General features: G+C 60.7%; 4 protein-coding genes and 1 pseudogene across 8 annotated transcripts; 1 reads left to right on the top strand and 4 right to left on the bottom strand.

The window, feature by feature from the left end:
• Positions 1-2,442: 2,442 nt before the first annotated feature.
• On the top strand, positions 2,443-9,551 carry LRPAP1 (LDL receptor related protein associated protein 1). The gene is made up of 8 exons (XM_075544644.1): positions 2,443-2,646; positions 5,974-6,118; positions 6,945-7,069; positions 7,553-7,673; positions 7,878-8,036; positions 8,442-8,524; positions 8,652-8,828; positions 9,309-9,551. Exons 1-8 carry the CDS (start codon positions 2,476-2,478, stop codon positions 9,369-9,371), a joined length of 1,044 nt encoding a protein of 347 aa, XP_075400759.1. The 5' UTR covers positions 2,443-2,475; the 3' UTR covers positions 9,372-9,551.
• Positions 9,552-17,667: 8,116 nt separating this feature from the next.
• DOK7 (docking protein 7) lies at positions 17,668-35,235 on the bottom strand. 2 transcript variants are annotated; one of them, XM_075545039.1, is made up of 7 exons: positions 35,182-35,235; positions 35,068-35,113; positions 26,871-27,101; positions 26,162-26,362; positions 21,517-21,636; positions 20,286-20,396; positions 17,668-19,267 (listed from the first exon to the last, which is right to left on the bottom strand). In XM_075545039.1, exons 1-7 carry the CDS (start codon positions 35,233-35,235, stop codon positions 18,513-18,515), a joined length of 1,518 nt encoding a protein of 505 aa, XP_075401154.1. In that variant the 3' UTR covers positions 17,668-18,512. The 2 variants fall into 2 exon arrangements, with proteins under 2 accessions (XP_075401154.1, XP_075401156.1); XM_075545041.1 differs by lacking the exons at positions 26,162-26,362; positions 26,871-27,101.
• Positions 35,236-42,841: 7,606 nt separating this feature from the next.
• LOC142443759 (protein CEBPZOS-like) lies at positions 42,842-43,113 on the bottom strand (annotated as a pseudogene).
• A 3,623-nt stretch (positions 43,114-46,736) lies between these two features.
• HGFAC (HGF activator) lies at positions 46,737-53,891 on the bottom strand. Its single transcript, XM_075543613.1, has 13 exons — positions 53,787-53,891; positions 53,218-53,416; positions 53,050-53,146; positions 52,860-52,942; positions 52,255-52,377; positions 51,745-52,083; positions 51,502-51,676; positions 51,124-51,218; positions 50,326-50,584; positions 48,911-49,050; positions 48,498-48,638; positions 48,265-48,413; positions 46,737-46,939 (listed from the first exon to the last, which is right to left on the bottom strand). Exons 1-13 carry the CDS (start codon positions 53,889-53,891, stop codon positions 46,757-46,759), a joined length of 2,088 nt encoding a protein of 695 aa, XP_075399728.1. The 3' UTR covers positions 46,737-46,756.
• Positions 53,892-55,284: 1,393 nt separating this feature from the next.
• Positions 55,285-116,747, bottom strand: RGS12 (regulator of G protein signaling 12). Of its 4 annotated transcripts, XM_075544640.1 has the most exons (19): positions 116,608-116,747; positions 106,487-106,589; positions 104,119-105,917; positions 102,111-102,227; positions 82,057-82,078; positions 70,023-70,192; positions 68,542-68,634; positions 67,980-68,123; positions 67,520-67,726; positions 67,031-67,187; positions 66,416-66,492; positions 65,544-65,735; positions 65,254-65,327; positions 64,571-64,697; positions 62,798-62,894; positions 61,437-61,507; positions 61,083-61,233; positions 59,594-60,109; positions 55,285-55,589 (listed from the first exon to the last, which is right to left on the bottom strand). In XM_075544640.1, the coding sequence occupies exons 3-19, from the start codon at positions 105,832-105,834 to the stop codon at positions 55,378-55,380; spliced, it is 4,143 nt and encodes a 1,380-aa protein (XP_075400755.1). In that variant the 5' UTR covers positions 105,835-105,917; positions 106,487-106,589; positions 116,608-116,747; the 3' UTR covers positions 55,285-55,377. The 4 variants fall into 4 exon arrangements, with proteins under 4 accessions (XP_075400755.1, XP_075400756.1, XP_075400757.1 ...); XM_075544641.1 differs by lacking the exon at positions 106,487-106,589 and having other exon boundaries at positions 116,608-116,708; XM_075544642.1 differs by lacking the exon at positions 55,285-55,589 and having other exon boundaries at positions 58,822-60,109.
• Between the last annotated feature and the right edge of the window lie 21,582 nt (positions 116,748-138,329).

Raw genomic sequence — 138,329 nt, 5'->3', positions numbered from 1 at the left:
TCTTTCAGGGGACAGACGGCCACACCTCTCTGGCTTGCAGCACCTGGGGGTTCAAACTTCCAGTCTTGCGTTAGCAGGGATCCTTCCCCGCATTCCCTCCGAGTCTTTCCGCGATCTGCTTGCATGCTAGACGGGGCCGTCTGCCTGCTGAGCCCAGATTGCAGGTTCCTGGAAGCAGCCTTGAAACAAGTGAACCCAGTGAGACCCAAACACCCAGTCATTCTGACTTCGCAGCCCCGTGGGGCGGAGCAGAACTGCCCCACTGGGTCCCCGAGACTGGAACTCAGCATGGGAATAGAACACCCCATCTTTCTCCAAGAGGAGCTAGTGGTTTCCGACTGCTGGCTGCAGTTAGCAGCCCAACATATGAACCATATGCCAACAGGATTCCTGAGCATTCTCACCAGCACGGAGTGGATTCTGATCCATAGCCAGCCCTCAGGACAGAGTGGAACTGCCCCCTGTGGGTCTCCCAGCCTGCAAATCTCCATGGGAGTAGAATGCCTCCTCTTTCTCCCCTGGAGCAGCTGGTGGTTTAGAACTGTTGACGTTGAGGTGAGCAGCCCAATGTAACCACTGTGCTGCCAGGCTCCCTCCAGACCAGGTGAGGGCATCAGCAATAATCCCAACAAGAGGCGCTTGATAGTAATCACGTGACTTGTGGAAGCCAAACCCATTTCTTGACCCCAGGGTTATCAGGCTGCGGAACAGATGTACAACTAGACCACAGGTTCCCAAACTTATTTGGCCTACTGGAGCCTTGGTGGTGTGGTGGTTACGTTTGGGGCTGCTAATGCAAGGTCAGCAGTTCAAAACCACCAACTGCTCCATGGAAGAAAGGCAGGGCTGTCTGCTCCTGTGTTCCAGTCTCAAAAACCCCACAGGGGCTGCTCGATCCTGGCCTGTGGGGTCACAATGAGTCAGCATCAACTCCAAGGTGATTTTCAGAAAAAGAAAACTTACTCAGCGACCCCTGGCAATTAAAAACATTTGTACTCTCACCCTATCATCTAGGATGAAGTGTAGGTATCTGCTTTTAGAGTCTCCCCCCACACACACACACACCCCACACCATTCCACGACAAGCTAGGGTATACGGTTTTCAGCTGCCATGTGGCTATTTTGCCAGGATATGAGTTTTATCAATAGTGCCCCACTTTACCAGTGTTAAAATCTGGTCACCTTACTAAAGAGCACTCTGGCCTTACTTCTTCCAGGGCTGATCGGTTTGTCCATTTAGCAGTGTTCTTCTCCAGCACCACCATTCAAATGCATCCATTCTTTTACGTTCTTCCACGTTCAAAGTCAACTTCCACGTGCATCTGAGGCATTGGCGACTAAGAAGCGTCTGACCCAAGCCACATATGCATGCGAACATTGGGCACTGAGTAAGGAAGACCCAAGAAGAAACTATGTGTGTTTGGAATGTGGTGCTATTGAATACTGAAAGTACCACGGACTGCCAAAAAGTACAAGTCTGTCTGTCTTGGAAGAAGTATGACAAGGATGCGCCTTAGAAGCAAGGATGACAAGACTTCATCTCACACACTTTAGACATGTCGTCAGGAGGGACCAGTCCCTGGAGTAGGCCATCACGCTTGGTAAAGTGGAGGGGCCATGTAAAACAGAAAGATTGACACAGTGGCTGCAGCAAGGGCTCAAGCATATGTACAATTGTGGGGACGGCACAGGACGTTGTGCACGGGTTCGCACGGCGTGGGAATCGACTCGATGGCACCTGACATCTCTCTCCCTGCCCCCATCGCTGCAGTCACAGGACAGGCCGTGTCCACGTATGCTCGGGACTAGTCGTTGTGGATGGATGAAAAGGGGCACTCAGACATCTCTAGCAAGGTGAGGGTGAACAGACAGCCGGTGTTTGAGGAGCATTCCAGTAAGTGTTGGGGTGCAGGCGCTGCCCAATGCTCAGGACAGCATCGGGGCGCTAGCCTTTCCCCTGGACCTCCCAGGTGTCTTCGTCGTCGTGAAATGAAGGAGGTGCTAAATGGTGCTCAGGCTCCTGGCAGCTACACAGACGCCCCTCGCCTCCTGAGCTCGGAGGGACTCTATTAGAAGGTTTCAGCCAGATCCGGCCCTGCTTTCTGAACTTTACACTCCCTGTACACATCTCAGAGGGAAGACTCTGGTTTCCGGGTTCTTTCAGCATCTCCCTACACCCCCCCAAAAGTTCCCGAATTCCAGGTCAGCTAGCCATAGCAGTCGGGACTCCCAGGGTCACAGCGGCGGCCCCGCACTTTCAACCGGAGCCCAGGGCCCAGACGCGGTTGCCTGGGCAACGCCCACGTGCCACCGCAGGACGTTCTGGGTCGCGTAGTCCGCCGGCGGGTGCGACTCGGCCGACGGAGCGCCGAGGGACTACAGCCCCCAGAATGCCACGCGGCGGGCCGGGGCAGGAGGGCGGGGCCGAGGGTTTCTCCCGGCGTACCGCGCGGCCGGGCTCACGGGCGCGTGAGGATGGCGTCTCCGCTGCTGGTCCTCCCGCTGCTGGCGCTGCTGCTGGGGCCCGCGGCCGGCCATGGCGGCAAGTACTCGCGGGAGAAGAACGAGCCCGCGCCGCCGCCGAAGCGCGAGCCAGAGGGTTTCCGGATGGAGAAGCTGAACCAGCTGTGGGAGAAGGCCCAGCGGGTGAGCGCCGAGGGCGGGTGGGGTCCCGCTACAGGTGAGGGCCTGGGGTCCCTATAGGTGGGGGAATGGTCCTTGTTAAAGGTAGTAATGGGGCTCCTGTAACAGGTGGGAGGTGGGGTTCCCATTGCAAATGGGCTTGAGGCTCCCTGTTAAATGTGAAGGCGAGGGCTCCCCAGTAAAGGTGATGAGAGCCAGGCTCCCCGTTACAGGGGAGGGGCTGGGGTCCCTGTTACAGATAGGGGGCATAGGACTCCGTTCCCATGGGGCGAGACTCTGACCTTTGGGGCTTGCTCGTGGGGGCTGCAGACCCTTCTCCCTGTGCGCCCAGTTCCCCGACCCGACCCTACCCCCCGCCCCCTGTTCCTTGCTGAGGCTTCATCCCTACAGAACCCTGGATGTTGGGGGCTGCCGAGACCCCTGCTGTAGACAGCCACGCTGGCCAAGGGTCAGCTCCCCCAGTCTGTCCCCAGCCCTGCTGGCCAAATATCAGCTCCCGGTCCTCAGGCCAGCGCTGACTGCTGGCGCAGCTGAACCTCTGTCAGGATTTCCTGGATTCCTGGAGGTCTCTGTCTTCCTTTTCCATCACACTTCCCCGGGGCATGAAGGGTGGATCCCCTTGGCTGCTTACGGAGGATTGGGGGTTCAGACCCTACGAGCAGAGAGGCCTGGATGGAACACTCTGGAACTCATTTCTACGCTCAGCCCCCTCCCCCGGGCAGGGCGGGGCCCACAGGCAGGCATGAACCCCACACCACCATTCCGTTTCTAGAAAATCCAGAAAACACGATGGTATGATGCAACGCAGGGAGATGGGGGTCACCAGGGGAGGGAAGCATGTGAGGCTGGAGGAGCAGATGCTCCCTGAGGGATGGCCATCTCTTGTGTGTTTAGGGAAATGGCGATTTCCCCCAAGGGCTGAGGGCTTGGGAGAAAGGTCAGTGGTTCAAAGCCGCCCTGGGAGAGAATCCAGAGGCTGGCTGCTCCTGGGACATGGGACATGTGCTGCCCAGGAGGCCTCTGGTCAGAATGGACTCTAGGGCGGTAGTTTGTTGATGATGTTTCCTGGGGTCTCTGAGAAAGAGGAGAAGCAGGGGGTAGAGGGGAGCCCCCAAGGGGCCATGTTGATGTCCAGGCTCTCAGGGGCCTCCCCAGCCCAGTGCTGCTTCCGGTCCGTGTCCTTGAGCCCCATGGGTGCCGGTCAGCCAGGGAACGGACCCTGGAGAGGCCCACACCTATCTTTCTTACCTGGCAGGGCGAGGGCTTGAGAGCTCAGTTTGGGACCCTAGGCCTGGGCGGGTTCTGGATGCCCCGCTCAGGTGGCAGCGTCCTCTGCTCCAGGCCGAGGGGAACTTCCCCCAGGCCTGAAACCCATGGGACAGAATCTGAAGGGTAGGAGGGGGGCTGGTGCTGAGTTACCTCCTGAGTGGGTGAGGTAGGTAGACCTAGCCCTTGGTGGCCAGACTGGTCTCATTCTACCAGATCAGGGCCCCAGGGTGGAGTGGCATGAGCACTGGGGGACAGGAGCCCTGGTGGTCACTGGTCAGTGAGGGCTGGGGGGAGAGGGGTGCCTATAGTCCCTGTCCTGCTGTCCAGAGCCCAGCCCTGTGCGCACATTGCAAAGACGCTTCTTGAATCAGCCTCCTTGGTGGAACTCACCTGGGGCAGGTGACCTCCTCTACCCCCAAGGAGGTCGTGTCCTTGCTTTGTGAAACTAACTAGTCTTCGTTGTTTCTGAAGTGTGACATTACATTAGGAAGCTTTCGAGTATGCACGGGCGGGTGTGTCAGGGAGACAGGAGACCCACCCCCACATCCTGGGGAGGCCAGTGAGCAGGCCTGCACTCACAGCCGGCCTCCAGTGCTGCATCCTAAGTCTCCCTTTGTGGGCATGGGGTGGGGCCACTTCTGTCCAAACACCTCTGGGACCCACCCTCCCTCACTGGGGCCCGGAGCCTGCCCTGTGGCCCATCTGGGCTCGAACTCTGCAGAGTCAGGCAGTTCCTGTTTCCTAGCAGCAGTGTGACGCCCGAGGTTTGGCAAGACCGCTGCACTGGGCGTCTGGGGGCTCCCGCTCTTGCCAGGCTGCGGATTTTAGGGGAAGCTCCAGCAGGTCCACACTACGCTGGCATGGCAGCTCCAGGATGGAGACTCCCTGGCCTTGCCCCGGGCATGCAGGCTCTTACAGGGAGGGAGGGTGGGTGTGGAGCAGGGGGAGGAAGGCTGGAGGGGAGGGGGCAGGGGCAGGGGCAGCTGGACCTGGAGGACACAGATCTGGCCCTGTGCATGTGGGCTTATACCAGGAGGGGGTGGGGGTTGTCCTCTGAGCCTGGTGTGCAGCTGGGCATGGAGGACACGGACTGGCCCTGGGCATTCAGGCTCTTAGTAGGAGGGGGGTTGGGGCAGAGCACAGGGAGGGAGGCTGGAGGGGAGGCAAAGGGGTGGGGGCATCTGGGTGTGGAGGACAGTGACTTAGGAGGGCACTGGGACACAGGTGTCTGCTCAAACTGCCCTGCACTGCCCATACCTTCTTCTCTGCGCCCTGGCCAGTGCCCCCACTGCCCAGCAAGAGGGCATGAGGAGACTAGGACCACAGCTCAGCTTTCCCGAACCCCAAAGACGAGGGCTGGACACAGGTGCTCGGGCACCCCAGCCAGATCTCGGGCCAGAGCTGCTGGCCTGTCCCTGCTATCCTCGTTTCCCCTCGGCAGGAGGGGGCCCGGCCAGCGCAGGGAGGTGTGGAGTGGCTAGGCGTAGTTAGTGTAGGCCCTGACCCGGTCCCGGATGGTGACTGGGCTAATGTTTGACAGCTCTGCTCCCTGTATTATTTATTAATGGTCCCCTGACAGAGAAAGGAGCCCCGGGTCACTGTGGGTAATCAGCCCCCACCCCCACCCCTGCAGCTGCAGAAAGGGGAAGCTGACAGTGCCTGAGTCAGTGCTGCTCAGTGACCTTGAGGGCAGGGTAGACCTGCCCCGGGGGTATTCCGGGACTGTGACTTTTTCTGCCTGGATGCTGGTGGTTTTGAACTGCTGACCTGGTGGTGAACACCGGGGCTCCTCTCTGTGAGAAGGGCACCTTTGGAAGCCAGCCCGGGCAGTTCTCACCACCCTGCAGGGCCACCCCAGTTAGTGGCCTCCGTGGTGGGGGGTTCGGTGCTAGGGTAGCCTGTGGCACCATGGGCGATGATGGCGGCAGCTCACTGTGCTGATATGATCTACTGGGCCCTGGACTGGGTGTGGCGGGTCAGGGACGGCCTGCACCATCAGGACCACAGCTCCCTGGCTTCTAGGTGATGTCCCTGGACCCCCCTTCTCTCCCCCTCCCCCAGCTCCACCTCTCCCCCTCGAAGCTGACGGAGCTCCACGCCGACCTGAGAGTGCAGGACCGTGATGAGCTCAACTGGAAGAAGCTCAAGGTGGACGGACTGGATGAGGACGGCGAGAAGGAGGCCCGGCTCGTCCGCAACCTCAATGGTACCCAGTGCCCACCATGCCGGGCTTACCCAGGACAGCTGCTGGGGGGACGCTGGCCCTGAGGACAGCAGCTGGGGGCAGGCAGCAGGTCTGGAATCTGGGGGTTTCTCAAACCACCTCTGGCCTGTCAAGACTTCCTGTGGGCACAAGGGCAGGGTCTTCCTGGAGGGAGGCAGCAGGTGTCCGCCTACCCCAGTGTTCAGTGTCCCCTCCCCTGGGCCCCTCAGCAGCTGAGGAGTGTTCACGCCCAGGAGAGCCCAAGCACTGGACATCAGTGTGATCCCAACCCCTCAGCAGTGAGGGGTGCAGTGGGGTTGACTGTTGAAGGAGGGGGGCCGAGGGTGGGGTGTGCAGAGTGAGTACTTGGGTCTGGAAGGGCACAGGAGGGGTGCCAGGAGAGGACACTGCCTCCACAGGGTTGTGGTTCAGATGGGGGGGGGGGTCTGTGACATTGTTCAGGGTGGCAAAGGTGATTCCTGGGGGTGGGGGAGCCTGTCCAGAGGACTGAGGGGAAGTGGGGAGCAGGGGGACTGGGAGAACCGGACATAGGCCTGTCCACAAGCTGCCATGTCCAGCCCACTTGGAAGCTAGGCCCCCTGAGGGGGTGTTTCCTGATGGATCCCCCACCAGCCTCGAGTCTGGGTGGGCAGCAGGTAGGTGGCCTTCTTTGGGGACTTGGCCTCATTCTGCCCTCCTCCAACCTGGGAGCCGGAAGCAGCCTGGCCTGACTGCCTGTCCCCTCACCCAGCCACCCCCAGGCAGAGCAGCTCCTCAGTGGCGTCCCAGAGCAGGGCACGGCCCCGCTGACAGGCTGTTTCTCTGCTAGTCATCCTGGCCAAGTACGGGCTCGACGGCAGGAAGGACGCCCAGGTGGCAGACAGCAACTTCCTGCAGGACCATGCTCCTGACCAGGGCCTGCAGGACCCCCGCCTGGAGAAGTTGTGGCACAAGGTATCCCCAACCCCGTGTGTCCCACAGAGGCACTGTCTGTGCCATGGGAACCTCGAGTGTGGGGGCCCCATAAGGCTGCACTGTTTCCTCCTCTTGCCCCCTCAGCCTCGCCTGCATAGGGCCCCCAAGTAGCCAAGAAGGCAGGCCCTGGGGTTGATCGTTTGGCCAGGCTGGGAGCTTTACCCTCCGGGTGGGGGAAGAGCCAGTGGGCATCCTCACACTGCACAGCCCAGCACACACACCTGGGGGTCCACCTGGGGTTTGAAGGGGGTGGGGCTTTGTCTGCCAGAGAAGGGCCCAATGTGTGTGTGGCGGGGGTGCTGCTTCTCTTTAACTGCAGCCTCCTACCAAGGCCAGGGCTGAGCAGTGCTGGTCTCAGGGTCTGCCCACAGTACTGTGGTCCCATCCCAGCCTGTGGCCACAGGGGGGCATGGGCAGCTGCCAGCCCTGTCCGCTATGTCCCCCTCCCCATCCCCATCCTAGGCCAAGACCTCAGGGAAGTTCTCCAGCGAGGAGCTGGACAAGCTGTGGCGTGAGCTGCGCCACCACAGGGAGAAAGTCCACGAGTACAACGTGCTGCTGGACACCCTCAGCCGGACTGAAGGTGCGGGCGGCCAGGTGTGGGGAGCTGGGGCGGAGCCAGCCAATGGCTGCCGCCTCATCTGCGCTGGCTTCCCCACGCGGACAGTTGGTGCCGCCCGAGGTCAGGGCCCTGGGTCCAGCATCGCTGCAGTTCCGTGGGCCCTAGCGTTCACATGGCTGCCGCGCGCACGGCTCGTCCTGAGAGGCTTGGCTTGTGTCCCCACAGAAATCCACATGAACGTCATCAGCCCGTCGGACATGACGCACCTCAAGGAGGAAGTGCTGCAGAGCCGGCACGCCGAGCTCAAGGAGCGCCACCGCCACCTCCAGCAGGGCTTCGAGCGCCTGCGCAGAGTCAGCCACCAGGGCTATGGCACCGACAGCGGTCAGCCTCTGCGAGTTCTGGCCGCCCTGTCCATCTCCTACGCCCCTCCTTGAGTGGCGGCCCCTGAGCGCGCACTGCGGGCACGCTGCAGGGTGGGTGGGTCAGTGCACCTGCTGGTCACACGCACACACCTGTGGCAGGTGTGTGGGGTCAGGACTGCCCTGGGCCTGGGAGCTGCAGGCGGCCGTGTGGCATCACAATGCCAAGCACCTTTGCTTGCCCCTGGGGTGCAAAGGGCAGTCCGTCCTGGGGGCTCAGTGAATGGGTTGGGGCACTGCTTCGGGACACCCCGAGCCCCCACTGAAAACAGACCCCCCCTACCACTGCTCCCTGGCACACACAGGGCCCGCGCAGGGGCGAGGGTGTCAGCACGCACGTCCTCACGCAGGCCCCCACCCCCCATAGAGTTTGAGGAGCCCCGGGTGATGGAACTGTGGGACCTAGCCAAGGCCGCCAACTTCACGGAGAAGGAGCTGGAAGCCTTCCGGGTAAGCCGGGCCTAGGGGCTGGGAGCGTATGGGGACATGCAAGCACGCGGGATGGGGGAGCCCGAGCCCGCCCCCAGAACCATGCAGCTGACCCCGCCGCTCTGCGCCTGCCCTGGCCCCGCCCCAGGAGGAGCTGCGGCACTTCGAGGTCAAGGTGGAGAAGCAGCAGCATTACCAGAAGCAACTGGAGCTCTCTCACCAGAAGCTGCGCCACGTGGAGGGCGCGGGGGACCCTGAGCACCTGAGCCGCAGCCGCGAGAAGTACGCGATGCTGGAGGAGAAAGCCCGGGAGCTTGGCTACAAGGTGGGGCGGGGCCGCGGCTGACGTGGGGATGGGGGGAGGCGGGGGGACCCGTGCGTGTTGCCAGAGGAGGGCCCAGGAGCTGGTCTGGAAGCAGGACAGGGACTTGCCCAAGATCCATCCTTCCTCGGGCTGGATCCCTCCACCCCCACCCAAGCCTCTTTCCTGGGCAGTCTTCGCCCTTTGAACTGACTGGCCACTTGGTCCGGCTGCGCCTCAGTGAGCCTGGTGCTGCAGACAGGCAGCAGATCACGCTGGACCGGGAGCACATCTAGAGAAGGCCAGCCCTAGGCTATCTGGGTCAGGGGTTGGGGTGGTGTGAGACTAGCTCCCACCCACCCCCTAGGAGAGCCAGGCCCCAGGGCAGAGAGGGGCCTGTCTCTCCTGGCCAAAGTCCCTGCCCCACATCACCGGCTCCTCTGCTGTGTGCTCAGGGCTCATGGGGCCAACGCCGAGCCCACTGAGGACCACTCTCTGTTGCAGGTGAAGAAGCACCTGCAGGACCTGACTGGCCGAGTGTCCAGGGGCCGTCACAACGAGCTCTGAGCCCCACATGGTGAGGTATCCCAGCCCTAGAGTGGCCTCAGGACTGGACTAGGCACTGGGTGACCCACGGGTCCTATTCAAGGAGGCCAGACTGCGGTGCTGAGGGGCACCCCCATCCTGAGAGCCTGCTGCTTGTGCATGTGGAGCCCCAGAAATAAAGGTGTCACACAACTCCCACCAGCTACCTGTCCGTCCTCCTGTCTGTCCATGCAGTGGATGGAGCACGTAATTGCTGCCATCACTTGCTTCTGGGGGCCCCACCCTGGTCGGCTGCTGGATCCACGGGACCAGGGGCAGGACTACCCTCGCTTCTTCACAGCTGCTGCCACGGACCCGGATCCAAAGCCCCAGAGACTGAAAACCCCTCCCCATTTTTTAATCATTTCCTCCTGCAGCAGTTGGGGGGGTTGGGTCTTCGTACAGAGTCATGGTCCAGACTGAAGGCTGCAATCCTTGATCACCAGCAAGTGCTCAGGTCCTCACGGTGAGCAAGCAGGGCTGTGTCATCTGCCCATCACGGGTTGTTAGGCCTTCCTCCAATCCGGACACGGCACTCTTGTTCATACAGTCTAGCCTCTCGGATGGTCTGCCGGAGGGTGGTGATAAGAGGGTACAACCCTGCCACACACACCCTGCAGTATCCCCGTCTGCTACTCACATGACAGCCTCTCGATCCATGTACAAGTTCCTCATGAGCACAGCGGTCTGGAATTCCCGTTCTTGTCAAGACTGTCTTAGTTTGCTGTGATCCACACCATTGAATGCTTGGTGTAGTCAATAAAACACAAAGAGTCATCTCTGGCATTCGCTGCTTCCAGCCAAGACCCATCTGACGTCAGCACTGATACTTCTTCCACGTCCCCTTCTGAATCCAGCTTGACCCTCTAGCAGCTCCTGTTGAATGATCTTCAGCAAAATTTTACTTGCATGGGATAGTAATATGTATATATTGTATGGGATAGTAATATGTGTATACATATGTATATATACATATGTATAAATTAATTTCTACGTTCTATTCAATCACCTTTCTATAAAACGGGCATAGATATGGATGTCCTGGCACAGATGAGCGTGTGCTTCCGGTGCTTCATAGGCCCATGGAAACACTCCGGTGGGTGGACTTTCAGTGCCCGGAGCCTCCTTTCCACTGTCCTCTTGCCCGCAGCCTGCACTCTACCTTCAGCACTATGGGTCCTGCATCATACGCTCCCTCCTGAGAAGGTTGTAAATCTCCCAGTACTTAGAGAGATAGAGTGCCTGCCTTCTGTCTTGGATGCTTCCTGCATCACTCACTGGGGCAACTCAAAGCTTGAGTTCCCCATTCTTTCAGCCTCAGCCCTGCCCTGCATGCCCTTCCCTGTCGGCTCTCTAACTCCGGGTCTCTGCACCTGCCATTACAATACTCTGTCCTCCCGGCTGCCCTGTGACCTCCCTGTTCAGTGACTTACACTCATCCTTCCTTCCACTCCCTTTAGTGACAGTCATCCATAGGCAGTTCCAGTCCATCAGACCTTCCCGTGGGTCTTTCTTGTATACGGTCCGTCGTGTTCGTGTGTGTGGTTCCCGGTCTTCAGTCGTTAATGTTCAGTGTTTCTGATTTGTTCTTGAGATGTTTGTTCTCAAAAGTCAGCCAGTTGTACCCAAGTTCCCATTAGCAACGGAGAGGCGTCAGCCTTGCACAGCCCCACCAAATGGTCCCCAGCTGCTCTCCTCTCCCAGGCCACCGTATCCAACCATCGATTCTCCCGCTCTCTCTTCAACATCACAGTCCAACTATCGCAGTCATTATCGGAGCATCTTGGCCACACGCTCGGCCCAGCTCCGAGGGGAGAAGTTGGTTGGGCCCTTCAGTTGAGGGGTCGGTGCCTCAACGTGTATGGTGGTTGTATCAAGTGGATGTCCTTGAGTGCAGTCTCCCCAGGCCTCCCACAAGGAGGGGAGACCCCTGAACTGCCGATGCGCACATCCTTGTAGACAAGGCCCAGCCTCTTTAGAGATGCGTTCAACATGGGCCCCTGGGTTGGGTGGCATGCTGTTTATATGCCCACACACCATAAATCAACACTGTCACCTCTTTGGAAGTGACCCAGGAGAGAGACAAAAGGTCAGAGCGGTCAGCCAACCAGAGGAGAATGACCTAGTGTTTTCCGGACATGTCCGGCCAGACTCACACATGCTCTGCCCCCCACCCCCCAGCAGTTTGATTCTGACTTGGCGCCATAGGACAGGAGAGTACAGAGACCCTGGGAGAGGGGAGGTGGGCACAGTGGCTGCAAGCCCGGGCTCAAGCAGCACTGGCCGGGAAGGTGGTGCAGGAGCGGGCTGTGGAGCTGTGTGTCAGTAGAAGGCGGTGCAGGTCCGGCTGTGCTGTGAGTGGGTCGCTGGGAGTCAGACGTGACAAAGGCACCAGACAGCTACAACAGTTGATGGGAACAGCCAGCCACATCTCCCTTGGAGTGGCCGGCGGGTTCCCAGGGCCCAGCTGGCATTCAGCAGCCCTGCACCACCAACCCCTTCTGGAACGGTGGGAATAAAGCTGCAAGGTGGTTTCATGCCAGACACTGGTGGGGAGCCCCTAGACCCAAGACGATTCTAGCTCTGGGGCCAGAAGCTCAAATTTAGAGTCTGGCCCCAGCCTCTCTCCAGGCCATACTCGCCACTGGACACAATGTGACCCTGGTGCCCGGCCTCACCACCAGCAGCACAGCTCAGGTCCCAGCTGCATTGGGAGCAGGGGTGGCATTCCTGTCAGCTCCTGAGGGAACCCCAGAGCCTCGACCCCCATCGCCCGGACACTTCATCACTCTGGAACAGTACACCAAGGGGGCCTAGAGCAGATACCACTGCGCCCCAGCTCCCTTGGGCAATCACCTTGCCCACGCCTGCCACCTGCAAATCTGGGGTGCTCCTGGGGGCCGCTTCAGTCACCTCTGCCGGCAGTGGGTAAGCACCCTGGCGGGGGTGAGCGGGGCTCAGGCCAAAGCCCATATACGCCCTCCCCTGCAGGTCCCCGTCTCGAGCCTCTCCACAGCCACAGGAGGGTGGGAGGAGGCAGCAGGAGGGAGGAGTGCGTTTCTGGAGTCAACCAACCCAGAGGCCCCCAGCTGAGGGGACAAGGTGGGATTGCCAGACCCCTGTTATCCCCGGGAGGCCAGCAGCCAACTCACATGTCCTAGGGATGGAGGGAGGAGAGGTGGACTGACGTTTGGAAGGATGACTGGACAGATGGAGGGGTGGGCAGATATGCAGATGGGTAGAACTGCACTGATGTGTCAAAAGGATGGGTGGGTGACCAGACGGACCGATGATCAGAATGCTAACTAGATTGAATAGATAGATTGGTGGGTGGGAGATGGGTCAGAGAGTAGAGTAAGTGGCTGGGCAAATGGGCACTTGGACAGATGTGTGAGTGATTGGGTGGATTAGGCAAGGGAGGGGGTGATTCATGCCCCGGGCCACTAGGCACTGCCCGTGCAGAGAAAGGAAGCAGTCACTCCTTCAGGAAAATAATGTGCATTTTAAAAAATAGACCATTAGAGATTTTGAACTATTTACAGGACGAACTGCCCTGGCAGCCCGGTGACGCAGGCCTCAGCCAGGGGGGGCCTTTCGGTGCTGGGTGGCACGGGCGCTCGGGAGTTACCTGATCCAGACTGCATGCAGTCTCGCCTGGCTGTCTTGGAGGGAGCTGGGAAGGGAGCCTGGGGTTGGGTTCTAACCCTCGGGTCACCCCAGGCCGCCGGCGGCCTGAGACTAGCGCAGTTGAAAGACTCGAGGGCAGAGGGGGTGGGCGCGGGGCGGGACTGCGAGGGGGCTGGGGATCGTGGGCCACAGCGGAGCGAGCGGCGGCGGGGCGCGGGGTCCGGCCTCAGGGCTGCGGCCGCCGCCTCTGCTCCAGCTCCGGCAGCCGCTCCTGGCGGGTCTGCGCGTGCCGAGCGCCCGCGCGGTGCGCCGCCTCCGTGGCCGCGAGGTCGATGTGCGCGTACCGCGCGCCGCCCGCCCCTGCGGGGAGCGGCAGGGGTGAGCCCCGTGGGACGGGCGGGGCTTCGACGGGAGGGTCTCCATGGAAACCGCCCGCCCCCGGTGGGGCCTGGCGGCAGGATGGGCGCGGTCACTCACCCCGGACACCAGGCCCCGTCCCTGGCAGCTCCAGCCCCAGGTAATGCAGCCCTTTCGAGGTGGAGGGGCTGACCGGCAGGTTCACGTAGGTGGCCGCCTCGCTGTCCCCAGGCCCCGGGACTCCTGTAAGGACAAGATGAGGACAGGGGGCTGGGCTGGCCGCAGACAGCAGGGGGTGGGGCGGGGCAGGAGCACAGAGCCCCCCTCACACAGGTCCCCTTCCTGAAAGTTGTCTGGCCAGCACTAACCTCCCTGTCCCAGCACCGCCTCCCCTTTCTCACGGTCTGCCCCACCTTTCTGAAAAGAGAGGACCCTCAGCCTCGCCCCTCCCCCGCTGAGCCCCTCTCACTGGATCCTCTCACTGTCCCAGGAGGATGCTCCCCTCCTGGGGACCCCTGCCCCCAGCGCCCTTGGTCCCACGGGCAGCACTGTGTCCAGCCCTGGACCATTCACCTTCTAATGCTGTGGCCCTCTCCGCCCAGCCTTCCTAGCCATTGCCTCGACTACCTCCCCTGCTCTGTCTTCCCAGCTGGCCCCCACCCCAGGCCACCCCACCTGCCAGGGGCCACCTCTATCCTCGCCCTGACCACCCCAACAGAGAACCAGCCCCTCCCCCAGCACCTGCCCTCTGAATTCTCCATGATTGAGAACATGGACAGCTGGGGTCCTGAGAAGTGTCCATGCGGGCAGGAGGGACCCCAGAGCCCTTTCCACCTGTTACCAAGCCCCGGGGAAACTCCAGCCCCAGAAGCAGGACTCTATCCCTCTTGCCGGGGATGGCAGAACCTTCTGGATGGGCCTCAGGAGTGGAGCATGTCGACTGAGGGGTTCTGGTACCCCCTGACCCCAGCCGGACCGGGCCTCCCAACATACACAGAATCCCTGGTCACCTCCCATCCTGCAGCCTGCACCTCCCATTCTTCCAGGCCTGACTTAGGGGCCTCTTGCCCTTCCCCCACACCACCCAAGCCCTTTCAGGCACCCCACACTCAGAAGGAGGGGCCTGGTGTTCTTCCGGGTCTGAGCCACAAGAACTAGGATAAGAGTCCACTGGCCTGGGCACCACTTTCCCATGGCCCGTGACCTGTGGCCTCTCCCCCAGTGCCCAGGGCTGCTGGACCAGGGTCTGCCAGTCCTCCCAACAAGCAAGCTTCCACTGCTGCTCCACATTGCCCTGGCCAACGCCATCAGCCTACAGCCGCCCCCAAATTCTTGACAACCCTGCAATTCCTAGGCCCGTCTCACCTGGATGCCCCTTCCCTCTGCCTTCAGTCCGTTTCCCCTAACCACTTCCCAACGTGCCCAGCCAGATACCCACAGAGGTTGGCCAACTTCCCCTGTGCTGTACAACTGCCCAGTGCCCAGTAACCAGCTGTCCATTCCCCTATACCCACTGCTCATACCCCCTTCCCTGTACCAACTGTCCACTTCCCTCTGCTCATGTCCACTGCCCTGCACCAACTGTCCACTTCCCTCTGCAACACGACCCTGGCCGGCTGTGACCTGTGGCTTCCAGAGCCATTCGTCCCTCTTGTCCACTGCTGTGGGCACACAGCCTCTCAGGGGCTTACCTGCACGTGGTTCTGGGAGTCCAGAGGGTGATGTTGTCACTGCCTGGACCAAAGAGAACGTCTGTCAGGGCATCGCCTGACTTTCATGCCCCACTCCCGGGCCAGGGAGCCTGCCACCCCAGACTGAGCCCAGGGCAGGATTGACTTCTCAGCCCTGGGACGTTTGGCACCGGGATGCAAATTGGCCACTAGCCTGAGGCCCAGCCCACCTCCCAGGGGGCCACTCACAGAGGGTGTGGGGGGTGGCATCAGAGCCACTGTTGGTCACCAGGGCAAAACCATGCCCAGCATTTTGAGCTGTTGCAGTGGGTCAGGGCCCACATGGCCCACCCAACCTGTCTGATCTCTGTACTTGGGAGTCCAGCTCAGAGGCCCGGGCAAGGGAAGCAGAGGCCCCTACACCTCAGGGGCTGGTGAAAGGCTGAGTCGCTAGGGATTGAGCACCGTGAATATGCTCCACTGCCCACCGGAAGGTTGGGGGTTCGATTCCACCAAGTGTCTCAGAAAAAGGCTTGGCAATCTACTTCTGAAGCTCAGCCTTGGAGAACCCCTGGAAGCGCAGCTCTGGCCTGACACACAGGGCCACTGAGGCAAAGTCTGCCTAACAGCACCTGATGTTGGGATTCCAGGAGGGGACAGAATTTAGAAGAGGACTGGCACTGTGGCCCCAGAGCCCTGGTTGTTGGTGCTGCCCATGGCCCAGTGTGAGGCCCAGGGCCTGGACTAGGGTGGGGGACAGGGTGGGTGGGAGAAGGGCAGTGGTGGGCATTGGGAGGCTGGGCATGGGGTATGTGGGCCCAATCGAGTCTGGGGTGGGAAGGGACTCTAGCAGCCTGCCCCACCTCCTAGACCAAACCAAACCCCATGCTGCACTAAGCTGAGCCAAAATGTTGCAGGGGTCCTGCCAGCCCAGAGCTATACTGGGCCACGGCCAGAGGCATAAGTGCCCCCTCACCTGGATGTGAGGGACCATGAGAGGCAGCAGCTTGAAGCTGTCCAGGGTGGGGGCAGGGATGGGCAGTGGGGAGACCCTGATCCTGTGACAAAGATGTCTCAAACGATCGGGCTTTAGGGACCTGCCTGCCCCCCAGCCACAGCTCTTCCCGCCATGCAGGGCTGGGGTCCTAACTGCCCAAGGCAACCCCCAGAGCCCCAGCTATGTGGGGACCTCATGAGACCCTCAGGGGGTTGTGTGTGCCCCCACAGGTGCTGCTCACTCTAGGGGGCTAGTCCCACAGATGCAGCATCAAATCTCGAGCCCCTGTGTGGGTGGGGTCCAACCAGGAAAAGAGCTGGGGCGGATAGGGCCCACCCAGCCCTTCACCTGGGCCCAGGGAAGGTGGGGAGGACATGTGGCAAGCAGCTGCCCATCTGGTCTCCCAGTCCAGCTCAAGGAGGGCTGGCCATGTCCCAGCACCCCCACCCCAGGAGGGAGGCAGCAGCCTAAGTGGGGATGAGGTAACCCTCCTGAGGGAGACCCACCCCCCTACCCACGCCCAGGCCATCATGGGATCTCTCCAGCAGCATTCAAGCCCTCTGGATGGCTACTCCCAAGTCCCCACCCTGAGGTCACTGGTCACTGGTGGGTCAACGGGAGGGGGGGCATGGTCCTCTTAGCACAGCCCATTGGGGCAGGGATGATTGCTCTGATTCACGGAGGAGGAAACTGAGGCTCAGAGGCATCAGGACTCAGGCGTCAGAGAGGCGCCAGTCGGGTGGGGTTTGGTCCAAGACTCCATGCTGCTCCATCCTGAGCTGAAGAGTCCCGGGAACCCTGACAGGCATGCAGGGCTCGGGAGGGTGGTCTGCAGGGACTCCAAGCTCAAGCCAGACCACAGGTGATAGTGTACCCTCACCTGGAACTCCTCTGGACTAAGACCCAGGGACAGAAACATACACACCATACATGCATGCCTACACTGCCGCCCACACACAGCATGCACACACATGTATATCACAACCCATACATGCATACAGACAGACAGCACTCACAAGTATATATGCACGCCTACTGGCACACACAGGCATGCACATAATGCACTCACACATCACCCGGAGACCCTGGTTCACGGACACATGCCCCGGCACATGAACCTACACATGCAAGCACATGCATGCCAGACACTTAACCCCTGATTCACAAAACACACGTGCCACACATGGCACATGTGAACGAATCGCACAATGCATATCTGTGTGCACATACACACATACACACATCACACACTAATTCCTGGTTTATGCAAACATGCACCCAGCTCACCCGGATGGGTAAGAGTGCACACGTACACATACATGCACACGTGACACACACTCAAGTCCTAGGTCACACGTATGCGCACGTGCATGTGCATGCGCTGATGGCCCTTGATCACTTTCCCTGCCTGCAAAGCATTCTGGTTCAGCTGATGCAAGACCCACAGGCCTCCTAGCCCAGGCCAAGGTCCCCCTCCAAGCCCGCGGGCCCACACAGCGCCCCGCTGCGGGCAGCCCAATGGAAAGACAAGGCAGTAAAAAGAGCATTTTATTTCCTCAAAGGCTTTACAAACAGCGTCCCAATTAAAGTCGAACAACAAGTCTGCCCAGCAGAAGGGCCAGGCGGGGTGGGAGTGGGGGTGGGGGTGGAGTGTTCAAGGCGAGCTGACAGACCTGGGCTGCGGGCAGTCCACACTGAAGGGGGGCCCCCACGTGCGTCAGGGCATATGCGTCGCCCAAGGGCAGGCAGTCCAAGCGGCTGGCACTCCCTCAGCACAGACCAGACTCTGCTGTGGCCCCGGTGGAGCCCTGCCTTCCCGACCCTCCACTCATCCCCAGGGCCAGGTGGCTGGCGGCGCCCTCCTCCCCGCACGCATGGAGGACCCCGGCCCCTGCCCACCGCGGCCTTTCCCAGGTAAGCCCAGGCTTAGAACGCGCAGTGAGGGCTCGCTCGAGGAACCCCAGAGGCGGCGCCCTGCAAGTCTTGGAGGCCCTAAGCGTCAGTTTCCTCCCCGCCAGGCCAGGCACAATGCCTCGCCTGCGCATGCCGCTGCCGCGGAGCTGGGCACCCAGGGAAGAGGCGAGAGGGGGCTCAGTCTCAGAGGCCCAGTGTTGGGGGAGAAGTTCTGCGAGATGTATGGATTGGACTCCAGAGGTAGACAGCAGAGTTTGGGCATCCGCACTGCCCACAAGAGCCTCGCAGCCCAGCACCCCAAAATGGGAGGCCATGGTGAGGCGGGGTGCACGGAGTCTCCAGGTCCCACGGAGGGTCCTAGGGTGGGTCCCGGGCACACAACCAGGGAGCCTGGACCTGGGCTCTGCTGTCCTCAGTGTCCACCTAGCAGGGCCCAGGGCACCTCCCTTCGATGGCGCAGGAAGCCGGGCCTTCCAACAACTGCTTAGCCCGGAGCAAGTCCCGTGGGGGGGAGTGAGGGGAGGGCCAGCGGACCCCAGGACTGGACTGCGGCGGCCCTCAGGGAGGAGGCCTTACCTTGAATCCTCCACACACCGGGCAGGCAGAGAAGCTGGCAGGGCTGGGTCCCGCGGGCGGGGCGGCCACCTCCCAGGGTTCACCAGACACCTCCGTCGCCGGGCTCCGTGCTTCCGTGCCCGGCCAGCCGGAGGGACACCCCGCAGAGTCCCCGGCGGTGGCAGTGCTGGGGCCAGCGGTGGCTGCGCCCTCTTCGGGGCTACTCGGCGTGGCCTGGTCCCTGGGCACCTGGCGCAAGCTGCGCGGGGTGTCATAGTGCGGTCTGGGCGCGCCGGGCACCTGGTACTCCGCCGCCCCTGGCGTGGCGCTGGGTGGGCACACGCACAGGCTGGGCTCGGTCGCCCCGGCAGCGGGGGGCAGGCTGAGCAGGGAGCCGAAGTCCTCGGGGGCCGGCCACACCTCCAGGCTGCTGCCCGCGTAGGAGGAGAAGCTGCCCGAGTAGGACGAGTGACTGCCCGTGGCGATGCCGCTGTCCGAGGAGCCTTGGCGGCCGACGTCCTGCAGCTGCCGGGGCCGCAGCGGCTTGTGGGGGGCCGGCTGGGAAGCCCCTGGGACCACCTCACCCGAGGACGCAGCCTCGCCCAGGTGCAGGGCCCTCACTGCTCCGGGCGCCGGGCCCTCCTGGGATGTGCTGGCTGAAGAGGACGTCTCCGGCCACGGGGTCAGTCGGCTGCCAGAGGCACTGATGTCCGAGTGGCTGGCCTCAGAGGACGAGCTGGACAGGCTCCGGTCATCCCCTGGAACAAGATGGGGCTGTGCTCGTAAAGACCCGGGCAGGGGACGAGGGCGGTGGGGGGAGTCCTCGAGGGGCTCAATGAGGCAGGGTCTGGGCTGGGTGACGTGGGGACTGCCAGGGGTGAGCTCTCTGGGGCCCAGGCAGTAGAGAAACTAATTCACTTCCCAGCGGGGCCCCAGCAGCCCCTGTCCCTGCAGCCCTGTTCTTATCCTAAAGCAAAGACTGGGGCCAGCCCTGTAAGCCTTGTGTCTCCGGACCACCCCCTCCCCCCAAGTCTGCACCCACCACCACCCTGGCCCCCCCTCCAGCACCTTCAGGCTCCAGTGCGCATGGATGGGCGACCTTCCATCCCGCACCTAGAGCACCCCTGCACACCCCAGCCGGGTTTTCTCCCTGACAACACTCCACTCTGGCCTCCCCAGCCCTTCAAACCAGACCCTCCACACCCTAACCCAACCCCCCTCTGTGCACCCCTCAACCTCCAGACGTCCTGGCCCCTCTTGGGCCGCTGCCCTCACCCTATCCCCTGGCTCGCCTCCTCCATGGTCCAGCTCCATCCTCCTGACCGCCCAGCGCCCTGTCCCCCAGCCCTGCCCACTTCCACGGCACGGCCCCACCCCCTCTGCTACCTGTCTTCCTCCGCGGATCCTGGGCCCCTGACCCTAGGCCACGGCCACCACTGCTGCTCGGCCCCATCCACCTGTGCTGTGCACTTCTGCTGCCTGGCCCCCGGCCCCTGTCCGCCCACCTTGGCTGCCCTATTCCATCCTTGTTCCCTGGCACCGCCCACCTCAGCAGCCCAGTTCCACATCCTGGCCTCGGCCCCACCCACCTCAGGCACCCTGTCCTACTCCTTGTCCCAAGACCAGTACACCTCAGCTGCCCAGTCCCACTTCCTGCCCCTGGGCCCCGCCTATCTCCACTGCCCCGCCTCCCTCTTGGGCCCTGTCCCACCCCTTGGGCCCTGGGCCACTGCCCTCCCAGGTCCCCGGGCCCCTCCCCTCTCGAGCCCCGCCCACCTCGGCTGCCGGGCCGCGCCGGCTGAGAGAGAAGGCTGAGCCGCTTCTCCAGCTGCAGGGCTTCCTGCGTGGCGCGCTCCTCCACGGTCGCGGCCCCCGCAGGGCTCGGGTCTGAGAAGGGCGAGGGTCAGCACACGAACTTCCCGGCGTCTAACCCCAGGCTCCCCTGGCCCAGCGCAAGACCCAGACAAGGGCGAGCCTCCACTGGACCCCAGAAGCTGGACCCCCAAACCAGACACCCAGGCTGCTAGCACAGCCCAGGCTGCCCCAACCCCGGGCCACGAGAGCCCAAGTCGGGAAGACCCTGTTTGTCCCCCCCACCTGGTCTCACGGGTTCTCCCTCTTCCTTCCCTGTGACCACTGCCCATGGCTCCCACGTGGAGTCCATGCAGCAAGCCTAGGGCCAGCCCTCCTCAGCCCAGAGGATGGAGCCTGCTTCCCCCCAGGCCCTCCTGCCATGCCCTACTGCTGGGCTGCGTCCTGAAGCCCAGGCTCCCCTCTCCAAGAGGCCCTGGCCCTGGTCAGTGTCCACTGGTCCAGCAGGACTCAGACACAGACGTCACAAGTGAGTTTGTGGGGACCACTTAGCTGGTACCCAGAACCTCCCCTACAGTCCTGCCTCTCAGCCAGCAGGGGCCTGCACGTAGGGCTGGGGTGTGCAGACACCTGCTGACCTAATCATGCCCTGGCCGGGGGCCATTCAGGGACAAAGTGGAGCTGGCCCACACTGGGCTGCACAGCCATCACTCAGCCGCCCACAGGCCCTGTCTCCCCATTTGGAGAGAACCCATCCCCTCCCCTGGGCCCTCGGTCCGTCATTGAGGACAGGAACAGCCCTGTCCACTTCCAGGGCCTAGGACCCCTTTAGGAAGAGAGGAGAGGGCAGCTCTGAGAGGGGAATGTCACTCTGCTCTTGGCTAGGGGAGAGAGAGGCGAAGAGAACCTGAGCCACGCTGTACCCTACATGTATTCTGTGCCCCCGGGGACACCCCAAGCCCTCCCTCCATACATGCAGGCCCCTGGGTATCAGTCCTTGAGGCGGGGCACCGGCAGACCCTTCAGGCCCTTCCCTTCCAAGCCGTGGGTGGCAGCGCACCAGCGCCCACCAGCTCCGCGTCCCTGGTTGAACCCAGGTCCTGAGACCACTGGGAGCCTCCTACCCCAGCCCCCCACTCCGGCCACACCTGCCCTCTGGTGTGCTTGGCTCCGCCCCCAGTGCCCCGCCCCTCACCTGGAAGCACAGGCCGAAGCCCAAAGGGGCCCTTGGTAGGGGAGACGCCGCGCACGATGCAGTCAAACAGGAAGCTGATTCGCTCTCCCTCCGCTGAGGACAGGAAGAAGACCCCGGCCCCTGCCCAGAGAGGCAGTCTGAGCTGCCACGCTAGCGAAGGGGCTATCAGGGTGGGGAGACGGGGAAGACCCAGGGGGAGGGGAGAAGGGGAGAGGGCGAGGGGCTTGGAGGTGGGGGGAGGGCATAGCAGGTCTTTGGTGGGAGGGTGTGGGGAAGAATAGGGGAACTGAGGGTGTGGTGGTGGTGGAGGGTCTAGGGGGGTGGCCTGGGGGTGGGGACGTGGGGCAGGCATGGCACCACGATGGATGCTGTTGGGAGGGACCCCGAGTGCCCAGGGTCGGGGCTCTGGGACCCCACTGAGGTGTTTTCTGGGATTCTTGGCCTAGCCTGCAAACATCTGTGTCCTAGTCTCACCCACTGACCCCCAGCTCTGAGACTTGACATGCTGTCCATGAGTGTCAACCCCTGACCCCACGTAGGCCTTGGGAGCCCCCTGAGGCTTCCAAACCCCACCCCTGGCACATGAACTGAGCACCATTAGGGCCTACCTCCCACCCCCCTGCCCAACCCTTGTTGGGCCGAGCAGAACTGCCCCCGAAGCTGACTGACACAAACTGCCGGCCTTCTGCCTAACAGCCACAGGCCTGAGCACTGTGCCACCAGGACTCTGTTCCTGGGGTCGGGGTGGGGGCGGGGAAGCTAGGTGCCACCACCAAGCCTACCCTGTGCACCACAGAAGGCACCCTGCTGGGTCCTTCCCCATCGTCAGGATGGTTCCTGAGCCCGCGCCCATGGTTACAGCCTCCTTGGGCAATCTGCAAATAGATGCTGTCATCCCCGGCCTGTGCGGGCCCCTGTGCCCCTGTGGCCTCTGCACTGCCCTCACCTGGGGCCTCTCCCCTCTACCTGACTCAGACAGGGCCACCCGCCCCGAAGGGACTACCCTGCAGGGCCCTGAGGGAGCCTGGGAGGGCTGGTGCCCAGGCGCCCAGCACAGGCACAAGGAGAATGAGTCATCGGGGGCCACGTGCCAGGTGCCCGGCCGCCGGCCTCCTGCTGGGCTGTGGCCCTTGCCAGGGGTGAATGAAGCCCTCAACGGCCAGCAGTGTGAATGGGCCCTGCCTGCTGACCCTGGACTCTCAGGGCGGGCAGATGCCAGGCTGGCATCAGAGCCCAGGAATCCTGCCTGTCCTCAGGCTGCTGCCCGGTGCCCACAGAGAATCACGCTGGGGGGGAAGGGGTCTGGGTTGGCCCGGCTGCCGGTAGGAGGGGCATGAGGTGGGGACACACCAGGGACTCGGGCCAGCCCAGCCTGGGCACGTGGGGAAGACAAGAAGGCTGGCTCATGACATAACGCTCAGGGCCCTGCTTCCCACACCCAGCTGATCCCTGCAGGATGGACAGCGGCTCCCTGGGGCTCCCCCGCAGTCCATTGTTACAGAAGCACACTGCCTCATCTTTCTCCCAGAGGATGCCCGGTGGATGTGAACCGCTGACCTTGCTCATGGAGCAGCCGGGCTCCTGACTCACCACTGTGCTACCAGCCCCCCACCCCCCTATCCTGCTTCAGAGACATGGATAGTAAAGAGTCCAGAGGAGGCCTCAGGCCAGCCCTGGCCAGCTTCTGGCTGGAGCACTAAGCAGAATCAAGAGGTAAGGTGCCCGCTGCTTACTCACGGTGTCGAAACCCCCAAAGGCCCGGGCTCCTGAGCCCAGGTGGGTGCGTGAGAACTCAAGTCTTCCAACCTGGCCGTTTGCCGGCAGCCCCTCAACCTTATCCCTCGGTCCCTCACTGTCCCAGTCCACCGCCCCACCCCGTGAAGGGCTCAGCCAGCCAGGCCTCTAATCCTGAGCTTACGGCAGCTGGCAGCGCCTGCGGGACAATCAGTCCCTCGACTATAAAAAACCCATTACCACAGGAGCGGAGCCGGGCACATTCCTGTCCGAGGTGTCTGCGGCCGACCCGGCCTTGAGGCCCAGACTGCACCTGACGCTGCCCCTGGCCACGGCCCCTGTTGTTCATGGGGCTATGTTGGGACCGGACCCTGGTACCACCTTTGGTCCCCCTGTGTGAGAGCTGTCTTCCTGTCATCTCCAGGGACCCTCAGACACCCAGACCCATTCAAGTGCCCTTGAGCCTCAGCGCCTGCATGCTGGGGTAAACTGAGGTCAATGGACAAACCCTCGCCGTCCCCACCATGGTGCCTGTGCCAGAGCCCACTGTGGCAGCCCCTGCACCACTTTTGAGAGGCGAGCACAGGACCAGACAGTGTTTCGTCCTGCTGGGCACAGGGTTGCTATGGGCTGGCGCTGACTGGATGCAGCACCTCACAACCACCTGGACAAGGTCCAGAGGTTTCCCAGTGGGCTCAACCCAGGGGAGGCTGGCACTCAGGGAGCCACACCGGACTCACCGTGACCCTGTGGGCCCAGCCTCCCTGCACCGAGAGGTCTGGTCAGCTGGTCAGAGCAGCCAAGTCCAGCACAAAGGCCCCTGTTGTAAAGAAGGGGCTACAAGCAGCTGTCAGAGCGGACACCCGTCGGAGGGGGGAGAGAAGGTCATGGGGAGGGGGCCGTGGCCATGATTCCAGGGCTCGGTGTAGCCCCAGGGCTGGTCCCTGGGTCACCAGGACATTTTAGGCAGCAGGTGGATCCTCAAAGAGCCGCAGGCATGCGGTGGTCTCCTGAGGGATGGATGCTCCTTAGAGACAGGTCTCCTGCACTTTGGACATGTCATCAGGAGAGGCCAGACCCTGGAGAAGGGCAGCATGGGGTCATGGGAAGAGAGGGAGACCCTCAGGAGATGGACTGACCCCACAGCTGCCACCATGGGCTCAAAGCACGGCAGTGGTGTGGATGGTGCAGGACCTACCAGGCGGCCTCTCTTCCCGCTGTCACCACTAGAGGGCACCTGAGAAGTGCATGGTGCATGGAGGGGTGAGATCCCCCCCCAACCCCCCCCCTAGAGGTCCTGCTAGAGAGGCCTCAGAGGAGGGGCCCAGGGTCCGTCACACTGTGTCTGGCTCAGAGGGCATGCCTACACCCCGCCCCACACAGGGGTCTGCACCCAAGTTCCTCACAGCAACCCAGAGACGTGTGAGCCTCAGCCCGATAGCAACATCGGCATCAGGGAATAGGGGTCCTTCCTCCAGGGGCCCCCAAGTTCATGGGCTGATGCCATGGAAATCTAAGCTGGGCTGACCTGGGCACCCACAGGGCAGACCCAGAAGCTCAGGACACCCTCAGCCCTGCACACTCCAAGTCTGCAGAGCGGAGGGGCCCAGGTAGCTGGGGTCTCCAAGGGCTCCTGTAGGGCAGGGGGCCACCAAAGAAAGGCCTGGGGTCTGTTTCCATGGAGATGTCAGCACGGCAACCCGGTGGGGTCGCCCCCACTCGGTGACTCACAGAGCCTCCAGTCACAAGCCAACAAGGAACCCGAGTGTTTGTGCCTCGTGTCCCCCAAGGCCCACACAGTGGTCACACTTGTGTCAGCAGTGCCCAGCACCAGCCTCAGGACATGGCCCCCAGGCCCACCCCCACCCTTCCCAGAGTGGGGACTGGCTGCCATCTCCATCCCAGGGCAGGACCAGCCCTGGCCCTCTCTCCTGGGCCACCCGCTCCGGCCAACCTGTGTCCTCCACACTGCACCCGGACTGTGGCCTCAGACACTGCTGACAGGTGAGGACGGGCAGGTAGGCAGATGCCTCTGCAACCTGGCCACATCCCCAAAGCCTGCACTCACGCCCCTGCCTGTGGGGGTAACCAGGGCTGGGCAGAACCCCAGGGTGCCCACCACTCTACCATCACCGACTGGGGGCCCCACACTGACCATATGGTCTCTGTGCTTACCACACGATACCTATGTTGACCACAAGATCCTCGTGCTGACCACCTGCTACCCGTGCTGACCCTGCGGTGCCTGTGCTGACCTTGGGACCCATACTGGCCACATGGTCCCCACACTGACCATGACGTCCTGCGCTGACCATGATCCCACACTGGCCACGAGGTCCCTGAGTTGACTGTTGTCCCAGTCAGATCCCATGGGCCCTGTGCTGGCCGTGGGTGGGCCCCAGAGGCAGCAGCACACCTGCCTGGCCCCGCCTCCAGGGAGTAGAGGGGGGTTTCGTACTCCCCCCACTCAGACACAGGTCCACTTGGTAGCCGGACCAGCCACACTCAGAGAACAGGGTCACAGTCCACTGCAAACTAGCTGGCGGTGGCTACAGCCACCCCACTGCCCCAGTAGCTCCTGACTGGCCCTCCTTGGAGCGGAGCCTCTGCTGTGAGCAGTTCACGCCCAGGAAGCTAGATCCCTGGGTTTTCCACGTGCTCATCTCCACTCACTGCAGGGACTGTCCCGGAGCCCCCCTACTCCAGACCAGACCAGACCTCAAGCTGTGCACACGACCAGGCCACCCTGACCCTCTCCTCAGGGCCAACTGTCCTATCTGTGCAGTAGACACTTCCTGTTGGCAGCCCCCCACCCCCACCCGCATGTGGGTGTGCGGCCCAGGAGACTCAGAATCGAGGTCTTCTGGCCGCCCCCCACAGTGAAGGGGTGGAGAGGGTCCCCGATACTCACAGTACCCACACCTGGTCCCTCCCTCGAAGATGAAGCCGTTGGGCACGGCCCCGTAACGCCGCAGGTCCGACAGCTTCCACTGCCCCGTAACAGCCGGGGGCACATCCCGGGCCACCACCAGGACATCGTTGCACAGGTGCAGGGTGGCAGGGCCGCTGGGGAGCTGTGTGCCAGGGGCCACTGTGACGTGAAACCTGTGCACTGGGGGGATGGCGGGGAGGAGTGAGGGCACATCAGACCCCGAGAGGAGACCTAGGCCCCTGCCCTGGCCTCACCTGCAGCTGACAGCACCACCCTGCCCAAGTGACACCGCCACTTCCCCGGCCCTGCTGAGACCCCAGACCCAGACCTCTGGGATTTGCCAGTCTCTCCTTCCATGCCCCCAGGGGTGGGATCTCAGGTCCCTGCAGAGGCAGGAGGCAGGGGCAGATCTCCAGAGTTAGGGCCTCACTGCCGGCCCTCACCCCCCAGCCTGGAGCCTGAGGTCGGGACCCAGCTCCCAAGGCAGCTGTCCATCCTACCAGGAGTGGACACCTGGCTCGGGAAGGTGGCCTGTTGATGGCCCCCAGGGGACACTTCCTGACCAATGGAGTGAGGCCCAGGTGGGCCCCTCAGGTTGGCCCCTTCCCCCTCAGAGTGAGAAAGTGGGGTCCATGGACTCTGAGGCCCTCGGTGTCTGGGGCCACGTGGGCACGGCTTAGCCACTCACCCTCGCCAAGCGCGTAGCGGATGCGAGCGTCCCAGGCGCACATGGCCTCTCGGCTCTCGAAGCCCAGCATGACGGCCTGGGCACGGCAGACAATGGCCAGAGTGTGGGTCAGGCCCTCGTAGGGCAGGCCGGGGTCCAGGCCGCAGATGTCCTCCAGGGTCAGGCTGCACCGCTCCCTCAGGCCCTTGCTGCGCTCTGACCTGTCCCTGTACACCAGCATCAGCAGGCAGTCTGCAGGGACACAGGGGTGCCACCCCAGGCTTGGAGCTGTCCCATGCCCCGAGTCCAGCATACAGTCCTGCAGCCTTCCCCAGAGGACCCTCGGGGCTTCCCTGCAGTGCCCGAAGCTGGGTCCTACCCCCGCTATGCCATGGAGCCCAACTGGGCCACAACTCAGGGCCCCAGCAGCTTGCCACCACCCACAGCTCCCTACCCCGACTCCACCCCCCACCAGTCCTAGGCCTATCCTGGGCCCCTTTCTGCTGCACCCAGACCTCTCGCCTCCCAATTCTCACTTTTAAAAAATTAAGTTTTATTCATAATGTGGTTCACATACTATACACTAACATGGCTCAGTCATATTAAAACGAGCTACACAATCATCTCCACAATCAGTCCCAGAATATGCTCTTCCCCCTTCTATTCACTAAGGAGCCCTGGTTACGTGTGGGCTGACCCGCATGGTCAGCAGTTCAAAACCACCAGCAGCTCTGAGGGAGAATGGGACTTTCTACTCCCGTCACCAGGGACAGGCTCGGGGACTCACAGTGGCAGAGCTGCCCTGTCCTAGGGGGTCACTGTGAGTCAATATTGACAAGACGGAAGCCAACGTATTCGTCATCAGCTGCTCATTACTTACCCTGCCCCCAATAAGCCCCTCGTCCAGTTACTGTGCCTATAGCTAGTACCCATCCCGGTCTTCATATGCTGGAAAACACCCCCACCCCCAGACCAACGATGATGGCAGCAAAATCGGACAGAGGGAAGACCCCAGTGGAGAGCAAGCAGGGGGTATTGGGGTTCTGGGTTTGTAGTGGGAGCCAGAGACCCACAAGCAGCAACCCCCACCAGCCTCCCAACAGAGCTCTGCTGGTTCACCAGCTCAGCAAGTCAGCTTCGCGGCTGGGCCCCGCCCCCAGGTCACAGGCCACGCCCCCTGCTCCTTAAAGCTGCTGGTGCCCTGCTCCTGTTGCTAATCCCAGGAGATGGGCCACATGGCTGCCCCTGTCTGTCTGCATCTCTAGGTTGCCACGGTGCCTGATAACATCTGTGCCAGCTGGTCCCTTTCCCATCCGGTGGCCCCGCCCGAGGGGACCAGCTGGGCCCATTCCACCCCCCCACACACACACACATTTGTTCCCCTGGAGCTTCAGAGTGCACAGACCCTGCCTGGCCCAGAACAGGGCCCTTGCTCCACAGTGGACCCTCTCTGGATGCTGCTTCTCCGTCTCTAGGCACCATGCCCCCCTCACAAGTCATTGTCCCACGGTGGTGGCATGCCGCAATGCCACTGGTATTTCCAACAGCAGCAGGGTCACCCGGGGTGGACGGAGCTTCCAGAGGGGGGACAGGCCAGGAAGAAGGAAGGGGCTGCCCACTTCGGCAGGAGGAGCCCCTGAAACCCTCTCAAAAGACAGCGGCACTGTGTCGGTTACCATGCACCTCACAAACACCGCCCCCCCAGCACCATCAGAAGAGGAGGCCCTCGGGTCGGGAGGCTCAAATCAAGGCCGAGGAAGAGCGCCTCCACAAGCAGAGTCAGCCGTGAGGATGCAGGTGGGCCAAGCCTTCAAGGCCTCCAGCTGCCGATGGAGCCTGACTCAGGTGAGAAGAAACAGCAGGGGCACCAACGTGCCCTCAGAGGGCAGCACGCAGAGTGGGAAGATAGGGAGATTGGGAGTCCTGAAAATGAACTGGGTGGCATGCACGGAGATGGGTGTGCTGGGCAGTAGGGCGCTGGAATGGCCTGGTGTTGGCCACGTCGAGTCAGGCGGCCCTACGGTTTTCTACGCAGAGATGACCAGCGAGTCACATCCATCATCAGAAGGAACACTTTGGGATCTCTCTAGAAGCCCAATGCCTGCTCTCGGCGATAGGATAGCATCCAACGTCTGCAGGAAAGTGCGGTCCATGTGACTATCATTCAGATTCACGCACCAACCACCCCCCACCCACCACCCCCCCAGCTAGTGAGGAAGCCACTGGAGGATGGTAGCCACGTCTTGGGTCCATCCAGAGGCGTTGGCAACTCCCCGTGACTCAGATGTGAAAGGTGGGAAGCCAGAGGAAGGAACGGCAGTTGGCAAACACGGCCTCGGTGGTAGAGACCACCAGAGAGCACATGGTGGGATTTCACAAGACCAGTAACTTTGTCAACAGAAACACGTATTTTCAAAAATATAAACAGTGTCCGTGCACAGGGAGGGAGCTCACTGACTGAATACACAGGAATTGACTTGACTACACCTGTGGGAGCGTGGATGGGGAAGCTCACCCTCTGAGGTCAAAAGGGAGCCAGAGGTGGACTGTGGGACAGACCACCAATTGCTCACATGCAAATCCCAGTTGGAGCGGAAAATTAAAACCAGTCCACAAGAGTCAATGTACAACATTGTGTCCCACCTGAATTTAGAAGACTTCTCAAGAGTGCGTTTGGCATGCGGAGCAATAATGACCAAAGACTAGAAACGTGGGAGGACGTCGGGAACGCATACCTGAAGAAAGCAAAAGGTCATCAAAAAGATGGACAGAAAGACAAGATCAGAGCGGATGTCAGAAGAGACTCTGAGACTTGCTCTTAAGCATACAGAAAGCAAATGAAAGACATGACGTGAATTAAACAAACTTTCAAAAGGCAGCTCAAGAAGTATTATAATGAAAAATTCAAAGACTAGTAGCTAGAAGGCCCAAAAGGGGGCATCTCAATCGGAAAGAACTGGGGGGGGGCACACCTTGAGTTCACAGGAAGCATCAGAGGAGATGGAAGAAACACTCGGCTCGACATCCAACCATCCCAGAGGTGGCACGCAATCCAGAACTGATGTCGCTGGAGGAAGGAGTCCAGCCCACATGGACGGCCTCAGCAAAGAACCGGGCTCCTGGCATCCTGCAGGCAGCCACTGGTCCACGCCAAGAAATTTGGAAGCCCACTCTCTGGCCAACCGACTGGAAGAAGTGCATGCTTGTATCCGCGCCAAAGAAAAGTGAACCAACACAAATGCGGGAATTACAGGGCAAATCACTGACGGCACATGCAAGTAACGCTGCTGAGGCTCACTCACGGACGCTACAGCAGTACATCGGCGGGGAGCCACCAGCAGTCAGGGCGGGTGCAGAAGAGAACGCGGCAGGAGGGACGCATCCTTGCAGCCACTTCACTGTCTGCAGCCTCCTTATGCCCCTCAGGCCTGACAGGTCACCAGCCCTGCCTTGAACCTCTGAACTGATGATGCAACTGGCTTGGGCCCTGGGGGGCCGGCCCCGGGCCCTTTCTCCAAAGGAGCTTTGACAGTCTGCACGGACCAACCCCATCACAGGGCAGATCATTTAGAACACGACAAGGCAGCTCTTAGAACAACCAGCTACAACCACTAACAGGGCAGCATCTGCCTCTGAATAGAGCTCAGACGGTGGGGGTGGTGCAGGACAGAGGGACAGAAGGAAATGGGGAGCCAGGGTGGCAGCAGGAGGAAAGCTGGGTCAATGAGAGGCTGCATCCTTGTTCTGAAGCAAGATGAGTCTAAATGGTTGAAACCAGTTTCCTCTGTGAACTTTCAGTAACGATGGGTATGGCAGGGCAGGGGGCAGGGCATGGCCCTGCATGGCCGAAGCGGTCCTAGTCCCAGGCTGTCTCTCACCCAGCCCAGCCCTCCACCTGCTGGAGCCTTGAGATCTCGTCAGACAAGAGGGTCACTAAATGCAGCCCAAAGGGACAGCTAGTATGGGACCCATGAAAATGATGGACAGCTGTCCCCCGCGCCTCGCTCCACACCTCTCTGGTTTTAAAGCGTCCCCATCCTGGCCCTGTGGGTGGGCACCCGGAGTGGACAGCTGCAGCCCCGAGCCAGGACCACTTGAGTTTGTGAGGAAAGGCTGGGACCTGTCCCCTGGGCCTGGGCAGGTGGGAGGCTGGGGTGGAGGAACTGGGGTCCCTAACTGGGAGCAAGACTACCACATGGAAAACAGGCAGCGGGGTGGTCAGGACACACAGGCATGTACAGACACACACAAACACATGCACATGCATTCACATACATTCACACACACGCACATTCACATACAAACATATACACATATCACACACATATTCACACATGTACATTCACACACAAACATGCACACGCATACATCCAAATGTATATGTGCCTGTGTATACACACATGCATCTGCACACTTGCGCACACACTACACCCATGCACACACAATGTATGCACACACACACTCACACCGTGAATGCACACATGTGTACACATGCTTCACACACACATGTCCCTCACTCTTCCACGGCCTGCCCAGGCACAGCGCACCAGGCCCAGAGGGCACACTGTCCAGCGACTGACTGCCCAGCAGCCTGGCCCCCAGAGCCACTTCTCACCTCAGCACCTCAGGGTCCTGCATATGCCAGCACCGACAGCAATGGGGAGAGTGGTCCCCCGGGCCTGGTGTCCGCATACCCAGCCTGCCCTCTGTGGCTTCAGTCGGTGGGAGGGTAGGTGATGGGCATGGGCCCAAAGCAAAAAGGCCCTCCCACAGCCTTCAGCCCACTTCTCCTGCCCCAGCCCATTACTGGGAGGAGGGGCTAGGGGCCCTGCGTAAAGCTGTCCCTGTGATGGGGACGAGCTGGCACACCATAGGCAAGAGCTGAGCAGGGTATCTGAGCAGATGTGGCAGGGGTCTGCTGGGGGTCACAAGCACTTCCAGCCTTGACTTCTAACTTCAAGCCCCTCCCCTCCCCCACCCAGCAGAAAGCTTGGCAAGTGGTTGAATGGTTGAAACCATGGAGCGGCTCTGCACTGACACAGCTGGAGCTTGACAGAACCAATTTAATGGTGGCATGGCCGGAAGGGGCTGGGTGGGATGACCGGGTGTGGGGGCTGGAGGGCCTACCCCAAGGGTGAACTGAGCACATGCCAGTGAGGAGAAGAGTCAGGTGCACAGACCGCCCGGACCAGCATCTTCTGAGAGAGAACCGCTGTGCAAAGGTGCAGAGGTACCGGCTCAGGACTCACAAGGCCAGGCCAGTGTGAGGGGACAGCCGTCCAGGTGCAGGTCAGGGCCTGTTCAGGAGAAGCCTGGAGAATAGTCTGTGGGAAAGAGCCCCAGGAGGGCTGGAAGGAAGGGACAGGCTGGCCTGGGGCTCACAGCTGACCCAGCCGCTGAGTGGACAAAAGTCATGAGTGAGGGGGGCAGGTCATAGGCAGCAGTGGGCTGGGCAGTAACCATGGCAACAGAAGACGGAACCCCAGCAGCAGATCCGCTGGGGACCTGGGCAGGCTCTCAGGTGGGGGCCGCTAAGGACCGCTGGAGGAACTGGGGAGTCTGGGGACTTCTCAGATCCCCACCTCTGGGACGCCCCTGGGGAGGACTGGAGTCTGTCCCACAGGCTGGCAGCCATCCGGAGCACCGCAGGCAGGTGGCTGGACCCGGGCACCCAACAAGTAAAAATAATCGAGGGTCACAGTCCAGGGGTGACAGTGAGCCAGGGTCCAGGCTGGGCCGCGAAGAACTGGGAGTCTGAGGGCAGCGTGGGGGGCGGAGCCGGAGAGCTGGGACGGACGGGGGCGGGGCGGAGGAGGAGGAACGAGACGCAGCGCTGCGTGCCGCTGGGGACGCGTAACCGAGGCCGGCCACGGCGACTCAGCTTAGCACCGGAGGTCACGGGTGACCTTGAGGCCAGTAGCCCTGGCAACAGGGCGAGGGGACAGGCTGAGGAGGCAGGACGGTGTTGGAGGGGGCCCTCTGGGCACATGGGGACAGGCCCCAGGCGTGGTGCGTGTGCAGGTGACCTGGTTCAGTGGGGGTGGGGTGGGGGTGCAGGTGGAGGGGGGCATCAAGGAGCGCACCCTGCTCAGATGGGAGCACCCTCGAGAGATGGGGGCACCTCTAAAGAGATAGAAGTGCCTCCTCTAGAGACAAGAGTCCCCCTGAGATGGGAGCACTCCCTGCAGAGATGGGAGCCCCCTGAGATATCAGAGCCCCCTGAGAGATGGGAGCCCCCTGAGAGATGGGGGTCCCCTGAGAGATGGGAGCCCCCTGAGAGGTGGGAGCACTCCCTGCAGAGATGGGAGGAGCATCACCTGCCCGGTTATTCCACCTGCCTGATGCAGATCAAACAAGGCCCAGCCACCACTCAGGATACTGAGCCAGAACGGCTGTGACAGGTCAGGGGCCAGAGCCCAGTCACCTGCTCCCAGCCCTGTCCCGAACCCTATCCCTGAGGGGACTGAGGCAGGAGCCACAGAGAGACCAGGGAGGCTGGAGCAGGCACAGTGGGGGATCCAGTCACATGGCTTGAGCAGGGCAGTGGGGCTGAGAACCCAGAACCCTCTGAGTGCACCTGGCCTGTGGGACCTGGACCATCCCCCGGGAGATCTGAATGGCCTGTCTTATGGGTGCAGGGGCCGAGCTGGGGCTTCCGTACCACCCTAAGGAGACACCCTCCCTGTTCTCCCTGGGGGCAGCAGTGCTGTGCCCACAGCCCCGCTTCACTGCTGCAAGGTGGGTTGAGGGCAATGCACACTCCAGAGTCTCAGCAAGATGTGCATCCACAAGACTTATCCCACATGGGAGTGGACAGACACCCTCCTGGTCCTGCTCACCCCTCTCGGCCAAGGCTGGGTGCAAAGGCTGACCTGGGAGACCCCCAAGATCACAGAGTGAACAAATGCCTAACCACCACCCAGCCTGCTGCAGCAGGGGCTCCTCGGGGGATTCCACCGCTTAGCACATGCTAAAGACTCTGGACACATGGCCCTTGCCCGGCACCCGTCCGGGCACACAGGTTCCCTGAGTCTGGCTCCAAGGGTCTATTCCCAACTCTCCCCAGGGTAGAGCACCCCCCCACCCCCACCCCCGCCAGCCCCTCCTGGACACTCCCAAGATTCTTTGTGACCAGCCCCTTCCTTCTCAGAGAACAAAGGCCACACCCTGGGGGCTTTCAGGGGCTGGGGGGGGTGGGGAGCACCTCTCAGACAAGCCTGCAATGCCCTTGCATACCACACCTGAGCTCTGCAGCCAGGCCTGTCTAAAGCTCCTGTGCTCCCTGGCCAGCCTCTTCTCCACAGAGGGGCTGGTCTCAATGGTTGAGTGGGGCAATGAGCGGCCCTCCCCCCTAGAGACCAGGTGGGAGGGGGCTCTGTGTTTGCCAGCTTCTGCAGAGCCACCCCAGGTGCCTGGGGTGGACACAGGGAGCAGGACCAGGTCTGTGGCGCTCCCCCTCTCCCTACCCCTCTCCCTCTCCTAAGACAACTGCTGACAGGGACTCGCAGGACCGACCCGACTCTTGAATGGACACACACACACACATGCATACACCTCCCACACCCACCCTGGGCCTGACTGGCTCCCTGGCACCTGTCTCTTCAAACAGCTGCGCCCACTCCAAAGCCCTCCCTGCTGTCTGAGAGAGGGAGAAAGGCACCCCCGGAGCTCCGCCGGCAGGAACCCTGCACCAGGGTGGGGGTCCACCCCTGCCTCCCTAGGGAAGGCTGTTCCCCAGCTTAGACACAGAGACAACCCCACCACCCACTCCTCCAAGGCCAGCTCCCTCCAGCACTCGGCCTCTCTGTACTTGAGAAGGTGGGAAGGGTCACACCAGGGGTGAGGGAGGTCCCAGTTTGGGGGAGCTCAAAGCACCCTCGCCCACAAATCCAGCCCTCACGCTGCGCCCCCTACTCCCACCTCCCAACAGCTGCCCAGGAGCTAACTTCCTAGGGAGAGGGCTCCCCGGTGTTCTGTGGGACAGCGGCGAGACCCCCACCAGCCCTGCCCTGGCTCAGCTCATGGCCGGGGGTCCTGGACCCGGGACTGGCCGCCGCCCGCTGCCGCCTCTCGGATTACGGTGGCGGCCGGGCTGGGTTACGGCGGCTATTTCGGGCTAGCAAGCCGAGCGGGCGGCCCAGGCCCAGCGCCCCAGCCCTGCCGAGCGCCCTGCGTGCCCGGCCCGGCAGGGGGGTCCCCACGCCCCGCGTCCGCTCACCTGCCACGGGCGACGGCTTGCGCAGCACCAGCCACCTAGTCTTCCACTGCGGGGACAGAGGGAGCGTGAGCGCCGCCCGCCGCGCGCCCCCCGCCGCCCGCCGCGCGCCCCGACCTTCTTGCCGTCCCGCAGTTTGACCTGGCCCTCCGCCAGCGCCGCCTCCGTCATCTTGGGTCATCGTGCCGCCGCCGCCAGCGCCCGCGTGCCGCCCCGCGCCCTCCGTGCGGCCGCGCGGGTCACTTTCAGAAGGGCTGGCCGGCCGGGGCGGGCCGGCGGGCGGGCGGGGGGCGGGCCGGCGGGGCGGGTCCGCGGGCGCGGCGAGCGCCGTGGGGACCTGGCCCGTGCGTCCCCAGGGCCGGCGGGGGCGGGGCGGGCGCTTTAGGGGCCCATTTTCCGGGGGGGGGTGCGCTCGCGGGAGGGATACCCTGGGGTCCCCATCCGAGGGCGCCCCAGCATCAGACTCTCCATTTGACCCCAGACCGTTCCACTAAATACAGTGACCTCCCTCTGCACACAGGCGGTTCTCACCCAGGAACACACCCCAGCAAAGAGGGGCAGCCCTGGGGTGGGCCCCCAATCTGTTAGGGTGCCTTCAACCATCCTGGTTTCCCTCATGCTCTACTCCCCCCCTCTTGTACACCCCCAGGTGTCCCCAGACCAAGGGGACAAACAGTGCATTGCCGACATGGGTGCCTATGCACCCATGGCTGCTGACCTCTGGCTGGCTCCCAGTCCTGTCCCCATGAACCCTGGGCTGCTCTGGGGCCCCCACCCCCCATGCAGGTGGCTGCCAGACCACCAGGGCTCCTGTCTCCTTGCCCACCATCCCTGGGCCCTGCTGCTGAAAGTGACCATCTGTGGGCTCCTCCTCTCTGTGGCCCTGCTCCACCTGCCCCCAAGGGCTGGCATGCTGGCAGCCGTGCCTCTTGGACAGCATATCCCCAATGTAACAGACCCTCCCCCCCGTGTTTATAGAAGCAGCTCCAGGCTTAGAGAGTGGGGGCAGCCGCCTCCCCCACAAGAGTCCAGTGTGTGTTTAGTGTGGGTCAGGGCATGCACCTGGGCGATGGGCAAGAAGCAGTCAGGCCACTGCTGTGGGCTGGGTCCAGAGGGCACACACTCCTGGGTGACCCCGCCAGCATCTGCAGAGGGGACCTGGCAGTTCTGAGCCCACGGGTGTGGTCAGGCACAGGGAGCCGGCGGGCAGTAGGGCAAGGGCCAGGGGCAAGAAGAGTCCCAGGCAGCCTGGCTTCCAGACTGGCTGCTGCCACACGATGTCTTCCCGGGGCCTCAGGGTGGACAGGTCACAGACAGGGCACGTGATAATGCCTCCCGGAGTCTGGCTGGGCCAGTGCTGAGGGGCCATGGCCAGTGGGCTCAGGAAGTCACCGGCACCCCCTTCTTCCTCTGTCACCTGCGCCGCCAGCCACCGGACGCCTTCCGAAGAGCAGTTGGCGCCACACCCTGGGCCCCGCCCGAGGGGCTGGCTGGGACAGCCGGCGGGGAGTCAGATGGCCACGGGGCTGTGGTCACCAGTACATCCTCTGAGCCCGGCGCCTGGCGCTCCGCCATCCGGCCAGGCAGGGCAGCATTCCTGAGTGTTGGCCCCGGCCCAGGCCCTGCCACGCACAGCAGCTGCACCTGCTCCCGCACTGGCTCCCAGCAGGCAGGATGGACTCCTCCCTCCCCCACCCTACGTGGCCCCCAGGAGAGGACAGGCACTCACTTTTGACCATGGGTTGGCCCGTGCCCCTCTCCACACCTCAGTTTCCCCAGCTGTCACAACCTGATGGTGGCTAAAAGCAGCTCACCCTGGCCTTTGGGGGTGGCAGGAAGGACATGTTGGGGGTGGGCGTCTCTGCTGGGGCCCAGGAGGACGGGAGAGCTACTCGAGCCTGGGAGAGGCGGTGCAACAGCAGAAGACGGCCTGAGACAGGATGCCACCTACCCATGCCCTGGGGAGGGCTGCCACCTCGAGAGGGCCACGCTGTGGGTCACAGCTGCCAGACCAACTGACTGCCCACACCATGGTGCTGCCAGCCCTGTTGCCGCTTCACAGATGGCCATGGAATACCGCCCCACCCCCAGAAAGTAGGGCCCCCACTGTCCCCCACTCCCGGACATCAGGACCCCCAATCCTGGACAGCAGGGCCCCCACTGCCCCCACCCCTGGACAGGAGGGTCCCCAATGTCCCCCACTCCTGGACAGCAGGGCCCCCACTGTCCCCCACTCCTGGACAGCAGGGCCCCCACTGCCCCCACCCCTGGACATCAGGGCCCCCACTGCCCCCCACTCCTGGACATCAGGGCCCCCACTGCCCCCACCCTTGGGCACTACTGCCATGAGATGCTGCCACCACCTTCTGGACATATGAGCACAGGGCACTGTCACCACCTTGAGGACTCAGCAGCCGCAGGGAACAGTGGACACTGTGTTCTGCCACTCACCAGCCAACAGAACGGGACCTTCCTGGCCTCAGTGTCCCCATCCAGCCCGATAGTATGTGGATGTGCCCCACCACCCCCTCCGCGGAGGCCACGCCTCCGGACCCAGTAAAAAGTGGGCACGGGTTTTACGAACACAGGGCGGGGGTGGGGTTGCCCTGACTCCACTGGTAGACCTGAATTGAACAAGAGGCCAATTCTGCACATGACTTCCCGGCGCTCAATATGACGGTTGAGAGAGACAGGCTCTAACTTTGCTGGGCACGTTCATTTAGAAGCAGACAGGTTCTCTGAGAAGGTGGGGGGCGCTGTTTCCGGGCTCCTAAAGGGGTCACTGTGACAGCTGCCCCTCGGACACAGGGTGCTCACGACGGCTCCTTAGGAAGACGAAATCTTCCGTGCTGGGGAGAAGGGCCAGGGGCATCTGCTTCCCTCAGGACAACACCCTGCCAGTCAGCAAGCCCTGCTCCTGGGGGCCGTCCCCATCCGCCCCACAGCACTGATCTTTGCCCTGCAGACTGCGTTTTGTTCCCCGAGGTCAGTTGGAGTCCCCTAAGGCTGACAAAGAAGCCTTGTGGGCGTGGCGTGAACAGAAGAGCGTAAGCCTTCAGGGAAGGGGCCGAGAGATGGAAACGCCACCTTCAGAAGAAGCAATGTTGCTGTGGTCGGGGGCCATCGAGTCTGCCGGCCCACACCGACCCGTGCACGGCGAAAGGAGACACTGCCCGGTCCTGCGCCGCCCTCACCACGGTTCCAGTGCCCGAGCACATCGATGCAGCCACAGTGTCCGTCCGTCTCCTCCAGGGCCGCCCCTCCGCTTTACCAAACACACTGTCCTTCTCCAGGGGCTGGTCTCACCTGATGCCACGCCCAACGTGTCCAAGCCGAAGCCTCTCCATCCTTGCTTCTAAGGGGCTCTCTGGCTCCAAGACAGACCCGTTTGTTCCTTTGACCTGTGGTACTTTTCACATTCTGATTCAAGCGCACAATTCATAAACTGAAACCCTATTTCAAAATTCAAATCTAAATTCATAATTCAAACAGTTCGGTTATTTCTGAGAGATTCTTTGGGGCTCCTGATGGACCATGTTGAGAGCGTTCCTGATCTTCAGTGAAGAGACGCATCGACCTGAGGTGACCCCACAGAGAGAGCCAGTAATAAATCCCTCTGCTATCAGACAGAACCGCCACTGAGGCCTTAAAGGCTTGTCTCCAGCCAAGCAGCCATCTAACTGAGATGTCACTCAGCCCACAGGGAAGAGCACACCAGCATCGGATGGAAGGATGGTAAATCACACGACCTGAAGCCGAAGGAGGGCCTAGTATCAGAGGCTGGATGGTGAGATTCTGGTTTCCGTGGAGGACATGGAAGCCCAAGCTACAGCTGTGAGACCCACACAGGAAACAAGCCTCCGGACTCCCCTCCACCCCTAACGGAGGGTGGGAAGAGGGCAGGTAGCCAGCAGAGTGCGCTGCACAGATGACTGACTGCAGGAGTCAAAATGACAAACCTGACCGTCATGTGATGTCCCCTCAGATATACACTGGGCGTGATCTGGGTTTAGAGATTTTCTGTTTCTTTCTCATATTGGGGTCATTGTGGGTGCCCTTCTTAAATCTTTGCTATGTGCTTGTCTGTTTTTCTGTGGTGAACAACTAGAACAAGGGTTCCTGGGAGGGGGGCAGTACCGTGGGGGAGGGGAAGCAGGTAGCAAGGAGTTGAAGAAAGCTGATGGTGGTAGCAACTGTACAACACTGCTCGATGTGATTGAACTATGGAATGATAGGATGTCTGGATTAGCGCCTAAAAATGGTGTTGGGAAAGGAAAAAAAGGCTTAGGATAAAATGAAAAATGGGGTAAGAGTGACCCAATAGGGAAAAATGAAACAAAAACATTAACATAAAATAGATTCCTCAGATTCACTTTCCTCCCTCCTTCGGATCTGCTGGGACAGAACCAAACCAGCCTAGTTCAACTCGAACCCAAAGGGATGTTCGTGGACACATCACACACACAGCAGCCTTCTGGGATAGGGGTGAAGGTGGGTGCGTGAGAAAGGAGCCGGGGCGGGCCCAGGAGGCACCTGTTCCCACTGTGACTGAACCCAGGTCCCTCCAGGCATGCACAGTGTGGGTGAGGGAGGGACTGACTGAGCCCACACAGTCCTCCAGTGTCTTAGGCTCCCGAGATGTTGGCACCAGTCTCCATCCGCAGTCACTGCCCTGCGCTGGCATCAACCTGGGGCTCAGGGATGCTGGATCCAACTTGCAGCATTTGAGCACTCCCTGCTCCTGTCTCTTTCTTCTCCTTGGTACCAGAACCTGAGGTTTGCCCCCCTCCAGTGGCAAGTGTCCAGTCGAAGCCAGCTCCCAGGCCAGGATTCTCAGTGGTCGGGCAGTTGAGATGTAACACGTGGGCATCTTCCATTTCATTTTGCGATTTGGTGTCACATGATCGAGCGTCTCTCACGTACCTTGGACACGTGGTCAGGAGAGACCAGTCACTGGATTGGACGGAGATCATGCTTGGTGAAGTAGAGGGGCAGCGAAGAAGAGGAAGGCCCTCAACCAGGCGGATGGACACGGTGGCTTCCACAAGGGGCGGGCAGAGGATACGCTTGAGAGGGCACAGGCCCGGGCAGGGTTGGGTTCTGTCCAGCACAGGGTTGGCACGAGTCTGAGCAGCCAATCGGTTGAAATGTCCGTGGTGAACGGACCACATGCCCAGCCCATCATCATCTGCCTGAGCTCTGCCTCTTGCCTGGGAGCCAGCAGCCTGCCATCGGACCAGCCGACCTGGGAGTCCCCAGTCCCTGTGGCTACAGGAATCTGAGACGCCTCCACCGGGAGGCCTGGTGGAGCGGAGGTGGGGAAGGCGCCTTCCCACCAGCATTCCACAGCTGCGTGATTTTCCTGGCGAAAAGTCCAGGAGTTCAAGAAGGAAGCAAGGTTTGAAACGGACTGTGGTAGCAACTGTACAACCCCGCTCGCGGCTGCCAAACTTTAGCCAGATGCGCCGCGTGCATGAGCGCTATGGGAGCATCCAGGCATGCGCCCGAGTACTGCGGGCTGATGGAGGTAGTTCAGACCCCCACACCGAAGTAAGCCCTGCAATGGAGCAATTTATAGGATTGTGTTTGTTTCAAGGTCCTGCTTACACCTGACTGCAGTCTATTCGGGGCCTTCGTGGAGCGAACCCCAGACATCCATTCAAACCCTCCAGTCACTGCCCGGGTGCTATAGTTTATTGTGCCAGCCTGGCCAATAAACACAAGTAGGATTAACTGAAGGGCAGAGGGATAAATGGCTTGCTTGTTCTGTGCCTCAGTTTAAAGGGGTACACTACCTGTGGGATGCCTAGCATGTGGACTGTGTCGCTGTAAGTTGAGGTCCCTTTAAGCCCACACGATTGGAATGTTCATCTCTGGAGTTGGGGACTGACAGTTGATGACAGTTGGGGACCTGCCTTGCTGTTTGCTGCCTGGGTATATATAGCCCAGCTCTCGCTACAGAAGTGGGCTGGCAACTGGCAGCTCTCAAGCCTTAAAGGACTGCTAGTGTCTCACTGCTTTATAATTTAACTGTTAATCTCTTGTATTATCTATCTGTATATTATTTAACTGTTTATTTCTTGAATTATATATCTATCTTTATAAATATATTTATATATAATTACTAGCAATCTGGTTTGTCTCTCTAGAGAACCTTGTCCAATACACCGGGAGAAGAGGAGGCTGTTCCAGCCACGGGGACCTCCAATAGCGGTGGCGCTCGACCTGTGGGTCTCGACCCCATTGGGGTTTGAATGACCCTTTCACAGGGGTTGCCTGCTTCCTTCATAGCAGGAGCAAAGTGACGGTGATGAAGTAGCAGTGAAAATAATTTAATGGTTGGGGGTCACCACCACAGGCGGAAATGTATGTACTAAAGGGACGTGGCATCACGAAGGTTGAGACCACTGTCCTATCCGGTCACTGTGCCTCGGAGTTGACTCTGTGGCAGTGGGCGTGGCTTTGGGGAAGCCTATTACGTGTGCAGGCAGCCCTGGTGGGAGTGGAGGTCACGAACTGAACTCACTGTACTGCTACCTGCCAGGTTGGCTGTTAAAACCCACCCACCAACTACTCGGGAGAAAGAGAGGCTTTCTGCTTTAGCTATCCTTCCCGACTTCAGGGCAGGAGGGTGTCCTCTACGTCCTTCTAACCGCCTCCGGTTTTGCCGTCATCGTCGGCAGGGGTCGTCGAGTTGGTTCAGACCCAGCGACCTGGTGCACAACAGAGCAACCCATCGTCCGTCCGGGCGGCAGCCTCGCCACCGTTCTTATGTCTGAGCCCATCATTGACGCCGGCCGCTTCTTCTGCGCCGAGTCCTGCGCCCGCAGTGAAGGGAGGCCCGCCGGCTTCCCTCCATCGGAGTCGCCGAGGTCGCCTCTGCGATGGGAGGCAGCGCCTCCTCCGTCTCGCTGAGCGCCTCTGACCCACCTTGCTGCCTCTGCCCTTGGCCCCGTGCTGCCTGTAGGGTTGCTCTCTGCAGTGGACAGCCGGCTCCTTCTTTGTGGTCTGTTCTCCGCCTGGAAGCTCTGCTGGAACCTGCTCACGCTGGGCAGCCCTGCTGGCCCTCAAAGACCCAGTGCCATGCTTCCAGCCTCACAAAGACACACAGGCCACCAAGCCCCCAATGACAGACAGAGGAGCGGGGTCTTCATTGACCTCAGGCATCCATGTTCCAGGTGGATTTTAGGTACAAAGGGCCAGGACTCACACTTTCTCTCGTAGAAAGAGCCCTCTGGCCCGAGTCCTTTGTGCCTGTTCTTTCTCCAGCCCCCTGCCACTCCCACCCCCCCACCCCCCAGGCTCCTGGAGCCACAATTCAGGCGTGCCGAGGGTTTGCCTCCATCCTGTGTGTTCTTGGTGCTAATGGGTCTCATGCTGGGAAGCTCCGGAGAGCTTGTCCAACGCCCAGTCTCTGGGCGTGCACCCCCCCCCCCAACGCTTTGACCTCAGCAAGAACGGCATGCAAACGCCCCGGATGGTGGACGGCAGCCGATGCCGTTGGCTGAACATTCGGCACCGTACCATTTGATCTCCTTTTTGACGACACACTTTTTATTTTGTTTTTGTTTTCAAAACACTTTTATTTTTAGTATAGCCAAAACTTCATTTATAACAATATACCTCCAGAAAGTTAATTCAAAGAATAGCACCTCTCAATGTAGTTGAAGTTTGCATCTTGCTGTAAATATGCCCAGACCCATCATAAGAGCGTTAAGATTTCACTCTGATACTATGATGCTCTTTTATGGGTAAATCTTGATCAGTGGCCGGACTGCTAACTTTTACTATTTAGCCATTTTTCTTGATCTTGCTCTGTGATTCCATACATTCCAGATTGTTCAATGGATTTGTAATAAACTTACAAGATGAAAGGAAATTTCTTTTTCATTGTTTGTCTGAAATCTTGGCTTGTGTTCATTTTATTAAACAAAAAGTAAGCGCCAAAAACACCTGCAATTTCAGCTACTAAGACTCCTCTAAAGATCTTCTTTGCCAGTGGTTTCATAGGGTGGGCCATTCTGCGGCACGAACGTGCGGGAAGGTCTGCGCATGCGCCACACTTTTTAATCTGCGCTAATTTTTAATGTCTCCTGCTCTCTTCAGTGGAGGATTCTCTGTTTTCCTTTGTTATCGTTGTTAGTTAGTTTTTAATGTTTTTCTAGATAAATCTAGAGAAAGAGTCACTGGAATAGAGTTTCTCGGGGTGGAGAGTGGGGTGGAAGGGGAGACGGGGGAGGAAATAGGGGCTCATGATGATGAGTTCTTATTAGAACGAAGAAAATGTTCTCGAGTTGCTGGTGGTGATGACTGTACAGCTCTACTGAATGACCAGAGGTGGTGCACAGGTCAGTAAAACTGGTGGGTTGTAGTTGTTGTTGGTTTTTTAAAATAGACAAGATGCTCCTTAGAGGCAAGGATGGCCAGTCTTGGTCTCACGTACTTTGGACATGTCAGGAGAGACAGTCCCTGGGGAAGGACATCAGGCTTGGTTAAGTGGAGGGCGGTGAAAAAGAGGCATGGGCTTGGGCACAGGAACCATTGTGAGGATGGCACAGGACCGGGAGGTATTTCCTTCTGATGGGCACGGGGTTGCTGTGGGTCATAACCAACTCAATGGCCCCTGAGGTAGGTAGTTTATTGTGCCAACCTGGCCAATAAACACATGTGGGGTTAATTGAAGGGCAGAGGGATAAATGACTCGGTGAGCCTCACCTTTCGAGTTCTCGGGTCTCTTGCTTTGTGATGGTCGGACCAGGGTGCAGCTGCCTTAGCCAGTTCCCTGCCTCAGCTGGGAAGGCTCACTTCCTGCAGGACATCCCTGAGGAGAAGCCACATGGACCTACCCCAACGCAGCCCAGGGTGGTGGAGCAGCCGTGTGGAGACCCCCGCCAGCACTGAGATGCTTACACATTCACTGACTCGGCTTTCCTCCTGCAGTCAGCACCATAGTGTGTGTTTTGTGAGATGGAGGAGGACTTTGTGGATTGGTGTCAGACATATGGGTTAATGTGGGACTTGTGGGCTTGGGCAGCACTGGGTTGGGATGTTTTCTTGATGTGCATTTACCCTTTATATAAAACTCTCTCTTATACATGAGTTTCTGTGGATTTGTTTCTGTAAAGTACCCAGACTAACACAGCCCCCTATAAGAGCAACAAGGCTTCCAGTCCCTGGCAGCACATTCCCCACCCCCATTCTGCTTCCTGCCCTCCCAACCTCCTTTGTTGCTGGACACAGCAAGGGAGAGCCAGGTGGACATCTGCCAGAGAAGAGGCCTCTGGATCAAACCAAACCCCCTGACATGGAGCCGATGGTGACCCCCAGGTCCCCTACAGGACGAGGTAGGGCTGCCCCTGCAGGCTTCTGGGGCCGTAGCTGTACAAAAGCAGAAAGCCTTGTCTTTCTCCCACCGAGCAGCTGGTGGTTTTGCGCTGCTGACTGGCAGTTAAGCATCCCAACTCAGAGCCACTCTGCCAACAGGCCCCTCCCTTTAGCTAACAGGGAGTGGACGCTAGCAGAAATGAGTCCTGGGTGTAAAGGACATGCCTCTGTTGGCTTAAGCTGCACGGCTCGGCTTCTGAAAGCACCTGGCTAGTGCAGGGCAGGGCAGAGCTGGATGGGGCTGCAAGACAGCATCCTCTGTGCATCAAGGGAGCACCGATCAGCTCCGCTCTCAGCTACTGGATGCAGGAAGGACCAGCCCTGCAGGGGGCAGCAGGGGCCCTGGGGCTTCCAGGAGAGCTGGGACAGAGGGCAGGGCTCAATCAGAGCCTAAATAAACACCCTCCCCTCACCCACCTGCTACCAGTCAGGATGGGGAGGGAGAGGGACAGGCCTCCTGAGCTCAGGGAGGGAGGTGGCAGTAGGATGGAGATCATTCTGGGCTGCAGGAACATGACAAGAAGGGGACAGGTGTGTCACAAGCACAAACCTGGGGGCAGGGCACCAGAGACTGGGGAGGCTCAAGGGGCCTTGGACCTGCCAGCCCAGTGTGGTAAGTATTGAGCTGTGGGCTGCAAGGCAAGGGGTTCGAACCCACCCTCCACTCCTTCAGAGACAGATGAGGCTCTCTGCCTCCATAAAGATGAACAGTCTCAGACCTACAGGGACTGTTCTGCTCTGTCCTGCAGGGTTCCCAAAGCAGAGTCGGGCAGTTCCACCCTGTCCTATAGGCCCCTATGAGTCAGGCCTCTTCTACCCTGTCATATAGGCCCCTGTGAGTCAGGGCTCTTCCACCCTGTCCTATAGGCCCCTGTGAGTCGGGGCTCTTCTACCCTGTCCTATAGGCCCCTGTGAGTCGGGGCTCTTCTACCCTGTCCTATAGGCCCCTGTGAGTCAGGCCTCTTCTACCCTGTCCTATAGGCCCCTGTGAGTCAGGCCTCTTCTACCCTGTCCTATAGGCCACTGTGAGTCGGGGCTCTTCTACCCTGTCCTATAGGCCCCTGTGAGTCAGGCCTCTTCTACCCTGTCCTATAGGCCCCTGTGAGTCAGGCCTCTTCTACCCTGTCCTATAGGCCGCTGTGAGTCAGGGCTCTTCCACACTATCCTATAGGCCCCTGTGAGTCAGGCCTCTTCTACCCTGTCCTATAAGCCGCTGTGAGTTGGGGCTCTTCTACTCTGTCCTATAGGCCCCTGTGAGTCAGGGCTCTTCTACCCTGTCCTATAGGCCCCTGTGAGTCAGGGCTCTTCTACCCTGTCCTATAGGCCCCTGTGAGTCAAGGTTTTCCCACACTGTCCTATAGGCCCCTGTGAGTCAGGCCTCTTCTACCCTGTCCTATAGGCCCCTGTGAGTCAAGGTTTTCCCACACTGTCCTATAGGCCCCTGTGAGTCAGGCCTCTTCTACCCTGTCCTATAGGCCGCTGTGAGTCAGGGCTCTTCCACACTATCCTATAGGCCCCTGTGAGTCAGGCCTCTTCTACCCTGTCCTATAAGCCGCTGTGAGTTGGGGCTCTTCTACTCTGTCCTATAGGCCCCTGTGAGTCAGGGCTCTTCTACCCTGTCCTATAGGCCCCTGTGAGTCAGGGCTCTTCTACCCTGTCCTATAGGCCCCTGTGAGTCAAGGTTTTCCCACACTGTCCTATAGGCCCCTGTGAGTCAGGCCTCTTCTACCCTGTCCTATAGGCCCCTGTGAGTCAAGGTTTTCCCACACTGTCCTATAGGCCCCTGTGAGTCAGGCCTCTTCTACCCTGTCCTATAGGCCGCTGTGAGTCAGGGCTCTTCCACACTATCCTATAGGCCCCTGTGAGTCAGGCCTCTTCTACCCTGTCCTATAAGCCGCTGTGAGTTGGGGCTCTTCCACACTGTCCTATAGGCCCCTGTGAGCTGGGGCTCTTCTACTCTGTCCTATAGGCCCCTGAGAGTCAGAGCTGTACCACCCTGTCCTATAGGCCCCTGGAAGTCGGGCAGTTCCACCCTGTCCTGCAGGGTCCCTGTGATCAACCTAGACTCGATGGCAGTGAATTTGGGGTTTTCATGACCCGTGGTTAATTGTATGGCTTTGAGGCCTGGATTAGGCTCCCATGGCCACTCTGGGTGCTACCCTCACATCCCACATCTGCCTGGAGGTCAGGAGGGCAGAGGTGAAGGGGCCAAAGGGGGGCGACAGTGAGCCAAGCTGGTGCTGGAGATTTCTTTATTGCTCACATAACAGGATGAGGACACAGCCCGTCCCACCCCCACCCAGGGGCCTCAGGAGGAGGTTGCAGGCCGCTTAGTGGGGCGCATGCGGTCGTTGATCCAGTCCACGTAATTGGTGACACGGGTGTAGACCCCCGGCTTGTTGACACGCCCACAGCCATCACCCCAACTGATGATGCCATAAAGATAGGCCACGCCATTTTTCTCACAGGTCAGGGGGCCCCCTGAGTCTCCCTGGGACAGAGACACTGTCAGAGCCCCTAGGTATGAACCAGTGGCTCAGATCCCCAATGCTGCCTCCCTCCTGCTCACTGCAACCCCACGTGCTTGGGGAAAACGCTCCCAAACCCACAAGCCTTCTAGTGATCCAGTCTTGCCTCCTGGAAGCTAAGGGACTAAGGGATGGATGACGAAGTTGCTTCTGGGAAATGAAGCTGGGCTGCCAAGGGAGGCAGAGCCAGGTCCCATCCCTACGGACTGCACCACCCCAGGGTGCCCTGCAGGGTCCTGGGTGGGTAGATACACAGGTGGGTGATGGATGGATGGATGAATACATAGTTAGATGGGTAGATGGATGGGTGAGTGGGTGGATAGATGGATGGATGAGTGGCTGGATGAGTGGATGGATGGATGGATGGATGGATGGATGGATGGATGGATGGATGGATGGATGGATGGATGGATGGATACATAGGTAGATAGGTGGATGGGTGGGTGAGTGGCTGGATGGATGAAGGGAAGATGGGTGGATTGATGGTGGGTGAATGATTAATGACAGTGGTTACACACTGGGCTGCAATCTGCAAAGTCAGCAGTTAGAAACCACCGGCCACTTCTCAGAGCTAACTGGGGTCTCTACTCCTGTACAGAGGGATCATTTTGGAAACCCACAGGGGCCAGTTATACCCTGTCCTGTGGGGTCACTGAGTCAGAATTGACTAGCTAGCAGTGGGGTTTTTGAGGGTGGATAGACAAATGAGTGGATGGTTAGATGGGTGGATGGGGGTGTGTGGATGGATGGGGGGTAGGTGGATACATAGGTGGACAATGGAGAATGGATGAATAGAGTGGATGGGTGGGGGAATAGATGGGTAGATGGATGGATGATGGATGAATAGAGTGGATGGGTGGTGGGTGGATGGGTGGGGGAATAGATGGGTAGATGGATGGGTGATGGATGAACACAGGATGGGATGAGCCCACCACAGGGAATTGAGTGTGAAATTGGTTTGATCATTGGTCCCTGGTGTCACATGGCAGCCCTGCCCCTGAGCTGAACAGTTGGTGGTTCCCCATCTGTGTGACCCCCCCCCCCAGTCTCCTCTCTGAATTTTAGTCTCTCCATCTGTCAGAGGAGGGGTAGGTCTTCTCTCTGCAGGGACCCAACTGAACGCCACCCTGGGTATGCTGTTGCTAAGCCCAAGGGCCACTCTGTGCCCTGCGGTCCCCAGCTGTCCTTCCAGGGCAAGGCTCTTCCCAGCTGGAGACTCCCGGGAGCCCCTCTAACCACCCCATGTGTCTGGGGTACGCCTGTGTCTGGCGGGCCTGGGCCGGCTCACCTGGCAGGCATCGGCCTTACAGTCAAAGTAGCCAGCGCAGAGCATGTTAGGGGTGATGTCTGCTCCATGTACCTCGGGGCTGCTGCACTTGTGGTCAGCGACAAGTGGGACCAGGGCCTCCCGCAGGGAGCTGGAGTAGCCACTCACGTCTGCGGGGTGTGGGGGGGGCGCATTCAGGGCGGGAGATGGACCCACCCCCACCCCACCCGGCCCTCACCTCCGTCCCAACTCACTCTCATCCATGTGGCCCCAGCCGGCGATCTGGCACCTGTGTCCAGTGGGGAAAGGGCTGCCCGGCTCGGGCAGGCAGATGGGCTGCACAAACTGTGAGCGGACAGCACAGCGGTCCCCTTTCTTCTTCAGGCGCACCAAGACTGGGGTGGGGGTGGGGGTCAGAGGTCAGCTTCTCGGCCCAGGTGTGGGCAGGAGGCTGAGAGCAAAGGCTTCTGGGAGTCCAAGGGGCCGTCCCGTTGGGGCACCCCCTGGGCAGAGGGGCGGTGGTCGGGAAGACGCACACCAGAAGGCTGGCCCACTGCCCCACTCCCCCCGGTCCACCACCCACCACCCTGCTGGTCCAGGACCCCAGCCCCTTGGCTCTGCTTCCCGGGAGGATCGCTCGCCGTCCCTGACTGAGAACCGGCCTCACCCAGGTCGTGGTCACTGGGGTTGAACACTGAGTAGCGGGGATACGGGATGTACTTCTCGACGTCGAATGTCTGCGTCACGTCCGTCGTGAGGTTGAAGAAGTGCTGGCCCAGGACCACTGACACACTCTCCCTAGGGGGACTGGGGGGTGGGGGCAGGAGCTAGCAGCAGCTGGGGCACCGGCCCCACAAGCTCCGCCAGGCTGGGCAGTCCAGCCAGAGGCCTGGGTGGGGCGGGGTCTCTGGGGTGGGGTGAGGCGGGCCGTGGGCTCACAGGGGGGTCGAGGGGGGTGGCACGGGGAGGAAGGCAGGGGTGGAAGGTGAGGGGATAGTGTTAATTCTGGGACAGACTGAATGGCCCCGGCCGGGCCAGCCAGGGCCACGAGGTGGAGGGAGCTCCAAGTCCAAGAGAACCACCCCCTCCTCCCCAATTCTGGTCCCCTAGGCCTGTTTCGGGGCTTGGTGCCCACTCTCCCCATCCCTAGCTGTGCACTGGGGCAGCCAGGTCTTACAGAGGACCAGAGGCCACCCAGGCCCTGACGGGGTGTCCACTTACACAAGTGGGTCCTCAACACTGCCTAGCACTGCCCACCCAAAGTGGCCACCACCTGTGGCCCCGCCCCTCATGCTAGATCGCATTCCTTCCACCAGACCCCACCCACAAACATCGCCTTCCCCTTCTCCTGAAGCCCCCTCCACACGCCGTGATAGGGGTAGATGGATGGGTGGATGGAGGCGGGACATCCCAAGTGGGCACCAGCGATAACACTGGCAGCCTGGAGGGCATCCGGAATCCTACGAGGTCAAGGGGTCCAATTGAGGCCCCGCCCTCTCAGACAGGTACCAACAACAGAGAACTGGGGTTTTCACCCTGGGGGAAGCCCCCCACGCACACCCCAGGAACCCAGAGAGCTCAGAGCCCCCAAGAATGACCCCACACAGGTAACCCAAGGACACGCGTATGACGCTCCCCCAAGGGGGTCGAGAGGGTAGGGGTGGGTCTGGAGAAGGGGTGCATCCAGTGAGCGGAGCAGGTACGTGGAGCAGAGTGGATGGGTGTGATATAGATGGTGGGTGAGGGGATGAGGCTCACTGGATCCATGGATAGGTGGACAGGTGGGCTGATGGGTGGGTAGGTGGATGGATGTGTGTGGGGATGGGTGCATGGGCATTCGAGTGGACAGGGTGAGTGGTCCCAGGAGTGAGTGGGTGGGTGGATGGGGGCGGGCAGGTTGGATGTCTGGGTGAGGGGGTAGATGAGGTGGTGGACACAGGCAGGTGGTCGGGCGAGTAGGTAGGTGGGTGGGAGGACAGTGGATATGTGTGTGGGTAGATGGGTGGATGGATGAATGGGTGGTCGAATGGGGTGGGTGGGTGATGGGTGTGTGGAGGAAGAAGAGGGGGGTCATCAGTCCACCTGTTGGAGAAGCAGTGGGCAGCAGATACCACCCAGCACGAGTGGATGAGACTGCCGGCACAGAAGTTGTCCCCGATGTAGAGAGCAGCCAGCCAGGGGTGGGACCCGGGCAGGGCAGCTGAGCCCCCAATGATTCGGGGCCGCAGGAAAGTCCTCTTCTTGTGCCTCCGGCCACAGGTCTTGCGCGCACCCGATGAGGGCTCTGGTAGGGCCAGCAGCACCCCAGGGCTGGAGGGGGGCTGGTTCCTGGACAGGGTTTCTGGGAGCACAGGTCTGGGGTCACACACACATGCATGGCACAGCCAGCCCTCTTCCTCAAAGTCCAGAGGCAGCCCAGAGGGTCCCACTGACCCTGCTACCTACCCTTCCCAAGTTCCTCTGTCTCCCCGTCCCCACATTGCCCCCCAGCCCTGGACTCAGGCTGCTGGCCCAGCTGTCCTTATGGGTGTGCGTTTCTTCTCTGAACCTGTTTCCCTGTTTGCTGATGGGAAGAGCTCTACCTGCGTTCAGAACTTGTGGGGGTCAGAGAGGCCAGCCTGGTGCACTTGGGCGGGGTGGAGGGGGGCCTGCTCAAGACCCTATGCTGTCGGGGCCCCAGGGGCCCAGGCCTTCAGGGCCGTCCTGCCTCCCACCACCCCCTGGGCATGCTGGGGAGCTATCCTGAGTGTGGGACTACAGGTGGCCCCAGCCACCAAGGCCTGCTGCCTGACGCCCACCCTTGGGTGGGACAGTGGTCCCAGGAGGCCAGGCATGGTGGGGGGTGGGGCCACTGGTGGCGACTGGGTACAGGGGTGGCGCGCTGCCCACCGCAGGCCACCAGGTGGCAGTACTCCCAGGAGAGCACGCTGTCCTTGATCACGTAGCACCAGGGCCTCTCGTCCTTGTCGGGGTTCCTGTGGGGTATGGGAGGGGGTGTCCCATCGCCCTCAGAGAAGGCAAGGCGGGACCGGGAGGGGCGTGGGATCCGGCGCACCGCATCCCAGGAATAATAGCCTGTGCCATCAGCCGCTGGGCACTGCTGACCGGACCCCACCCCAATCAAATTCCCTGTCCAGCCCTGGGAACCTGGGACCGGGCACCTGTGGGTCTGAGGGCCAGTCCGGAGTGGGAGGGGCCCCAGGGCCCGCCCCCCGCAGGCAGACGGCTGCAGGCGGCCCAGCCCCGTGGGGTACTGACCGGCAGTAGGCGTGGGGGCCCAGGCCCAGCAGCGCCGCGGTGCCCACAGAGTCCACGTGCAGCTCCTGGTAGAGCAGGTCCGAGTTCCAAGCCAGGCAGCTGAGACCCGAGGTGGTGGTGCTGGCCAAGCCGCGGTACTCGGTCCCGTTGCCCTGGAAACAGCGCTGGGCGGGCACTGAGGGTGGTTTAGCCTGATGGGAGCTGCGCACCCCTCCTCCCCACCCCCGGTCTGTGACCACTCACCGGTGTTGCAGAGTCGTCCCGCAAAGCCCGGCGGGCACGTGCACACGGTGGTCCCGGTGGTCTCGACCAGGTGGCACGTACCCCCGTTGAGGCAGGGGCTGCTCATGCAAGCTGGGACGGGGTGTGGCGGGGTCAGGCCCGGGATCCAACACCCAGCATCCGCCTTGCACCCGACCTTCCCCGCTCTGGACCTCTGGCTGCGCATACCTGTGTGCCGCGCGTGGGCGCACTGCACTCGGCCCTGCGCACAGGCGCACTGCTCCACTCGGCCCTGCCGCACGTGGGCCCAGCGCTCACCATCCTCCAGGTACTCCAAGCGCGTCTCATCGAAGCACTTCTCTGGGGGCAGAAGTGGCCCACTCGCCCCACCCACAGAGTGCAAACCCCGCTCTCAGGTCCCTGGACCCATACAAAGCCCACTTCTCACCTGCCCACAGGCCCTTGGACCCCAAAGAGCCTGCAGCTCACCTGCTCACAAGCCCCTGGCACCAGCACGGTGCCCATCCTCACCTTGGCCACAGTCCTGGCCTGTGAAGGCCACCGGGCAGGAGCACAGGTAGGAGGTGGTATCCTGGGCACTGAAGCAGGACCCCCCATTGAGGCAGGGGCTGGAGGCACAGGGCTCCAAGGGGCCTGGGGGAGCCAGGGGTGGGGCATGAGGAGCCAGGTAGGGCCCCACCTCTTGGCCTCAGGGTCTGACCCTGGTCCTCCAGCCCCTGGGTTCCCCCGGGGTGCAGGCCCCTCCTGGAAGGATGCAGTCCAACCTTCCTGTGCACTGAGGCCTCGGCCCTTCTTTTCAGGATCTGCAGCCAGTAGGGGCGGGAGCCTGGCAGCCCATGCACAGTCAGGTGGCAGGAGCCCCCATCCACCACACTACAAATCCGACAGGGCCCCATCCCAGAAGCCCAAGATCCCCCACGCGGTCCAGCAGTCCACCCAAACGGCTGCAGTGCCCAGCCTGGCCATCAGGTGGCAGCGAGGCCCCACCAATGGTCAGCCTCCTCCGCTCCTAACCGGGGTGTCCCCAAGTCCCTATGCCCCGTTATCCCCACCCACCCCTGGCCCACTGCTCAGTACCCCTCCCACTCTCCCCAGGCCCGGCGTCCTGCACCCACCTGGGGCCCCCGGAGGCGTGGTGGCTGGTGGTGCACAGTAGCCCCAGGCCCGGTCCCGGTCATAGTTATGAGTGGTGGCACACCTAGGGCAATGCCTGTGCTGACGGGGGTCCCAGCCCCGCATCTGCCTGCCCAGACGCCCTGGCACTGACCACCACGCCAGCCAGGCTCCCCGACCCCCAGCACGCACCACTTCCTGCGGGCTCCGCCCTCGGACGTGCAGGCGCGGTGCACGCGGCCGCCATAGCGGAAGGGGAATCGGCATGGCTGGCCAGCCTCTGTGAGCACTGGGAGAGGGGGCAGGGTCAGCGGTCAGCACCTGGCACCCTGACCCCCACCCCTGGGAGCCCCTGCCCACCTTGGCCCTCAGTGCTGCCAGAGACGGTGCCTCCGGGAGTGGGGGTGAACCCCACCCCCAGGGCCTGGGCTGGGCTGGGCACTGGACTCTGCACTGGGCTCTGCGATGCCACTGATGTCCCAGGGGGCGCCGGGGAGACTGAAGTCGTGGGAGTCCCGGGGGTCGCTGTGGTGTTGAATTCTGGAGGTTCCGTATGGTTCTAGGGGAACCGAGAGAGCCGGGCTGGGCCAGGCTGTGGGGACGCCCCCTGCCCTGTGGAGGACCCCTCAGCCCGCTGACCTGATGCCCCCCAGCACTCTCCCCCAAGTTGGGCCCTGTCTTCTATCAGAGTCAGAACCGCGGGTGGCCCCACCCCACACTCACACTTGGACAGGAGACTGAGAGGACTGGACTCCCATAGCAGCCCAGGCCGAGCTGCCAGGGGCGGGCCAACTACGGTCAGGCTGGACACTGGGGGCCCCGAGCACACTCACCTCCGCCCCAGACAGCCAGCTACCCTGAGTGGGCCCCTTAGAGCCCCTGCTGCACACAGGCCCATGGGCCCGAGTGAGCAAGGGGTTCACACTTACCCCACCGGCCTGGTGCTGAGCACCCCCAGACGCCAGCAGCAGCAGCAAGACAACACATGGCCCAGGTGGGAGACAGTGGCGGGAGAACCAGGTACGGTGCCCCATGGCTCCTCCTGGGCCAGCAAAGGGGAGGGTGGCTGGACAGAGTGTCCAGGGCAGCAGGGGTCAAGGCCATCAGGCAATCATTAACCCCAACAGGACAGACTGCGGTCTGGGCATCTTGGCTTGGGCCTGCTTGGCCACAGGCCGGCTTGTCCTGATGCTGCCCAGTGCCAAAGGCGTGGATACAAGGTACCTCACCACGCTCCCCAGAGTAGAGCTTGGGGTGGGATCCAGGACAGCCCCTGTGATGGTTAAGGGTCCCGATCCCAGCTTTGTGCCTCTCCACCTGGGACCCCTGTCCCTCTTCTGCCCATGCAGACGCCACCCCCAGGAAGCCCCAGCCCCATTGTAGCTAGAAGGGCTCCATGCCATCCAACCAACCCATGCCCCCACCCACCCCACCCCAGGGCCATGAAGGTCTGGGGGCACCCACTGCCAACTGGGGTGCAGTCACCATGTGAGACTCAGGGCTGCAGGCAGAGGGCCCCCATCAGTAGCTGGGGTGGGGATGATCCCCTATGTGCCTCAGGCAGCGGGCTGAAGACATCCATCCATCACTGGGTCTGAGGTGCCCCCACGTGTGACTGGGGCCGAAGCCAGGGTGCACCCCCCCCACCCTATGTGATTCAGGCTGCAGTAAGGTCAGCAGCCCAGCTCCCCTGTGGCCTCACTGGGCCCCATACCCTCTCTGTAGGACTCCTCCTGGCCCCACTCCCTGAGGCCCAGCCCTGTGTCCCAGCCCTGCAGTGTTTCCAACACATCGGTGTCCCAGCTCGTAAGTCCAGCCCTGGGCAGCATGGTGGAGTCACAATTTTTCCTCTCTGGTGCCCTTTAACCCCTGGCCCAGCCCCTCAGACCAGGAGGGACTCTCGCCAATAGGGCCCTTGACAGCTAATGGTTCAGGGGGTGGGGGTGGGGGCACCTCTCTGAGTGGTGGCACTGAGCCATCTCCCTCCCCAACCCTACCTCCCCAAGCAGGGTCCCCAGAGACAGCTTCACCCCATCCTCTATGCCCCTGTTCCTGATGGCCCAGTGTCCTGACAGAGCGCCCCCCCACCTCCCACGACCAACCAGCCTTTACCCAGGGCTCCCAGGCCGCCAGTGAAAGGCCTGTCCGTCCCGGCTACACGGGCAGTGGGCAGAGAAAGGCATGGGCGGGCCTGAGTGGGTTTGTTGGTGGGGGTGTGGTGGTAAGACACGGACTCTCACCCTTCCTGGGCACGGCTCCCCCCCCCCCCCCGGCCCATCGCCCGGTCCAGGGCACAGAGAGCACGCCAAGGTATCCCCCCGACCCCAAACCTGGCACCCAGGACCCCAGCCAAAGTCACATGCTCCGTGGTTGCTCGCAATGCTTTACTGACAGTGCTGGGGGTGTCTGTGCCCCCACCCCCACCCACCGCTTGGCCCTGATGGCCCACAGAAGTCCTGCGGGCAGAGGTCTTGGGGATGCCAAGTGGCCTCCCTGTGTCCACTTGCGGGGCCAGGGGACTCAGACAAAAGTGGCATGGTGTTTGGGGGGCTTCCCTGGGGCAGGTGCCAGGACAGGGGCTTCTGGCCCTAAGGGCCTGCCAGCCCAGGACCGCCCAGGGCCTGCTTGGGCCTCGGGGACGCTGCTGTCCCGTGTGGGTGCTGGGCCGGTGATGCAGTCCACATCAAAGGTCCTCCTGACCAGGGGTCCGTGGCTGCTGTGGGGCCCTCCTCCTGCAGCAGAAGGGAGGGCTGTCACTAAGGGTCCCCAGCTCCTGACCCCTGTCCGCCCCGAGGGCTGGGGACTGCCATCAGCAGGCCTGCACCCGAGGGAGGGTCCCCAAGCCCGGCTGCAGACATCCTGGAGCCTCGGGGCCCTGACACTGCTGCCTGGGCTGGCTGGCTGGGCTGTGGGTGGCCACGCCTGGGCCCTCGGCCCTGGTCTACGCTAGGCTCTGTCCTTGAAGCCTGGCCTGGCCATGCTGTCCCCTCTGCCCTCGAAAGGCCAGTCTCTCTGCCATGTCGTCCTTCTCCCTGGGGGTCCTCCTCCAGGCAGCCCCCCTCGGGTCTGCCGGGCATCCTCCCAGGGACTCTGGGGTGCCCCTCCTCTCAGGCCAGTGGATGTAGGGCTGGCTCCATGCCAGAAGGGCCATGCATGGAGGGAGGGGGCAGCTGGGAAGGCGGTGAGGGGTGTGAACCTGGGATGATGATAGATAGGGGGGGGCGGGCTTACGAAAAGCAGGCTGTTTGCAATAGTGAACCCGGCCTAACCCCAGGCTCCCTGACCTCCACTCCCCAACTAATGCTAAGGTGGGCAGAGCCCTCTGACTGGGCCCCCAGGTGCCCTACCTGGCTGACCTCAAGCCTGGGGTCCAGAACAGAGAGAGGCCCCCAGGAGCTCCAGGTTGGCTGGCACCCCACCTTCCCCAGGACCCTGTGGAATGTCCGGTGTCCTGGAATGAGCTGGCTGCATTAGCACCCCTTTGCCCTCCTGTTGCCCCCTGCCAGGCTGCCTCAGCCCCACCCTGCCCCTGCCCGAGGTGGGGCAGAGTTGCCAAACTCAGCACCCCCTCCCCATCACCCCCTGGGCACTTGCGCTGCCTCTCCACCCACTCTGAAGCCCCCAACCACTCACTTCAGGCCACAGGCTCCCTCCCTGCCTTTACCTCTGCTGTCAGCCCCCATCCTGCGCCCCCCTGCCTCCTCCAGCCCACATGAAGTCCCTTTGCTGAACCTCTTCCCAGCCCCAAGGCCCCGCCCCCCCTCAGAGGTCTCCAAACTCTCCCAAACTGACATGGAAACTTCTAGACTCTGGGCTGGGCAGACCACCCGTGGACAGACTGGATACTGCACCTGGGGTCCCCTGGGGTGGGCCTGCCCAGTGGTCAGGGGCAGCCCTTGGTATCTGAGGTGAGGGAACGCCCACTCAGTGCAGTGGGGAAGCTGTGGGAGCCCTGGAGCCTAGGCCCTCTTAGGTCCTGCTCTGGAGGCTACTGCTCCCGGGCCTCAAGGGAGGCCCCAGCCCTCTCTCAAGGGAGTGAACAGCTCGCCCCTTCCGCTGCCCATGCCATCGATCCAGGCTTCTGGAGGCCAGCAAGCCATAAGCTTTCCAGGGAGATGGGTGGTGGGGTGGCATGGAGGGCAGGAGCTGGGGCGTCTGCGGGGGAGCAGTTCTGGGGCCCCCCGTGTCCCTCCAGCCAGCCCTCCTTCCTTCAGTGTCTCTGGAAAGGTCTCAGAGCCCCCAAGGCTGCAGGGAGGGAGAGGTGGGATGGGGACTATGCCCAATTCAGGCGTCCTGCTCTGGGTGGGCACGCTGGGGGGCCCTGGGAGGGAGGGGAGTTGGAACTGTTCCCCTAACTCCGGGCCCCTTCCTCACTGGGCCAGGACTGCCGCCCAGGGACCTCCTCCTGGAGATACTCTGAGGAGCCGCCCAAGGGCCTGGCCTCCTGACTCTCATCCCTCCGTATCTCTCCCGTGCCCTCAGACAACCCGGACACACAGACAGGGTGCTGCCCAGTTCTGTCGACCTGGCTGTCCGCTGGCCCTGGGCCGCCCCTGCTGTCACTCACTAAGCTCACGACCCGGGAAGCTTTGCGCTCTCCACCTCCGACACCCTCGCATGCTCATACGGACATGGACCTGGCTGCCCGGATGGAGCCAGGCGTGTGGTGGGTCACGCCTGTCCAGCCCACCCACCAGGGCCCTGCATGGGGAGAGGGTGGCACTGAGCAGGGTCTTCAGCATCCCCATGCACACACATGCTCAGCTGGCTCGGGGCCAGACACCGTGGGACCCTCCTACCCCAGAGTATGTGAATATGGGGGGCAGGGGAGAGGCACCTTTGAGGGCACAGTGTGGGGTCCAGGTGGTTTGCACAGGGAGGGGGATGGACAGGGGTCCTCCAGCAGAGGAGGCACGTGAGGAGCAAGAATGGGGTGTATAGTAGGAGGGGCACATCGGGAATGGCAGCAGAGGTGGGGGTGAGGGCAGTGGGGATGAGAGGACCAGGACGCAGGAGGCGCTGCAGGCTTGGGGCGCCAGGCGCCTGGGGGCTGGGAGGAGGGCTGTACCCTGCCGGCTGGCCAGGCCTTGGGGACGTGGGCTAGGGGGGGCCTGGGAGGAGGGCCTGTTGTGTCTGCTTGCCGGCTGCCAGGATGGGAGAGGGAGAGGGCTCTATCCTAACCACCTGTCGGAGAGTGGCACCCCCTCTGGGGGCCCAGACTTCATCCACACAGCAGAGTCCCCCTTCCCTTCCTCCTGCCAAGGTGGGAGAATATGCCAGGGCCGAGGTCCATGTGAGAACAGGGCGCTGCCCCGGGCTGGGGCCCAGAGCCCATGCGGGAAGGCCATGCTATGGCTGCAGGGGCTCTGGGGGTGCAGACTAGAGGGCAGGTCTGGAGTGTTTGTCCTTGAGAGCCTGGACCACAGGTGGGAAAACCACCAGAGGTCAGCTCTATCTGCTGCCCCCGCACGTCTCTGCCCGTCCTCAGGGACCCCTGCTCCGATCCCCGCTGTTCTCTGGGAAGGCTTCCTGTCTGCTTGCTCTCTGGGAGGACTTGGGAGCTGGGTGGTGACCCCCCCACCCCCACCCCATGATGCCCTCCCAGGGTCAGGTTCATCTGGTAGCTCCCTGCACCATCAAGCCTGCAGCCCAAAACACCCCTCCTTGCTTCCCTGCCCTGGCCAGTGGGAATGGTCACTACAGTGTTGGCGTGGCCACGCCCCTCTCCTTCCTTTTCGGCTCCTTGCAGGGCGGGGTCCTGGCCGGGCCCAGCTCAGCCAGTCCACAGCATCACTCTGGCCCTGGCACCTAAGTGCCCGGAGGGAGGGGGCCAGACAGAGAACAAACAGAGGAGACGGAGGGCAGGCAGGGGCCCCTGAGGTGCCCCCCCACCCCGCATGCTGGGGGAGCTTGGTGGGGGGACAGCGTCTGGAGTGGGGGAGAAAGAAGAGTGACAGGCAGAAGCAGTGATGAGCCAGAGTTTATTTCTCGAGAAGGACAGACTCAGGCAGGTGACAGGGCAGAGGGGATGGAGATGGAGGCTGTTGGCCTCCAGAGGACAGACGGACGCATGGATGGATGGCATGCAGGTCAGGCTCCCTGGGATGGACCCCCAGCATGGGTGGGACGAGCACCCTGAGTGCAGTTTGTCAACCAGGAAGAATGTGCTCTGTTCCCCGCCCCACACACGAGGGGGCAGCTCTGAGAAGCCCCCAAGACCAGAGAGGCAGGACTCGGGAGCCATGTGTGTGGGGGGTGCACACAGAAGCTGTCGCCGCATGGTCACAGAGAGCATCGTGTGTGTGTGTGTGTGTGCCTGTGAATGTGCGTGTGTGAGATGTATGGGTGATGTGTATGTGTGTGACTGCTTATGTGTGTGGGTGATGCATGTGTGTGCAGTGTGTGCAGTGTGTGCATGTGACGTTGTGTGTCTGTGCACACAGGCAGTGGCACACAGCCACCTCTGGCTCAGGCTCCAACCCCTGCTGGGTGTCCACACCCACTGCACCGCACCTTGGGGACCTGTGCCCTAGGGCAGGACGTGGGGAGGTAGGCACCCACCCTTGCCTTGATCCTAGGCACCAGCCCAGCCACGGGGCAAGGAGAGGGGCACCCGGTGGGTGGCAGAGCTGCACAGGCAGAGCCAGGGGTGGAGTCTGACCTGCCTGCTCACTGGGCACTGACTAGGCGGACGGCACGGGCTGGGCGGCAATTCGCCATCACACTCAGGAGGTACCTGGTCTCTGTGGCCCCGGTGCATCCTGCGGGTCCGGCAACGGGGCCGGGCACTCAGGGTGGGCACCTGGCAGTGGCAGCAGGGTGCAGTTGGGGCTGCTGATGTCCCCCTCCCCGACCAGCGTCAGGTCGGCCCCCGGGTCCTCTTGCAGTGGCGTCGACACACCCTCTTCCTCCCGGGGCTGTCGCCTCCAGACCCCGGCCGCCCCTTCCTGGATGGGGGTGCTGGAGGAGCCGGGCAGGGGCCCAGTGGGTGTGGTGGGGGAGGAGCGGGGCTGGCTGCCAGCTGAGCTGGGGCTGGTGACAGGGCTGCGTCTGTGGTCCTGGGCGTCCCAGTGGGTGCCAGGTGGCACGGCACTGTCTTGGCTATGGCTCTTCCCCAGTCTCTTGCTGAGGCTGCTCGGGGGGCCGGGGGGCAGGCGCAGGAAGTCTGGCAGCACCAGGTCCTCCTTCCTCAGCAGCCCGCGCTGGTCCTCAGCCCGGTTGCTCTGGGCTTTAGAAATGAGCTCAAAAAACTCTGCAGGAGGAGAGCCAGCACCCCGATGAGCGGACATACGGGTACCCGGACACCCACCCTAGCCCCGGCCCCGACCCCGTGCATGCCTGTGCCCTTGGGGGACTGGTGGCAGCTGGGTCTCTCTCTCAGGATGGAACTTGACACCCGAGGCCAAGAAGACATGGGAGGTGCTGGGGTCCCCGAGTGTGTGTGTGTGTGTCTGGGCTACACCCCACTGCCACTCGGGGGCCCCCACCTCTCAGCAAGGGGGACAGTGCCTGACTGAACACTGGCCCTGCCTCCCCTGCCCCTCCGTCCACACAGCCCTCAGTCCTGGTCGCGAGGCTCCAGACGCCCGAGAGATGCACCCATGCACCCACCCACAGCATCTGTGCCACCTCCTTCGTTCTCTGACCGAGGCCCCAAGGGAAATGGTGTGGACGCCCTGCTCTGGGGGCTCGGGCTCTCAGAGGTCTGCTGCCCAGCTGCCCCGAGGTACGGCTACTGCCTCAGGCTTTGACTCCTCCTCTTTGTTGCAAGCATTGGGTCGGAAACAATCTGAGAGCAGGAGTCTGCTCACTGGGGGACTGAGGGACACATGGGCCCCAGTTGCCGTGTGGCCATCCTCAGGCCTCTGGTGAATGCCCAGTGGCCAGGAGGCCCAGTGGGGGAACGGGGGAACCAGCACTAGCTCACCAGGGTGGCCCACTTGTCCCCGAGAAGCCTGTCGCCTGGACGATGCCTGACTCCGCCCCCTGGGCCCTCACCTGAGTAGGCTGACCCAAGAGGAGGGACTGGAGTGGCCAACAGAAGCCTCCCAAGACAGGGTGGCAGCAGGGGGATAACAGTGGGTGTGGGTGTGGGGGAGGGGGTTGGGGAGTGACATCCACAACCCAAGCACAGGTGACGGGGCCGGGTGGCATGCCTCTACACTGGGACCCTGAGGTCGCGGCGACCGGACAACCAACGTACAAGTGTGACGAAGTCCACGTACCCTCTGCTTCGTCCAAATTAATTTTCTGATATTTTTTTTTCCCAATCTTTGCAATAGATTCTTCTCTCTTTGAAAGCCGGGGCTCCCTAGCACTGTGTCCGGTCTCGCCTCGGATCTTAATAGAGTTAGACTTGCCTAGCGTCCTCTCTGCCTGCATCAGAAGGAAACCACAGTCCCACGGCCGCTCCGGCACACTGTTGATGGGGGACGGCGGGGTCGGGGAGCAGGGACCCACTGGCGGAGGTCAGGAAAGGAGCGGCAGGGTGAGGTGACAGCCTGCACATGAGTGGACCGTGGAGCGAGCGGGTGAGGGACACACGTGTAGGGGCCCAGGGCCTCGGGGAGGGGCATTACCGTAGCCGCGTGGTTCCGGGCGCTGGAGTTGACAGCAAGGCTGAGTTTCCCCGACGCACCTTTCAGCTTATCTGTGAGTGCGGACACGGCAACCAGTGTCACCTCAACGTCCCCGCAGAGGCCCCCAGCCCTTGGCCACCATCGGATGGAACAGTCATCTCTCCGATCATCTCTCACCCACAGCCATGTTGACCATGGCCACAGGGCTGCACTGGCTGCCTGCGCAGAAGGCCCCTGCCCACCTCCAGCCGGGGGGCAGCCATCTGGTGGCCGAAGGCAGGTGGGTTGTGAATGCCTTCAGGTCATGTCAGAGCGGAAAGCCCAAAGGGGCCCTGAACGTGGTCCACACCCTCGCCGTGCAGGAGGGCAGAGAGGGGTGAGGGTGGCCCGCACCACAGCGGTTCCTGATAGGTTCTTGGGGGCTTTCCAGAAAGCTCTCTTAGGGGATGCGCCCCTGGTTCTCCAGGAGGGCAGTCCCGGGCCAACCCTCTGTCTGTCCTTGGCAGTGGACACTCACAGAAGCCCTGCTTTAACTTGGGCCTCACCCTGCAGGTGGTGTCGTCCAGCGTGTCTGCGAGTCTGTCAGGCAGGTGGTGTCGTCCTGCGTGTCTGCGTGTCTGCCCTGCAGGTGGTGTCATCCTGCGTGTCTGCGTGTCTGTCCTGCAGGTGGTGTCGTCCTGCATGTCTGTCCTGCAGGTGCTGCCGTCTTGCGTGTGTGCGTGTCTGTCCTGCAGGTGCTGTCGTCCTGCGTGTCTGTGTGTCTGTCCTACAGGTGGTGTCCTGCGTGTCTGCATGTCTGTCCTGTCACGTGCGGCCAGCTGTGAGGGACCAGGATCCCAGGCCCTGCTCCTCAGAGCTGTCTGAGGCGATGGCATGTGTAGGGAGGTGCCAGGTTCGTGGTGCAAAAGGAGCTCCCGCACAGGCTAGGCCACAGCCCCCAGGACACCATCACAGAGTGGCCACATGGCTTCCCCGCCTCGTGTGGGTGCTGAACACAGCCTCCCCCCCACACGGGTCCTGCATGTAGTGACTGTGCTCTCACGTGTGGGCACACCAGCTCCTTAGAGTACTTGAGTGGGTGGGCTCTGCAGGACCACCCCCATGAAAAGACAACCTCATGGAGTCCGAGGGGTCCCCCATAGACACCCGAGGGATAACACTGAGCTGAAGGCCAGTCCTCCTTGCGGGCGGTCACAGGCCCCAGGCCTCCAGGCCCCACTGCCTCCCACAGTCCTGTCCCTGCCGCTCTGCGCCCCAGCCTGCCGAGCATCCCCTGGGCCAGCGTGGGCCCTTTACCAGGTGCCCGGAGGCCGGGGGATGGGGGTGGTGTGCTGAGTGCCCTGGGAGGAAGACCCACTCACCTCTCACCCTGGAGGGGTCCTTCTCCTCCAAGATGACCCGCTGCCCGTCCAGGCTGGAGATGGGCGCCCCGAGGTCCAGGAGCGACTTCTCCCCACTCTGAGGTTGGAGAGCACCGTTAGAGCCCCGCCCGGATGCTCCAGAATCTCTGCATGTGGCCCCGCCCCACAGGCCAGATGCAGTCACACACCCCACAGGGGTGACCCGCGCTCCAGCACCCCAATCCCACACCCTCCCAGGGGGCCGGGGGACCAGCGGGGGCAGGGCCGTGAGCTGTGTCCTCGGCCAGCAGCCCAGTGTCCAGTTGGAGACCCAGTTTACAAGAGCTGGGCACGCGTGAGTGAGCAAGCACAGTGGTGGTCTCATGGGACTGTTAATGTCCGTCGACATCAGAGTCCTGGCCCGGCTCGTGACCTGGGTGACAGGGACCAGCTGCGGAGAAGCCCACTGACTAGTGGCGGCGGCGGCTGGCCACCTGTCTGGGATAGGGCTGTATCCCGCCCCTCCCCGGGCTCAAGGGAAGCTGAGCTCCAGCGCTTTCCTCCGAGGAGCTCTGGGTGGGCTCATACCACAGGCCCGCCAGGCACACAGATCGTCTGCATGACCTGGGCAGGTGTCCCAGCGAGAGAAGACTCACCCAGCTGGACGCCCCAACACTCACTCTAAGGCGGGAAAGCCTACACACCGGTGTCACAAAGCAGACGCCGTGATGGCCGGCAGGTGGTCTCAGAGCAAGCTCCAAGAGCCATCATAAAGCTGGAGCAGGGCCCAGAGGCCAGCTGGCGAGACCCTGCCTCACACTGGCCACCAGCGCCCTCAGGAGAGGCCAGTCCCTGGAGAGGGACTTCACGCTGGGTAACGTGGAGAAATGGGCCCTGGACAAGACAGATGGACATCCACCATGGCGGCGGCGGCGGCTCAGGTGTAGGAGCCGCTGTGGGTGGGGCGCCAGAGCAGGTGGTGTTCCGTTCCCCGGTGGGGGTGGGGTGGGCAGGTTGTCCATGAATCATTTGGGGGCCAGTTCCAGAGAAAAATCAGAATCCTAAATGACTCGAATTGCAGCTTCACAAAAGGATCACGCGAGAGAGCGGAAGCACCTGTGTTAACATGCAGGTGCCCGACAGAGCGGAACCGCATGACTGTCCTGCTCCTGTGAACAGTGACCCCAGAGCATGCCCACCTCCACTCACCCAACAGTCTCTGCTCCTTAAGCTCACCCGTTGAGTGGGTGGCCCTGCATGGACCCCAAGTCGGAGAGATTCAAAAACCAACTCACGGCCATCACATCGAGGCAACGCGGACTCGCAGCGGCCCGCAGGACAGTGCGGGCTGCCCCCGGGGTCTCCCAGACGGTCACTCCTTGTGGGAGTGGACAGAGTGGCATGTGGTCTGGAACCGCTGGCCAGTGCAAACCACTGCCGTGACTGTGCCAAGAGAGACTACGCCGGCGTCTCGGTACCCGTGGGTGCCCGGCTGCATGCTAGGGTGATGGTCCCCCTTTGAGTTTCCTGGGACCACATTTTAAACATCACCCTGAGACCACCCTCCACCAAAAACTCCAACTAGAGACCCCGCCCTGTCAGCATCAGCCGGAGGTGCTGCTTGGGTGTCCAGGCACATGGAACAATGCCGCCACCACAGGGTTGGGGGAGGGGGGAGGCTGGAGGAGTGCGGCTGCAGAGGACACGGGCACACGTGATGTCCTCTATGTGGGGAGCGGTGGGCACCGCTCAGGGTGAGGCACACGCCTTTACTGGAACGTGGGGGACCCTCACCAGCCGCACAGTGAGCTCACGCAGGTCCAGGCCGTACTTGGCCACCACGGGCCGCAGCACCTCCGTGACTGGCTTGGTGGGCTTGGCCTTGAGCCCCACTGACCGGTTAATGGGCACCAGGTCCAGCCTATGGGGGTTGGGGGGGAAGGGGAGGGCACCGTCACGGCAAACAGTGACCCTCAGCCCACCCTCCACTCAGTAACGCCTCCTCCCGGTGGAGGGTGGGCCGCGACATAGTGGTTTCCATGAGCTGCGCTGTGACCTGCAGGGCCGGCAGTTCGAATTCACCAGTGGCCCCATGGGAGGGAGAGGGGCTTTCTCCTCCCGTCAGGAGTTAGTCTCTGGGACGCAGGGGCAGCCCCTCTCCCCATCCTGCAGGGTCACTGCGAGTCAGACCAGCTCAGTGGCAGTGTTTTGTGCACCCCCCCCCCCCCAAGGGGAGGAGGTGTCTGGGAGTGGCTTTCCTAATGGTGACAAGGCTGATTGAGGGGGGAGCCCAGCATGAGGGCCCCGCCCTCTCCTCCCTGGACTGGGGTAGAGTGGGGGCTGCCCCACTGAGCCCCTGCAGGTCTAGGGCCCCCTTTACTGACATGCAGGGCTCCCAGGCCCTGTGGGCCACCATATGGGACAGCTCTGGGTGGAGTGGGAGGTGAGATGGGGGCCCAGCCCATGGCCCATCCTACCGGAAGAGTGTGCGCCTCTCCAGCCGCAGGTCCCGGGACTCCAGGATGCTGCTGTCCTGCTGCAGGACCAGAGGCTGTGGGGACATGGCGCCCATCGATGGATGTGTACCCACCAAGGCCACCTCTACTCCGTCCCACCAGGCTGCTGCCCCAGGCCGGTGCCTGACCAGCGTTGGGGACCCCCTTGGGGGCGGGGGCTGAGCAAGGCCCAGCATGGTGGGGAGAGACACAGGCAGGTTGACAGGAGGCAGTTCTCGGAGGGCCTCAGGAGAGGGGTTCTCGGCACGCACCTTGTCCCCACCGACCAGGAAGAGGTCCATAGCAGTGCTGTTGACACCGTGCCGCTCGCAGATCCCCGCCAGAGCCTCCTTGATGGAGGTGCCGGCCCTGACGGGCACCAGACAGGCCGTGCCGTCGGGGAGGTGGACGCGGCAGTGCCTGGCCCGCTCCTGCTCAGCCACTGGGGCCCTGCAGACCTCCACCTGTGGGTGGGAGACAGCGCCATCAGGGCCCAGCTCGCCCGAGCATGGGGAGGGACAGCTGCAGCATGTCTCCTTGCTGCCTACACCCACCATGCTGCCTCCGCCCCAACGGGACAGGCTCAGAGGCACTCGGAGTCACAGCCCCATATGATGGGGCCCCAGGAACCGCCGACTGAACAAAACCCACCGGCGTTCCAGAAAACTCGGACACACACCTGCGCTGCCCGCGTGGATCCTGGGCTCCCAGCTCCCTCCCAGCCTGCCCGGCACCTGCCAGGCACCATGTCCAGGGCAGGCTGGCCCCCCAGAGCCCACGGGCTGCAGGGCCCGGCAGGCTGGCCTCCACATGGCTCCCATCCACCGGCCCCCGGGGGCCTTCCTGGTCACCGGTCTCCCCGACACCTCCAGGCACCAACGAGGTCAAGCCTCTCTCTGTCTGCCCAGTCAGCCACATCACCCCTGGGGGCAGGCAGGGCCTAAGTCCCGCCCCAGGACCGCAGGCAGAGGTGCACGTAGGTGCGCTCATGGGCCCGGAGAGCAAGTGGCCACAGCAGGGGCTTCTGGGCCTGGCCTGCACACAGAGTAGTACTGGCGGCCTGAGTGACCATGAATGGACATACATGTCTGCACAAAGGAAAGCACTCCCTCCCCACCCTGCTCCCCCGCAGGTCCCAGCTTACCAGATCCAGGCTCCCGGCAGAGGAGGCAGAGCCCTGGGATGCCCTGCGGCACAGGCCGCCGTTGGCGTGGAGAGGCTCTGGCAGGGGAGAGGAGGAGGCAGGGGGAGCCCCGTCATGCGGACACCCCCCTCTCCAGAAGTCCCTACACAGTGAGGCAAGCAGGGACCAGGAGCCCAGTGGCCTGCCCACACCTGTCCCGACCGAGCACACAGGGCCAACTGCTGCTCACCCACAGTGACCTCCATGTCTCCACCTGGGACTCGGGGCCCAGGGGCTGTGGCAGATGCTGCCCCCAGGCAGGGTGAGGGGAGGGGGGCAGGGAGTAGCTAGAGGACAGAATGGGGGAGCAGCTTCCAAGCTCCGGACCTTCAGAATCACCAGCCCGCCTTCCAGTGGCAAGACAGATGTCCACCCAGCCCCCCATGCCCAGGCTGGGTCCCCAGAGAGCCCCTTACATATCTCCCAGATTTGAGGCCACTGGCATGAAGTTCTGCCCAAGTGGGCAAGGTGCAGGTGACTGGCACCAGTCCCCAGGTCCTGGGAGCCCCCAGCTCCACCCCGGGCCTCAGGGGCAGCCCTCCCCAGGGCTCCTTGGCCTCACCCCCACACACCCACCGTGGGCATGGTCGCCCGGCTCCTTCTTCTTCTGCGAGCGCCCAGCGCCCCGGCTCCGGGACCAGGAGAAGAAGGGCCCCTTGCGCCGTCTCTCACCATCCTCGTCACCTGGGGGCTCCTCGCTCAGGGACCGGCCGGACCTGGACTTCCCACTGGGCTGCCCGGCCACAGCAGCTGTGTCACTGGGCAGGCGCCCCAGCACGCCAGCAGGGTCATCTAGGGTCCCACCGTGGGGCTGCTGCCATGGGACACCAGTGACCCCTCCCTCTGGCTGCCCTCTGACCCCCTGTCCTGGACTCTTTCAGTGGGGGCCATTGCCCTCTAAAATGGGGGCTTCAGGCATATACCCTACTCCTTCCTGAGCATGGACCCCCTTCCTGGAAACTCCTAGGGGAGCCCACCCCCACTCCCTGGCTCAGAGTCCCTGCAGAAAGACCCTCGGAAGGTGGGGGTCTGCCCCGGCCCCCCAGGCACCACTGTGCTGCTCACCCGGGGAGGCTGCGGGCCGGCGGGCACCTTCTTGGGCGTGGAGACGTTGGAGTGGTCCGAGCCGGTGCTGTGCTTGGAGGCCGGGCTGCCAGGCACCTGCTGGGCGTCGGGCAGCGCGCGGCCCTCCACCTCGGCCAGCATGCACTCCTGGTACAGCGGGGACTTGAGGAAGCGTGTGTAGCTGTCGAACTTCATCAGGTTGAAGATCTGTAGGTCAGAGCGGAGGAGAGCTGGGGCTGGCGGTCTCCAGCCCTCTCCCACTCCCCCTTCCCGGGAACCCTCGCTGGAGCCCTGTCCACCACAACCATGTGCTTCCACTTCCCCAACCGCTCCAGGGGTGCGGCCCAGGGACCAGCAGGGTGGCGCCCAGCTCCAGCTCTGCACACATTACCATGCGTGTCTTTTCATCACAGCGCTGCTACAGACCCCCGCGCCCCCCACCAGGCAGGCCCCACCATACCTGGAGCTGCTGCTCCTTGAACATGTCGGGGTGTGGGGCATTAAGAATGTCGTCCGCCAGCTGCGCCTGGCTGTCGATGTTGACGGGGGTGGTGGCCTTACTGCACAGGAACGTCCTGAAAATCTCCCGGGCCCTGTAGGAGAGCTGAGAGCAGGCCGCGGTGAGGGGCGTGCGGCTGCCCCCCAGGCCCCGTCGTCGGCAGAGAGGGGTCCCATGGACATGGGGGAAGGGAAACGGCGGCCGGTACTCTGAGGTTGGACGCGGTGGTGTGTGTGTGTGTGTGTGTGTGTGCGTGTGTGTGTGTCTCCCCACCACCCTCCCCGTGTTCCTGGTGCCCGAGCCCCCAGGGGAGGCGCTCTGGGGAGCACTCCACATCCCCCACCCCCCCAATGTCAAGACGGTCTTCAGTGCCCTTTAAACGGCCGGCTCCCCGGGCAGCTGCTGAGCACACACGCGCATTTGGTGTGAAAGACGCTCACACAGACTATGTTTGGGCAAAGTTAAATGGCAGGTCCAGCTGGAGGCCAGGCCGCGAGGGGGTGGATTCAGAGTCGGGGCGCACCTCGCGCTGGTCGTGGGCGGGCACGTGGTGGAAGTACTCGCAGGCCTGCCAGAAGAGGATGTTCTCCTCACTGAACTCCTTCCTCAGGAAGTCCTGCAGAGAAGCCAGCCGGGCAGCCGCCGTCACCGGTGATGGTGGTGAAGGGGGGCGGGTCTCTCGGGATATGTGTCCGAGAATGCTCACGTCGCCGGGGCACCCTGAGAACCACACCAACCCCTGCCCTTGCACCCCCGCCAACTCAGCGCCGCCCAGACGGGGCGCAGACAGTCTCATCCTCCCCCTATGCACTGGCTGGGGCCTTGCAGGTCTCACTGAGGGAGACTTTGAGCCGACACCATCCTGGGACAGCTCTGTGCCTAAGCTCCCTCCATGCCTGGCTGGGGTCGCGGAATCCTCACTGGGGAGGGGGCGCCCTGAGCAGACACGCAGGGAGGTGACCCCTGTACCAAGGGAGCAGAGGCCTAGGAAATTAGGCCAAGCAGCTCCTCTACCCGCAGAGACGTCCTCACAGAGACATCCGCACAGAGAGATGAGCTCACAGAGAGACAAGCTCACAGGAGAGCGCCTCACAGAGACATGTTTGCAGAGAGACACAGAGATGCTCAGAAAGATACACATAAAGAGATGCTCAGAGAGAGATAGTCACAGAGAGATGCTCAGAGACACTCAGAGAGATACAGATGTGCTCACAGAGAGATACTGAGAGATGCTCAGAGAGATACAGAGAGGTGCTCACAGAGAGAGAGGTGCTCACAGAGAGAGAGGTGCTCACAGAGAGAGGTGCTCACAGAGGGAGAGAGGTGCTCACAGAGAGAGAGGTACTTACAGAGAGAGAGGTGCTCACAGAGAGAGAGGTGCTCACAGAGAGAGAGGTGCTCACAGAGAGAGAGAGGTGCTCACAGAGAGAGGTGCTCACAGAGAGAGAGGTGCTCACAGAGAGGTGCTCACAGAGAGAGAGATGCTCACAGAGAGAGAGAGGCGCTCACAGAGAGATGCTCACAGAGAGAGAGGTACTTACAGAGAGAGAGGTGCTCACAGAGAGAGAGAGGTACTTACAGAGAGAGAAAGGTACTTACAGAGAGAGAGGTGCTCACAGAGAGAGAGAGGTGCTCACAGAGAGAGAGAGGTGCTCACAGAGAGAGAGAGGTACTTACAGAGAGAGGTGCTCACAGAGAGAGAGAGGTGCTCACAGAGAGAGGTGCTCACACAGAGAGAGGTACTTACAGAGAGAGAGAGGTACTTACAGAGAGAGAGGTACTTACAGAGAGAGAGAGGTACTTACAGAGAGAGAGGTGCTCACAGAGAGAGAGAGGTACTTACAGAGAGAGAGGTGCTCACAGAGAGAGAGAGAGGTGCTCACAGAGAGAGGTGCTCACAGAGAGAGAGAGGTACTTACAGAGAGAGAAAGGTACTTACAGAGAGAGAGGTGCTCACAGAGACAGGTGCTCGCTCAGGCCGGGCACATTGGCCCCGGTACTCACCGAGAAGTACTTCACTCCAACAGGGTCCTGCAGCAGACGCTCGAAGGACACAGCCCAGCTGGCGACGCGCCTGGCCCTCCGGTGGCGGCAGCTCTGTGCCCCGGGCAGACTGGCATTGCTGCTGAGGCTGTGGTTGCTCACACAGTCCTTGAGGTCACTGCCGTCCAGCTCTGCGAGGGACACAGACGCCCTCTGCAGGCCCAGCCCTTGCCGGACCCTCACCACACCCTCGCTCAGCATGCACCCCCAAGGGAGGGAGGCAGGGAAAGGTCCCCAACAGAGATCCTCTAGGGCACCCCAAATCCCTGAGCATCCACAGCCCCCAGAGTGCTGGCCTCGGGTTGGGAAAACACCGTGAGAAAACACGGTCTCACCCCAATAGAGCATCACCACTCGCTCACCCACCCACCTACCCACCCATACTCACACCCACCCACTCACTCTCCCAGACAGACCCGCCTCCACAGACACGCGCAGAAAGCCAACTCAGATACAAATCCTCACACGCACGTGCGCACGCATACACACACACACATTCATGTGCACATACACCGACTTCTATGCATGACACCCCACACCCGTGCAGGTGCACATACTCACACACAGGCCAAATGCCAACTCACTGACCCGACCACACGCACCTCACACAGCACACACACACAGGTGGAGCTCCCTGGCACACGCATGCGTGCACACATGCACGTGGCACTGACCACGGTGGGTGTAGCACACCCATGCGGGATACAGTCAAAGGCCCAGAGCTGAGCATGGGGCTGTGGCGGCTCTCTGGACACCCACTGAGGGTAGTGGGTGGTCCTCCTGGGGTGAGCCCTCCACGCAGAGACCCCCGCCCACCCCAAGAGCCCCAGCACACAGCTGCCTGGGGTATGTTGGTGTGGGACACCGCAGGTCCCGTTACCCTCCCGCTCTGTGTGGACTCTGGTCACAGCGAGAGGCAGTCGGCTGCCTCTGGTTCCAACCCCCTTTGTCACCAACTCTTAGCCCCACCCTGTGCCCCTCTGCCCTCAGGCCCGAGGCAGGAAGCCCCGTGTGCAGGGGCACAAAAGACAGCCAAGCTCAGGGGTGCAGGGGGCCAGGAAGCCTGCTCTTAGACTCATTTGGGGGGCCATGTGGCCACAGCCCCAGCTGTTCCCCAGCCCGTGGCCCTGGAAACTGCCCACGCAGCCAGAGGACGCCAAGGAGGTGCGTCAGAGAAACTCCAACGCGAACGGGAGTGATGCTTTGAAACACGGTCCCAGGACCAGGCACACGAGGCGCTGAGGCCGCTGTCTGGACGACTCTAGGCCCGGGCCCGAGGCAGACGGCCCACAGCGGGAAAGGGCTCTCCTCTTAGGTGAGGGTGAGTGGGGTTCCAGAACGCCCCAGAACACTGAGTGCACGCGCACTCAGCCTCCGCCCTCCCGACACAACACGGGGACAGCGTGGTCTGGGACGGGGAGGGTGTCGCCCACCCAGTGGGTGCACTGAGCCACCACAGGGCCGGAGGACAACTCGTTGCCAACTGGCTGCATGTCCCCCACTGGACATGGACCCAGAACTGGTGGCCACAGAGGCTCAACACCAAGCCAAACTCCAGGCGGCCCTACAGGACCGGGTAGAGCTACCCCAGGGGGCTTCCCAGAGGGTCACCCTTGGAGCCCCTGGTGGCTCTGAACCACAGACGCTGCCATTAGCTGACCAACGGGTCACCACTGCGCCACCCGCCTGCGCCCTGCTCGCAGAAGCAGCAGTCGGAGAGGTCAAGCGGCCTACCTGCTGCCATGACTCTTTAGAAGAGCTGGAAAGCAGGGGTGTCACGGTGGAGACTATGGGGGCTTCCAGCCACCCCCCCCCCCCCCCCCGCACACCTGACACTGGACAATGAACTCAGACACGAAGAATAGACGCCCCGGGGGAACGCTGTTGGCAGAGAATGCTGACCGCATTGCCAGCGGCCACAAGGACAGCACCCCCCCTCCCCCGCCCCATCTCAGAAGAAGGCCAAGTTCAGCTGCAAGGGTGGCGGGATGTGGCCTCATGCACCATGGACACGTCGTCCGGAGATGGGCGGCGCGCTCAGTGAAGCAGGGGGCAGTACAGGAGGGGAGGGCTGCTAAGATGTGGCCGCCGTGGGGGGCTTTGAGGGTGGCGTGGGACTAGACAGTGGCCCCTCTCGTCCGAGCCCTGTGTGCCACAGTGGGGCTCACTGTGAAGCCCCGCTTGCCCGACAGGCCTCCACCCTCACAGGTCTCCCCTTAAGACGCCATGCGGGCACACACACACCCCGGCCTTGTCACAGCAGCAGGGCGGGAGCCTCTGAGATGCTCCTTGAGTTTGGGGGACAACAACAGTCCGGGGGGAGGGGGCGGCTGGCTCTCCGCATCCCGCAGCCTGCCCAGCTTGCCCGGGGCCCGCAGGGTCCAGGCCCAGGGCGTGAAAGCCTGGCTCTCTGCAACAGGATGAGGGATGAACCAGGGAGCAGATGAGCGGATGCCAGGAAGGAAAGGCTAAGTCATGTCTGGACTCATCTTTAGGAGAGGGGTCATCTGGCTCATTGAGACCCTCCGTGCAGCCGGACAAATTCACAGCGCCCAGTCCTGCCCCCAGCCTCACGTCGCACCTGCGCCTGAGCCTGTGGCCGCTGCTGTGCCCGTCCTTCCTTCCTTCTCACTGAGGGCCTTCCTCTCGCTGCTCGTCCGCTTTAGCATGCGGGAGGTCCTTCTCCAAGGACCCATCTCTCCTGACAACGTGTCCACCTCTCAGGGGCACTCTTCCAGGGCAGATGGCTTGTTCTGGCAATGTGGGACTTTCATGAGCCCTCAACGCCAGGGCTCAGGCGCCTCGATGCCTCCCTGCTCGGCCTTAGTCAGTCTGCAACGCTCCTCTGCGCGGGAGGTGAGGGGTGGCCCGCAGCCTGGAACAGGCGCACCTCCGCCCTCATGCGCTGGTGGGACCCTCGGTCAACACTAAGAACAGCGGTGCTGGACTCAGAGTCCCCTGCATGGGAGGGGAGGTGGGGAAGTGGACACAGCAGCCTGAAGCAGCCACAACAGCTGTCAGACACGGCCCGGTGGGGACAGAGCTGGGCACGCTCACCAACTCGTGTGACAAGGAGACACACAGAAAGGACCCGTGGTTTCCATGGCAAAGGTAAGGCTTTGAAGATGGGGGTGGGGAGGAGGCTGGGGCAGGGGTAAAGCCTCCCGTTGTTGCGATGTGATGGGTGGGACTGTGCAACTGACAACACGGAATGTGTTTTCCTCTGAAATCCAAGGTAAGTAAACAGAGTCCCTCACAGCGCTGAAGACGCCTGGCCCCTCAGGTCCCAGCACTGGCCGGAGCGAGTGGTTGTCGGCAGCGGAGAGGGGGCACGACGCAGCTGGGTTTTCTGGTGACAGACAAGCCCACTTCCCACACACCCCAGTCTGTCACCCTGATGGTCATCGACGGCGGGTCCCCTGCTTCTGGCACCCATACATGTTCTGGGGGTGGCGTGGGGCGGGTGATGGAACCGGCCCAGAGGGGACAAGGACGGGGGCAGGGCTATGAGCAGGGGCTGAGCCCAGGCTCAGGGACCAGCTCAGGGAGGGGCATCTCCTCGGCAAACTAGCCATGCTGGAGCCCAAAGGAGCTGCACCCCCAGAGCCCCCGCCAGGGTCTAGTCCAGGGACAAGTCTGAGCTGGGGGACGGCCCTGCCTGCAGTGGACCCAGCCTGGGGGACACTATGGTCTCACTGCCAGCCCCTGGGTGGCTTTGGGAAGGACTACATGGCTCCAGGCACTGGGAGCACCTCACACCCCGAGACCCTTACCCAGCTCCTCCACTCTGCTGACCTACTGCTGCCGCCACCACCCCTCACCCCCACGTGCTCTGAGACCCCTGCATCTGCAGGAAGGCCCCTGTCTCCAGCGCAGGATGCTCAGACTCTGTGAAGTCCCTTTAATCCAGGTGGCAGGGCCTTCACAGCAGGACACCCCTGCGGAGCCAGCAGCCCCAGGGGCCACCCTTCCTGTTGGCTCCACATGGGAACTTGGTGCCCGGCTCAAGCTGTGCTGTGGTCGCACAGAAAGACCCTCCTGCAGCCCACAGGGTGAACTCGAGCCAGAGCCCGGATGTAGCCTGCATGTCCCCAGACTCGAGCCCAAGCCCAGTGCGCCCCAACTGCAGTTCCCCCAAGGCCCACAGGTGTCAACCTCTGTTCGTGTCCTCGACCCCCCCCACCCCAGAGTGGCCTGGTCACTGGCACAGAGTCCCTGTCCCCACGGTAGCCAGGGCTGTGGGCCAGGCAGGGCCACCCGATGGCATCCAGCAACTGCAGCACCCACACCCCACCTCACCCAGGGTTTTATCACTCCAGGCTCAGCTGACCATTCGGTATGTTCCCACCAACAGCCACCCCGTGGGACCGGACACCACTGCCCCGGGCAACCACGTGATTTAACCACTATACCACTAGGCCCCTGTCGATTGGCTGGTTTGAGTCTGAAGAACTAACTCCCTGGTGAGACCATTCCTAAAGTCCGCTCCGACTCACTGACCACCGGAGACCAGCACCACCAGCACCCCACCACCACCATGCCAGCAGGGGCCGGGGGTCCCGAGTCACAGCACTGAGACAAGGAATCCCCCTCTGCTGACAAGCCAGCGCCCGCCTCTCCCCAGCATCTCAAGCACCTCAAAGACGCCCATCCCAGGTTCCCAGTGAACACCTGCAGGCCACCAGTGGCCACCCTCACCTGCCCTGGCTGTGACAAAGGACTCACCTGGGTAGAGCTGGTACGAGCCACTGTGGTGCCATCTGACCAGCCACTTCCAACCACTCACTGCAAACCAGCTCTCAGAATCCATGCCACAGTCAGCCAGGGCCGCCCCCGGAGCCCCGGGCCAGGGCCAGGGCCACGGCCGGGGACATGGTGGGCTGGCTACCGCTTCCCAAGGAGGCCAAATGGTCGCAGCTTCTCTGAAGACCCCGAGGTGGCGGTCCCCTCCGGGAAGCCGGCTTCGGCAGTGTGGCTGACACCAGCACGGAAGGCCGGGCGGCATGCATAATTTACACCAGGCCCTTCAGGCTGCTGAGGTGCAGGGTCCTGAATTATTCATGCAGGAGGCCGGCACAGTAACTGTGCACCACCGGGCCGGGGGGACCTGGAGTCTCCGAAGAAGGGATAGCATTGGGTGGCTCTGAGTTGACGAAACTTCCTGATTCCTGGCCCTCTGCCTCTGAAACTAGGGGACCCCCTAGGGCATGGGAACCTGTGTGTCTGGGGATGTGTGTGCATGTGTGTATCTCTGTGTGTGCATGTACCTGTGTCTCTGTGTGTGTGCATGCACATGTACCTGTGTATGTGCATGCATGTGTGCCTATGTGTGTCTGTGTCTGTGTGTGCCTGTCCGGTTAGAGATGTTTCTGGAAACCCTGTATGGAATGCTATCTGCATGGCGGGGCTGCTCATCGCCTTGTGGGAGTGGCAGTCGCCACAGAAACCTCACGGAGCCCATGCCCGGGTCATCCAGGGTCCCCATGCACAGCGTGGACTTGGCTGCGGTGCGTTTGGGGTTCTCGTTGCTGTCTTTCTTGTGTGTGACCTGGACGGGGGCGCAGACTGCAGGGCAGTAAAGTGATGGCCTCTCGGACCCGGGATGCCGGCGTGGCCCACCCTCCATGCCAAGGGGCTCTGTCCGCGTGGGGAGGAGGTCTGTGCAGTCAGCTGCACAGGTCGTGCGACTTCCCAGCTCACCCGGTCTCAGTACCCGTGGGGCCACACTTGTCCATTGGTGGTCTGTGACAGAAAGAGCCCCCTGCTCTGGTCCTCGATCCGTGTCTTCCTATCTGGTTAGGCCTCATGATTCCCATTTCTCTGCACAGCTTGTCACCTGTGGGTGCCCCATACACACACCAGCACCTTCTGACATGGCGGCTCTAGGTCCAGGGAAAGGCAAGATGGCGTGGGTTTGGACACTGTCAAATATCTGCAGGGCTTGAGGCAGGGGGATGGCTGTCACTCGCCCTGAGTCAGAGGGTCACCAAGGACGCTGACAGGCTGCTCAGCAAGATCTGAGCCTCTGATCAGTGCATCTGGACCCCGCACCCTGGGGCTGGCACCGAGAGAGCCGATGGTGTCCCATCCCCACCATGTGCGCCAGAGCCAGGCAGAACTCCCTGAGAAGAGGGGATTGCGTCAGAAGACTGCATGGTGTGTGGGCAGAGCGGTGCCAGGGTGAAGGGGCAGCTGTGAGGGCACCCTGTGAGACCGGGCTGTGTCTTCTCCATGTGCTTCATCTGCCCGCCGAGCAATGGCTCCTATGAAGTAGTGTAGCATCAGGACTGGAGGGAGGCCGACTCACAACCTGCGCTGTGCAGACGACAGGCGGGAGGACATGCAGCACGTGCTGATGCGGGTCAGGGACGGCGGCCTTCAGAGTGGACGGCGACTCAAGTCAGGACCCACAGGTGACATCATGACAAAGGCAAAAAGAGGTGACGCTGCCAGAGATGCTGTCCTGCTTGGATCCAGTCAGTGCTCACGGAAGCAGCACTCAGAGGTCAAAGGACATGCTACCTTAGGCCAGTCTGCTGCACAGACCTCTCAGAGTGTGGAAAAGCAAGGATGTCGCCGTGAGGGCAAGGTGCCCCTGACCCAGCCGTGGCCCTCTCTGCGTCTGCGTGTGCCTGTGACAGTTGGGCCCTGAATAAGGAAGATTGCAGCCGCAGAAGGATGCACTTGAACTAATGGGGGGGGGGGGAGAGGGCTGGAGAAGAGCACGGAAAACCCTTGGTTGCGGAAAGGACCGAGCAACCTGCCTCGGAAGGAGCGCTGCGGTCAGAGTGGGGCTTTGCTCTCACAGGCCCCTGGAGAAGGACGCCAAGCTTGGCGAAGTGGAGGGGCAGCGGGAGAGAGGAAGGCCCTCGATCAGGTGGCCACAATGGGCTCGGGCACGGGGCAGATGTGAGGACGGCGCAGGCCCAGGCTGAGCGTTGGCAGCTGGGAGTTGGAGCTCACTCCGCTGGTCTCCTGTCCCCGCTGAGCTCCACCCTCACTGTCCAGGTCGGCCACGTCACACACACTCCACCCCACAGCCTTCCCGTGGGGCCAGGCACTGACCATGCAACATCTCACGAATTCAAAGTCAAAAGACCCCAGCCCCCAAAAGCCATCGGCAGAATCCCAGTGAGCAGATGGGTTCGCAGAGGGCAGGCCTCGGGGAGTGGGGCTCGCTCCTCAGCTGGATGAAAGCCTGTGTCTTCCCGCAGGGAGCCCCTGGGGGAGGGGGAAGGAAGGAAAGGCCTAATTCCTGGGGACCCTGCAAGCCCCCCACGTCCTGGTGTCAAGCGGCCCTGTGGCTTCCCTGGCGGCTGTGGGACCAGACTGTCCTCTGCGGGTGCTCGCAGCCGCCCCAAGTCTCGGTCGGGTGAGGTGCCAGGCAGGACAGGGGGTTGTGGGCCCTCAGGGTAGGGGAAGTAAGGGGGGTGGGAGCTCTGCCGAAAGGTCAGCTGTATCTGTGTCCCTGCAAGCGGGTGGGCTGCACAGAGCTAACTAATCCACACCCGCGCCTGAGCTGACGCTACGCCTTCTGGAGAGAAATGCCACACAGATGCATGGGGGCCGTGGCGGCAAGGGGCGGTGAGATTGGGCGGGCAAGGGGCCGGAAAGGGTGAGCGTGGGAGGTGTGAGGAGGGAAGAGAGACAAGAAAAGCCCACATGAGACTGGCTACGTCACCAGGGGCACGGGGCAGCACTTCCCAGGCCAGCCCTGTCTCTGTCAAACCACCCACTTCGCTGACTGGTCTGAAAGCAATGCCCATCTGCACTTGGTGCAGTGACCAAGGGCTGTACAGACCCTCGAGTCAGGCCTGGCCAGGCTGCAGGGAAGACCCTGCCCATGGAAAGACCCCAGGGCAGGAGAAGCCCTCTCCCAGGGCTAAGCAGACAGACAGACAGCCCTAGAGAAGGCCCTCACCTGAAGTGGCCCAGTGGGCGGAGGCATGCCTGCCTGCACCGTCACAGGCCGGCCAGGGCAGCAGGTCAAGTTAGCAGTTCAGAAATGGTCGTCAGGCTGGGCTCAGCCGGGGTGGTGGTGGTGGGGGGGGTTTGCACAGGACGTAGAGTGGGCACCAAGGGCTGCTGGGCACTCGGGTGCCAGTTCCTGGTCTGGCTACCCAGTTGGAATGTTCTAGTTCTGGGTCTGAAGTGTTCCACTGCCGTGCCTGGGTGTGGGAATGCTCCTGCTCTGGTCCTGAGTGCTGCGACCACTTCCTTGTCCGGATGCTAGAATGTTCTGCCTGGTGGTCCGGGTGCTGGTATGATCCGGCTCTGGGTCTGGGTCACTCTGTAATTCCTTTCCCGGCCGCTGTGTCTGCACGTGCATCTAGTTGTACATTATTCTTCAACAAAACACTTGCACGAACGACTCAAAGAAGATTTCTAACAGAAAATGCACCCGCCACACTTGGACACAGCAGCCCTCTGCCACCAGGCTGACTGGGCAAAGGGACTGCTAGCTCGGGTTTCGCAGCCTGTAAAGGCTGCAGGGAGCAGGCGCCCCCACCTCCCAAGTACCAGGTGAGCCTGCACTGCGGACCCTGCGGCTGGCAGCCTCCTGTTTATCCCCCATGGCCACCAGGGCCCATGAAATAGGGGGTGGCAGAAGGAAGGGTTGCATTTCCACACAAATCACGTAAAGCAGCTGTCGTTTTCAGAACGAGGCAAGCAGCCTCCTGGATGCCTGTGGCCACAAGCTGAGGCGTTCCTGTATTCCAACGGACGGATCCATCAGGGAACTTGTCACTGACGATGGTGGGGGCTTGTCCGGCATCCAACACGAGGGGGCCTGGCAGCTACCTGCCGTGGGCAGGGATAGGTATCTGAGCTCTCCTCTACCCCCCACCCCCACCCTGGATGCTGTCCTGTCACCAACTGCCCACTGTCTGTGCAAACTGTGGCCAGTCTAGCTGCTTTGGGCAGGGGGGGGGGGGGAGCATACGCTTCTAATGTTCCCAAAGACCCTTCCCTTGAATTAAAAAGTCCCCACCACCCAGTCCATTCCAACTCACAGTGGCTGCAGGCTGGAGGAGAGAGGCTCCTTCTGGGAGCAGATAGCACCCCTGGCCACTGCACCCACCCACCCCCCGCCACTACCGCTCTGTCCTGACCACTGAACCCATGGTTCGCAGGCCCACAAGGGCAGTGGCACATTCCAGCTCTGGGTCTGGGATAGGCTCCTCCGTGCCAAGCCACTTAATGGGCATCACAGGGCCACAGACAGAGGTGGGCCCGAGGGCTCCCCACCAGGGGCTGCCCTCCCTCCGCTTCCAGTGTTCCCGGAGAGTGCAGGCCAGCAGGGACAGATGTGGGAGGTCATGGGGAGCGGGGACAGGTGTGGGGGTTCTTGCAGGAGCAGAGACAGGTGTGGGAGGTCATGGAGAGCAGGGACAGATGTGGGGGGCCATGGGGAGCAGGGACAGGTGTGGGAGGTCATGGAGAGCAGGGACAGGTGTGGGGGGCCGTGGGGAGCAGGGACAGGTGTGGTAGGTCTTGCAGGAGCAGCGACAGGTGTGGGGGGCCGTGGGGAGCAGGGACAGGTGTGGGAGGCTGTGAGGAGCAGGGACAGGTGTGGAGTACCGTGGGGAGCAGGGACAGGTGTGGGGGGCCATGGGGAGCAGGGACAGGTGTGGGGGACAGGGACAGGTGGGGGGTCTTACAGGAGCAGGGATGCACGTGAGAGATGTGGGGAGTGGGTGCAGGGACAGAGTGGCAGTAGCGCCTTGGAAGAGGCTGAGTGTGCAGGGTACCCGTCTGATGAACAGACAGATGGACAGACGGAGGTTTCTTTGGGGGATTGAGCGCAGAGGTGGGGCTAGCAGGGAGCGGGTACTGAACTAGGCTTCTGCTATCAGAGCCCCTGGGGAATGGCTGCGCCCCCGCCCCCGACACCACCCGCATGACGCGTGCCGAGGGCCTTCTCAGAGGTCCAGTGGCGGGTGGGGCCTCAGTCCCATCTACTTGGGCCAGAAACTCCAGGGTGAGGGGGGGGCGGGGGGAACGGCAAGCTGGGGGAGGTGGTCCTTGCAGAGAGAAGGGAAACCCCAGAGGAGAGGGGCCGGCGTTTGCTGGGAGAGGGGGTGGGGATGGTCCCTCTGCCCTCAGCCTGAGGGTCAGAACTGACCTCGGCCAGCTCCAGGCATAGGCCGGCCCTAGAACCAAGGGTGTGGCATGTGGGAGCCCCTTCCCTCGGCCCTGGAAGGCAGCGCTGCGTGGCGTGGCACGGGCAGCTGATGCAGCCGGCAGGCTCCGCGGGCTTCCCTTGGGCAGCCACTTCCTCTTCCCGAGCAGAACCCGCCCAGGCCCGCCTGCGCTCTAACCACTCGGGCCAGTGTGGCTGGGGAGGGGGAATGGCTCAGGGTCCCCCTTCTGAGAAAGCCCAAAGGCAGCTCAAATAAGAGCCCCTCCTCCTTACACAGCCTTACCCGTCAGCACCAGGGAGGCGAGTCCCAAGAGGCCAGGTTCGGGGAGCCCCCCATGCAAGGCCCCACATTGTAAGATAACCTCACATGATGAGGACCCCCATCCCCCAGAGGGCTGACTGTGCTCACTCTGGTCCTGGGTGACCGGCCCTCAGCAGGGACCCGCCCCCACCCCCCCCCAGCCTGGGGACGAGCTTCTGCCCCACCCCACACACACAGTTGCTTTCCCAGCACGACTACATGCTGGGGGCACTCTCCCTGACCCCCAGCCCTGGGCTGCAAACCAGAGAACAAACAGCCACACCTGGTCCGTGGGGTCTGCTCAGGCTCTGGCAGGGGCAGTCCACTCTGTTCTCCGTGGGCAGTGGGAGTTCGGGAATAGGGCAGGGGCCAGTGTCAAGCTCAACAGTCCCCAGAGGACAAGGCCCAGCCCCTCAGCCTCCACAGAAATTAAACAGAAACTTGTTTTTTTTATCGCCATAAAAGAGAGTAAAGATGGAGGGAGAAGAAAGGAAAGTAGGAGATTATAAGACAATCTAGAGGTCCAGCCCGGCCCTGAGCCTCAGGAACAATGCAGAAAGAACCTCTGGGGGCCGGGGAGCACCACTTCTCACAGACAGGGCGCATGGGGGGCCAGGGTGAGCCCCACTCACCCACTGCCACCAAAGTCAACGTTGTCAAAAGTAAACCGTGCAAGGAGATGTGTGCCACTGCTGGCCGCGCACAGTCTTCAGAGAAGAATAAATACCGACAACCACAATGGAACTGAGCCCCATAGACCACACTCTCGCTGGGACATCAGAGACGCGGGCGTCTCCTATCAGGACAGTACAACTCGGACAGGGCACAGCCCCAGCCCTGCTTCTCTGCAGGAAGGGGAGCTTCCCCTCCCGGATGCGGGCCTGAGAAGTAACCTGAGGGTCTCTGTGGGAAGGGGGACCCTTCCAGCCCGAGGGACTGGGCTGTTTCTGGAGCCCCCGGTAGTGCCCACTGGTTTCTCTGGGGAGCCCATTCTGACCCCTCTGGCGCGTGAGGTCATTCAGAGACGCAACTTGGACAGAGCTGGAGGGAGGGGCGCAGACTGGCCTTAGAGCACCCCCGCCCCCCCCCCATATGGAGACGGGGCACCAGGCCCGGCGGCGGAGGAGACAGAGAGCATGCTGGGCTTGCCGTCGGCCCCAGATGCCGCTGCGCCCCCAAGAGGAAGCTGGGGGGCGACCGGACACCCATGGACGTGGCAGCAAACTCCAAGTTGCTTAAATGCAAGGACCTGGCTCTGCGCCTGCTGCTCCGGCTGCCGGGCTCAGAGCTGGCTGTGCAGGAAAGGGCCTCTGCCACCTGCTGGGACTTGCCGCCTGCCCGCCCGCCCGCTGCTGCCCACAGGAATGTGAGCGAGGTAAGGCGCCTGGCCGGCCAGGTTATAACGTCTTCTCAAGGTGGCAGTGGGCGGTGGGCGTCCACCCGGAGTGGCCCCAGTCCTCGGAGCCCAGAACAGCCCTCCACCCCCACCCTGGGCCTGGTGTCGCCCGCTTGCCCCACTCCGCACAAGAGACGTGTGAAATCGGACTTACCCCCATCAGAGACCGTTGCGGACTGGAAGAAAAGAGAGAGAGACATGAATTAATTGAGCCTCAGGACAGGCTGGGGGGCGCTGGAAGATTCGGGGCCAACAGGCGGGCAGGCGGCTGGGGCGCCGAGTGCAGGTGTTGGGCCAGATGCTGCTGCCACTGCCGGTGAGTCAGGGCCCTTGTCCCACCTCCGGGAGCCGCCCGCCGCTGCGTACAGGGGGAAAGGCAAATCCCAGCACGTCGTCGGGCTGAGTAACTTCCTCACTGAAACCTCTGTGCAGGCGGCAGGCCTGGCCGCCACTGTCCTGAGCTCTGTGGACACACCCAGGCCTCTGCACAGGCGACTGCTGGCTTTGAAGAGCGGACACTGGGCACCGGCTTGCCTGGGCCTGCCCCACATCACTGGAGCCAGCTCCCCGTCATCCCTCCCCTCGGGGCCCAGCCAAGCTGCGGCAGAGCAGGACATGGCCCGACAGAGTCCTCACCCACACCACACTGTCCCCTGCCTCTGGACTTGGAGCGGGCCCCCAGGGCAGCAGGGACCCTGGGTCAGGGAGAGCTTGACCAGGCCCCGTGCAAGTGGCCTGAGGGCTGCCTGGAAGGCAGGTTTGGGGTGGCCCTGCTGGGCAGTGAGGCAGGGGACAGCCCAGGGCAGAGGTGATGGGGAAAGGCCCCGGACACAGCAAAGCCCTGTAGGTGGGAGGGTCCTTGGCCCAGGGGCAGCTTGCAGGAACACAGGAAGGCAGAGTGGCCAGTGTGTCTGGAGAGTCTGTTCTGTACAGTTGCTGGTTCTGGGCTCAGGCCCCAGACCTCTCCTGTGGGTGTCCTGCTGAGCCTCGTGTGGCCCCGCTGAGATGGACCTGTGGGCCCAGTGGGAGGGCGTCACAGGGCCTGGCTCACCCCCAGGACTGGTCCCCCACGGAGGCCACATCCGAGCACCACCCTGAGGAGGCGTGACTCTGGACAGGCACCAGGGGTGCAGAAGGATCCCCCGAGCACGGGGCCTCACATCCTCCGCTCGGGGAAGTGAGAGTGAGGGTGTGCAGCGTCAACCGGCATCTGCCCCACAGCTGAGCCAGCCCATCCCCAACCATACTCCCCCAACCCACCCCCTAGCCCACCCCCAACCATACTCCCCAACCCACCCCCCAGCCCGACTCCACCCCAATTCCCCAGCCCACTCCCCAACCCTGGGCCCAGTGCCTAGTTCAAGCCCCCAGCCCAGACTCCCCACCCCCCTTACTCTACACGAAACCCACACCCTCTCAAACCCAGGCCCACCTGGCACCTGGCAAAGCCACCCATCACCCTCACCTGGTGGGTTAAGAGCCCCCTGTCCTGAGTGGCCTGACATCCCGAAGATGAACCCCGCCCTCCACACCCTGGTTCTGCTCCCACCACGTGGGTGGGAGTGCCCGTGAGGCAGGATGGGGGGGGCCTTGAGTCCATCTCTTCTGAGATAGAAGATTCAACAAGATTGGAGAAGAGAGATGCCTGGCTACAGAGAGAGACAGGCAGACAGACAGGCACACAGATAGACAGAGAGAGGCAGAGAGACTGCACCAGGACCTTCCCTGTGTGAGGGGTGGGAGGGGGGCACACAGGCAGAGCCGAGGGGAGCACCCCTGCCCACCTGTGGAAGCCGCCCCTAGCCCCATTTCTGTCAAGACACAGCCCCACACCAACCCACCCCACAATGAGGTTTGTCCAGCCGTGAGCCAGGTGACCAAGCACCGCCTCCGGCCCTCAGGGTCCCAGGCTCAGGAATCTAAAAGTAAGTTTTCAGAGTGGCCTGGGTGGGCACCCTCCAACAGTGACCACCTGGGCAGGAGTAAGGCTAGTGGAGGCAAGGTGGGGGGGCGGGGGGAGACATGGCCAGGCAGCCGCCCCAGCAGGAAGGTACTTCCTTTCTCTCTCCCAGCTGCCTCTCCCCCAGCTGCGTGTGTGCCCCTAGGCGATGCCGGGGCTGGTGGAACCACCCGGTGTGGGCACCCCTCACCACCAGGAGGTCCCGAGGCAGCAATGGCACCAGCAGGGCGTAGGGACAGCTACGGGACGGGGTGACATTATCTCTGAAGCGCCCAGAGCAACCCCAGAGCAGCATAGCGAAACCCCCCCCCCACTCCCACCCCCGGGCGAAGGCCAGGCTCACAGTGGTTGCTGGGGGGCGGGGCAGCCACTGAGACCCCGGCCCTGAGGAGGCAGCTCGTCCCAGGGCGGGTGGGTTTGGGGCCCTTCCAGCCCGAGGGGCGCGCCTTCTGACAGAGGGTCAGACCCTGATGCTCCTCGTCTGGGGTCGGTGGTCAGTCTTTCCAGAAGCAGACCACCAGGGCCTTTTGCCGAGTCGGCCTTAGTCTGGGAGCTCTGCTGACCTGTCCGCCCACACGGGAGGGCCTCCTGGTCTGGCAAACACCGGGGATATTACATCCAGTGTCACGGTCACACACAAGCCACCAACTTGTGCTGCTTGAAAGCAAGCAAGTAGGGTCACAGGGCCGGCTAAAACACTCTCACTGCCATCAAGTCGATGTCAACTCCGCTCGACCCGGTCCGGCAGGGGAGGACCACCCGCTGAGCTTTCCAGAAAGCCTGTGGAGCAGCTGGGGTTCCAACAGCTGCCAGGGTGTAAACACTATGCCCAGGGCGGCACCAGGTCCCCGCCATCACCAGAACGATGGGCCCTGCCCAGGGTCCCCGGGGACGAGTGGTGCCGAGGCACACAGAGACCTCGGGGCGATGCCAGGCCCACTGCTTCGGAAAGGACATGAAGGCCTCCCCACAGAGCCCACAGGGGGCTCTGCCTTACCCTCCAGCTGGGACTCTGGATTTAGGTTTCCAGTCTCCTAAACGGTACGACAATAGATTGGTGGGTGGTGGACCACAGCCCCTCTCGTCCATGTCACTGGGAGACATCGATGGCCACGTGCTAGATCCAGACAACCCCAAGGCTATACAAGCAAGCCCTGGAGGTTGTGCAAAGATCCCTTGGGAGGTGTCTGTCCACAACAGTACCTGAGAACGCACAAGTCGGGCCCATCTGAAGGCTCAGCGAGAGATTCAACTGAGATGAGGCAGCCAAAGAGAGTCTGGGGAGAGGAGGCAGCAGGAGGGGGAGGCAGGGAGCTTGGGTTGAGGTGAGAACAGAGCAGACAGCACGGGCAGAGGAGACGTGGAGAGGAGGTGATGGGGGGGTGCAATAACAGGCCCTGGCGCCTGTCTCCCTAGAGCCCCAGGAAGAGGGCAGGGCAGGGCAGAAGGAAGGGGGGCTGAGAGGAGGCCCCGACGGCCTTGGGCAGAGGCCCAGCAGGACTTCCCCAGAAGGCAACAACAGAGGAACCTGCAGGGGAAGAATGTACCTCCGAGGTTGCTTTGAGTCCCGCTAGTGTTCCTCAGGATGGTGCCCAGGAGAAGGGAAAAGGTCTCAGACCCTGAGCTACCGGGTTTTCTGAGGGCCCTATCTATCTATCTATCTATCTATCTATCTATCTTCATCCATCAATCTATGTCTCACCATTCAGCAACTCCTCCCAAAGGGCCCTCAAGAGCACTGGGCTGTGGCCCCAAATGCTGTGCCTCCAGCCCTCTGCCCAGCTCAGGAGCCACTCCCAAAGTCCACTCTCCATATCCTGTAGTCTAAGCAAGCTCCAGGTGCAGGTCAGCCAGCTGGCCAGCCTGGCCTAAGGCTCGCCGTCAGAAGGCCCAGGGTGCGCTCAGAGGTCCCAGAGGCCTGTCCCTCTCTTCCCAAGGCCCCGAGACCATGGGCAGGAGTCCAGTGTAGAAGACGGACCCACACTGGGGCTGAAGACACCAGACAGGACGGACTACCCCCACCCCCCACCCCCCGGTAACTTTCATCTCCAGGCCTAACTGCCCAGTGCGGGACCAACAGGCGGCACTGTAAGAACAGAACAGCCGGGGCTGCCGAGAATCCACAATCCACGCTCACAGAAGATCAAGTCCGCCACAGAAGACCTCCTCAGGATGGTGGGAAGCAGTGGCCAAGAGATCCCAGGGCCCCTGCACAGGAGCTCTTCAGAGTGCTGGAGAGCAGGGCGGCTTGGAGGACCAAGCCACAGTGTTTCCAGTCGCCTCACCCGCGTGTGGGAGACAGACAACGAGGGAGGGAGACTGAAACGGCAGCCACGAATTTGAACGGTGGCGCTGGAGGAGTCCGGACAGTGCTGTGGACGGCCGGAGGACCAGCCAGATCTATCTCGGGGGAAGTGCAGCCAGCATGCTCCTTAGAGGCGGGGATCTCGAGACTCGGTCCTCACACGCTTTGGACATGCCATCAGGAGGGGCCAGTCCCCACAGTGGAAGGGCCGGGGGATGGACCGACGGACTAGCTGTAGGACGGACTAAGATGTAGCAATTGTGAGGACAGCACAGCAGTCAGATCAAACTTCCTGCCCTCAGTGTGACTCACAGGGACCCGACAGAGTGGTCTGGAACTGGCCTGGTCGGTTTCAGAGGCTGCAGATCTTTACGGAAGCAGGTAGCCACATCTTGCTCCTGTGAATCAGCTGACCTTGTGGTTAGCACCCAGCGCGGAGCCACCACGCCACCATGCTGCCCCACAATGTGAGGGCCTACATTAACATGGCCTGGACACAAGGCCACTGGCCTTCTCCAAGTGACACGTGAGCATCCAGAAAGACAGGGACGCCTGTCTTGGCCCCACTGCGTATCACGCACATGAGTTCTTTCCTTGTCAATTCTGTCTGTCCTGTCTCCCAGTTGCCATAGTCTCTCTTCCTCTATCAGCTCACCTGCCGTGTGTGTGTGGGGGGGAGGATGAGGGGTGTCGGGGGATGACCTGTGTACACTGGAAGAATGATCAAGTCCCCATGGGAGCTGCCCAAGGTTCAGGCCGCATTCAGAAGAGGACGTGGAACATGCCTGATGTCAGATGGAGCTTCGCTGAAGCAGAGAATTCCAGAGAGACGTTGACTTGTGTCTCCTTGGCTGTGTGAAGGCATCCGACTGCGTGGACCGGAATAAACTGTGGATCGCCTTGAGAAGAAGGGGCATTCCGGAACCCCGCACTGTGCTGGTGCAGAACGTACGAGTGCCTGGGGCAAGAGGCAGCGTGAGAACAGAACGAGGGCGCCCTGCAGGGTTGAAGACCAGGGAAGAGGTGGGCCAGGGTTGTGTCCTCCCCCATATTGTCCACTCTGTGGGCTGAGCACATCATCAGCGGAGCTGGGTTATAGGAACCAGAGTGGGCATCAGGATCGGAGGAAGGCTCATGAACAACCTGCGCTGTGCAGACGACAGAACCCTGCCTGCTGACGGTGAGGAGAACTTGGAGCCTGTGCTGATGAAGCTCAAGGACTGCGGCCCCCAGTGTGGAGGACGGCTCAGTGGGAGGAAGAGCCCGATCCTCACCAATGGACCAACAGGTCACAGCATGATCAATGGGCCAAAGGTTGAAGTTGTCAAGGATTTTGTCTTGTTAGGAACCCCGGTCAAGGCTCGTGGGAGCCGCACTCAGGAGATCAAGAGACATTTAGCCTTGGGTGGATCTGCTGCACAAGGTCTCTTTAGAGGACTAAAAGCAAGGATGCTCCTTTGAGGACGAAGGAGCCCTGACCCAGCCGTGGTGCTCTGCACTGCATCCTATGCCTATGACCGCTGAACATGGAATAAGGGAGACCACAGAAGAGTCGAGGAATTTGAATTGTAGTGCCAGAGAAGAACACTGAAAGGACAAACCATGGCTGTGAGGAAGCGTGGGGTCCGGCCAGCTGCACCCAAAGCCTGCCTCACCACGCTGGCCGCCTCAGCCCCCTGCTCCGAAAAGCACCCTGGATGGGTCCCACCAGAGAACCGGGCTGGATCCCAGGGATGGCTGGACAGCAGAACTAACCATGTCAGCCTCTCACTGCCAAGGACGCTGCAAAGAGACAGTGATGAACAACCAGAATCCTAAGCCGATGACAAAGCGTCCCACCTACAGCCTAAAAATGGAGGACAGAGGGCCGCCCGGTGCTCGAGAGCTGCACCCAAGAGCTTCAATGTCCTGAAAACACAGAAAGAAGTAGGGGTAGCTCCCCCGTCCCCACGCTGGACGCCTAGCACGTTGTCCTGCAAAGAGTTTTGATACCCACACCCCCCACAGGAGGGGTCAAGCAAGCACAAGGGGCGGTGCCTCCAAACCCCGCCTCCCCACAGCCTGTCCACCGCCCAGCACAGCCAGCTTCGCCACGCAGCCCCATCCAGAGGGCAGGGCCAGCGTGCTCTCCGCAGGACAGACACGGAAGACGATGCTGCTGCCGCCCGAATCCAGCTGCAGCTCCGCTCCTGTGTGCGGGCGCGCTGGCCGGGTGCACTTGTCCGAGATGGAATTTGTTCCTCCTGCTGAGGCCGCCGCCCACAGGCCTACCAACCACTGCACCTCCAGCAAGCCCTCCCTCCACCTGCCGCCTCCGCCGAGCTTGCCCACTGGTGGCCACACCGCCGGCACCTGTCGGGGAGCCGCCCTCTGTCCACCAGGAGCGGGCCCATCTGCCTCTGGTGTACGGGACAGGTCTGGGGTCCTAGCTGCATGTGCAGCCCCTCCCCCCAACTTCCCACCCCATGCCCAGCCAGCACCTACCCCACAGTGCAGCCCAAGGTGTGAGCTCTCCAGGGACCAAGATGTTCCCACCTCCACCCCACCCCCAACCTGGGCGCACCCACCAAGGCACCCAGATCAGGCCCAGCAGCACCAAACCAGCCTGCCCCACCTTTGTGCCGTGGGCCCACCCTCTCCAGCCTCCCTCCCATCACCCCCCACACACTTAGGCCCACCTAGCTGCCTCAATCCACACCTCCCTCAGAGCTGCTGCCACAGGGCTCACGGCCTTAGGATGCCCACCTCTAACTCATGACCTCTCTAAATCCACAACCCCAGTCCTTCATCCTGGGGAGTCCAGCCCCCAGCCCCAAGAGCGCCCCAGGGCCCCATCAGGGACTCCAATGCACAGACCCAGGAGTCTGTGCAGAAGCCACACGGCCCCACACCACCTATGCTCACTCTAGTCTGTGCTGCTCCCACGTGGGAGCACACACTCAGCACACGTGCACACATGCGTACACACACACCACACACAGCATGCACACATCCAAGCACACAGACACATACAAACTTCCCTTTGTGTGCCTCCACCCAGGAGGCAGGCGTGCCGGGTCCCTTACCCCTATGCCGCCACCATGAGGTCCCGGGTGCTCCAGGGGCCATGGGAGAAGGCAGGCGCTGTGCCAGGGACGGGGAAAGTCCCGCTCAGCAAAGCTGAGAGACCCGGGCACAGCAGGGGGCCCCAGGGCTCCCCTCTGTGTCTTGTGGTAAAGCATGAGTGTGTAGACACAGGCACACTTACACACGTGCCTGCATGTGGACATGCCTGTGTGCACACATGTGTGAATGTGGAAGTGCATGTGTGCACACACGTGTGTGAGACTGCAAGTATAGGAAGGGGATTCAAAAAGGCCTGTGGACAACTGGAATGTAAAGATAATGGAAATCCCCCATGATCCTGTTGAAGCCCTTTGCATACAAGTGCGTGTGTGTGGTGGGAGAGCGTGTGTGTGCACATGTCAGAGTACAAATGTGGGCACATGTAAGATGTGTGTGACTGTGCTTGTGAGGCATGTGTGAACGTGTCTAGGTAGGGGTGTGTTTGTGTGTGACACTGCACGGATATGAGTGTGTGTGCACGTGTACATAAGGAGGCATGTGGGCACTCCCTGGGGACATGGTCAGGAATTAGTCTCCAGATGCCCAGGGACAGGCTGAGGGACAGTGCTGGCCCACTGTACTCTGCACTGGGCCCAGGCAGGCCCCTGTGTCAGCCAGTGGGGGCAGTGAGGGTCACAAGACTGGATATCATGATCTAGGACCCCAGGGCTGGGCGGAGACTGAAAGGTGGGGAGGGGAGGGGTCATGTCCAGAAGCCACACAGGCAAGCTGGCAGGATGTGGTGGGGGCACTGGGGGGGCTGACCTGCATGTTCAGGGCTGCTCAAGCTTCTCAGGACAAGTACAGGCCATGCCCCAGGTGGGGAAAGGAGAAGCGGCCTGCTCAGGGGGCGGGGGCACTGTCCACAGAGACGTCACCGTGGTTCCCTCATCCCAGGTCGCTTACGTGGGCAGTCAGGTCAGGGACAGAGCCGTGTGTGCAGCAGACAGCAGGGGCAGGTGGAGTCCACTGACCCCTCCTCTACCCAGGGTCACAGTCAGAGCCCCGGCCCACAAAGAGGGGTGACCGGGCACAGTGTCCCAGGACAAGCAGGTCTCAGCCCCGGGAATTGGCCAGGAGAGAAGGGAGCCCCTGAGGCAGGGGTTCCACAGTGAGCCAAGTCGACCTCCCCCCACCCCCGCCCCTGCTCTCCCCCACCAGGGCGCTATTCCAGCCGGCCTCCCGTCAGGCAAGCCCCACCCCACCTTTGGTCACTATCACACGCACACCAGCTCTGTGGCCACACTTTCACTTCCCCAGCTGTCTGGACACCGGCTACCCGACACACACACACACACACACACACACACACACACACACACACACACACACACACACATAGGGTCTGGTCCTGTGGGAGTGGCAGGCACTCCAGCTGATCAGCAAAACCTGGTGCACTCGGCAGAGCTGTGCTCACAGAGCACCCATCCTCTATGCCCGCTGGGTGCCCCCAGGTGAGCAGAGTGGCGGGCATTGCCCCTGGCAGGTACAGGGCGCCACCATACTAGCCAAGCTCCTCACGACACCAAAGCCACCACACGGGGCGGCCAGCAGCGCGGGCGCTGGAAGCCAAGTCTCCTGTGGTTTCAGGACAGGAAGGAGCTGCTGCTGCTGAGTCTCATGAGCAGAGCCCCGGGGCTGGCAAGCCCCACCTGCCACAGCCCCCAGACAGCAGGTCCTTCACAGCCTTGCTGCCCCACGGCTGCTGAGAATTCCCCCTCCCCACCCCTCTGTTCCTCTGTTCCTCAGCCACCCCCAGGCTTGCCCAGAGCAGTGGGGATGGGGGCTCTGGGGCACCAGATGCCTGTCCCTGCTGGCTCCTAGGACAGTGGGTGAGCTTCAGCACCACCCCCCTCACCCCCCATCGGCTATCACCTTCCCCCATGGCTGCCTGGCAGTGCTGCATGACTTCAGTGTGACAACATTGAGAGCCAGCTCATGAGGGCCCACCACTGCAGGGGCTCCTGAGCAGCTAAGGGGAAGCTCCCCCAGCTTGGCTCTGTGACTCCCCTGTCACGCAGAATAAAGCACCCACTCTCTAAAGCCCGGATGCCCCCTGGAAAGTGCTGCTCATCTGAGAGACCTGGGGAGCTGCCCCCGGTACAGAACCAAACCTGCACAGACCCACCCAACACAGATTCATCAACCTTTCTACAATAAGGGATGGCTAGGGGTGCCTGCATATACCCCTGAGCCCCAGTTCCTCACCAGGTCCCTCCCCCACCTGCCCAGCTGATCTTTCAGAGGGCCAGACAGAGCACCCCTTGCCCACAACCTAGCCCATTCTCTGTCTGAGGGTTGTAACTGGGCCCTACCCCCACACAGGGCAGCGCTGTGATTGTGGGTCCATCCTATGGGCGCTGCCCGGCAAGGCAGACAGAGCCCTGCTGGACAGTCCTCCTCCACGGTTTGCCTGAGTCCATCTGACCTCTCCCAGGGGCCATGGCTAAGTAGGTGCCGCAGACTTGCTCCTGGGCAGGAACGGCCAGGCTGCATGGAACTGACATTTCACAGTTCATGGTGGCAGGCACCGGCCTCCAGTGCCCTCAGACCACAGCCTTCGCACCTGAGTTGCATCAGGACCCCAGTCACGATGGGGCTGGCCTGGCCCTCAGTCCCAGGATGCCAAACGGAGCGTTTCCCAATGTACACCAACAGCGGTCAGGTCACTCCCCTCCCCGGGGCGCCCAGTGCCGTCGTGGGCAGGAAGCACCTACCTGCTCCTCCTGGGGCCCAGGAATCTCAGCTGACAGCGGCCTCTCCAAATCCATCTTGGGGCCGCACCAGCCCGCTCGAGGGGCGCCGCCGCAGGCCTGGACATGCAGTCTGCCCGCCGCCGCCGCCGCCGCCGCCGCCGCCAACAAAGTTTAAAGGCAGCTCGCTAGCTCGCGGGAACCCCTTCCTGCTCCCCGTAACCCATGGCAACAGCGCGAGGAGGAGGAGGCGCGCGCCGGGTGGGCGGGCTCCTCTCAATGGGCCAGGACTTCCACCCCGCTGGGGGCGCTTTCAAAGTGTGTCCGCTAACAAATTAGTGGGCAATTTCTCCAGAGACAAGCGCAGCAGCTGCGGGGCCAGCGGGCGGGGCCGAGCTCCTTAATCACAGGGGCTGAGCATCTGTTCTAAGCACAGTGCCACAGTGCCAACGGGCGGGGTCGGCAGTGCCCCCCCCCATGTCCGGGCTCTGCCTGCCCCACCCCCTGCGCTGTCACATCTGGGGCCACCAGTCCCAGGCCCAGCCACCCACATCTAGCCCCTCTGAGCATTTCGGAGGGTTTGGGGGCACGCTGCACCCGAGGGAGACAGCGAGAGAGACTCCGGGGGCAGTTCTGCCCTATCCCACAGGGTCACTATGCTCGGACAGTGAGTTGGCTGGTTGGTTGCTCACCCCAAAGGCCTTCTCACTGCCTCCCTGACAGACCCTGCTGCCCAGGGCTCCTCTGTGGGACCACCCATGCAGGACCCTTGGCCAGCTCCAGTGGGGACCCCTGGACAATGTACTTGTGGGTACTGGGGATGCGGCTCAGAGCAGAGGAAGGGTCTCACAGCAGGGGGACCCTGCGACATGGTTCCCGGACAAGTCCTGGGGGCAGGGGCACCAACCAAAGGGCAAGGTGAAGACCTGCACCTGGTGTGTGGTGGGGGTCCCCCAAGATGTGGGGAGAGTGGGGAAGTAGACACAAACTTGGAAGTTGGGTCTCTGGGGATGCAGGGGGGGCCATGGGGCCATGCTGGGTACAGGGTCCCCCCAAAGATGTGGAGGCCATGGAGTCATGGTGGGTGTGGGATCCCAGGTGCAGGGACATGTGGCCACACTAGGTGAGGGGTCCCTGGAGATGTGAGGGGTCAGGTGATGAGTAGAAAGGAAGATTTGAGGGAGGAGGCCATGAACTAACCAGAAGAAGATGGGGAACCCCACATCCAGTGCTCCCCTGGGGGCTCAGCCAGAACAGGGATTTCCCGTAATACATTCAGGGACATGGTGCAGGGGGCATGAGACAGGGGACACAGGCAGAGGACATGGGGCAGGGGACAAGAGACAGAGGACATGGGCAGGAGGCATGGGCAGAGAAAATAGCAGGGGACATGGGGCAGGGGACAGCTGCCCTTGAGGACACACCCAGCATCATTAGTGACTAAGGACAAGGTGGCTGTGTTCACTGGGAGGGAGCAAGCACAAGCAGGCTGGCCATCTGTCTACTCATCCATCCGTCCTTCTATCAGCTGAACCTGCAGGCACCCCACACAGGCAGTCACTCTCTGGGAAGGTGCAGGTCAATGTGGTCTCTTCTGGGGGTGGCACCTCCCTTCCTGCCCTCTGTCCCCCACTCACAGCGGCCAGCCCTGTGGTGGGACCACCCTTTTCTCTGTCTGCTGGGGGCAGGTTGGGGAACCTGACAGACAGGAGGGGCCTGCCTGAGGCTGGAGGAGGCAGAAGCAGGGCTGGTCTGAGTCCTGATGCTGAGGGATGACAGGGCTGCTAGCCTTGTGCTTTGGGTGAGGAGAGGCCCTGGCTGCGGAATGGTCCTTGTTTGGGGCAAGGCTGAGAAGGCGAGGTTGGCAATGAACAGGGAGGAGCCTGGGGGGCAGACCCTGAGTGTTAGGGATGCTGGACCCCCAGATGAGGAACATGGGACCCCAGGAAAACTGAGCAAAGGGAAGCTGGGTGAGAGGGCAGGGCCCCCCCTGGGCAGGGTATGGAGCCCCAGAGATGAGGAACATGGGGACCCCAGATGAGGAAGGTGGGGGTCCCCAGGTGACCAGAGCAGAGGGAACCTGAGTGAGGCCCCACAGTCCGAGAGCAGAGGGGCTCAGGTTCCGGGGTCATAGAGACAAGATGTGTCCAGCAGGACTGGGGGGCCAGCCAAGGCCAGGGTGCAGGGTTCATGTCCATCCAAGGGATTATGTCAACCTGGAAGTCCCCACCCCACAGAGGGAAAAGCATGGCCTTGGCGCCCCCTCCTGTCCAGAGCCTGGCACTGCCCGCCCTGTGTGTGTGCACACCAGGTGGGAGCTGGCTACATGGGGTCCCCACTGGGCACGGGCAAGTGGACCTGGGACCCAGGGCCATGTTCTCAGTAAACCAGGGTGTCTGTGGGTCCCTGCATGTACCCAGAATGAGGGGTCAGCAGTGGGAACTCAGGGGGCAGGGGTCCCCCACCCCCTGGGTTCAGGTACTTCAAAATCCATGAGGTCACTTCTCCAGGCCACTCCAGCCCCTCCTCTCCACTTCTGGCACCAGCTGCCCCTGCAGGCCACCATCAGGCCTCAGGGCCAAGTGTCCACTCAGGTGTGTGCAGTCCTGACCGTCCCTCTGTGAGTGGCCCCCCAGGATGCCTCGGGAAGCCCATCAGCCTTTAGGACCAAGGCTGTATCCACTGAGAGAACCAAAAGGCCCAGCATGCCCCTCCTAGGAATCTCAGACTGGGATGGTGCTGGGGTGCACAGTAGCCCGCAGACAGGTGCCCTACCCCAAACCCAGGCCAGGGTAGGGCGTGTCCTTGCCCACCCCCTTGGAGACAAAAGGAGCAGAGGAGGACAGACAAGCATGCTGAGATCAGTGCCCAGGCCACCTGCAGCCAAGCAGCAGAAGCTGCAAAGAGAAGACGAGAGAGACAAAAACAGAGAGACCGAGAGAGAGAGACTGGGACCACGAGTGTCTCCCCTGCAGAGCCCAGACACACAGACGGCACCCGGTGGGGGGGGGGGATGTGGCCTTTGGTGGAAGCCTGCTGTGTGTGAGTTTCTGCCCCAAGAGGCACCACCATCACCGCACCCGCCCCAGCATCTCAGCAGCCCTCAGGGGACTCCTGCACATCTTCCTCTCTGCTGCCCACACCACACGCGCCCCCACGTGACTGGGAGCAGCATGGAGCCCATGCAAGTCTCAGCATTAGCCTGTGCGTCCACTTTCAAACAGCGACCTCCAGCCTCTGGCCTTTGGTGATGGAGCTCTGGTGAACCCAGAGGCGGGCTGGCGTCAGCTGTCCTCTCTGGAAAACAGCTGCTGCCCTCAGGCAGGGAGATGGAGGACAGCCCTAATTGCTCCTGGCTACTCTTCCTGCTTTAATGAGGCAGCCCTTCCAAACACTCAACAGCCTCCCTCCCGGTCCCTAAGATGCAGCAGCAGGAGTGCTCAATGCACCCGGTCCCTCAGGTGCAGCAGCAGGAGTGCTCAATGCACCCGGTCCCTAAGATGCAGCAGCAGGAGTGCTCAATGCACCCGGTCCCTAAGATGCAGCAGCAGGAGTGCTCGATGCCTCCCAGTCCCTAAGATGCAGCAGCAGGAGTGTTCAATGCACCCGGTCCCTCAGGTGCAGCAGCAGGAGTGCTCAATGCCTCCCAGTCCCTAAGATGCAGCAGCAGGAGTGCTCAATGCCTCCCGGTCCCTAAGATGCAGCAGCAGGAGTGCTCAATGCCTCCCAGTCCCTAAGATGCAGCAGCAGGAGTGCTCAATGCCTCCCGGTCCCTCAGGTGCAGCAGGAGTGCTCAATGCACCCGGTCCCTAAGATGCACCAGCAGGAGTGCTCAATGCCTCCCGGTCCCTCAGGTGCAGCAGGAGTGCTCAATGCACCCGGTCCCTAAGATGCACCAGCAGGAGTGCTCAATGCCTCCCGGTCCCTAAGATGCAGCAGGAGTGCTCAATGCCTCCCAGTCCCTAAGATGCAGCAGGAGTGCTCAATGCCTCCCGGTCCCTAAGATGCAGCAGCAGGAGTGCTCAATGCCACCCGGTCCCTAAGGCAGAATCCTAGATGTCATCCCATCTCGGTGGGGAGGGGAGAGCAGGCAAAGGGGGAAGCACCTGAGCTCACTCTCTCTTACACAGTTGCATGTGCATGCCACGCACACCAACACTCCCATGTGTACAGGCACACATGCCCACTCACACTCATAGGTGTGCACCCACACACAGACCATACACACGAGCGCACACCAACACATCCATGCCAGTGTGTGCACTCACACGTGTTCACATTTACACTCAGATGTGTGCAGATGCACTTCCATCCATACTTGTGCTTACACACCATGCACACACACACGTTCACACTCAGATGCTTGACAACAGGGGCGCTCAACACAGCTGGCTCAGACAGCTAAGAGGAGATGCCCCTCCAGCCTGGGCCGCCCCACTGTCCTGCAGCTCCCCTCCACCACTATCCGGCCCCCAGCTCCTCATTCTGGGCGCCTGTCAGGGAGCAGGACAGGGGGTTCCAAAGGGCAGCTGGAGAAGTGCCGTGTCATGATGAAATGTGCCACAACCCAGTGTTATCAAACCAAAAGGAAGAGATGCGCTCAGCTGATGTGAAACTGAAAGCACTCAAGAAAGACTCAGGTCTCGAGTTGCACGACTGATTCTGAGGGCAAATGGTTGAACGATGCAGGAAGCAGACAGAGAGGGTACACGGAGTCACTGGACCAAAAACGGATTGGCATGCAGCCCCTCAAGAGGGAGCGTTAAACCAAGAACCCATGGTGCTGGGGGAAGAAATGCAGGTCACACCACAGACATGAGCAAGAGACCAAGGCTCCCGGAAGTGACAAAACACCCAATGACGTAATTCAAGTGGCCGCTGAAGTCCTGAAGCACTCACTGGCCTGTGCCTGGCCAACTGCAGGAGGGAAAGCCTTATCGGTGTGCATTTCATTGGAAGGCGGCCCGGGGAGGACAGAGATTACCGGGCGACAGCATCACTATCACATGCAAGTGAAGTTTTGATGATGGTGAATTCAAACACCGAGGCAGCAGACGCTGCCAGGGAGCTGCCAGAAATTCAAGCCAGGTTCAGAAGAGGGCATGGGAGGAGGGCACCAGTTGAAGCTTGACTAAGAGCAGAGGGTGCCGGAGAGATGTCCACTTGTGTCTAAGGGGCTAGGCAGGGGCATGCCGCTGTGTGGGTCAGAAGAAACTGCGGGGAACTATGGGAAGAATGGGAATTCTAGGCCACTTCATGGTGCTCACACTGGGACCAAGAGAACAAGGGAGTACTCTGGAAAGCACGGAAAGTTACTGAAGATAAGGAAGGTTGTGTCCTGTTCCCAAACATCCTGGAAGCTTGGTGCCATGAAGAAGACCGTGGCCGCAAGGCTCACGAGCAGCCTGTGATGTGCAGAGGGCACAACCTTGCTTGCTGAATTGAGAGAGGGCGTGAAGCACCTGCCGATGAAGATCAAAGACCACGGCCTGCAGTGTGGCTTACCCCAAGTCCTCCCCACTGGACCAGCTGAGGACATCATGAAAAACTGAGACCAGCGTCGGCGAGGCTCTTGTACCCGGAGCCACAGTGCCCGGCGTGGGAGCAGCAGGCAAGAAACCAGACAGCGGACTGCACCAGGCGCAGCTGCTGCACCAGACTTCCGCAGCGGGTCCGAAAGCAGAGCTGTCACTGGGAGAACTCCGGGGCACGCGCCCCACGCCACGGTGTTTGCAGCTGCCCCAGACGCACGTGAAGGTTCGGCAGCGAAGATGGAAGACTGAGGAGCGGGTGCCTGTGACTGGTGCTGGCAGAGCTCGGGGCACAGACTGTGGGGCGAGCACATACATCTGTCCTAGAAGGAGCCCGACAAGGGTGCTCCTCAGAAGCTGGGGTCGCTGGCGAGCTTTCCTCTCACATGCTCCAGACACGTTGTTGTGGAAACCCGGGGCCAGAGAAAAGACAGCAGACTTGGAAAAGTAGACCGCCAGGGGGAAAGGAAGGCCCTCGATGAGATGGACTGACGCAGTGGCCGCAATAGAGAACTAAAATCAGGAACCAAGCGTGAAGACGGGACAGGCCTGGGCTATGCTTCATTGTGTTGTCGTGGGACCGTGGGGGCCAGAGAAGGCGGCGACAGACTGCTCTGACTTGATGCTGGTAAAGGAAAGCACGCCCGCCCTAACCTCCTCGAGGACACCGCGGCTCATCTGGACCCTCTGAATTTCCACGAAACCCCTGCAGTTAAATTAAGAAACCAACCCACCCCGTTGGAACTTTAATGAAAATCGCTTTGAATATACAGGGCAGTTTCTAACTATATACCCAATGGCTTTTGGTATCTTCTACCCAGCAGCCTTGTAAGCATGGCGGCTGATTTTCATAACTGGCCGACAGGTTATTCTTTGACTTCGGTGTGCTCACTATGGCCTCGGTTGGGAACGGTATTTTCATGTCCTCTGCAATCCTCTCTCCTTGCCCTGCTCCTCGCTGGGTCTGTGTTTGTCGCTTCCTTGCACAGAGAAGGACTCCCAGAGAGAGCTTAGCTGGCAATGGTAGCAGTCAGCCTCTTTCCCTGTGTTTGATCTCCTAGGAAAACTTTAAGTCCGCTATTTGCGTGCTCTGTGTTTTTTGTTTATTTGTTTGTTATCTTATGCCTTTATCAGATTAAAGACACGCCTTTAAATTCCTATGCTGCTAAACACTTTTTTATTGTTTTGTTTGCCATGAATGGGTTTTGTCAGATGCCTTTCCTGTTTCTATTGAGATGACGGATGGTGCATCGCCTGCCTTCTGTTAAAATCACACTGGTTTACGTCCAGCTGCCACGAGACACAATGCGTCACATATGGGAGTCTCCTAACCATATTTATCAAAGAGCGTGGCGTGTTCCTCCCTCCTAACGCCCTGGTCAGATTTCAAGGTCAAGGTCATAAGGGCCTGATAAATCTCCTTGGAAAGTGATCCTTCTTCTCTTATTCTCTTTCTATGGGAAGGTGATGTTGTTTCTTCTTTAAATACTGATGACTGATGAGATAGTTCATTGTGCCAGCCTGGCCCATCCACACAAGTGGGTTAATTGAAGGGTGGAGAGATACATGGCTCGGTGAGCCTCGCCTTTCTTGTCTCTAGCTCTTTAATCATCGGACCAGTGTGCAGATGCCTTGCTTGGTCTTTTCCTCAATTTAAAGGGCACACTACCTGTGGGACGCCTGTGGATTGTGTCGCTGTAAGTTGAGGTCCCTTTAAGACCACACAATTGAAATTTACATCTCCAGAGCTGAGGACTGACAGTTGGTGACCTGGCTGACAGTTGGTGACCTGCCTTGCTGTTTGCTGCCTGTGCTGGGATAGCCTAGCTCTCTCTCTCTATAGATGACTTCCTGGCAGCCCTCAGGACTTGAAGGCGGCCCTCACAGGAGTGAGTCGCACTGAGCCATTTGTACTGCTTTATAATTTAACTGTTCATTTCTTGTATTATATATCTATTTATCTGTACATAACTTAAAAGTTCATTTATTGTGTTATATATCTAACTATATATATATATAAATAAAATTATCAGCAATCTGGTTTAGCTCTCTAGAGACCCCTGTCTAACACAACTGATTTGACATTTTGGTCACTGTAAAAGGCACAGATGTCCTCTTCCACCTCTCTGATGGCTGTATGAGATCACTCCATCAAGCCTTTGCTATTTGTTCTCATATAAAAGTTAATGCTCTCCCAACATATTTGTACTGTTACAGAATCCTTTAAGGGCCCCAAGGGCCCAGTTCTAGGTGCTGGGCTGCTGTCCACAGGGGAAAGAGGGGGCTGTCCACCCAGGAAAAGAACTGTCTGCCGTCAGAAACCCACAGGGCCAGTGCCACCCTGCCCCAGGGGTGGCTGAGAGCCAGAACTACTTGGTGGCAGGGAGTGAGCGGACAGGGTCCCTGAAGGAGTCCAGCTGGTGCCAAGGGGTCAGCATACAGCGACGAACCAAAAAGGGCAACGGCCAAAATGGCCCAAGGCCGGTTCCCAGTCAGTCAACTGACTGTCCAGTGTGAGCCTCAGGCGGATGTCCAGGGAGATGGCAACCAGCACTTCAGCCACATGCTCTGTGTGAGGAACGGGGCGGCAGCCTGAGCGGGGCCGAGGGCCCCACTGGCTGATCGGGGCCATGGACAGTGGAGGCTGCACGGTCAGGAAGAACGGGGGCTGACTCTCGGGAGGCACCAGCGTAGTTGGCATCACATAGATGCACAGACAGTGTCCCATGTACTGCCTGTGTGCACCACAACTGGGGCGAAGGGCCTGTGAGCAGCCGTCTGAGCCCCAACTCCCGGCTCTCCAGGCCAGAAGAAAGAAGAGGGGTAAGTGCCCAAGACTCATGGAAACAACTTGTCCCATGGATGACTGGACCACATGAACCTCAGTCTCCACAGCACAGCCTAAGACCAGAAGAACTGGACTGTGCCCGATGGCCACCACCCACTGCGATGAACGGGGCAGGGGAACACACTCCACAGGAGGTGCTGGAGAAGGTGGGAGAGAAATGGGGAACAAAGCGCAAGATCCCACAGAGACGGGGCTTGCTGATCAGACAGGGACCAGTGGGGCCCCTGAGACCCTGGCCCTCGGTGGCCCTTCAGGGCTGGGACTGAACACATCCCATGGGTGAAAAGTGACGTGCCCAGCTGAACCACAGCCAAGACTGTTTGGGGAACAATGACACTGGGGAGGCCTGGGCCCCTAGAGCCATCAACCATCTGAGATCAAGAGGGCAGCACTGATCCGAGGACAGAGGTCAGTAGTTAGGAAGGGAGGGGGAAAGGAACCAGGAAGCACAACAAGAGGTGAGGGTCCGTGTGGGGATAACCACTGTGCTGAATGGAAAACTGACCTGTCTGCCAGCCGCCACCCAACTCACAGGAAAAACTAGAAACAAAAGGACAAAGCAATCGGTTGCACTCGCACAGGACCAGCCCTCTCTGTCTGGCCAGTAAAGCCCCACAGTGGGCCAGGTCTGGGTGCCGACTGCTAGGCCCTCATGGGGCCATTCACCAACTGGAACCTGGCTCCCCGCAGGGCTAGGCTGCAGAACAGGAGCCACAGTGGCGCCATGACCAGCACAGCAGTATGCCCACCTCTGCTGCCCAATGTCTCTGACAGAGACTGGCCATCGGTCCAGCCCTGCTCAAAGCAGGGGATGGCGCATGCCCGAGGACCCCCTCCCAAGCTGCCTGCAGCCCTGCCAAGTAGCAGTGTGGAGACCCACCAACTCTGAGCACCCAGAATGCTGGCTGGGTGGCCTGTGGCAAAGGTAAGGAAGACATGCTGACAGTGGTCAGGGCTGTGCGTTGTGGGCACTGACAACCTGGAGGGCATCAAGGACCAGTGTCCAGGCCCTGCTGGAGGAGGCGGCTAATGAGAAGATGGCTCATGCCCTTTCACCCTGGTTCACTCATGTGCAGCTCAGTCCCCGCAGAGGGAACAGGGACAGGGGAGGGCTGGACCCAGGCAGGGTAGCCACTATAGGTGAGGACATGACAGTGACAGAACATGCTGTGAGCCACAGGACCATCCTCACAGCGTTTGTGAGACTGGACCCAATGCCCAGCAAGCAACTGCGTGCCGACGGCAGTTGGGCACAGATGGAGAAGCCAAAGAACTGTGCCCTCCAGCCCATGCCTGCTCGCAGTGGCCCTGGAGGACAGAGCAGAGCTGCCCAGAGGGTCTCAGAGGTGAGACATCTTTACAGAAGCAGAGGGCCTCATCTTTCTCCTGCAGGGCAGCCGAGGGGGCTTGAACCTGCAACCTCTCGGTGAGCAGCCCGTGCTTAACCTACAGTGCCACCAGAGCTCCCGGCACATGGAGATGAACATTAACATCATGGTGATGGTTGTGGTCCCGCCAAACCAAACCCAGTCCGTTCTGTCCCTGGGTGACCGTGTGCTCAACAGCAGAAATGCCCCCACAGTACCTGGTGGTCGGGTCACCAGGCTTCAGACTCTAGGTTAGTGGTTCATGGTCAAGGGTGCAGTGCTCGGACACGCAGGTTCGTGTGAGTGGAGGGGAGGGGCCGGGGATGCAGAGGAGACCACAGATGCACGGGGAGGGCGGGTTTTCATGTTAAAAACTCAAGGAATCATGAAAATCGTTACCTCCAGGTCATCCAGGGATCGTGTGATACTGAACCTCTTGGCTCTGGCAGAAGCCCTCCGGGCAGGGGTCCGCTGCGAAGTGTGGGCCAACCCGGAGCCACAGCCCGGCTTCAGACCCTAAACACAGGGGAATGACGTCAGGCCCCACCTCTTGGGGAGCCAGCGCTTAACCACTGCACCACCAGGAGCCTCCATCCTTAGTGAGGCTGCTCACACACAGCAAAGGGTGAGACGCGGATTCCAATAACAGCCTGCAGAGATGGGGCGGAGGCGCTTCCTGAACGCAGAGGCTTTTCTGGACCTTCCAGACCCGTCCTCCAGCTGCCCCACCTCCCCCATGCCCTGGGGAAGAATGCAGGTGACAGCGACCCCTGCGGGCAGACGCTGGCTGGTCTCTAATGCACTGGTCTTTGGACCTGCCCAAGCCAGCTGAGAAGAGGGGGTGGCATACACAGCCCACTCGGCCACCACACACCAACGGGGACCTCGCCTGCCACCTCTTGTCTTCTCAGGGCCAAGAAGGCGGCAGAGGGACTCGGGGGAGGGGAGGCTCCAACACAAACGGCCAGTGAAGGGCAGGAACGTGAGGGATAGAGCAGTCTTCAGGTGTCTTCACACACCCCTGGGCCCCAGTAAGGTGACCAGACGTCCCGCTTTGGGGGGGACAGTCCTGATTTTTAACAATTTTTCCTGCATCCTGACGCGTTTTTTAAAAGTCCCGATCTTTGGAAAGAATGCACGACAAGCGAGGGTATACGGTTTCCAGCTGCCATGTGGCTATTTCGCCAGGATATGAGTTTTATCAATGGTGTCCCGCTTTGCCAGTGTTAAAATCTGGTCACCTTAGCCCCAGTCCCTCACTCAGACCTCAGGCCCCAACTCACACAACCTGACCCACACAGAGGGGCGGGCCTACACAGCCCCCAACCCTGGCCCCAGCCCCCATTAACATGCCTCAGCTGCTATATCCTGGCCCCCTTGCCCAGGCCTGGCCCAGCCCCTTGCCCCCATGTACTAGCCCCCTGGCCCACCACTGGTCCCTTTGCCTGGGCCACACATCGAAGCCCCTGTATCCCGGCACATAGCCCCTAGCACACACACCTGACATCCCAGTCCCTGAGGCCCCTGATGTCCTAACACCTCAGGCCCAACAACCTCTTACATTCTGGGCCCCACACCCAATCCTCATGTCCCCCAGCCCCACAGTCTATACCCAGGTCTCAACACCTGGGCCCTAACGCCCCAGGCTCCACAAACTCACATCCCGAGCCCCACACCCAGTGCCCTGGTACTCTGGGCCCCAACCCAGTGCCCTTGCTCCAGTCCCCCTGGGCCAGCAGAACAGGGGGGCCTTCCTTTCCCAGCCACAGCATTGTTTCCTACGACCCCACCCCCACCCCCGCTGCCCCTCACAAAGGCTCTCAGTAACCATGCCGAGCCCAGGGCCCCAGGGACGCTGCCACCCACCCACCTCTCCAAGGGTGGCCACCAGCTGAGGCTGGTGGGCTCTGCTGAGTGAGGAGCCAGTGCTTCTGAGAGAAGGGGCTTTGCTACAGGATGGGACCTGGGCACAGCAAGCGACAGTCCTGTCCTATGGGGACCAACCCATGCAGCCACCAACGGGGCCTCAGACGGCACCAGCCGGCCCCAGAGACGGAAACAACTGGGTGGCGGGCACTACAAACGGGGTACCCACACTTCACCCGGACAACGCCTCCACGCAAAGGTCATCACTGTGGGGGCGGGGCTTGTGAGGGGCCTGTTGCCAAACACCACACCAATCTGTCCACCCGCAGCAGCAGCAATGGCGACCAGGGAGCATCCCCTAGGGCCGCGCCGTAGCCCCGTCTCTAAAGGGGGGTCCTGGGGGGGACCCGGACCAGCTTTGTGGAGGGCCAGCCCTCCCACACCGCCCCCCCTCCGGCCCCGTGGCGACATGGGCGTAGGGGTGGCCAGGGCTGTGGGCCAGCTCTCGCCTTCTGGCCGGTCGGCTAACAGCGGGGCTCACCTTGGTGTCGTCTCTCGTCTTCCGGCTGTGGCGGTGGGGGCCAAAGATGTGCGCCGCGCCCAAGGCCTTCCGCGGCCAATCGCTCTTGGGCGGGAGGCTGCCCTCCATGCGGTAGCGGTCGGCCGGGATCTTGCTCATGGGCGGGGGCAGCGTGCCGCAGTTGACGCTGGACCAGCCATCGGTGGAGTCGGTGTAGGACTCCTGGTCGCTGGCGTGGCCACACTGCCAGCCGTGCAGGACGTGCGCCGGGAACCAGCGCTGGGGGGCGCCCCGCGCGGCGGGGGGCGGGACTGAGCCGCGGCGGGCGGCCTGCGGGGGCTCCCCGCGGGGCCGGGCCCCGTCCCGGAACCTGTCGCTCTGCTGAGGGCCCTCCAAGGGCCCACCCCCCTCCTGCTCCTGGCCGAAGGTGCCGTTCCAGGGGGGTGCCCAGGCGTGGGGGGCGGCGGTCGGCGGCGGGGGGCCGTGCTTGCTGGAGCCACCCCCCAGGTCCAGCACCAGGACGCGCGCGCTCTTCTCCTCCTGGTGGAAGTTCCCAATGCCGCTGTCACTGCTGGTGCTGGCGTGGTGCGGGGCGTCCGCATCGGCCTCCAGAAAAGCGCGCGCGCGCACACCCTCCATCAGCTCGCCCATGTCCCTGTACAGGACGGAGATGAACTGCAGGACCGGCAGCGACGAGGCCGGGAACTCCAGGCAGCCGCCCGAGTCCGGGTCCGCCGTGCACGCCAGCCCGAAGCGGCGCGCGATGCCCTGGTGCACGCGGTGGCTGGACAGGTCTGCGTCGACCATGAAGACGTGGCAGGAGGTGCGCAGGGCACCCGCGTCGTCGCCGTCGCCGTCGCCGGCCTGCATGGTGACGAGCCCAAAGAAACGGCGATCGTCAGGGCACAGGGCGCTGAAGGCCAGCTTCTCGGCGGGGTACTCGGCCAGCACGCCGGCGCGGTCACTGCACAGCCGCACGCCGTCCTGCAGGATCTCCATGGAGACCAGCGAGTGGATCCTCTGCTCGGCGCGCAGGCGCCGCAGGCAGCCCCGAATGGCCTGCAGACTGTCCTGCTCAAGGTTGGAGCTGGTGGACGGCAGCTCGATGGAGCCGAGGTAGCCCACCACCATGGCCACATTCAGGATGCTCGCGTCCAGCCCAGCCTCGGCCGGCTCCTCCCGGAGGACCTTGGCTACCTCCTCGTGGGAGAGGGCACTGGGACTGGGGCTGGGGTCCGCGCGCGCAGCCGCTGGCTCCGACAGAGGCCGCTGCTTGGCCATCGTGGGCTCTGGGGGGACGGAGCACAGAGCAGGGCTCTCCAAGATCATGCTGAGAATGCCCCCGGACTGCATCTCTGCGACCACCCGCTCTGCGCGGTTGATGCCCAGCGCCTTGGAGTCCAGCTTGGGTTTCAGCCATCCCTTGCCCTCCTCATCACTGGAGCAAGGCTCCAGGTGGCCGGCGCCCTCGGCCACCACCATGTGCAGGACGCCTGAGCACTTCCCGATCAGCTTGACCACGTCCTCGTGCGAGGCCTTCTTCACTGCGATCTCGTTAACTGCCAGGATCTGGTCTCCGGCCCGCAGGCCCACCAGGTCGGCGGGGCCACCCCGCATGACGCAGCTGAGCACGCAGGGCGCCTGGCCTGCCAGCGTGAAGCCGTAACCCGCGCGGCCCCTCGCCACCTCCACACTGCGGGTCCGCCGACGCCCCCCTGGCTCCCCATTCCTATGCATCTTGCCACGCCACCGCCGACTCAATGCCCAGCGACATGTTGGGTCAGGCTGCGGGGCCCATGCCCAGCAAGTGCAGTGCTGCCCTAGGGAGGAAGGAGAGAAGGCTGTGGTAAGTCAGTCCCGGTGGCTGGTCAACCCGCCAACTCGCCAGCATGCCCATGGAAAGCCAATGTTGGTGCAAGTCTTGGGAGAACGGCCACAGCCGCCCCCACCCCATCCCTACCCCCACCCCATCTCCCAAGACCCTCACAGTGCAGCACCTCAGTGACCACAGGTCCCAAGAGCCCCAAGCCCTGACCTGAGAGCTTTCTGACACTGCCCCATCTGTCTTAGGGGAGGAGGCAGTTCTGGAGGCCCTGACACTAGACCCTTGGGGTTCAGGGAGACAGACCCAATAGCAGGCAAACCCAGACTCTGTGCTGATCACAAGCCCCCACCCCATACCACCCACCAGAATGGTGCCAGGAAAAGGAGCCCCCACATGGCTTCCTCTTCTGCAGCCTTGCCTCAGCCAATCCACATGGGACATCTGAGACCACCTCCATCTACCCCACGGACACCCCGCACACAGCTCAGCTGGAGCCACCCAAGCCAGCCGAGAGCCCCATGCTGCTTCGCCCACCATGAGTTACCCAGGTCCAGCTTCACTAACCATCCACGGTGTGGCTGTAACAGGAAAGAAGTCTGTGTCAGGTTCCGAGGTCAGGCCGAGATCGATGTGACAGGACATCACACATGACAAAACCAAGCGGTCACTTAAAAGATGGGAAGGAAAGACAGACCTACTGCAGTGGGCCGAGCTCCGCTGGGGCGCTCGCTCATCAACAGAACTAAGGGGCTTCGGGACATTTTCCAGAGCTACACAGAGGCCGTGGGCCCAGAGGAGGCACCCCGATAGGAGGAGCTGCCTCCAAGCATCTCTGATCCTGAACTGCAGCCGCTAACATCTCTGATAAACACCACAGGTGTGAGTGCAGAACTGCATCCTGGGCATTTCTGATCCTGGACCGTGACTGCTAACGTCCCCGATAAACACTGTGTGAGTGCTTATGCTGGAGCAAACGCAGCAGAGAGGGAAAGTGTCCTGGGTGACATGGCTGGGGTCAGAGTTGGTGAAGAGGTTGGTGGGTGAAGGCACGCCTGACCTCCAGCTCCCAGGAGTCTGCCTCAGGTTGATGTGGGTGCTGACCCTCCTCCCCTGGAGTCTGAAATGGTCAGATGTTACCCCCACATCAATTTTACGCTGTATGTCAGGGTATGCCTCACCATACTTATCCAACCCATATGCTGAGCACATCATCAGAGAAACGCACTTAGGTGAAGAAGAATGAGGCGTCCGGATTGAGGAAGCTGATGAACAACCTGTGGTGTGCAGATGACAAAGCCGTGTTTGCGGAAAGGGGGAGGGCTTGAAGCCCTTGCTGACGAAGAGCAAGGATCGCAGCCTTCAGTGTGAGCGACGACTGAATGTCAGGAAGGCCAAATCCCCACAACCGACCAAGGAGGAATACCACGAGAAGCAGACGAGACTGATCAATAGCGCCAACCACACAGAGAGCGCCAACCAACACAGAGAGCGCCATCCAACACAAAGAGCGCCATACCACACAGAGAGCGCCATCCATGGCACTGAATTCTACATGGAGAAGCTGCATTGGAGAAGGTTTTGTTGTGCATATTTTTGCCACAATTTAAAAAAATAATTAAACAAATAACGAGTACAAGGAAGAAGAAAGTATTCTGGAGCAACAAGTCATCTAAAATCGATGGCGAGGAGGGCATAGGAGGCCTGGTAGGGTGTGATCAAGGGCAATGTAACCGAGAGGAATTGCTGAAACCCAAATGAAGGCTGAGCATGATAGTGGGACAAGAGGAAAGTCAAAGGAAATAGAGGAAAGAACTAGGAGGCAAAGGGCATTTATAGAGGTCTAAATACAGGCATGTACACATGTAAATATATTCATATATGACTGTGGGTAAATAGATCTATGTGCATAATTTATAGGTTTAGTATGAAGGTAGCAAATGGACATTTGGCCCTTACTCAAGTACTCCCTCAGTGCAAGAACACTTTGTTTTATTAAACTGGCATTCCATGATGCGCACCTTCCCGACAAGATCGCGGAAGACAAAGCGAGTGCATAAGTAAATGTGGTGAAGAAAGCTGATGGTGCCCTGCTATCAAAAGATATAGTGCCTGGGGTCTTTAAGGCTTGAAGACAAACTAGCAGCCCTCTAGCTGAGAAGTAACAAAGCCCCCATGGAAGAAGCACACCAGACTGTGTGATCATGAGGTGTCGATGGGATCAGGTTTCAGGCATCAAAGAACAAAAGTCATCTTATTGTGAACGAAGGGGAGTGCAGAGTGGAGACCCAAAGCCCATCTTTAGGCAACTAGACATCCCCTTACAGAACGGTTGTGCAGAGATGAGCCAGTCAGGGTGCAGTACAGCACTGATGAAACATACAACTTTCCTCTAGTTCTTTAATGCTTCCTTCCCCCACCCCTCACTATCATAACCCCAATTCTCCCTTACAAATCCGGCTAGACCAGAGCATGTACACGGGTACAGATAAGAGCTGGACACACGGAATCCAGGACAGATAACCCCTCAGGGCCAATCATGAGAGTAGCGATACGAGGAGGGTAAGGGAAAGGTGGAGGGAGAAAGGGGAAACCGATCACAATGATCGACATATAACCCTCTCCCTGGGGGACAGACAACAGAAAAGTGGGTGAAGGGAGACATCTGTCAGTGTAAGACATGAAAAAATAATAATTTCTAAATTATCAAGGGTTTATGAGGGAGGGAGAGTGGGAGAGGAAAGGAGGGAGAAATATGAGGAGGTGATACCAAGGGCTCAAGTAGAGAGAAAATGTTTTGAGAATGATGATGGCAACAAATGTACAAATGTGCTTGACACAATGGGTGGATGGATGGTTTGTGATAAGAGTTGTACAAGCCCCCAATAAAATGATTTAACAAACAAACAAAGAAAATGTTCTAAGATTGATTGTGGTGAGGTGACTGAACTCTGGAATTGTGTAATAGGTGGGCGAAGTGACCCTAAAACTATTGTAAAGCGCTCAGCTTGACGTCGACAAGGGCTTCATTTGCCGTGGGTCCACGGTCCTTACCATGAGGCAGCACCAGATCACATAGTGGATGCACTTGCACTGGTTGGCGCTCTCGCGCTGAGTGCTCGAGAGCACAGACGTCGAGCACAAGAGCCCAGCCAGGGGGGTTCTCCCTCGCCTCCGCGCACGTGACAGCCCGGCATTGAACAAGGGAGACTGGAGGGGAATGGATGGGTGTGCACCATGGTGCTGGAGCAGAACACTGAAGGACCGACGGATCTGTCCTGGAAAAAGTGCCGCCTTGGGGTGTATACACTGTTGCTAATGCTTTGGAAAAGTATACCATGCCAAGCTAAAAGGTTGATCATGTACTATACACTAAGTAGGTACTTTGCTATGTTTTCTTTTTCATGAACATTGGTGACTGAATGATGTGCCCTACACTTCGCAAACTCTGTATAACTATAACAATGAGAAAAACGCTCAAGTCACTGAAGTTATGTTGTATATTTATGTCTTGAAACACAAAGACTACTTTATTGTTATTGTAATTATGTGCCTTTGAAATCATTTCCCGTAAATGCAGATAGTTGTAATTTGCTTGCTTGTTTAAAATAAATAATTGTTGGTATTGAAAAAAAAAAAGTGCCGCCAGGACTTTGCATATGTAGCCCCGAAGGGCATCTTGCTTGGTAAAACAGAGGACGATGAATAAGAGATGGACGGACACAGTGGGCTCAGGGACAGGCACACTTGTGAGGACGGGGCAGGACGGGGTGCTTCCGTGTTCAACGATGGGTGGCTACGGGTCAGAGCCGACGCCCCAGCAGCGAAGGACCCCAAGCCTTCCCACCTGTCGCCACGGCTTGTCAGTGAACAGTATGGACAGCCGTGGCACCGTCGGTGAGCCTCAGGGGAGACGGGGCACGCCCCACCCCCACTGTAGGAGCAACACCGTGAAGGGCGGGTGTTAAACACCAGACCAGGCTCCCAGTGTGTTGCCCTGGGAGGGGCCTAGAACCAAGCTGCCCCTCGGTTCCCGGCATGGGCAGAGCACCTCCGATCCACCTCCTTTTGCAGAAGCAGAAACCGAGGTTTGGAAAGAAGTGCTTTGCACCCTGCTGGCCCCACCCCCACCCAAGTCACAGAGCTCTGCACAGACTCGGCCAGCCCTGATGCCAGGCCGAAGCACATCTAGGGTGGCACATGCTGTCTTGTCATGTCCCCTCCCCTTCAAGGTCCAACTGTGGCCAATGGTCCCCAGGCTGCCTTCCCGACCACAGGGACCATGCAGCCCTCAGCCCAAAGGCAGGCACATCCGATAGGCAGGGCCCTCATGCATCTGGGCCCATGCAGCCAGCAGAGAGAGGTGCCATGGCGAGAGAGGGAGACCAGGGGGAACTGCCCACCCAAGTCACCTGGGGGAGTGCTGTGCAGAAGCCACACAGCAAGACTTGAACCCAGGTCTCCTGGCTCCAGACTGCAACGAGGCAACTACAGAGGGCTGTGTCTGCCCCCAGTCCCCAGGCAAGTACCCCCCAGCCTGGCCCCATGACTGAGGGATCTACCTACCAGCAGACCTGCCCGCCTCTTGCCCTCCATCGTCTCTGTCAGCGCCCCTGCACACCCATGGATGCCAGCACCCTGAATGACAAGGAGGCAGGGCTCAGGGTGGGACCCAGGCCAGTTGGCCACACTGGGCATACTCAGGTTACTGCGGCCAGTGCCCACAGCTTGCCCTAAGGAAGGGCCCGAATGTGCCGGCCCATGCCCCAGAGTTCCCATCCGTGCCTCCTTCTGAGACGTCCACTTCCAGCAGGGGTTCCCACAGGGGGCACTGCCCTTCAGCTGTGTTGTCCCGCAGAGGGGCCCTGTGAGGAGCGGGGGTCAGACACAGGTACGCCCAGCACCTTCTGAGCTGCCTGAACCAGCCCAGGATACAAACTCCATCATCCCTCACCCAACCCTGCCACCCCTCTCCAGAGCGGCGAGCAAGGGAGCCCCCAGAAACGCCTCTGCCCCAACAGGACAGGCAGCGCCCTGGTGGGCTCGAGTCCCTGGGGTACCCAGGGGGGCTGCCTGGGGCATGTTGGGAGCACCAGCCCCTGTGGGGGCTGGGGTTAAAAGAAAGTAACTCAACAACAAAACCAAACTCACTGACATGCAGTCCATTCTGACGTACAGCAACCCTGCAGAGCAGCGTAGTGCTGCCCCTGGGTTCCTGAGACTGCAGCTCTTCCAGGGAGCAGAAAGCCTCCTCTTTGCAAAGCCCATTGGAAAAGTACGAGACGTTTTCAGACGAGACCAATGACTGGGCTAGGAGTACGTGATGGCTGTCACCTGTTGCCAAGCCAGGTGGTAAAGAATCCAAAGTGCCCAATTCAATTCTGCAACAGGACACAGGAGAGGGAGCCACAGCCATGTCACTGAGACCACAGAGCAGCCCTGGCTGCTCCCCGTCAGCATGTCCCAGGGTCAGGGCCATCTGTGTGCAGGGTCAGGGTCTGGGTCAGGGTTGTGTGTGCAGGGTCAGGGTGTGGGTCAGGGCCGTGTGTGTGCAGGGTCAGAGTTTGGGTCAGGGCCGTGTGTGTGCAGGGTCAGGGTCTGGGTCAGGGTTGTGTGTGTGCAGGGTCAGGGCCGTGTGTGTGCAGGGTCAGGGTTGTGTGTGTGCAGGGTCAGGGTTGTGTGTGTGCAGGGTCAGGGTGTTGGTCAGGGCCGTGTGTGTGCAGGGTCAGGGTCTGGGTCAGGGTTGTGTGTGTGCAGGGTCAGGGTCTGGGTCAGGGTTGTGTGTGTGCAGGGTCAGGGTCTGGGTCAGGGCTGTGTGTGTGCAGGGTCAGGGTCAGGGTTGTGTGTGTGCAGGGTCAGGGTCTGGGTCAGGGTTGTGTGTGCAGGGTCAGGGTTGTGTGTGCAGGGTCAGGGTCTGGGTCAGGGTTGTGTGTGTGCAGGGTCAGGGTCTGGGTCAGCGCCGTGCTATACATGGTCTTCACAGGCTCGAGGTGTCCACTGGGGAGGTGTCCAGGTTCCCTGGGGAAATGCACAGCTCAGCACCTGGTCCCCATCCCCCGAGGCCACAGCCCAGCCTACACAGGGTCCAGAGGGGCGTGTCCCAAGGCCGACCCCAGGTGTTCCAGAGCCGGGAAGACAGAGACCTGGGCAGGGGGAGTACCAATGTCCCCAGAGGAAAGGGCCGGAGCAGTGGCTCTGAGGCAGGGGATAGAGCTCTCCTCTATCCCCGGCAGGAGATGAGAGTCCACAGACGAAATGTCCCTGGAGTGACGCCCTTCCTGTCCCTTATCACAGGACAGACCTCATACAACATTCATGGCCCGGGGTCTGAGACAGAAGCCAACCACAATAACTGCTCTGCCCCTGGCGGCCAACATGTCCGCCAGCCAGGGACCCCAGAGGACCCAGCCACCACCCACCCCACCTCCACTCTTACCTGATAGCACCATGGGCACACCCTCCTGCCAGCCAGTCCCACCTCTGGGCTGCTTCCCATGGAAGCAAATGTTAGTTCCCTCATCCTGGAAACAGCAGCTAAACCCGCCCAGCCCCTCCCCCTAACTCCACTGGGCTCACTTCTGTCCACGGGCTTTATATCTGTGCACAGGGCGGGGTCTCCAGGGGCAGAGGCAGCAGCTGAGGGTGCAGGGCGCCCAATCCGACCCTCAGACTACACAACAAACTATTTCCTGTGTGTCTCAAATTCTGCAGAGACGCACAGGGACAGGTCAAAGAGCACCACCACCCAAGATGCCATTGCCGGCCCCACACACAACATAAGAGAACACTGCCCGTCCTTCGCCGTCCTCACCACCGCTGCTGCGTCTGAGCCCATCGTGTCAGCCCACCTTGTCCAGGGCCTTCCTCCTTTTCACTGCCCCTCCACTCTACCAAGCACATTGTCCTTCCCCAGGAATTGGTCTCTCCTCACGACACATCCAAAGTATGTGAAACAAAGTCTTGCCATCTTGCCTCTATGGAGCATCCAAGACGAACGTGTTCCTTCTCTGGGATTCTAGAATTCTATACCCAGCTAAACTAAGGTTATCTGAAGAGTCAAGATGTTTTGAAAGCCACAGGGGTGGGGGACTCCCAGTCCTAGTGCCCCCACCCCATCCCACTCTCAGGCTTGAGGGTACACACTCAGCACCACAAGGGTACGCCACATCCGAGAAGGAGGGGCCTGGGGTTCAGGGAGTGCGAGGACAGGGTCTAGCATTCACTGAGGCCAGAGCAGAGGACACAGGCACCCATGACTCCGACAACCACCTCAAAGGGAACGGAGCAGATGACAAGCCACAAGAAATGAAACTCACGTGTTGCTGCAGCACCTCCATGTGAAAACGACCAACTGACCAATGAAGACGGGGGTAAAGGCCCTGGATACACAGGCCCCAAGGGAGAATAGGACAGCGTTGGCTGGTTTGGCAGCCCGGGGCTCTAAGAAGCATGTGCCCCGAAAGCCCTCTCCTAGCTCCCAGCACCTCCCAGACCGCCTGGCCATAGCTGACTCTGTCGTCCTCCCCTGGTGAAGACTCCTTCAGGCTCTGGTAAAGTGATGCACAACCACCAAGTCAATGGCGACCCACAGTGACCCCCAGGACAGGGCTGAGCCGAGACTGGAACTCTTGACAGAGCAGAGAGCCTCCTCTCCCTCCCAGGGACCAGCTGGTGGTTTCAAACTGCCGAAGGGCCACTTTTGGTCAAGTGGAGGGTCAGTGAAGAGGGCAGAGCCCGCAGGAGGGGAACAGCGGCTGCAGTAACAGCACCAACATCAGAGGATGGTGGAGGGGCAGGACACATGGTGCCTCCACCTGCTGTGGAGTCGGGCAGGATCACACGCGCCGCTGCCCTGCAGAGCCCCGTGGAGGTGCCCCAGTGTGTCTCTTGAAGAGTGCGTCGTCTTGTCTTTCTCACACAGAGCAGCTGGTCGGTGGTTCCAGCCGGGGACCTGGCCTTGAGCAGCCCGACGCAGAGCCATGAGGCCACCAGGGCTCCTCCGGGGCTCCTTTCAGATGGGATGAAGATCACCCCCACCCCACATTCCAGTCCCAGTAGCGTGGTGGTTACTGCTGGGCTTCAATCCCCGAGGTCAACAGTTTGAGACCACTAACCTCAGGGGACAAACCCAGGATGGAGAAACAGATACCAGCAGTGGGTGAGCGTGCGTGTGGAATGTGTGTGCATGCATTGGTGTGTGCCTGGTTTATGGTGTGTATGCATGCATGTGTACATGCTGTGTGTGCTATGTGTGTGCGTAGTATGTATGTATAGTGTGTTGTATGTGTGTAGTGTGTGCGTGTGTGATCAAATGGATTGAGATGCAGGCACATCTTGGGTCACCTGGGGGGCTCATGCAGGGTGGGGGTCTTTATAAGGGTAGGAGTGGGGGAAGGGAGGTGGCAGGACTCAGGGCCACGTGGGGAAGGAGGGCAGCCCCCAGGTGCTGGGGAGCACGAAGAGATGCCTCACCCCCCAGCTCCCAGAGGAGTGGAGCCCCAGAGGGCGACCTGGGTTTCTCCCAGGGGGCCATTCAGACTGTAGAGCTCATTTCTGCTGTGACTCACAATGACTACAGTGAGCGAAGAGCCACTGACCATGGCGGGGTCAGACACTGACTACACCACAGGCCCCAGGGATCCACACATCTGTGTCTGTCCCTCAAGAAGCCCAGCCAGAGCGCTCCTTAGAGCGAGACTTGGTCTCACGTACTTTGGGCATGTGGTCAGGAGAGACCAGTCCCTGGAGAAGGACATCGTGCTGGGTAAAGTGGAGGGTGGGGAGAGAGAAGAAGGTCCTCCAGGAGATGAGAGGAATGGACACAGAGGCTGCAACAACGCCTCAAACTTAACAATTGTGAGGCTGGCGCAGGACCAGGTAGTGTTTTGTCTGTTGTACATGGGGAGGGGGTCACTTTGAGTAGGACCACAACAGAAGGGACTGAGTGAGGACAGGTCACCCACAACCGGGGAGCAGAGGAGGAGGCAAGTGAGAACCAACCAGGACCGCAGGGGCAGGGACAGCACAACCAGGGGACAGCGGGGTCAGGGGATAGCATGGGCAGGGGACAACACAGACAGGGGACAGCAGGGGTAGACGCCTCTGGAAAGGCTAGCCTGGAGTGTCCCAGGCTGAAAGAGAGGTGAGTGCAGGGCAGCCAAGCCTTGATCCCACCTCTGCTGTGTGAGTGGCCGGCAGAAGTGGGCACATGTCCAACAGGGTGAGGGCAGCTCTGGGAGTTGGGAGCCCAAGCCGCATGACCAGACTCCATGGGTTCAAATCCTGGCTCTGCCACTTAGGCCTGTGTGGCCCAGGACACCTACCTCCTTCAGCTTCTGTGCTTGTCCTCTACCCAGTGAAACGGGGACACAGGTGTCCCTAACGAGCCCAGAGGCAGGGTCAGAGACTAGCACTCTGGCTATTCCAGCCCTGCAGACACACGCAGGGGGCCTGCTCACCACACAGTGGACGTGGGATCCCAGCCTCCGGCCAGCCCCTGGCCTCCTCCGCCACCCCCTCTACCATGGGACCCCGCTGAAGCGCATCCAACTTGCCCACCCCCCAGCACTGGACACAGTTCAAGCCTCTTGGGTGAAGTGAGCCACTTCTGGGGGAAAGAGATGCCCACGTGACTCCATCTCCAAACTTGGTGTTCAGACACAGGCCCCTGCTTCAAACCCCACTGTCTGCCAGGGCTCAAGTTTCAGGATTCTTGGCACAATGGGCCCCACCCTGCGTTTCCGCAGCCTCTGCCCTCCCCATCCCGAGGCTGTCCACCCACGGCCATGGCCATGCGCTACAGGGTACATACAACTCCCTTAAGGGGGAGCCTGTGGATGGGCTGCTAACAGGGAGGAGACCCAGGCAGCCGGCGCCCATGACAACCACAGGATGCGGGCATCAACAATAATCCGTATGGTAGGACGACTCTGGCTTGTCCTCCAAGGCCTCTTCCAGGCAGACCGCCGGCCCCCCTGCTGGGCCCCAAGGCCACCTGTAAACCCACCTGACACAGGCCGGGTGCCTGCTTCAGGACCCCCAGCCCCCTGGCCGCCCCCCAGGCTCACACCACCAACTGCCTGCTGCAGGAACTTTAAGAGTTAGGGGCAGGGAGTGAACCCAAACAAAGCATCTCTTGTTAAGTACCCACAGGACGCCCTCGGCGCGGCCATCAGTCACGGCGCCGGACACCCCCAGCCTGGCCTGTGGGTGCGGACCCCTCCCGGCCCGCCTCATCCCCTGCCAGGGCTCGGGGGGGGGGGGAGGACCCAAAGATGACTCCAACAGGGGGGTCTATGCAGGGGGGCGGGTTTGCAGGGGGGATCCCGCGTTGGAGGGGGTCCGTGCAGGGGGGCGGGCCAGACAGAGGGGCGATCTGTGCAGAGGAGGCTGGAGCTAGGAGGGGGGACCCTGCGGGGGGTGTGGAAGGGGAGGGCTGTGGACTGGAGGTCGGCTCCTGCGGAGGCCGCGGCCCGGGGCCAGCGCCCGAGTGGAGCCTGGAACAAAAGGAGCCTGCCAGAGGGCTAGCGGGGCGGGAAGCGACTGGGGGGGACCCGGGGCCCCGCGATCCACCCCCTCCCCATCGCACCCTGCCCCGCCCCCGCCCGGCGTCTGCCGGGATCGCGAGCGCCACAAAGAAGAAAGAAAGCGCGCGTGAGGCGGCCGACCCGCGCCAACCCAACACCTACCGGCCGCCGCTCACCGCGCCGCCAGCCGCCCGCCGCGCGCCGGGCCCGGCCCCGCCAACGGTCGCTGTGAGACTCTCCGGGCCCAGAGCGGGGGAGGGGCGGGGCGGCGGGGGCGGGGCCGAGGGGAGGGGCGATGGTCTGTGGGCGGGGTCTGATGTGGGGGCAGGGCTTTTGAAGGGAGATGGAGAGACGGAGCAGCGAAGGGGCGTGCCTATGGGGACGGGGTGGGGCCTGTGGAGTGGAGCCGGAGCGAGGCAGGATGGGGAGGGAGGGGGCGGGACTTCCCGAAGGCGGAGGGGTGGGACGAGACCTCCAAAGAGTTTCTGGACCCCGCGCCCCGGGGAAGGGGGCGGGGCCTCCTCGGGTAGGCGGGGAGGGGCGGGGCCTGAAAGGACCGGATGGAGCCTCCATAGGCGGAACGGGCCAGGGCGGGGCCTCCTGAGGACCGGGGGCGGGACTTCCGCTGCCTACGCGAGGGGGCGGCGGCCGGCGCGCTCCGGTTGGGGCGAGCGCTGCGAGCGAGCCCTCTGTCCTCGTCCCGGAGACGCCCGCGTGCCCGCCTTGCCCGACGCTACCATGCGCCGCTCAGCCAGCGGGCCGGGCCGGAGGGCGAGCCGGCCAGCATCCTCTGTCCCCGGCGGCCTGAGCCCGCGCCTACACTCAGAGCCCCGCCAGGTTGCGCACCGGTGTCTTCTGCCCGGGGCCCCGCCTCCCACGGCCCTGACCCCACCCCCGCCTGACCCGCGCTCTACCTGACCCCATCCTCTCCTGACCCCTCACCCCTCTTGATCCTGTTCCCCACCGTCTCCAGCCCTAGCACCCGCGCTGCCCTTGCCCCTCTCTAGCCTGGCCCCGCGAGCTCCAACCCCCCTCTTCCAGCCCTGAGGCTGTGGAGCCCAAGACAGGTGACAGCCCATATCTCTGCCGGCTGCTTCGCCTGCCACCCTTGGTCCACCCAGCCCATCCCCACGCCCCCATTCTGCCTGTCCCTGGGGTCCCAGGCCACTGTGACGGTCACTGGAGCCATATTTCACCCAGGGTGTTTAGGTTAAGGTTAGGATGGGAATTGTGATCTCCCTGCACACCAGCACCCCCAAAAGTCCTTCCCCACTGGGCCTTCCAATATGCTTTCTGGGCTTCTGCTGCGGTGCCTAGCACACCCCGCCTGAGCTCACTCTTGAGCCTGGGGTCCCAGCCCCTGGCTTTTTCTGCTGTTTCCAGAACACTGCCCCTTCCTCCATCTCCCCCAAGGACACTTGTGCAGGACCAGCAGGGTGGCCAAGGCCATGCCACCCCACCCACACATGCATGTGTGCTCACACACACAGCACACAGTCATCTCCCTCAGCACCAGAACTCCTGTGGGACCCACAGGGCATTCACTGTAAGATCGACAAGTGACCACATCCAGGTCCAGGAGCTCTGACCACCTGGGCCCTGGATTTTAAGCAGAGAGAGCTCTGGACACTGGTTTCACCACAGTCTCGTGCGTGTTCCCAGAAAAGAGGGTACAGGGTCTTCTGGCTTCCTGGGGCCTGGAAAAGTTAGCTTGGCTCCGACTGCAGTCTGGGAAAACTCTCCCACCGTGGCCACCCTCTGGGACAGGGGAGCACAACCCCTGTGGGCTTCCGGGACTGTCACTCTTGACAAGGGCAGAAAGCCTCCTCTTTCTCCCTGGGAGCAGCTGGTGGTCTCGAAGGGCTGACCTTGCGGTGAGCAGCCTCCTCTGTCCCTGGCACGATGGAACAGGGTGACAGGTTAGGAGGTGGATGGATCAGAAGGGCACACCGAGACCCGAGGTGAGCGCCCGGCCACGGTTGGTCAATGGGCCCCGGGGGACGTGCTGGACATGGGGTTAACACAAACCTTCAAGCTGCCTCTACTTGTTGAGGCTGGAGGTTGAGTGAGCACAGCAGTCACAGTCCACGTCCCTGCCCTGACTGTCCAAGCCTCCCCTCTGTGCCCCACCAGCCACGTGCCTCCTGGCCGGTGAGCTCCACAGTGACCCAGGCTGCAGGGAAGCAGGCCACCAGGCCTGGCTGGACTTGAACTGCCACTTCTGGTGGGTCTTCCTCCCCCTCTTCTCGCGGCCTTGGAGTCGATGCCGACTCACAGCGACCCCACAGGACAGGGGAGAGCTGCCCCTATCGGTTTCCCAGACTGTAACGCTTGAAGGGAGTAGGGAACCCCGTCTTTCATGATGCTCCCCAAGTGACAGAAAAGGCCAGCCTCCTAGCTGCTGGCCAGATAGCAAAGGAAACGCCTAGAGCAGTGGTTCTCCACCTTCCTAATGCCATGACCCTTTCATACAGTTCCTCATGTGGTGATAACCCCCCCCCCCAACCATAACATTTTTGTTGCTATTTCATCACTGTAATTTTGCTACTGTTATGAATCGGGTAACCCCAGTGGAAGGGTCATTCAACCCACAAAGGGGTCTTGACCCACAGGTTGAGAACCACTGGCCTAGGTGATGCCCCGTGGGAGGTGGGCCCCTGAACTGGGAGGTGTGGCCAGGGACCAAGGGGGTCAGCACAGAGCAGTGAGCTTGGCAGCCCAGCAGCCAGTGGGCCACAAAGGACAAGAACCCACCTCATGCTGTAGGGTGTGGAGAGGCAGGTGGAAGTGAGAGTCACCCACCTGACCAGTGACTCCAGAGCCCTGGCATCTGCCCCCTTGCTCCCGCAGTCTGTCTGTCCCCAGCCTCAGCGGCCACGCTAAAGAACAACTGGGGTCCCCCACATTGTATGTGGTCAGAGCACCTGGTGCCTGTGAGCACAGCCCCTTCTGGGGTTGGGGTCTTCGGAGATGGGGGGGACAGAGAAAGGCAGAGCCAATTCCAACTCAGGCTGGCCTGTGTGACACCTTAGATCTGCCCCTGGGAGTGTCTAGGTGGTCATCCGTACGAGTGCCTGGGGGTACTCAAACCCCTAACCTTCCCATTAGCAGCTGGGCGCCTGTCTGCACCATCAGGGTGCCTTAAGGAGCCAGCCCCATAGAGGAGTGTCTTCCCAGTGGGCTTCTAACTGCAAAGTCTGTGGTTCCAAACTACCAGCCACTCCATGGGAGACGAGGCTTTCTGCTCCCAGACAGTCTCTGAAACCCACAGGGGCAGTTCTACCCCATCCCATAGGGTCTCTGTGAGTCGGCATCGACTGGTCGGTGGCAGTGGGTTTGGTTTGAGTAGAGCCTCAAGGGGGGGCGGGGGCTGGAGTGGGGTGGAGGCACAGAGCCTCAGAAGGAACCTTGAGCCTAGACTCCCAGGTGTCGGGGGAATTTTATTCACTCAAAACCCCCTGTCACCGAGTTAACTGCCACTCACGGCGACCCTGCAGGACAGGGCGGAGTGGCCCCTACGGGTGGCCACGGCTATCACTTTTTGCCGGAGTAGAAAGCCCCGTCTTTCTCCCGAGGAGCGGCTGGTGAGTTTGAACTGCTGACTTTGCCGTGAGCAACCCAGCACCAACCCACAGCGCAAGGGGCTGCCCGGTGTGCTATTCCGAGGCCCCTGTCGCCGCCAGCCTCCTCCAGTTTCCTGGCTGGGTCCTGCCTCTTCCTCTCAGATGGGCAGTCCTCTGTGGGTCACCTGGCTCCTTTACCATCCAAGCAAGCCACAAGCACTGCCACACTCCTTCCCAGCCCCGACTCCCGAGGGCTGCCCCCACCCCACCCTTCCCTTCCCTGTGCCTGTGCCACCTTCCTGGTCACCTGGCTGCAGACACACTTCTCTCCCCACCCCCCCTTGCTTCTTAACCCGTGCCTCTCCCCCTCCCTCTCCCCTCCCCCTGAGCACTGGGTCTGGTATCAGCCCTGCAGCCCGGGATCCAGATGGCGCCCTCTCCAATGGGGGAACCCGAGAGCCCTGCTGGGCCCCTGTTGCCAAGCTGGAGGCCCAAGACGAGGAAAGGACGGGGGTCCCGGGCAGGGAGGACAGGAGGGGACCATGAGGGCAGGGAAGGCGGTGAACAGAGACCACCCCGACAGGACCCGGGCCTGTGATCAGGGGAGCAGCCAGAGGTGGTGACCCCCAGGGAGGGGCCAGGGCCCACCTCTCCCCTCCCTGTGTGTGCCCCCCTGGGGGACTCTCCTCTTACAGAAAAGGACCTCCTCCATCACGGCCTCTGCCAGGAGGGAGGCGGCCCGATGTTTCGTGCCCCCAGCCCTGGTCTCCCCCCCTGCGGTCTGGTCAGGCTCGTGTGGTGGTTGTGGTCAGGTGGCACAGAGTCGGCTCCACAGCAGAAGGAAATGCTGCCACTCCTGTGCCATCCTCACCATCGCCCCTGAGCCGGAGCCCAGGGTTGAAGCCACAGGGCCAACCCGTCTCTTCAAGGGCCTGCCTCTCAGTGTACAGAGGAGCCCAGCGGGCAGATGGGGCTCCACAGATAGACAGACAGACAGGGGCTGGCCTCGAGGATCCGGTCAGGCCACAGGGTGGTGTCCTCCGATGCGTCCAGTTGGCTCCGACACGTGGCGGCCCTTGAAGGGGCGGAGGGAGCAGAGCCGGTCCTGCACAGCACTCCCAACCCTGGACCCTCACTGTGTGAGCCCCACTGCAGCGGGGGGTGGGGGGGTGGGGGGGAAGGGGGGGGCACTGCCCACCTCAGGAGTCCTGCCTTTCGCTGACTCCCCGCTAGGCTACGGGTCTGGCCTCTCCAAGCACAGGCCCCCAGGACGAGGGTCCGTCCAGAAACATCATCCTCCCAAAGGCACAAACGTGTCTCTGGGATTGATGGGCACTAGTGGCTGCGGACGGGCCTCCGTACCATCTTCCCCTCAGTGAGGAGCCATGTAAACAGACGCACGCTCACCACGGTGGCGGCAGGCTTCCCTGGACATCCTCGGGCCGGTGAGCCCAGAAGGCTCTGGCAACTGATTTTTTTTAAGAAAATAAAATGAAAATTTATTCAGAGGGGAGGCTTTCTGCTCCCTGAAAGAGTGACGGCTCCGGGAACCCACGGGGCAGGTCTACCCTGTCCTGGAGGGCCGCAGGAGTTGGCGTGGACTCATGGGGTACGAGTGATTTGGTCTTGGTATTCAGGAAAAGGTAAGACTTTTGAAAACCACATTGGTGAGGGGTTAAAAAATCCAGAGAAGTTGTGTTTTGTCACTCTTGCGGTGGAAGGGCGGTCCTGATACAGTCCCTGGGGCAATCTGGCTCCATTCCTTCCCACCCCCACCCCCCCACCCTCTTGCCCCTTCAGACCTCCTTTAGTTCCCCAAACTCAGAGAACATTCCCAGGAAGGCGAGGTGAACTCTCGGGGTGCCCCCGCTGCCGTTTGGACCGAGCGTGGGCAGACAAGCTCAGAGTTCTTCAAGGAGGGGTTGAGACGGGAGCACACAGACGGGAAACGGCAGGTTCGCCTTTTGAAGACGGTGTTGAATGAAGCGATCCTTTTGAGGTTCCCCTTGAGTCACGGAGTGTTCCGGAATGCCCTTCTTCTCAAGGTTCTCCACACTTGGTCACGACCCACACAGTCGAAGGCCTTGGTACAGCTGTTTGGTCTCGGCTTTGAGCCACGCTCCGCCTGACGTCAGCAGTGACATCTCTTGCCCCTGCCCTCTCCTCTTCAGCTCCCTGTCCCGGGACCACTGCGGACGAGCTTCAGCGGAGTCTTGCCTGCCTGTGTTCTCTAGAGGAGCAGGTGGTCCTTACACCATCTGGTGTCAGTCTGAGAGGATGACGAGGGCAGAGTGGAGTCAAGATATAACCAACAAGGCTTCTGTGTGGGCGTGGCCCTCTCCTGAGAATTCTGTATTCCTCCTTGGGGATGGGAGACACTTCTCTCTCTCTCTCTCTGTTCCCTGAGAGAGAGACCCTCTACTGACAAGACACACGGGGCTACACCCTGGGAGCTGGAGAAGCCACATGGACCTGCCCTGATGCAACCAGACTGCTGGAGCTGGAGGAGCCACGTAGAGATTCGTCAGCGCTGAGAGGCTTACACCACTGGACCCACAAGACTTCCCACCCACCGGCCTGTGATCCCCTGTATTCGGCATCATTGCATGTGTTTTGTGAGCCTGAAGAGGACCTTATAGATTGGTGTCGGGCATGTGGGCTAATGTTGGACTTCTGGACTTGATCTGGACTGGGCTGGATGTCTTCTCAATAGTCAATTGCCCTTGTCTGTAAAGCTCTTTCTTACACTCATGTGCATCTGCCTGGGTTTGTTTATCTGGTCTACCCGGACTCACAGCACAAAGCCAGTGACACTCATGTAAGGAAGACCTTGACATCAAGAAGCAATTTTACATCCAGAAGGCAGCTCAGCCCAGTCCAGTTCTGGTCTGTGTGTGGACCTGATGCCAGCTGGCCGGGGCCCTCTTCCATCTCACGTGGCCAGTGCCGAACAACACAGAGCTGAAGCAGGGTGCAGGAAGATCACAGGTTTTATTTCTAACCAAAGCATATATATCTTTGGAGGCATGCAAGCCCCTGATTACAGATAACGACCTACATCATAGGAAGGGGTTGTAACATCGGCACTACAAGCAATAGGAGGGGGATGACCTAGAAGTGTACACGCAATAGTGCAAGGAGGGAATGGGGGTGCATATGAGCCAAGATGGGCGGACCCTAGCCTCAATATGGTCGCCTAACCTTGGTCACCCTGAGCGGTCCCAGGCTCTCCTTCGGGCCTTCCTTGAAGGGAACATTATCAGAAGGGAGTGGGCCAGACTGACAGCCAGACTGGACAGTGAATCAGACTGGACAGTCTGGTTGCTCTAGATGGCTGATACCCTCGGGCAGAATAACCTCTGGCCTGCTTTTGTTGACCTCCTAGTGTACAGTCATTGACCACGCGTAGCAAGCAGCGTCTTGGGTTTGGCATTTATCTGGGGGTAGAAATCGTTCTGTACCCCACAGGAATGGGCTCAGATAAGGATCTCCTCCAGTCAGGTGGCCAAGTAGCTGTCTTCCAAATTTCCTGGCATCAACAAGTGAGTGCTTCCAGGGCTTCTTCATCAGCTTGCCGAGACATTTCAGTTGGTGTGCCCCCGATTCCTGAGCCTTGTTTTTGGCCAGTGCTTTCGGCACAGCTTGGACTTTCCTTTGGCAACATCAGTCCTTGATCATAGGCCACTTCCCGAAATGCCGGAGAGCTGAGTGCTCCTTTTTGGTACCGTGACGGTGTGTTCCTGCCATCTCTGGGTGCCTCCGACATTGTCCAGTGTTTTGCCCGTGGAATCTTTCAGCATCGCAGCTCAGGGCCTGAGCTCTTTCTTCAGCTTCTTCCGTTTAAGATATGCTGAGCATGTCCCTCCTTTGGGGGTTTCCAGCGCTGAGTCTTTGCACTGGGTCTCATGGCGATATGTCCACTTGATATCTTTTCCCAAGCTGTCCTTTGAACTGTTCCGTCCAGCCCTTTGACGTCCCGCTCTCTGCCACTTGCTCAGCTACTCGACACTCGAGGGCAAGGGCAAGAGTCTCTTCCGGCGACCACTTTGATCTTTTCTTTGACTCCTGTCTTCTCAATGGCCTTTTGCACTCTTTGCAAAGGACGGGTTTGGTGTCCTCCCTGTGCTCATGGATCTGTGTCACTAGTGTCCCACATGTCCACTCTGTTCCTGAGACGGTCTCGAAGTTCAGGTGCGATGGGCTCCAGGTTGCATTTGGGCTCGCGGGCCTGGTTTTCCTGGTCTCGGCTTCCAGGGGAGACGACACTGGAGCCATGGAAGGTCTGCTCCACGGTCAGGCCCCCGCCTGGCGTTCGGTAGCTGCTGATGGTGAGAGTCCTCATTCTTGTTGCCCACAGATGTGGTCCGTTCACCTTCTGTGTAGTCCATCTGGAGAAGTCCAGGAATACAGTCCAGGAAAAGGTATTGGCAATGACGAAGCCATTGATCATCCTCTGTCCCCGCGGCCACATCTTCCCCTCCTGTCCCTTCCCTTTGCTTGGCTGCCTCCTGCGGTTTCTTCACCGCCAGCTTCGGTGCTTGGTGCATGCATGGGAGCCACGGTTTCCTGACTTCATCTCCTCGTATGTGGACAGATATTATCCCATGGCAGACAGCCAGGTTCCGCAGGTCACTCTTGAAACGTCCTTTCTGATGATGAATTTCAAAGCCGCTCCTCTTGGACGCGCCGTTCCGACGCCGTAAACCATACGATGCCGGTTCCCGTCCACGTCAGCTCACGGACGCCACGGAGGTTGGTCTTCATGCGTTCCATTTCATTTTGACAAACCCCCACCCCAGCCCCATTTTCCTATCTCCTGGGTTTTCCGTGGCTCCTTCCTCTGGCGTGGGCAGTCGAGTCCCCCTTTGTCATCGTGGGAGCTGCGGTGCTGGAGAGGAATGTTGAACGCCCGTGGACGGCCAAGAGGACAGACAGGTCCTCTGTCTGGGAAGAAGGACAGCCGCGTGCCCCTTCGAGGCCAGGACAGGGAGACTTGGTCTCACACCCTGGGCGTGTCAGCAGGAGAGACCAGGCCCTGGAGGAGGACATCGCTCTCAGTAAAGGGAGGGGTGGCAAAGGAAGAAGGCCCTCACCGGGGGCTGCCGCAATGGGCTTGGGCGCAGGAACCACAGTGAGGGCAGTGCAGGACCCGCTGTGGTCGGACCCAAGCCGATGGCCCCTGGCGACAGCAAGCTACACACGGGGAGCCGGCCACTGCCCAGGGCAGGCTCCAGAGCCCTCGGTGTGTTTAAGTCACCCTGCTGGTGGAGCGTCCCGGTGGACCATGGACTCGCAGTAGAAAGGGTGAGCCTGGGTCGGGAGAGGTGCAGCCAGAGGCAAGGACAAGGGGGCTCCGTCTCACACGCATTGTTAGGGGAGACCGTCCCTGCAGAGGGACACGGCTGGGCACAGTGGAAGGAGGGCAGAGAGGAGGGAGGCCCTCCGAGCGCTGGGTCGACACGGGGGCAGCCACGCTGAGCTCAGGCACAGGGACCGCCCTGAGGGGGCGCGGTCCAGGGAGCTTCTCGCCCTGCTGGACACAGGGTGGCTCTGTGTCGGCACTGACTTGGCAGCACCTGGCGGCAGCAAGAACATGTGGAGGTGACAGGACCTGCCTCTTCCCACCTTCCCATAAACGCCTTCATGGGGAAATGCAGCCAGGCGGGGGTGGCTCTGGGCTCCCCGAACCACCACAAAACAAGAAGGGGACGTGTTGCTCCCGGGTCTGGGGGCAGGCGAGGGTCTGCCAGGCCTGGATGAGCCAGCACAGAGGGGACACCTGGCCATGACCCATCCCAAATATGCCCTGTCCTGGCCCCACCGCTGCCCCGGTTCAGCACCATTGGGAATTCAGTCACAAGAACCCGGCTCTCCCCTGGATTCCTGCTCTCCTTTTCCTTTGGAGAAACGGTTCCTTTGGGTCGGAAGCAATACAATTTAATTATTGAGAGAATTATTTAAAAGAACATTTTACCAGAGGGTCTTGCAACTCTTATCCGCCGTCCGTCCATCAATGGTATCAGGCACATTTGCACACATGTTGCCCTAATTCTTTTTTTACATTTTATTAGGGACTCACACAACTCTTATCACAGTCCACACATATACATGCATCAATTGTATAAAGCACATCCGTACATTCCCTGCCCCAATCATTCTCAGAGCCTTCGCTCTCCACTTCAGGCCCCTGCATCAGGTCCTCTTTATCCCCCTCCCTCCCCGGCCCCCATTCTTTTCTAGACATTACTTTCTAGTGAGCCCTTGGGATCAGCTCCTCCCCACCCCGCCCCCGCCCCGTGGCCCCTTGATAGAGTAGAAATTGTTTTTCTTTTCATGTCTCACACCGACCGACCGCTGTCTCCCTTCCCCCACGGTGACTGTTGTTTTCCCCCTGGAGGTTGGGGGTGCGTGCGGTTATGTGTCCGTCATTGCGATCGGTTCCCCTTCCTCCCCATAGCGATGCAGTGCTTAGACTTGGCCGGGGCCAGACGACAGGCCCGTCCTGTCCAGGCATCGCTGCGAGGACCACGTGCCGCGTGACTTTGGTGACAAACCATTCTCCTCTGCCTGAAGCCGGCACTGTGGCTATCGTGCGGGGAGCTCTACCTTCAGAGCAGGGGACTGAAGTCCTGCCCTCTGGGCGGAGCGGAGGCACAGCGGTAAACGAGCAGAAGCTCGCGCAGTTGGCTCACCTCTCTCCGCAGTGGGCTCACACCTGGGCCTACAGGTGTCGGTGTGCGTATACAACTGCGCGGGACGCATGCTGCACGAACGGAGCAGCCGAGAGTCAGTGCCCTGTGGGGAAAGGGGCTCTGCGGACCGCTGGGCGGGCTGCTCCTGGGAAATCCTGCCCTGTCTCCCGTTAGAGTTTCAGTCCGCCATTTTCCCCGGAGTCTGTGTATGTTGCTGGAATATTTTTTTCCACTGCAGCTCTCCCCCTCCCCTGCGAAGAAGAGTCGTTTTCTCTCCATTCAAAAACTACAGTTTATGAGCTGATACCAAGGGCTCAAGTAGGAAGAAAATGTTTTGAGAATGATGACGGCAACAAATGCACAAATATGCTTGACACCATGAATGGATGGATGGATGGATCGTGATAGGAACTGTATGAGCCCCCAGTAAAATGAGTAAATAGATAAAGCAACATGTAGCAAACGCGCGTGCGGTCTTAGACATGGACTGGCCACTCGGGACACTGCTTTCTTCTTGGTAAGCTTTTGCCAACACCACCCACAATCGTCAACATACCCAGGGGCAAAGCCCACTGCCGGCCACCCCTCCTCTGCAGACACAACGAGCCCTCTTCAAAGGCAGCACTCGGCGGTTCCCCGGGTCCCAGTGTGCCTGCGGCCTCACTTCTCAGGCTCCCAGGGCAGGGCGGCGAGGTCCAGTCTGAAGCTGCCTGTCTCCTCAAGCCGCTGGCCACCGGGCACACGCAGAACACAGAAGAGCTCGTTCGAGTTGCTCCAGGACACAGCGTTGCCACAGCCTCCTGGAGGTCAGGTGACCCACAAAAGCCGCAGGCAGAGGATGTCCTGTATTTGGCACTTAGAAGGCGTCTGGGTTCCCGGGCCCGGCGGCCCTGCCTGTGTGTCCTTTCCCAGAGCCATTGTCATCGCCCTTGTCCACGGCCTTGACGGTGCCATCTTTGAAAAGTATTTACGGAGAGGCCGCGTGACTCTGCTTGTGTTTGAAAACGGAACCAGGCTACATAAAAGGCTTCACAGCCCGGTGGAGGCTGCCCGTGGGGAGCAGAATTAGCCACGTGACCAGGTGGAGCTGCCCGCCTCTGGACACGTGTGGAGGAGTCACGGGGACACTACTCCGGCTGCGAGTGCCGGGCTTCCCTGTGAGGCGGACGAGCAAATGAAACTCCATTTCTGTCAGCTTCTAAGTAACTTACCCGTTCCTCCCTCCCATCTCAGAAAGTTGGCTGGTGGACGACCTGCCCGTTGTCCCTCTGCTTAGGGGAAGTCTCTGCTGGTGGTTGATTCTAGAACGGACTCCCATGTCCCAGGGTCTGCACACTGCAATTAGTTCAGACTATTCTTCAATGCATCGTTTGTTCTGAGTCAGTATTGTTTCTTTTGATGTTGTAACCGGAATGGGGTAATCTTGTAGTAATCAGGATGTTATTGTCAATTTTGGTATTGTTTCTTTTATGATAAGGAAATGTACCTTGTAATACATGCTGGCTCTTCTTGAAGCTACCAGAATATTATAATTAATGCTATACCCTGTAATACTCCCTAACTCTAAAGAATAGTAACATTAATTTTGTTTTCTGCTTCTGTCCATGCTTGCTTAAGCCTCAAAGGATAAATGAGTTCTTCGCCTTCAAAAGATGGACTGAAGCCTGTTCCCTGATCCCTTTGACTCCTCATGATCTCACAGGCTGGTGTGCTTCCTCCAGCTAGATGGCCGCTGGTTTATCTTCAGGCCTTTTGGTAGCCGGGCACCATCAACTTTCTCCACCACCTTTGCTTGTTTACCCATTGTCTTCAGCGATCATGCTGGGAAGGTGAGCATCTCAGACTGCCGAATTGTTAGAACAAAGTGTTCTTGTGTTGAGAGAGTACTTGAGTAGGGGCCCACTGTCCACCTGTTTCCTTAATGCTAAACCTATAAATATATGCACATAGCTCTATTTTCCCCTTGCCATATATAAATATATTTACATCTGTATATACCTGTATTTAGACCTCTATAGATGCCCTTTGCCTCCTACTTCTTTCCTCTATTTCTTTGTACTTTCCTCTTGTCCACTATCATGTTCAGCCTTCATTCGGGTTTCAGGAATTCCTCTCAGTTACATTGTCCTTGATCAAGCCCTACCAGGCCTCCTACACCCTCCTTGCCACTGATTTTGGATCACTTGTTGTTCCCTTGTCCCTGGGTTTGTTAACACCCACTTCCTTTCCCCTGCCTCCCCTTCTCCCATGTCCCCCCAGAACTGTCATCTCGTTGCTCTCTCTTCCGGCTTGTTTATCCCGCCTTCCAGGCAGACACGCAGAGACAACAGTGTGCACCGATACAAGACCAAGAAAAATCATATCATTGTGAGTGAAGGGGGTGCGGAGTGGGGACCCAGGGCCCATTTGTGGGCAACTGGACATCTCCTTGCAGAAGTGCCCTGGAGGGGAAACGAGCCAGTCAGGGTGCAGTGTAGCAATGATGAAACATACAATTCTCCTCTAGTTCTTGAATGCTTCCTCCCCCCCCCCTCCACTATCATGATCCCAATTCTACCTTATAAACCCAGCTGGACTAGAGGATGCACACGGGTACAGATAGGAACTGGAAACTCAGGAATCCAAGGCAGATGATCCCTTCAGGACCAGTGCTGAGAGCAGTGATGCCAGGAAGGTGGAGGGAGGGTGGGTTGGAAAGGAGGAACCAATTACAAGGATCTACATATAACCTCCTCCCTGGGGGACGGACAACATAAAAGTGGGTGATGGGAGACGTTAGATGGTGTAAGATATGACAAAATAATAATAATTTATAAATTATGGGGGAGTAGGGAGCAGGGAGGGAGGGGAAAATGAGGAGCTGATACTAAGGGCTCAAGTAGAAAGCAAATGTTTTGAGATTGATGATGGCAACAAATGTGCTGGACACAATGGATGGATGTATGGATTGTGATAAGAGTTGTAAGAGCCCCAATAAGGATTTTTTTAAAAAACCTTAAACTATTGATATAATTATCCTGATTATATGAGTTTCATCTATCCAAATTAGTTTTGATTGTTATTAAAGTAACAAGAATTCAAAACCAGAAGAAAAAAAAGGACTGAAATGTGGACTCGGGGCTACAAAGAATCACTTTGAGATCCTAGCAGTTCGGTTATAGCCCAGTGAAGACTTAGAGGGGCCGTCATTTATGCAAACCCGCCACGCCTGCTAAGGTGTGAGGTCGCCGGGACACAAGTGCCCACAGAAAGCAATAAAGGGACGGGGAGGAACCCCATTGGTGTGGATTCCTTTGTGTGCCCCCAAAGGACATGTTGCAATCCTGACCCCTGCACCTGAACACAGGATCCTATTGGGAAGTGGGGGTCGGTGGGGGGCTTTCTTCCATCTCAAGCGTGACCCCAGGCCAGGCCCGGGTGGAGAAGGATGAACCCAGCCAGGCAGCCCCAGGGGCTCGTGGAGGGTAAGAGGCCACCTGAGGAACCCGTGCACACTGGCCCGGGACGCTGGCCGCTCTGCTGGGAGCCAGGAGGGACCGAGGAAGGCCTCCCACAGGCCCGCTCCTGCCACGTGGACGCCGTTGGACCGATAGTGCACACAGACACACACACGGATAGCAGAGATGTGGGTGAAGGGAGACAACAGTGTTCAGACACAAAATGATAACAGCCTGTAATCGATCAAGGATTCACCAGGGTGGGAGGGAGGGGCTACAAGAGGAGCTGATACCAAGGGCTCAAGCAGAAAGGAAATGTTTGGCAAGCTCTGTGCGAAGGTGCTTGCTTGATGCAGCGGGGTACGGATGGGAGGCCCCAGTAAAGCTGATCTAAAATGTTTAAAAAGAAAGAGCAGCAGCGTCCTGCTCCTCCGTGCCCCTGCTGGTGCGTGTCTGGTATGGCAGCACCAGGTGGGCACCGCCTGGGCACCTCCGGCCATCCACTGCCCTCAAGGGAAGGCTGGGGAGCCTGTCCTTCACCCGACATAGTCCTGGCCGACGCAGAGCGTAATAAAGGCGGGGAATGTGAACGGACGTGGTCGGTTCTGACCCACAGCAGGAAGCCCGGCCCCACAGTCGCTGCTGTGCGTGAGCCCACCGTGACGCCCACGGTGTCCACCCACCCTTTCTCGGCTCCCCTGCTCTACCAAGCAAGATGCCCTTCTCCGGGGACTGGTGGCCTCTCCTTACAGCATGCCACCCTGGCCTCTAAGGGGCACCCTGCATGTGCCTCTTCACGGGCAGACCTGTTTGTCCTTTGTCCGTCCGTGTCCCTTTCCACACTCTCCCGATTCAAGTGCGTCGACTCCTCTGTGATCTTGTTGATTCCGTGGCCGACGTGGGACTGCAACTTGGGCCAGGAGCACCTTCACCCGCAGCGTGGCCGCCGTGCTCTTCCGCACTGTAAGGAGGGCGCGTGCAGCGACCCGACGCCCCGCACCAGACACAGACCCCGGCGGCTGTTGTCAGAGCCATCGAGTCCACGCCGACCCACGGCGGCCGGGCACGCCGACCCACGGAGCCCATCCACGCGGCCACCGCCCCTCCGCAGGTTGTTAGCAGGCCTTCCTCCGATCCGATGCCTCACTCTTCTTCACATCCTCCTGTCCTGACGTTTGCTCAGCGGGTGTGGTGAGAGAGCGCAGCCGGACGTTCCTGATTTTAACCCCCGCAGCGCTCCCTCTCGGTCCAGGCGCAAGTTCTGCATGAGCTCCGTGACGTGCCCCGCGATGCCCACGCTTCTCAAGGCGTGGCATAAACCCCACAGCTCACTGTGGTCCGCACAGTCGAATGCCTTTGCAGCGTCAACAGCAGGATTAAAAACGAATTCAGAAGAAAAGATAATCATCATGCTTCACGGTTTGGCAGCAAACGATCCGAAGGCCCTCAAGGAGGTGGAGGGACACCTCTGGGCGCGGCCTCTCCTACGAGCTAGGCAGCCAGTTCTGCCGTGACGGAGACGCCCCACGTGGGGGCTTTGGGGACTACAAATGAATGTCCTCAATTTGGAAATGCGGGGTTCTGGAGGCAGGCACGCCTGGAGAGTGTGGGTGGGGAGCGGCCGGCTGGAGGGCCAGCTAGGGCCTGAGAAGTTGTCTCTTCCAGTGGCCGTCACACATGGCCACAAAGAGAACTGTTCCGGCCATCGCATTTGGGCGAGTGAGCTAAACTGAATTAAGCCAGGATGAACCCTGAACGACGTTACAACTATCCAAATGGAACCTGGGCAGAGAAGAGGTCCGGGCCCTGGGAAGGTGCTCTGTCCGCTCAGGGGAAGGTTTCTCCCTCGGGCTGTACCTGGTTTCTGGGTGCCCCGGCTGGCCCGTCTCCCGATCACACAGAGGTGACGAGGGCTGGAACCCGACGGAGAAACTGTCCTACCCGCTGGAACGGGGCTGAGGACCCACACCGCCTGCTCATGCTTGTCGGGCATCTGTCATGTGGCCACACGTCCTGCTGTGGTTGGTCGACTTGGTCGCGACCCACAGCGACCCCGTGCACGACAGGGTGACACTGCCCGGCCCTGCACCATCCTCACCATGGTTCCCGTGCCCAAGCCCATCCTGGCAGCCACCGTGCCCGTCCTCTTGCTCACTGCCCCTCCTCCTGACTAAGCACGACGTCCTTCTCCGGGGCCTGGTCTCCCCTGCCCACATGTGTAACGTGTGTAAGACAAAGCCTCGCCTCGAAGGAGCGCTCTGTCTGCACTTCATCCGAGACAGATCAAAGCTGACCTGTCCTTTCGGCGGTCCCTGGTGCTTTCAGAATTCTTCTCCGGCACCACCGTTCAGATGCACCCACTCTTCCACGGTCTCCCTGACTCGGTGTCCAGCTCTCACGGGCACGAGAAGCATGGAGAACGCCATGGCTCGGGTCGCAGGACCCCTCCGGAGTATGTAACTCCAAGGACCAAGATTCAACGCACACTAGAAGGAAGCCCCGCCTGGCCTGGGGACACCCTCACGACTCAGGTTGGGCCCCTGGTGGCAGCCGGTGCCAATCCATCGGGCAGAGGGTCTTCCTCTCGATCACTGCCCCTCCTCTTTACCAAGCATAACTCCTTCCCTGGGGACTGGTCCCTCTGGACAGTGCGTCCAGAGTAGGAGAGAGGACGTCTCGCCAGCCTGGCCTCTCAGGGGCCCTCTGTCTGTACTTCTCCCCAGACGGGTCGGTCGAAGCCCTGCTCAACTGAGTGTTCTGTGACGGCACCAGGGTTCCCATGCACCCATCATTCACGTGCAACACATATTGGGGGACACAATTCAATGCATGTCAATGCCTTGGGGCGCAGAAGCCGGAGCAGGGACCTCAAGGCAGGTGATCTGAATTTCATCAGAACCTCAATCTCTGCCTCCTCAAAGCCCCTCAAACTCTCCGTGCCCAGTGGGCTGCAGTGGTCCTGAGAGGCTGGGCGGGACCCAGGACGGGTCCTGATTCCTGAGGCAAGGAACAGGGAGTCCTGCGCCTGCTGGGAGTGACCCCAAGAACATGGCAGGCTGCAGACCCCCACAGCAAAGGCTGAGGCCGGCCGGGAGGGGGCATGGGCTCCCGAGAAGCCACCTGGACCACGTGGGTCCCCTGTGGAGCCGGCTGGGCCGGGGGCAATGTTGAGCTCTCCTTGAACGTGGCGTCCAAAGAATGGGGGTGAGGGGCTCCCAGGCGAGTCCCTTCACCCCCAGGCATCCTTTCTCCATGTGACAGGGTCACCTCCCCAGGTGCCCCCACCCCTCCCCTCCTAGAAAGTTACTATTCTCAGCCACACCCTAAGCAGCTGCCCATTAAAATTCCACTAGTCTCCAAAGCCCCAGCAGCCCTCGGTGCTTCTAATTATTGTGAAATTAAAATTGTCCCTGTAATTTAAGGATAATTGCCCAGGATGCCAGATGGCACCCAGGGGAGATGCATTGTTCCCGGGCAGAACTTGGAAAGTTCCCTGAACAGGAACAGAGCACGGGGTGTGGGAAGTGAGGGAGGGGGGCGGGCTCCGTGGCAGAGCTAGGATTTAAATTCCGGGTGTGAACCTGGACCACCGGCTGGGAGGGTGCAGGGGTGGGGGGAGGGGGCTGAGCTGAGGGGCCATTGTGGCGAGGCGCTGGGGGCAGAGTGAGGGTGCCAGCCCTACGAGGTGTGGCCTCTGGGAAGGGTGAGGCTTGTGGGGAGAAGCCAGAGCCGAGGGGATTTGGGGGACAGAAATGAGATGGCTATGGGAGGGGGTAGGAAGGATCCGCTAGGGCTCCAGGTCTCCACACCTGGACAGGTGAGCGCCACGGCGCACAGGGGTAGCACCACCTTCTCTGGGGGCCTGGCCTGGGATGCTCGCCCAGCCTGCAGGTGGAACGCTGAGCCCTGCCACTGGTCGGGGCAGGGCCGGCACACGGCTGGGTTCCAGCTGCACCCACTGGCCTCCCTTCCTCCCAGAGGCAGGAGTGAACCCACTGCAGGGGGAGCACTGGTCCCTGCCCTGGACTCTTCCTGCTTGGACTTCCTCGTTCACTGCGGGTCTTGGCCTCAACCCCCCACCCAATAAACACAGAGGCTCTGCCTAAGCTCCTGGGGCTCCTGGGACCCCCCTCCCTCTGCAGCCTCCCACTGCTGATGCACGCTGGGGCAGCTACATCGTCTGTTGTCAATTTGAGACTAGAGTGACGGGGTGGAGTTCAGCCTGTCAATCAGGCCGTGACCTGATGACCTCATTTGGAGGCGCTAAGGAGATAAACAGCTCCCTGGAGGCAGGACCCAGGCTCACTCCCTGTGAGACATTCTTGCTGAGAAGACACACAAAGCTACACTAGCGCCCTGGAGCTGGAGCCGTGGAGACGTGCTTCCACCACTGGACCCACAAGACTTCCCACCCACTGGCCTGTGATCTTCCTGCGCTCGGTGTCACTGCATGGCTGCGTGAGTCTGACGAGGCCTTTATAGACTGGTATCAGACATATGGGCTAATATGGGACTTATGGACTTGATCTGGGCTGGGTTGGGCTGGGATGTTTTCTCAATATTCAACTGCTCTTGTATAGAAGGCTCTTCCTTATACACATGTGAGTGTGTGAATTTGTTTGACTAACCCACACCCCAACTCTCACAACTTGGGGTGCTCCTCCTGCTACAAGACCCTACCCGTCTCCTCGTACCTCCCAGGCCAGCTCACCATGTGATACCCCTGCACACTCCTGGCCCTGCGGTGTGTACTCTGCTCAGCCCCGTCCCACATCAGGGCCTCCTGGGGAGCGGGCCACGTCTCATCTGACCCCGTGTCCCCAAGCGTCTGAGGACGTCCCCAGACACCTTCACACGGGGCCCCATGAGTATTGTGAGATGGACACACAGTGAGTGCCTGGCACTGGGTGCTCATCATCAGATGCCAGTGGAACTCCGGCTATGGGGGCAGGAGAGGGCAGGTGACTGGTGGATTGGGGGATGCGGGGCACAGAGGATTTCCTCTCAACTGAGACCCAGAAAGGCTGGTGCCCGGAGCCCGCCCAGCATCTGCTCCCTAACGAGTACAACCCCTCTATGGGCAGGTGTGTGGGAGCAGGACATCATCCTGGGTGGAAGCTGGCTCCATGACCAGGGATCCACATGACCAGGCAGGCAGGCAAGGCCCCTCCCCGGAAAAGCAACAGCCCCGACCACAGGCCCTGGCAGGTAGGTGAGCTGCACTCTGAGCTCATCTTTCTCTCCTCCAACTTCGCCCCAAGGCCCCCAGCAGTCCCAAGACACCACCACGGGCCACCAGCTTCCCTGCCCACGATGGACAGTCCTCCCATGGGAAGCTGTCCCTTCAGCACCACCTCTGGGAGGTTACATTCTGCCGCCAGTAACAGGGCCAGGTCACATTGGGTGATCTGCCGCACAGACCGTGTCGGAGGCCACCACTGCACAGGGAGGTCACTCTGAAAACCAGGGAGCCTCCAATCCAAGCCATGGTGTCCTCCTTGGACTGGTTTACGGCGAGCGTCGGCCACTGGATGAGGAAGATTGTAGAAGAATCGACATATCTCAACAGCGGTGCGGCAAAGAACATTGAAAGTGCCAGGGACTGCTGAAAGGACAAACAGAAATGTCCTGGAAGAAGGACAACCAGAGACAACTCAGAGACAGGGATGGCAAGACCTGGTCTCACGTCCTTTGGATGCGTTGTCAGGAGAGACCAGACCCTGGACAAGGACGTCATGCTTGGTCAAGTGGAGAGGTGGCCCTCGAGGAGATGGACGGACACTGTGGCTGCAACCACGGGCTCAGGCGTGTGGACAGCTGTGAGGAGGACACAGACCGGGGTGCTTCGTTCTGCTGTGCACGGGGTCTCTGCCACTCAAGGACGTCTGACCACAACCATTGCACCCAGAGGAGAGCTGACCTTTGTCCCTAAGGAAGGAGGACAGAGCAGCAGGTCTTCAGCAGGCGCTGCCAGGAGGCGCCAAAGGACAACTGAGTGGGGGGCACAGGTGGTGACTCAGCACAAAGAAGGCCCCCGATGTCCCCAAAGGGCCCGTGCAAAGCCAGTCGAATGGGTGTGTGTCCCCTCGTGTCTCTTCCCAACAGCTGCGAGAACACACAAGGACAAGCAGCTATATAAAGATGCTCCCAGATTCAGCAGGGATGTGGAACCCATCATGCCGACCCTCCGCCCTGTAGGGGGACCTACAACCGTCTGAAGGTCAGACAGCAGCGGCGGGCACAGACACACAGTGGTCCCGTGCCAGCTCCCGGACATGGGACACAGAGAAGGGGCCCAGACGCAACTTTTGAACTCCTGTGTCAGTCCAGGTGGACCAGAGAAACAAATTTATGGACACGCATGTGTGTGTGAATGAGCTTTATAGACAAGAGCATTAAATATTGAGAAAACAGCCCAGTCCAGATCAAGTCCATAAGTTCAATATTAGCTCATATGTTCAATACCAGTCTATAAAGTCCTCTTCAGACTCATGAAACACATGCAGTGACACCAAGTACAGGAAGATCCCAGGCCAGTGGGTGGGAAGTCCTGGGGATCCAGTGGTGGTGGAAGCATCTCAGTGCTGGCAGGGGTCTCCACGTGACCTCTCCAGCTTCCAGGGCTCTGACTGCATCAGCCTCTCTCCATGTGCCTTCTCCACAGGATGTCTTGCAGGGAGTCAGCTGAGAGAGACAAACAGAGAGAGAGAGAGAGAGAGAGAGAGAGAGAGAGAGACTCCCGCCTCCCAGGAGGAAGACAGGAGTTCCCAGAACCCTCAGGAGAAGGCCACACCCACACAGAGGCCTCATTGGCTGTGACCTGATTGACAGGCCAGACTGCACTCCTTCACTCTCAATCCTCTCCAATGGACAACAGATGATGTAACTACCACAGACTGACTGACTCCACAGACCGTTCCACAACCACAGACAGGCCACGAGAGTTCTCTCAGGAGAGTGGCCCCATGGCGAGGTGACGGGACAGAGACACACGACTTGTTGTAGGAATCTCGTCTCCCAGTGCTGAGGTGGCGTGAAGGTCCTATGCGCCGGGCTGGTCACTCAGAGCCCCGAACTGGACTGAGCCAGGTGCCTGGTGTGAAGGGCTGGGAGGTCTTGGGCAGGATCACAGGCTCGGGGGAGCCACCGTTCTTGAAATTCACAGCCCAGTGCCCAGGGAAGACCTGGGCTTCTAGAGGTCAGTAGGGCGGGAAACAGGTTGGACTCAGGATGGAGTATGACCAACCAAAATTGCTTGGGGTCCTGTCCCTACCTAAGAATGATGTCTAATCAGCAATGTTCCCTAGCCAGTGGCAGTCTGTGATCAGTGATGATCCCTAACGAAAGACAATCCCTAACCAACCACTCGCCAATCCACTCGCAGGTCCCTAACCAACAGCCATGTAACAAATCATAGACCTTAAGCCAAAGAAGCCCCAACCACCCACCGAGAAGGCCTCCCCTGCCCAGCACTGCCCTCCAGTCACCCGCGCACCTCTGTCCAGCAGCTGCCCCTAGAGCAGCAGTTCTCAACCTGTGGGTCGTTACCCCAATTCATGACAGTAGCAAAATGACAGTGATGAAGTAGCAAGGAAAGTAGTGTTATACTTGGGGGTCAGCACAACATGAGGAACTGTCTGAAAGGGTCTCGGCATGAGGAAGGTGGGATCCACTGCCCTAGACCCTCCACCAACCATCAGCGGGCCTGAGTGACCATTGCCTTCAGAGCATGATGGCGTCTCCTTCATTCCTGCCTCGACCTTGACCCTGGCTCCCTCCAATGCTGCACAGGGTGCAGGATTCTGGAAATACCTCATTCCTAGCGTGTAGGTCATACATAGAACAATCCAGAACATGCCATGTCAGACCTCTACCTTCCACACTTAGAAGCACCTCAGGGTGGACTTGAACTCCCAGCCCTTTGGTTGCCTGAAAGGTCCGAATTGGCACACAGCTCATTCTCCCGGGGGGGCCAAGTCTCTCCAGACGCGCACATGCCCCAGGCTGCCATGGTACCTCCTGTCTGATACCACCTCCCCCTCCCTGGAGGCTGAAACTCTCCCGCCGCTGACCCCAGGTTTCTGGGCCCCTCCCGCCATTGGCTCCCACATCCCACTCCAAAAGTACATGGACCGAGAAGTGGTTTGTTAAGAAACAGGCTCCAACTCGGAACCAGTATGAGGACGCGTGCA

The sequence above is a fragment of the Tenrec ecaudatus genome, chromosome 3, assembly GCF_050624435.1.
Source record: "Tenrec ecaudatus isolate mTenEca1 chromosome 3, mTenEca1.hap1, whole genome shotgun sequence".
In the NCBI taxonomy this organism is placed as follows: domain Eukaryota; kingdom Metazoa; phylum Chordata; class Mammalia; order Afrosoricida; family Tenrecidae; genus Tenrec; species Tenrec ecaudatus.
The sequence above is the reverse complement of the archived record's forward strand: the minus strand, read 5'-3'. Positions and strand labels throughout refer to the sequence as shown.

Coding starts and splice junctions, on each gene's coding strand:
- DOK7 (XM_075545039.1), bottom strand. CDS start 35,235: ATGACGGAGGCGGCGCTGGCGGAGGGCCAGGTCAAACTGCGGGACGGC. Junction 35,114..35,181: donor AACTGCGGGACGGCAAGAAG/GTCGGGGCGCGC, acceptor CTGTCCCCGCAG/TGGAAGACTAGGTGGCTGGT. Junction 21,637..26,161: donor AGGGACCAGGTGTGGGTACT/GTGAGTATCGGG, acceptor CTCTCTGGGCAG/GGGCCGGGGTCTTCTTCCTG.
- HGFAC (XM_075543613.1), bottom strand. CDS start 53,891: ATGGGGCACCGTACCTGGTTCTCCCGCCACTGTCTCCCACCTGGGCCA. Junction 48,414..48,497: donor CTGGGGCCACATGGATGAGA/GTGAGTTGGGAC, acceptor CACACCCCGCAG/ACGTGAGTGGCTACTCCAGC. Junction 46,940..48,264: donor GTAAGGCCGATGCCTGCCAG/GTGAGCCGGCCC, acceptor TCTCTGTCCCAG/GGAGACTCAGGGGGCCCCCT.
- RGS12 (XM_075544640.1), bottom strand. CDS start 105,834: ATGCATAGGAATGGGGAGCCAGGGGGGCGTCGGCGGACCCGCAGTGTG. Junction 68,124..68,541: donor CCGCCCACGACCAGCGCGAG/GTGCGCCCCGAC, acceptor GCCTGCTCTCAG/CTCTCCTACAGGGCCCGGGA. Junction 64,698..65,253: donor GAGAGGCGCACACTCTTCCG/GTAGGATGGGCC, acceptor CAACCCCCATAG/GCTGGACCTGGTGCCCATTA.
- LRPAP1 (XM_075544644.1), top strand. CDS start 2,476: ATGGCGTCTCCGCTGCTGGTCCTCCCGCTGCTGGCGCTGCTGCTGGGG. Junction 2,647..5,973: donor TGTGGGAGAAGGCCCAGCGG/GTGAGCGCCGAG, acceptor CCCCTCCCCCAG/CTCCACCTCTCCCCCTCGAA. Junction 8,037..8,441: donor GGGCTATGGCACCGACAGCG/GTCAGCCTCTGC, acceptor CACCCCCCATAG/AGTTTGAGGAGCCCCGGGTG.